Consider the following 139,012-nt stretch of genomic DNA (forward strand, 5'->3'; position numbering starts at 1 on the left):
CGTGTGAGCTCAGGGAGGTGGAGAGAGGGCCTGGAGGAGGCCTGCGGAGCCTGGTGAGGGGCTCTGTAACACAGTGCAATAGGGGTTCAGAGAGGGCCCCGGCCGCATCATATAGAGGCTTAGCCAATATGGAGTAGTTAGGAACCCAGGCTCTGGGGAATCCCGCCACACCCAGAAAGGAGGGAATGTCTTCCTCAGTAGAGGGTTGGTATGTTGGTGATGAGGCCCTGTCTGTTGACCGTCACGGCTGTGTGTCGGGTCAGGAGGAGGCCTAGGTCTGTCACCATGGCCAAGGAGAGCTGTACCTGGGATGGAGAAGCCCTAGAGCCACGGGCAGAAAGGAAGTGGAGAAGTTCACAGGTGTCCTGATGGCTGGCCTCAAGGGGGGACTGCAAAGGAGGTCATCAACATGCTGTGTCACCCAGGCTGAGTGAGGTGCAGGGACGCTAGGTCCTGAGCCAAGGCCTGTCTAAGGAATGAGGGCTGTCCCGGGACCCTTGGGGGAGACTGTCCCCGTCAGCTGAGTGAGTTATAGGACCCAGGGTCTGTCCATGGGAAGGCGAAAGTGTCCTGAGAGTCAGAATGGGGGGGATAGAGAAGAAGGCACCTGTCAGGTCTAGCACTGAGCAGTAAGAGGTCCCGGAAGGAGTGGGGGAGAGAGGGGTATAAGGGTTGGTTACCACGGGATGGACTGGGACGACCACAGAGTTCGTGGGACGGAGCTCTTGGGCCAAGCCGTAGGAATCATTAGGCCTTTTCCCTGCCAAGATGGGGGTCATAAGGGAATGAGGAGGTCTGAGGAACCCCTTTCACAAGAGTCTTGAATGACAGGTGTAAGCCCAGGAGTTTCTGTCGGGAGATCGGGTGTTGCGATTGGCCAGAACAGGAGGGGGCCTTTGAGATGGATGTGAATGGGCTCATGGTGTGAGGCCTTAGTAGGACTTGAAGCATCCCGGGCAGTAGGGTCCACCTGGGAAGGGGTAATGGGAAGGCCCTGGCAGACCGAACAGGGGATGGTCCTGAGGTCAGGGTGAGGACCAGGGGAGCGGCTGGTGAGGCTGGATAGAAACGTATATGAGTGGAGAAGGAAAGCGTGGTCCCCAACTTTGTGAGGATGTCCCTTCCCATAAAGGGACCAGGGCACTGTGGAATGACCAAAAAGGAGTGGGTAAAAATTAGAGAGCCAAAAGTGCAAACAAGCCTAGGTGTCTGTAGGGTTGGTAAATTTGCCCTCTACCCCACAATAGAGGTCACAGAACGAGGGGTAGCCCTCAGATCTCCTTGAGGACTGGAGAGGGAGCCCTGGTGTCCAGGAGGAAGGACACAGGCCCCCATGAAATATGCAGAGTTACCCTGGGCGCCCCTGGAGTGATGGTAGTGGTCAGGTGATCGGACCTGGGCCTCGTCAGTCCCCTGCATCCAGCCCTAAGAGTCGGAAAGGGGAACCAGAAGGGCCGAATGGCTGTGGCCACTATGGGCCCGGGGACAGTTAACGGCATTTAAGACAAGGGCCCAGAGGCTTGCGAGGCTTGGTACATGTACGAGCCCAGTGACTCATCTGGGCACATTTAAAACAGGGTCCGGGTGTTCCCAAGGGACCCTTCCACAGGCCAGTGGAACAGGGGCAGATGCCGAGGCCGACGGATGGTGCACTTCTGCTTCGGGGCACTCTCGTCTCTGCTGTTCTACACCTTAAAGGCCACTCCCAGAACCTCAGCTTGGGGCGTTAGGGGCCGCCTCTTGAGGCACCTCAGTGGCCTTAGTGACAGGAAACTCTGGGAGGAGAAGTAGTCACTGAAGTGGTCTCCCACCTGGAGTCTCAGGTCCAGGTTAGTATTCTGTGATCAAGCCAGGGCCAGGGGTCTAGAAGTGCCGAGGGGGTTCATTCCTGTCTTGGAGGACTTCCTGGAGCCTTTCATAATCGATGGCCTGTGGGCTGCCTTTCTAAGCCCTGCCGTGAGGCAAGTGAGGAGAGGTTTCTACCGGTCACTCGTCCAGGTGAACTATAATCCCAACTGGGGCCCCGATCAGGAACCACTCAGTGCCAATCAGATGGCCGGGGGTCCGATGTACCCCATCAGCATAATTTCTAGCTTGCTCCCAAACTCGCCTGCGCTCCCCAGCAGGAGGGTACTAGACACGCCCATGTGGACGTTGTGGAAGGTCAAGTCATATGATTGGGTCAGATACTGAAACTCTTTGATGTACGTGGTGGGGGCCCTTTAGAGTCCAAAGGATATTGAGGCCAGATCTGATGGCACACTGAAGCACAGGACCCAGGTGGCTTTTCTATCTGTGAAAGATGTGACAAAGAGAAATGCACAGGAACCCGGATGACCCCATCACCCCAGCCACCTCACGTAGAGGACACAGAGATGCGGGTTGGGCTGCGGCAGCCCGTGAGCATGTCACAGGAGGAGAGAAGGGTGGAGGGGCGGAGGGGCGGAGGGGACAGTGGCTGTGGTGGCTTCACCAGAAGGAGAACTGTGGTATGGCAGGGGCTCATCCACTGGGTGGAGGGAGAAAGAGTCCTGGGTAGGACCTTCTGTCCCTTTGGAAGCAGGCCCAGGGGAGGTGAGAGCTGAGAGGACTTGTGGGGACAGCAGGAGTTGCAGAGGGAGGGCTTAGAACTAGGGAGGAGAAGCCTGAACGTAGGAAATCTCTTTCCATTTCCCAGACACTCACGATAGTTGAGAAGATCCCTGATAATACTGGATCTAGAGTGCCGTTAAGCGGCCATTCAGAGTCCAAAGGATATTGAGGCCAGGTCTGATGGCACAAGTGGATAAGTTTTGGGGGGTTTAGGTCCGGGGTGAGAGAGAGGGACCCTAGGTTAGCCAGGAGGCAGCCTGGGGGACTATGGGCGGGAATGGATGAGAAGCCGCCCACGGTGAGACGAGGGAGGTGACTTTAGAGGTGGGACGTCCCCCAGTCTCTAGTATCACCCAGTCCAGAGGATGGTTACACTCGGGGTCGTCACCACCGCTGGGTAAGCATCGGGGCAGGAGCCTGTGGAGCCACTTGGGTGCCCGGCAGGGTCTGCGTAGGGGACAGAAGCCGTAAAGATGAACCCAAGGCCGAGAGGTCTCACCAGGAACACCTCCCAATCACCCTCGGTGGTTTTTTCTCAAAACCCAGGGCCCCAACAAAAGACCCAGCTGACAGTAGGGATCCGCCATAGCTGTGAGAGCTCAGGCTGGGGGTCCCCAACCAAGCGATAACCCTAGGATTTTCAAAGGTAATTTCCCGGGACCTGCAGGTTGTTTAGGTCGACCAGAGACAGGGGTCTTACCTGGAATGTCCAGTGGTGGATGCGGAGAGGGTGTTCAGCAGAAGGGAGGGCCTGGTCCCATGATGAATTCTGATCAGGGCCCAGGGACACTCAGTGACTCTCGCGAAGAGGGGAACAGGCACATCAGGGAACCCGATCCCAGGTTTCAGCGCCAAAATGAAGGGAAAGCAAGGAACAAGAGACGGGTACGTGAGAAATGAAAGACGGAGGCCAGGCAGAGATCCACAGAGAGTTCATCTGTCAGAGCTGACCCATAAAGGCCGTCTCTCCATGGGAGGGAGGGCAGCACAGGCTTGGGTTCTGGCACTTTTATGGTCAGGCTCAGGAATCAGAGCCAGACAGGACCTAATGTGGGTGGTTAGGGGTGGGGTTGGTATGAGGGTGTGGTGAGCCTTTCTCAGAAATGGCCTTGGGCAGGAAAGTGAAACTTTTTAATTAAAACGCTGGCTGTCACTTAAGATGGCCGTTCAGATGCTGAGCAAGGACTTACAGTCAGGACTCAGGCTCCTGCCAGCTCATGGCTCTTGCCTTCAAGAGCGTGTGGCCCTTCACCAGAGATTCCAAAATGGCTGCAAGAGTTCTTGCCATCACATCTTCCATCCAGGCTGCCGAGTAGAGGAAGGACCAAAGAAGAGCAACCTCTGTCCATTCCTGGACATCCCACTTGGTATTTCTACTTACTTTTCGTTGATCACATGACCACATCTAGATGCAGTCAAGTTTGGGAGGTATCTTTTAGCTGAGCTGCAATATGACCAGGTAACGTAGGAGCTCTTCTGGGTGACCCTTGGTGCATGCATGTAATCCCAGAGACTCAGGAGGTTGAGGCAGGAGGATCACAAGTTCAAGGCCAGCCTTCACAGCTTAGGATGCTGTGCATCAAAATACAAGCTAAATAGGGCTGGGGATGTAACTCAGTGGCAGATGGCCCTGGGTTCAATTCCCAGGACAACAATAATTAAAACAATAACAATGATAAAGTAGGAGCTGTCAGGAAGGAGGATGGCCAGTGGGCATTGGACACTCAGCACTGTCTGCTACGCCCACTGCTCCTGACCCCACAGCTTGCCCTGATGCCCCGTCCTGGGTCCACCCAGGTCCTCCCTGGGGCCATCCAGCCCAGCCCACCCAAGTTCCTGAAGCACAAGCAGAAAGAATGAGGGGTAGGTGCGACCCCCACCAGCCCCCTCAGGACAGGAGGGACAGGAGGCTCAGTCTCACACGGACACTGACGTGCCCTCTGCTCCCATCCGGACTCCACCGGACTCCTTGCATTTCTCGTGCCTCTTAAGTCAAGTGTCTTCTCTAGAAAACAGGACGGAGCCGGCTCCCCGGCCTTCAGGGGCTGATGGAGGATGGGGGACAGGGACTGCCAGGAGCGGGGCTGACCTTCTGCAGTGGGACGAGGCTGTGGCCAGGAGCCTGCTTGCCAGGTTGATCTGAAGTCACAGGTGCTTGTTCTCGGTCTCAGGCACAAGAGCCAAGCACGGGGCCAACAGCAGGCCTTCCCTCCCCACCGGCCACGCGGGATCATGGACAGCCAGGAGTCCCCGTGGGATCTGAGGCCCTGGCCTGGAGGTGGGGAGACCGGGGCTGACTAGGGAGGGGCTGCCCAGCTCCCACGTGGCCAAGGGAGGGGAACCCGGCACGCTGCCCGGGTCCCGAGGCCCTGGGTTCCTGCACCCTCACCCAGGCTCACCTGCAGCCAGCAGGCGCACATCAGCCATGGCCTGGGGGCCCGGCCAGCTCTGTGGGCTTCCTGCCGGCCCCTGTCCCACCCAGGAGGCCCGGACTCCTCAGCCCCCATGGGGACATCTCATCACTGAGAAGGACGTGCCAGGTGTCCGGGCTGACTCTGTCCTGGCCTCCCCTAGCACCTGCAGTGATGTTTCTGATTGTGAGCTGGATGGGAACCCAGGTCCCCATGCAGCCCTGTGGGCAAGACCCTCTGTGCCCACCTAAAGCCCACATCACCAGCACATTTGAGGGACGGCCTAGGCCCCAGCATGGGGCTGCAGACCTCAGGGTCACCACAGCTGGTGCCCAGGGCCCCAGAATAGAAGCGGGGGCAGGACATGTAGACAGTGGGACCCAGGGATCTGTGACTCAGGCTCTCTCATGACTCTGTGCCACCTGAGTTGTTGGGTACAGGAGGCCTTTGGTGGACGTCTGGCACACACGGGGCACACACAGAGACGCTGTCGTTATGAATGACAATAATCTCAAATTTGGGTACCTTGAGGGTTGCTGCCATCATGTATACTGCTGGGCACCCCTGCCTGGGCAGGGGCTGGCTCCTCTTCAGAGCGGGTGACACCGGGCTGGTGGGAGTCCACATTGCCCTTCTCCACGGGGCGGCCGGCGTCCCTGTAGAAGACTGGGCAGGTCCTGCAGATGACACAGCTCTCAGGAGCGGGCAGTGAGAAAGCCCAGGCCAAGACCAGGACAGGCCCAGCCCCAGAGAAAGTGGAGTCCTGCCCCCTGACCCCCAGGCCATGGAGAGCTGTGAGTCCCCAGCACCCCCCTTCTGTACACTCGGCTGTCCTGCTCCATGGAGATGTGGCCCGGGCTACTTGGCCCTGGAGGGGCTGCACCCCACCTCATCAGGCAAGAGGACACGGAGGTTCCGGTGGACACCATTTCCCACCCTCTCCTGGGAAAGCAGAGGCTCAGCCGCATCAAGAGGAGGTGGACCCGGATCCCACAGCTGGTGTGCGAGGTGGACTGAGCTGGGGACTGGACCCGGAGCCCTGTGGGAGCAGACACGGGGCTGTGTCACGGGCACTGCAGGCCCCTGGACTACTAACCCAGACCTGTTCCTGGGACAGTCTGGTTGACAGGACCTGTCCTTCAGGAGCACCTCTCTGGCCAGAGAAGGGTACCGACTTCCCGAGGCCCAGAGGCCACAGGGCCACCGTGACCCTTGGTGCAGGCAGGGGGGCCTGGAGGAGGCAGGGATGTGGGTGCTCGGGGGCCGGCACCCCGTGCCAGTGGGGAGCGTGGAAGCTTCCAGGCCATCCTCGCTGGGGCCCACTGTGCGGCAGGGCGGGCTCACGCCGAGGGCCACTGGAGGAGGAAGGGGTGGGACGCCTGCGTTGGACGGATGGCCTTGCCGCCCCACCTGTGGGCAGACTCTGCGCTCTGGAGATGCCATGGAGACCATGGGAGCCCAGCAGGCGTGGCCAGGAGTGTTCAGGGCAGGCCGGGGCCGGGGCAGAGGCAGCCAGGACAATGACCAAGAAACGCTCTTCCTGGCCGAGGGGTGGTGTGGAGCCGCCTGGCCGGCTCAGGGCCCCCACGGGCCTGGCTCACACCACGCCGGGCGAATGGCCCCCCTGAGAAGCTGGGGTCTTCCTGTCTGTAAAACGGGGTGGTGAGGGCTGGGACGTAGCTCGGCTGGCAGAGTGCCTGCCTCGCGTGCACAAGGCCCTGGGTTCCATCTCCAGCGTCCCAAAAACTGGGGTGTTGATGCATGTCCTGCCCCAGTGAGGTCCTGCGGGGACCTCCCTGGGATCCAGGAGCTTGGACACTATGCCCCCTCACCAAGACCCCAGCCCGGCCCCGCAGCTTGGCCCCGCAGCCCGGCCCCGCCTGCTCCATCCAGGCGGAACAACCCAGTGGCCCTGGTACCCTCTTCCTAGATGTGTCCCCAGCCCTCCTTCCCCAGGAGACTCCGGAGAGTCCTGCCCAGTGGAGCTGGTGGGCATCTCCTCCAGCGAGTCCTCCCAATACCCCTTCCCTCACCTTTCACCCTACAGCCCTCCGCCTCAGCCAGGATCTCACAGCCCTCAGGAGAAGCCTCTGGGAGCCCTGGGGCTGGTGGCCAGCTCCACCATACCTGACCCCCCCCCCAGTCAGGCAATGCCTGAGGCATGTGTGGGAGGCACACAGTGTGGCTGCACGGCAGGGCCACTGTGGGCTGCCCATTGCCAACCACTGAGGGGCTCCTTTTGTGGTGGTGATGACGGGTGATGATGGTGATGATGATGGTAATGAGAATGGTCATGGTGATGACAGTGTTGGAGGCAGTGGTGACAGTAATGGTGGTGGCAGAGTTGGTGATGGTGACATGGGGATGGTGGTGATAATGATGATGGTAGTGATGGTGGTGATGGAGATGGTGGTGGTGATGGTGGTGGTGGTGGTGGTGGTGGTGTTGATGGTGATGGTAGTGGTAATGGAGATGGTGGTGATGGAGGTGGCAGTGGTGGTGATAAGGATGATGGTGGTGATGGTTGTGGTGGTGGTGGTGATGGAGATAGTGTTGTTGGTGGTGGTGGTGGTGATGGTGGTGGTGGTAATGATGGTGGTGATGCTGGTGGTGATGGAGATGGTGGTGTTGATGGTGGTAGTGATGGAGATGGTGGTGGTGATGGAGATGGTGGTGGTGGAGGGGAAGGACTGATTTTCTCCCCAGTGGGTTGGGTCTGGTCAGGTTTGGGAACTGGCGGAGAGGCCCCACAGGAGGGGCACTTTGGAAGTCAGGCCAGGCTCCCCAGCACCCGGCGCTCTGAGGCCCTCCAAGCCTACATGCCAGTAAGGTGCCCTAGCCAGGCTACAAGTCCACAGAGCCCCTGAAAAGAATGCCTCAGCTCCCTGGAAACCCAGGGTCCATTCTAGGGGAGACCTGGTGACACTGTGCATTTCAGGTCCCCAAGAGCTCCTTTCCAGGTGCCCCACCAACCAACCACATTTCCACCAGATGAAAACACTGAGCTCAGAGCCCAAGGCCCTCCCTTCCTGGCCCCAGGTGCCAGGCTCCAGCCACAAGACGGACAGTGACCAGCCCCTCTAGAGAGTCAGAGGTCTCTGTCTGGGGCATGCTTTCTGCCTCCGAGTCTCCACAACTCGGCAGACAGTTCTTCACCCCAGCCAGGCCCTGCCCTCTGGCCTTCCAAGGGTCCAGGGCCTGGGGGATTCCTGCTCCATAGCCCAGACACCCCAGCATGACCACCAGAGGGTGCTGTGCCCCAGGGAAAGGCCCCTGCCATGCCTGAGCCCCATGGTGGCCCTGGGTGCTGGAGCCCAGACTCTGGGGACAGATGAGAGGGGAAGCCGTGGAACACAGGCTGGGAAAGCGAGGGCTTAGGGTCTCCAGGACCTGACCCAGGCCCAGGGCTGTGTGACCCTGTCAAGTCCCTTGTCTCTGTCATGGTGCTGGCCTGGAAGGCTCCAGGGGGGGCTGGGTGGGGACCAGGACATTCCTGAGTGCACCCCACCCCGGTAGGACGAGGACTTCAGGTTTGGGTCTGATGAAGGACGAGGGGGTTAGAGTCCAGGAACTGCCAGAGGCCCAGGGTGCTGGTGGGTGGCACCGCAGAGGCCACCCCAGCCCCCAGGTGGCCAACAAGGCCGCGTGGACGGGCCTTCTGAGTGTGACTACCTTTGGGCTTCTGTGGCGCTGCCCCAGCTGGCCTCTCCTGGCACAGAGCTGGGCCACAGGGCTGCTCGCTCCCCACGGTTCCGTCTGAGGACCCCGGCCTCCTGCACAGCCTCCGTGCGTGCCCAGGGTGCACACCCAGGCTCACCCACCCAGCCATTCCTTACCACTGACTGCTGGAGCGCCCTGGTGCAGGGCGAGCGTCCCGTGGCCTTCTCCCCTTTCCACGGCTCAGGAGAACCCTGTGCTCTTCCACCAGGGAGACGACCCCCGAGCCTCCCACCCGCGGGGGCCTGCTGGCCTGACTAGCTGGGAGCTCGCTCACCCAGCTGCTCGTTGGCCAGCAGGGGTCCCTGTGAGGGCCTACTGTGTGCCGGGCTTTGTGCTAAGAGGTTTTGGAGATGCACAAAGAAGCACAAAATGGCCGCCTCTCCCCTCGGGGACAGTGGAGCCCAGGGCTCAGCAGGAGCCACAGCCCGTGGGAGCGGCACAGGCGGTCTCAGGTGGTGTCCTGATGCCAGAGTGTGGCTGGCAGATCAGGGAGGGCTCCCTGCAGCGACCTGTCACCTGGCTGTGAGAAGCCAGGGGGCTTGCAGGTGGGGGAGCAGCCTGGGCACGGCATGTGGTGTGTGCAAAGACCTGGGAAGGGCGAGGTGGCCAGGCTGCCCAGCCTGAGGCCTCAGGAAGGGGCTGGGCCCACAGCCCCCCACAGCAGGGCCAGTGCGGCACTCGGGACTGCAGGTCCAGCTGCCAGGTCCAGGGGGCTCCTGGCACCTGTGCTGACAGGCTGGCTCACCACCTGGTGCACGGGCCTGCCCAAGGTTCCTGGGACACAAAAGGGCTGCCAGGTCCTCACTCCAGCCCCTGGGAGGGTGGGGGGCTACCAGAACTGAACCGGGATGAAGCAGCCTTGATAGACCTGGAGAAAGAGCTCTGCAGGCCGCCAGCATGACCTGTGCAAAGATCCTGGGGCAGGAAGGAGCTGGACCCATGGCCAGCACACCCAAGGGCAAGGGCTGCCAGAGGGTGGAAAGATGTAGCTACGATTTTTCCAAGGCCCTTCCACATCTAGGCAGGGTCACAGGGTCCTGGACATTTTAAGGCTGAAAGGAATCAGTTTGACTTACACAGGAGGCTCCTCCCCCAGGAATCCAGTGCCTGGGCAGTGGTTCACTCAAGGACACGCTTGTCACGCTTCCTGTGTAGCTGGGGGTGGATCGCCCTGGCCCCAGGCCATTCCTCTCCGCCAGTGCATTGTCTGCCTGTCTGGCCGGAAGCAGCTGCTGCCCAGAGCAGGTGGGGCCTGAGGGGAATGCAGGGCTGCCAGGTCTGCAGGAAGCTGCCCGGCTCCGGGGCCTCTGCGCCCATCCCAAGGCTCGCTGACAGGCCTGGCTCTCAGCACGGCTCGGGTCTGGAGTACAGAGACTGCGCCGGGCCTCCCAGCCACCCAACTCACCCCAGTGCCCGGGGGACCCTCAGGACCACCCAGACGCCCAGCCTGGGGATGGCTGACCCCTCACTGCCACCTCTCAGCCCCGAGCGGGGAAGGCTGGAAGGGAGAAGAGCCGGGTCCTCTGGCTGCCACCTCCAGCCTCACTGGCCCCACGGGGACTCGGACCCCACCCCTGGTGCAAAGAGGGGGGTGCAGAGGTCCAAGCTGGGAACCCCAAAGTGCACCCTCCTCCCCTGGCGCCTGCCCTGAGCTGGCCCTGAAGGCAGGGGCACCTGAGGCTGCCCTGGGGCCCTGCTCCAACACCCCCTGCCCCCAGGCCTGGAGGCCACATGGCACTTCCCCAGGACATCTTTGAGGAAAGGTGCCCAGGTGTCCTCTGGGGCATGGACTTCATCCGTCCGTTGCTACATTTGTACCACCTGCTGGTGTCCCTGCCAGGCCTGCTGGCCTGAGGCCATCTGCCCTCAGTGTGTCCTGAGGCCCTCGGTCCAGCCTGGCAGGGCTGCTGCATCCATGGGGGCTGGACCCCTCTGGGTCCCGCATTCCGTGGTCACGGCGGTGGCCAGCCCTGCCTCGCCCCTCTCAGGAGCGCCCTGGCAGAGAGCTAGCCAGCCCAGCCCAGCCCTCAGAGCGGCTCCTGCCCTGCCCTGCAGATAAGCCCGGCCTTGGCCCCTCCGGGGGCCCAGCAGCAGCGGTCTCACCCCCTCTTCCTGTCCCACCCCTCCTTGGCCAAGGATCTGGTTCCTAAATTCTTCGGTTACTTTTCTTCCCAAGGTGGTCTCTGCCTCACGTTCCAGGTGTGAGTTAAACTTGAGAAGGAACAGCCCTCCATCCCTCCCTCGGCTGCCCCTGGGGTGGGGTGGGTGCCCTTGCTGGAGAGAGAGGGACCTGCACCACACTCGGCATCATGGGCCCTGCCCAACGCAGGAGGAGCCATTGGGTGCCCCTGAACGGCCGTCCTGGAGCCTGCACCCCCAGGCGGACCTCTGTGTGTGGGCGCTGCCTCCCACAGGACCCTCTGGCTCCCATTGCTGCCTGCAAGGTGGCTCTGCAGCCCGGCGAGCTGAGCCTCTGGGCTGAAGTCCCCCCAGCTCCCCTGCCGCGGGCATGGGAGCCCTGCTTCCCGCACTCGGTCTCCTCGGCCCGGACAGCACAAGTTCACGGGCCAGGTTCAAAGGCCTCCCAGCTCCTTGGCCCTGAAAGAGCCATTGGCCTCCCTGAGGTGGCCTCTCCTCCTCCTGCCTCCCCTGGCCCTGTGAAGACCTGAGACAGCTCTCTGATGGCCCCCAGCTGCCCTGCACCGATGGGCCCTAGGAAAGGGGACTGCTGAGGGCCAGGTAGCCGGGGAAGATGAGCCAGAGCCAAGCAGGAGTGGTCAGAGCTGGGCCACGGGGTCTTCAACAGTTTCCTGCCATCTGACTCCTTCCAAGGCGCACAGACCACGGAGGAGACTGCCCGTGGGAGGCGGGGGTGAGACGGGTGAGGGATCCCGGCCCTGCAGCGGCCTCTTGGGGGGCAGAATTCCACGCCACTGTAGGGCTGGGGGGACTAGGGATCTGCAGGAGGGAGTCAGGGTCTTCTGGTCCAGGAAGAGGGGCAGAAGGAGGAACAGAACAGAGGAGAGAGGGAGGGGGAGAAGTAAGACCTCGCCCTCTGCTCAGAGCTCCCCAGAAGCCAGGGAAACAGGGGGAAGGGGGCTTGTGAGCTCCTCTCCCACAGGTACAGTTAGAAGCCATCGGGTCTCAATCCCAAAGCCTCCGTCCTGAGAGGGGTCTGGGACTGAGACCATAAGGAATGCTAATGCGGATCCCTTCCCTCCTGAGCTGCCACTGAGCTGGGCTAGGCTTGGGCGCGGGTGGAACCCCAGACCCTCCCCTTGTCCCCACCATGCCTGGGAACTTGGGTGGGGGCCTCAGTGACACTCTGCCAACTGCGCAGCTGAGAGGATGGGAGAGGCACTCGGGGCCTGGCTGAACCCCTGCCCTGCAGTGTGCATGAGGCCCTCCTGGCCCCCCGGCAGCTGGGCTCCCCGTTCCTGCAGACCTGGTAGGCGCCAGGAGCAGCCGAGGGTCTGGTGCTCCTGCGTGGCCGTCCCCACACCCAGCCAGCGCCCTGATTTTGCCCGGGAGAACCCCTGGCTCAGGTTCCGGGAAGGGAACGTGAGCCATGTCTGGTGACCACGAACTGCAGCCTCCCTTCAACCTACTGTGGCCACTCGACCAGGAGCCCAGCGGGGCCAGAGGCGCCTCCTCTGGCGACGGCCTTCTGAGGCCGCTCCATCTGAGCTGGCTTTCAGGAGGGAGCCCCCAGGCTTCCACGGCCCAGTCCCCAGCACACGGCGCCCCCTCCCCTCCCTTTGAGGGGAGGGGACCAGATGCCACCCTGGGTGGGGACCTAGAAAGGGTCTGGAGCGGTGGAGGGACGAACCACAGGCTCCCAAGGCAGGAGAAGAGCTGCTGCCCTGGGCGGTCCCTCCCGTCCTGCCCTATGGGGAACGTTCTAGTTGTTGGTTCTTCAGAGCCTGGCCCTCCTTCCCCTTTGTCTCCAGACCACGCTGTCCACCCTGGCAGACCCTGGGACCCTGTCCACCCTGGCAGCCTCTGCGGGGGTGCAGTGGGTCGGCTCTCTCCAGGTCTGCACCCGCTGCCCCTTGTGCCCCTCAGGCCAGCGGGCCCTGGAGCTTCTCCTGACCTTTGACCTTCATTAAACCCTCCGAAAATGACCCGAGCTGAGGTCACAGTCTGTTTCCCACCATTACTGGAGAGGGTGGCCAGCCGTCCCGAGGCCCTGAGTCACCCCAGGTCCTGGCCTGAGGCTGGCCTGAGCCTCCTACTTGGTGGCTTGACCCTTAAGACTCCCACAGAAAAGTCTGTGTAGAGGTGGCCACTGCCTGAGCTCCTCGGTGGGGACAGGGCTGAGTGTTTTAACTCCAGCACGACCGGCCCAGTGGGGGGGCCGGCGCCAGCCAGACAGCTGAGTAAACAGCCCTGGTCACGTTTCCAGGCCCCCTGCAGCCCGGCTGCCCCTCAGGACTGGAGGCCACTCAAGGCCAAGGGCGGGGCTGAGTCCTCTGTGGAGATGGCTCTGCTCCTGGGTCCCCGAGCCGGCACCTCCCAGCGCGTGACCCGAGGAGGGGCTGCCTGCCCTGGCGGCACGTCGGACCCTGCACCCCGGGCCCAGCTCTGCTGCTCTTGCTCTGGGACCTCATTATTCCAACCGTAGAACAGGCTGGTGGCGCCCTTGGGGTAGTGGGTGTCACGGAGAGAAGGGAGCCCGGACCAGGCCCCAGGAGACTCAGGACACTTGACATCTCAGACTGGCCCTGTGTGGGGAGCCACTGGATGTGGGAGCAGGGACCCCCGGATTTCCAGAACACCCCTCTGTGCTCACTAGAGTGGTTGAATGGATAGACCGGGGGGGGGGGCGGCTCTCCCAGGGACTGCAGGGCCCTGGGCAGAGGGAGGCCAAGCCAGGGCCAGCATTGGACATCGCAGGCTGGCTGGGAAGAGCCTGTCCTCCTCCTTCAGGCCCCTGGAGTCCAGGGATGCCACTTCCCAGGCCCAGGGATCCATGTCACAAAGCCATGAAGGGTCCCAGCCACTGCTTTGGGGAGATTTATTTTGATTTAAACCCAAACTAGTAACTTCTTGGCTCTTCAGCTCGCAGCCAGCTTCTCAGGCCCCAGGCCCCCGGGGCAGCCACCTCCTGTCCAGATGCTCCTAGGCTGGGCCCCAGAGACAGGCCAGGGGCTGGCAAGGAGATGCCACCAGTGATGGGCACCCAGACACCCGCTTGCACCAGGCCCCATCAGGGCAAAACTCCCCTCAACCTGGCCCTGGGTGTCGTGGACATCTGGCCAGGGGACCAAGAGATGGCCATTCCCAGAGATGGTCCTTGGGCCCCTCAGAGAACCAGCTCAGTGTTCCTGGCCTGCAGGCCTCCTACACCCACTTCACATGCCCTCTGTGGCTGCCTGCCCCCGACACTGCGTACTGTCCAGGACGCTGGGCAGCCACCCACAGGACCTGCAGCTGGGCACAGAAGCTGACCATGGCTGTGGGCCTTGGCCTCTGATCATCAGAGCACTCTTTCCATGCCTGAGAGTTTGCTCCTGGCCCCCCGGTGGACCCACCCCATGCATGCTGTCTCTCCAAGCACAAGTTCCTTCAGAGACCAAATCTCCCAGGACAGAGGGGTGGGGACAGGGGAATGATCTCAAGACTGGCTGCCCTGCTGGGCCCTCAGGTGCTGGCCTTGGAGGCCACATCTCCAGGGAAAGCGCAGGGCACCTTTCCTTGTTAGTCCCCTGGCTCCGTCGCCTGCTCATCACTCAGGTGGGCATGATGGGCCCCTGCCCCTCCCAGGTATGGGAGACCCAGGTGAGAGCGGGCAAGTGGGCCTGGAGGACGCCCTGGAGCGGGCAGGGGCCTTCTGCCTCCCTCCACCTCCCGTTCATGCCAGGGAGTCAGCACCGCAGACCCGGAGCCAGGAAAGGGCCCTTGGACTGTGTGTCGTGGCCCTCTGCCCAGGGGACCTGTCCTGGCTCTGCGTCGGGCTCACCCTGGTCCTGGTCAAGTTGCCCCTCTGTTTGGGCCTCAGTCCCCCACCCCCTAGTTGATGCTTGGGGTTGGCAGGCGATGGTCCTTCGGTTCTGACACCATGTGGCTCTGCTGGGCCTCGGGGTCTGCCGGATGCCGCTGTGTCCGGGCCAGTGGAGTCTGGCTGCAGGGCCCAGGCCCACTTTGTGAGGTGGAGGAGGGCGGGCGCTGGAGGTGGGAGGCTGCTCCTGGCCTGAGCCCCAGAGACAGGCCAGGGGCTGGAGGGCAGGGAGATGCCACCATCGATGGGCACCCCTGGGAGCCCAGCATAGACCCCGGCCTGGCGATGACATTGGCAACACAGGACTAGATCCCGAGGGACAAGGACCCGGCTGTGGCCCTGGGTAGCATGGCCTCAGGCTGCTCACGTCCCACCCGTAAAGCCCCGCTTCAGGACGGCAGGAGTGCACAGCCCCTGACCGAAAGCCAGCCGGGGGCTCAGGTGGGCAGGCGTCTGGAGGCTCCAGCTGCTTGGGCCCTCGAGGTGCATCGTGGGGCCCTCCCCCTGCAGGGCAGGAGCCAGGCGGGCACCACCCAGCCTAGCTGCTCACCCAAGGGGTGTCCCAAAGAGACGTCTTCCTGCTCCACCAGCTGCGCTCTTCCCAGTTCCCCTCAGAAGCCGGGGGGTCTGTGGGACTCCACCCTCCCCCCAGAACAGTGATCTGGGCCCCTCAGTGCGTTTTCACTCTGCTCCCCCCCCCCCACAGCCTGAAGTCCCAGGTGGCTGCAGATTGGCACAGGCAGGTGACCTGGGATTCACTTCCTACAGGCCCTGCCCCGCCCTGCACTCTCCCTGCACTTCAGAATCCCCCATTATAAGGGTAGCAACAAAGGAAAACACCCCTCTTGTGTGGAAGAGTCAATAAACAAGGCCTCTGCCAGGGCTCCCAGAAGAGTGCCCCAGGCGCAGGGTGCCAGGCTCTGACCCGGCCAGCATGGGTCACAGTGGCCACCAGGGGGCAGCAGAGGTGAGCTCTCTCCAGGAGCCTGGCTTTGTGCAGGGAAAGCAGGAGGGGGACAAGGAGGCCCTGCAAGGTCACTTTAGGCCAGCAGGGGAGCCTGGGCTTGGGTCTAGCTCCACGGCTACCTCCCACATGTCGGGGCCTCATCTGAGCATTCAGGGAGCGCAGGACCTGCTTAAAGCCTCGCCTCCACGGCAGAAATCCAGCCTAGGCCCAGGGAGGCTTTACCCACACAGCTGCAGCCTGGGCCCTGACCAGCGGCTCTGCAGTCTGAAGTCCCGTGTGGCTTGCAGCCCGCCTCCTGTATACCGGAGACATTGCCATCCATCCAGGGCAGGGGCTTGGCTGATACTGCACAATAAATTTGAACCAGAGTCCAGACCAGCTGGGCCTGCGGACACCCGGCCTGCCCACTCCCTAGACCACTGCTGGCCAACGCCCACAGGTCTGCACCCGTCCCAGTCCCACCAAGAGCTGGGGTCCTTCCAGGCCCAGGCTCCGCTCACCCCTGGGGAAGTGACCCTCCTCCAGCTCCCAGCACCTTTGTGAATGCCCAGAGAGGCCTCCCTATGCCAGTCCCAGGTGTAGGGACGCTGCAGCCACCAGCCTCGGGGCTCTGCTTGAGGGGTGCTCTCCTCCACCTGGGAGGTCCAGGCATCGCTGGCTCCTGTGGCCTCAGCTGCCCAGAACAGGGCTGGGGGTGCTGGGGAATGTGAGTTAGGGGAGGCCACCTCCCCTGGGAAACGTCCCCTGGTGCTTGTCTCTCCAGCTCCTCCAGATGGGTCCCCCACAGGTTCACTGAGTGGACGGCCCGGCCACCCTCCTCACAGCTCCCTCCTGGCTCCAGCACAGGAGGGCGGTGGCCTCAGAGCTCTCGGCTTTGTGGCCGGAAAAGACTTGTGTTGCAGGAAAATGCAGTCCGGCAGGTCTGAGCAAGCACGCTGCTGTCCCCAGGCCTGGGGCGGGCCACAGGGAACTGCCCAGGCCTGGTGAGAGGTGTGCACCCAGCCTGGCGGCAGCTCTGGGCACAGTACGCCTGTCCCCGTGTTATCAGGGCGGGCAGCTCTAGGATCAGGCCGAGGCTGGGTCCTGGCCTCTCACAGGTTCAAGGCCAGGGGATGAATAAAGGCCTTGGGTGCCCCCCGCCCCCGCCACCCAGAGGGAGGCGCCAGGTGCCTGCCCCAGGGTTCAGCTCCCCTTCTCAGCCCTCCCAGCCCTATTTGGCAGACTCTGGGCAGGCAGGGGAGGAGGCTGCAGGCAGGGGAGGAGGCCACAGGCAGCCATTTTGCAGCTGAGCTGGGGCCTGGCCAGCAGCGTTTCCCAGAGGCCTCCTCCCAGCTTGGAGCTGCATTACCTCATCGGGAAGCCATTCCGGAAGGCGCTGCAAAGCCCCTGGGAGTGGGAGTGGAGCAGAGCTTTCCAAGGGCCCTCCTGGCAGCCTCAGTGCCAGACGGAGGCAGGCGTCGGGCCTCCGGGTGTCTGCCTGCCCAGCGACTGCTGGGAGGACGGCTGGCTCTGGTCAGGGTTTCGGGGTGACCAGGCCAGGCTGCAGCAGGCAGCACGGTCTTGCCCACAACCAGCCGGCTGCCCGGTGGACAGAGGCTGTGTTTCAAGAGCTAGACTGGAGCAGGGTGAGGGAAGCCAGGTGCAAGCCCATGGCAGAGGCCATACCCTGGCCCCTCGGTCCAGCCCCGGGCCACAGGAGCCCTGGACATGCGGACTCCCTTCTGCCCACTGATGTAGACCAGAGGCCCAGCTGCCTGCAGCCACCCGAACGAGCCTCCCCAGGTTACGTGGTCAAGGTGGGGCCACTGTAGGGGCAGCAGGAGGGCTGGGGGGAGGAGAGGAGCACCCCACCCTATAGGGGAAACAGGGGCTCCTAAGCCTGGAACCAGCCCTCCTGCCCAGTGCAGATTCCAGAAAGACCTCCCATGACTCGGTTTCCTCATCTACAAAATGGGGTGAATGCCCCTCGCCTATCCAGAGAATGATTGAAAGGACCTCTGAAACCGTCTAGGAGGCCCAGGTGGACAGGTGCAGTGGGGCCAGCACCAGCCCCTCCTGGTCACTCCGTCTTCATACTGTCTGGCCTGAGGGGCCCCTCCCAGACAACAGTCTGTTTGGTGCTCTTCCCTGAAAAACCCTTGTTTAGGGCAAGTGAGACTCTCCTTCCCCTGAACCCCACCAAATGGGTGCCCCCTGATCACCATCTTTCCCAACCTGGCTGCTTGGAGAACTCCTACTCACCCTGCAAAACTCCAGTGAGAGGTTCCCCGAGGCAGGGCCTCGCTCTCAGGACCCAGGAGCAGACTGTTCCCAGGTCAGGGCCATCACACTCATGCTGTCCCTGGTACTTGCTAGATCAGAGCCTGGGATGCACTAGAGGGCAGGGGTGTTGTTGGGGACAGAGTTTGCAGGAAGGCTTTCTGACTCGGGACTTAAGCCCGACCTTAGCAGTCGTAGGAGTTCAAGGAGGGAAGGAGGACGTGGGGGGCTGGGGCAGCAGTTTTAAATATGGCTGCAGGTCCTTGGTCCTCTTCCCACTGAGGGGTGGACCCTGTGGCCTCCCCTCCCAAATCTGGGCAGCTTTAAGACAACTTCCACCAATGGAGTGTGGCTGAGGTGCTGCCAGAAACACCCAGAGCCGAGCCCTGACTTCTACCTCAGGAACAGGTCGCCAGGCGGAGAAGTAACAGCTGCCCCGAGACTCGGCCTGAGGAGCCCCGGGGGCCTGAGACACCCCGACCCAGCCAGCGTGGAGCAGGGCGGCCTTTTCTCCACCGTGCCTCTAAGGATTCCTGACCCACAGAACTCCTTGTAACCAGAACAGGCCAAAGCTCCCCACTTCCTGGTGCTAACCCAGCCACACACCAGAAGCAGACTGGGGGGGTCAGCCCCAGGAGCAGACCCTGCCGGAGGCCCCCTGCCTCCCCAGCCCCACCTGACCTGCACTGGGGGCCTCGGGGCAGGATTGCAGCGGGTGTGCAGATGTGCAGCCTCGGCCCCGCCCCAAACTCCCGTGGACCTTTGCAGCTTGGACGACTGTGGACCCAGAGGCCTCGGGAAGAGTCCAGATCCTGTGTGGCCGTCTGTCCCTCTGCGCCACTGCATCTAACCCATGTAACAGGACACTGAACCCCTAATCTCTGTGGTCCCTCCTGGCTCCTGATCCCCTTCACTGACAGTGTGTCCCCAATGCCTCTGTGCCCATAACACTGTTCCTGTGGCCTTGACCATAATCTCATCATTATATGCTCAGCCCAGGCACTTGGTCAGCCCACAGGATGGACACCATTGGGGTTTTCTGAATGAAAGTATGAAAGAGTCCATGATGGAATGAGCACATGAACAAAAAAGACCTCTTGCTGCACCTGTTTGCCTTGGCAGTGTCCCCCCCACACGGACGCCCTTCCCGTCCAGCAGCCCGGAGCATGCACACTCACAGGCCTCGCATAAGGGAGCTCACCACCCGAGTACAGCCTGTTTTTGGTGGCAGCTGTGACGAGGAGTTTGTCCCTGAGCCCCACAGGGAGGTGACTGGAAGAGGACAGAGGTGGAGGCAGAGGAAGGAGCCCTTGGTGCCCCTGACCCACAGCCTGCAGCGAGGGGCTGCAGAATACCCAAAGTCCTCTCTGCATCCAGCCAGGCAGGGTCCCAGGGCGGGCAGGGCAAGGGCGAGGAGTCCCCTCTGCCCAGGGCCCAGCTGGGGCAGGGCCAGTGCGCCAGGGTCTGCAGAGAGTGAGAAAGCAACTGGGCGGAAAGCGGAGCCGCGCAGGACAGGTGGCCTGTGTGGTTTCCATGGCTCCGGGGCCTCTGCCTGCCCGGCTCAGCCTGGGAAAAACAAGTGGGCACTGAGCTCACACTGCCTGTGGTGCCCGGACAAAGGCCACTGTTCAGGTGCCCGACTGCCAGCCCGCCTCCTGCAGGCCGTTGGTGTAGACTGGGCCAGTCAGGGCTGAGCTGCCAGGCCCCAAGCCCACCCCGGGAGCCCTGGGGACAAGCTGAGGCTAGCGGAAGGAGGACACAGAGGAGGACAAGGGTGGGCAGGACCCCAGTGCTGCCCTCAGGACCTGTCCTCCGGCCCCACCCAGCCTTCCAGGGCACTGAAGACTGAAGTTTTTCCATCTGTCTCGGTGAGGAGCCAGCAGCAAGGGTCAGCAGCGGCAGCGCAAGGTGGCCTCCCACCCTCAAGGGGCACCCAAAGAGCAGGCCAGGTGGGAAGTGTGGACAGACGTACCCACACAAGAGGCAGCCCTCACCCCAAGACCCCGAGCAGGCAGGAGCTCTCAGAGGTCTGTGCCCGGGGCCAGCGCCTCGCTGCGGTGGCTGCTCTCCTGGAGCCCAGAGACTGAAGACCCTGTGTGGTCCCAGTAGGAAGCCTTCCCCAGAGAGACCCGAAGGACCCAGAAGGCATCGCTGGGGCTGCGGGGCTAGACCTTTAGGGGAGGAGGTCTGAGGATGAGGGAGGGGTGCCGCCCAGACAAGAGCTCTCAGCTCCACAGACGCCCCCTGCAGCCCCCTGTCTGTGCCCCGAAGTCCTGGGTCATGGAGGCCCTGCTTCTTCCCTTGAGGCCGGACCACCTGCCTGCAGGGAGCTTGGCTTGGGGAGCCTGTGGTTGCCCAGTGCAGCAGCAGGGGCCCCAGGAAGGCCACTCCAAGGCAGACCTCATGAAAGGGAGCCACTTGGCCACCCTGGAGTCGGAGCCATGGGCAGGGGTCAGCTCAGGGTGGGCAGAGGCAGAAGGGTGAATGCAGCAAACCTGGCTCTCAGCAGCTCAGAGCTAGAAGGGCCCCATGGCTGACCTCAGATGGACAGGATGGCCAGGCCTTCTGCTCACGTCACATCTGTCACTGGATGGGGTTGACCAGGAACTCATGATCTCAGGCTAGGCCAGCCTCTGCAGTTTGAGACCAACTCTGAGGGGCCACAGCCAGGGCTGTGGGCAGGAGGGCAAGCCCAGGTGGGATGGAGATGCCCAGTACCTCAGGCAGGCACTGCCACGGACCTGTGTCCCCTCACTGCCCCGGGTTGTCCCAGGGCCTCACACTCAGCATCCTATGACAGAGCTCAGCACCTTCCCGAGACACCTTCCGCCTCCTGTGCCCAGCCGGGCCTGTCCTCGTCCCATTTCCACACTCTGCCTGGGGCCAGCCATGGTGCCTAGCAGCCTCTTGTGGGATTCCTGCCACCCATGTGGCCCCAGCCTCCTCTGTGTCCAGAGTGACCCCAACACTGTCCTGTGGTCACCTCTACCCTCCACCCCCTGCCCATGGCTGCCCACATGGCCTGTACCCTAGACATGTGTCCAGCCTCACCACCTGCCCAAGGCCATGCCCCGTGGAGCCGTGGGTCTTAGGCAGGTCTCCGTGCCTGGGACCCAGCAGGACTCCAGAGCACATGGGACCAGGGGAGTGAGCACACAGGAGAGCCAGGGCTGGGGCATCTGCGAGGAGCTTAGAAAACGGCCTTCAACTCTGGAAGGAGGAAAAGCCCCACCGCCTTCAGGATGGAGTAAGAACCACTGGGGACACTCCCAGGAAAGGCACTCCTGCAACCCGAGGCTCCCAGAACCCCGAAGGACCTTGTCCGTCTCCCAGGGCCACAGTCGCCTGCCTTCCTGGTGTCTCAGCGGACACCTGCAGCCCTGGCTGCCCAGCAGAGCTCTGTGTTGGAACGTACGTGTGGGTAACTCACACCGCCTTCCAGCGCCTTCCCAAGGGCTCCACAGCCCATCAGGTGGTCACGAGGATGGGAGCCAGTCCCGGGGCCTCAGCAAGTTGCTCTGCAGAGCCTGCCAGGCCCCTAGCCACGTGCTCCCCTCCCCTTCCCACCAGCTCCCTGGGCTGTCCACCTCCTTCCTGGGCACCGCTTTCCATCCCCCAGACAACTGCCGCGGCCCCGTCCCTCCACCTCCTCAGCCTCCCCTCTCCCTCTCAAGGGAAAAACTCCTTGGCACCCACCCACCTCCAGACCCTGCCACCACCCCTGCCAGACACATCTGCCTCGTGGTCCCCAGGTTCTCAGCCTGCTTCCGTCTGGGGGTGACGTCACTCACCACCATGGCCCCACTCAAAGCCAGCCACGAGCTCCAGCTGGCCAAAGCCAGGGACCAACTCGGACTTCGTGCCGCACAGGCCCGCCTCCCCGTCCACCCTTCTCACGCTGTCCCTGTCCTGCTTCTCTCTTTGTTGACCCGGCTACTCCCAGACTTCAAAGGCCCCAGAGCACCCAGTTTGCATCCACAATCTCAGCCCGGCCAGCCCAAGCCCCAAGTCCCTTCTGATGGTTCCTCGGTCCAGCTGAGCCCCAGAAGTGCTGCGTGGGAGGGCCACAGTCTCCTACAGGAGGCCTGGGCTGAGTTGCCTTAAGATGCGGAGTCTCCCTCCGGCAGCTTCTGTTGGGTCTGTGTCCACTCCAGACAGGCCTCCAGCCTCCTAGGGCTAGAAAACCAGTCACTCTCCTGGGATCAAGAACGTGTCCTGAGATATCCCAACCTACCCCTGAGAGTGCTTCTTGGACCCGAGCCAGGGCACAAGCTACTTCTGACCTCTGGCTTGGTGACGTGGGAACCCTGAACTTCTCCTACAGGCCTTGGGGCAGGGTCCAAGGGCAGCACCCAGGGATGTCACCCCCAGACCCCACCAGATGCCCCAAGTCATCTGCATCCCTCCATGCATTATTTCTGCCACCAATAAGGATCTGCCACCACCCCTCGCTGGTGGCAGCACACGCCCCACTACTAGAGGCCCAGAGGATCTTTCTCTCTGAGGATATTCAGACCTCACAATAAGCCTGACCCGGTCAGTCCTCTGAGATCGGGCAGAGACCACAGTTTCCGGCCAGTGGAAACCACCATGGGTGAAAATGCTGCGTGGTTTCAATTTCACTTTCTTGGATTAAATGAGGTTATTTCTTCTCTGCTTAAAAACTTTGCTGTGTAAAGTTGGATTTTTGTCCATGTTCCTTTTTACACATAGACGCTCCTTTTGTACTTACATATCATATATTATGAATTCAAATTCTTGTAGCAAAGAATAAAACTTAGAGGTGAAATTCTGATTTTCATGCAAACAGAAGATGAGTGCGTCTGAGGTCCTATTTTACTCGTCCATTGATAGGGGAACCGTGAGACGCTGAGCCGGAGGGAGGAGAGCTGGAAGGATGATGTGTGGGTGTCCGGGGTGCCATATGAATGTGCCCGGAGGATTGCTTGGTTTCCTACAGGCTACGGAGGGTGCTGACAGGGATGGCCTTTCCCACAGGACAGACTGGGATTCCGTGGCTACTGGGCAAAGCTCATCCGCCCAGGGGGACAGGATCGTTGGCGTCAGGTGGGCTTTGTACGCTTCACTTCCGGGTGGACAGAGCTGTCGCTAACCGCAGGGGAAGACGCTCCCAGGGGACTGGAGCATTGCCCGAGGGTCTGCAGGACAGATGCCCAGTTGCTATGCTTACAGGACCGCACTAAGCCTATTTCCAGGTTGGTGACATCTGCTCTTTGCCACCTGGATTTTTCACTCTGTCTTTTGTCCTAAGAGGTTTCAGTGTTCACGACCTTTCCATCTATATTCTGCATTTTCTGTGTCTTAGGACAGCTTTGGACCCACACAGCAATACTCTTCTGATTCTCTTTACTTTATTATGGTTTTTGTACTGGGGATTGAACTTAGGTCTCACTTTACTACTGAGCTCCATCTCCAGCCCTTTTCACATTTTATTTTGAGAGGGGGTCTCCCTAAATTGCTGAGTCTGGCTTCAAACATGTAATCCTCCTGCCTCAGTCTCCTGAGTCACTGGGATTACCAGCAAGCACCACAACGCCCAGCTTAATTCTTTTCTAAAAGATGTAAAGTACCGCTTTTCACATTGGAGTCTCCTGGGATCCTCCCCCACTACTGCCATCAGTCATGGCCATGACAGGTCCCTGTGAAGACCCACCCCTTCAGGATGTCCTTCCCTGCCTTTCCATCTGCCCCCCCCTGCTATTCAAGATTTTCTAGGGTAGGGGCAGACTCTTGTTCTCCTTCCAATCTCCTCCTAATTCCATTGTTTTTATATAAACTCTATATTCTGCTTCCTTCTGGTCATTAATTTTGAATGTCAAAAGTATATATTGTTGGTCAAAAAATGAATTATTCCCTATTTAACAATCTTAGTCCATCTGAAGACAATGTAAAGGGATAAACCGTAGGATGAGCAAGGGAGGTGTTCTCTCATTGCCCCGCGGAGTCTGTTGGGGGCTCTCTGTTCTCCTTTGGTGTCTGCACACACCGACCTGCACCAATCACCACTTTGATTGCTGTACACACCTCACCTTGCCCTAGTAGAGCAAGGTCCTCCCATCTTCCCTTCTGCTTTGAAATGGTCTTCCTATTATTGGACATTTCCATTCTGATGTAAATTCTAGAATTACCATAAATTTTTTTACATATTTCTTGAGAGATCTGGTGCCAAGTTCCGTGTAGGTTTCATTACTACTGGAAATGGGACATTTAACTTTGTTACACCTTCTAACTTGTGACTACTAGTAAATAGGGACATTGCTTATTACTGACAGAATCTGAGGTCATCTGAAGAATCTTCTTTTAGGAAGTAGCTGTCTTTACTCGAGAATTTTTTTCTTTCTCTGCTGTTCTGAAGTTCCATCATGATATGTCTTGGTGTGGAATGTTGAGATCCCGATTTTCGTCATTTCATTTCTCCTGTTTGGCCTTTGCTGAGTTTTTCTAATCTGAGGACTATAGTTTCCTTCAGTTCTATGAGATTTCTTTTAACATATCACTAAATATCATTCCCTCCACTTCCCACTCATAACTATCCTGGAGACTCAGCTAGAGACGATGCCAGGGTTTCTCCTTCTTCTTGGTGAAAACACAGTTTGTTGTGTCAAATTCCACTTTATGGAATAACTTATTTTTTCTCTGAACATTTGGAGACTTTCCCCTCTTTTTTGGCTTTCAGAAATTTGTCTATGATTTGCCTAGAAGGAATTTTAATTGTGTTGAGCCTACTTGGGGTTTCCTGAGATTCTTGGGTCCATAAATTAATATTGAGAAATTTTCACCCTATTTTATTAAAATAATTTTTTTTTCACCTTGTGCCTCTCTCTCTCTCTCTCTCTTCTCCTTCTGGGACTCCAATCACATGTACTTAGACCACTCGAAATCAACAAATTTCCAAAGCCTCGCTTTTGCTGAGGCTGGGTTTGAACTCGCCATCCTCCTGTCTCAGGCTTCCGAGTCGCTGGGGTTCCGGGTGTGCTCAAAGCACCATGTCTGGCTCAAAGCTCTCTTTTTCTCCAGTCTTATTTCTCTGCTTTCTTTGGGTCCAATGTACATGCTTTTGGTAATCTTTTTACAACTTTTCTGGAGGTTTATATTTAAGTTTACCATCCTTTCTTCTGTCCTTTACAGATATGGAACCCATTTAGTAAATTCTTAAAATTTCATTATTGGCCTTTTCAGGTCAAGAATCTCTATTAACCTATGAAGATTTGCTGTCTTTTTGTTACTGAAACCACCTTTTCTTTTAATTCCTTGACCAAATCTTCATAGGAATATATTTTTTCACATTATTTGAAATATTGACAAGAGCGGCTTTGGAGACTGTGACTGCTAAGTCTAAATCCAAGCCCACTCGGAATTCCCATCTGCTGACTTCTTCGTGAGGTACAACTGTTTCTTTGTCCTGGAATTTTTAGTTGAAAACTGAGTATTATAGATGCTACATTGTAAAGGAGCTAGTCCAGGAAGACCTGCCGGGGCCAGAGCACACAGGACTCAGGGGCAGGAGGAGGGGACTGAAGCCTGTGTTCGCCAGAACATTGGCATTGCCATCTCCCCTTCCCAGGGCAGTCTGTCCCCACTGTCACCTTGCAAATCCTCTCTTACCAGGTACATTTGGCTGAAGAACCACCCTTACAGGTGGCACACACCTGTAATCCAGCAGCTCCAGGGGCTGAGGCAGGAGGATTGAAAGTTCCAAGCCAGTCTCAGAAACTTAGCAAGGCACTAAGCAACTCAGTGAGACCTTGTTTCTAAACAAAATACAGAACATGCTGGATCTGTGGCTCAGTGGTTAAGTGCCCCCTGGGTTCAATCCCTGGCACACACACAAAAAAAAGCAAAAGCAAAACAAAACAAAACAACAACAACAAAAAAAAACCAACAACAACAAAAACCACCCGCTTAGGGAAGTCTTCCTGATCCTCCTCCTGACCTGGTTAAGGGCCCTTGTTAAACACATTTATAAGTTCTTTCTCCAACTGCAATCATCACAAACTTGTTTATATACTTGTTTTTAATGTACATTACCCCACTACACTGAAAGGGAAATAAGAGTAGGAAGAGGCTATGGCTCTGACCACACTCCTGGCACACAAAGAGCTCGGTAAATACTTGTTTAATGAATTCATGCTGCCCACTTTGGCTGGAGGACATTCCCCCAATTTGATGTCTCAGGAGCAACAAATAAGAATGTTCACCCCTGATCCCTCGCCAGGACTTCGAATCTTTGGTACATACTTTTGGTGATCTTTTTACAAGCTTTTCCAGTCAAATACCTAAAATTTTTATCTTAGTTTGATTCAGAACTTTGCATTCTTGAAAATCAGATCTTTGTCAGAGATATATTGGTAATTTTAATTTTCTCTTCTGGGAATTTCTTCCCCATGGCCTTTGAAATTATCTAAGAGCATTGATTTGCTAGGGTGATTTGTATGTTTTAAATTAGAACTATTTCATCTGAAATATAATTTTTCCCAGATAATCATTTGACTTTTGACTCTACTTATACTGCTCCCTCCCAACATGGGAAAACATTTATTTTCTTCTTTTATCTCCTGTAAGGGCCCTGATGTGAGTGTCACTGCTTAGGAAGGTATTATCTCTGTCTCAAAATCCTGTAAATATTTATCTATATTTTCCAACAGGATATCTACAGTTTTATATTTTGAACCTTAAGATTCTTAATGAATCTCAAGTTTATTTTGGTGCAAGAAGAGACCCGTAGATGTGATTTCATGTCATTTTATAATGGCTGTCTAACACAGCCCTGTGTGTGCCTCACCGTCATCTCCTTATCAGTTTTCTCTTCTGCCTGTTGATCCACCTGTTTCAGTCACAGTCCAATAACGTTTCTGATAAGGTTTGCTGTGTCAATCATTTACTGATATCAAATCCTTTTAAATTAAGGCATACTTGCTTTGTTTGGCTACTACTTACTGAGTTCCCACTTTGAACCTGGCACTGTTCTAGGTGCTGGGGGTCCGGCAATGAGCAAGACAGACCAAGTCCTCTTTACGTGGAACTGGCATTCCATTCAGATGCCCATTGCTCATCCCTTCATAGTCTGGTGACCAGTGTGTGGCTAGTTCCATCAACCAAAGGGCAGGAGATGGACTCCCATGTGTGGTACTGAGTGCCCCATGCAAGTGCAAAGACCCAGGAGCCACAGGGGCACTTAGGCCCAGAAGGGGGGATTGCCTGCTGCTCTTGCCAGCCCCACATCCTTGGGCTTTGTTTAATTTGGGTTCCCACAAGGGATCCTTCTAGCAGGGGCAAACTAGAGAGTCCACTCATCTGTAGGCCTCCACTCCATCTTGATAATTTGGGCTTACTTGTGCCGGCAGACCAAGAGGCAAGGAAATTGAATCGCCACACTGGCAGGGTAACAGACCTTGATCCCCAAGGAAAGCTAGGCATGGGACCGTGGAGGAGCCAGTCTCAGGACCAGGGGCTCTGCTGCTGTGCCCCTAGGTGCCTCCAAGATGACGGTAGCCATGGGCAGGGGATGGCGGCAAGCATAGCTGGCGAGGACAGCACAACTAGGGCTCCGTCCCTCCCAGATGAAGGGCTAGGACCTCGCAGCCAAACAAGCAGACCCCTGGGAATGCTCATATGGAGCTGTGAGGGGGGCGGAGGTCATCAGTGTCCACAGTGGCCTCAGTTCAGCGGCCATGGTGATGAACATTCTTGTTCTGAGAACTTGTAGAGCTTGCTGCTGACTGCCACCCTCCAGGAGACTGTGCAGCAGATCACACTTCATCAAAGGCTCAAGCGGCTATGAGCCATGTACGACTTGGACCATGTGGACACCCGTGCATCACATCAAGGTCCTCAACCCAACTGCAACCACTGCCACCACAGCCCGTTGGCCCATAGCTTTGGCCACTCAGGACAGATACAATCAGATAGCACCTCGCCTTGGGCCCAGCCGGTGGTCTCTTGCTTCCTGTTCTGGAGCTTGTCTGAAGAGGAGGCTTGGATACCTGGTAGACACCACTGTACTCACACTCTTACTCACCCAGCCTGGGGATGCAGGGAAGTCGACGTCCACGGAGCTGATGTCTACCATGAGTGGGACGGATGAAGCGATCGATGCCCCCTTCATAAGACAGCCCAGAAGTTCCCAGAGGCTCAAGGATGAGTGTTCTGTAGCAGTGACTGGCCTGATGAAGCATCTTGATGGGTTTTCCTTGGAATTTCATACCCAGTTGAGATGTCCGTGGGTGCCTCTTTGCCTCAAACTCTGCAGATGAGGAAACTGAAGCAGGCACGTGCCACTGTGGAAAGATGGACGGATTTAATAAAGACGGTAAGTATTATGAGGAACTAATACAGATGACATGCTAGGGTGTGCCTCTAGATCTGTGTTGTCCCATATGGTAGCCGTTAGCCCCTGTGACAATTTAAGTGTGAATGTGAATTAAATCAAGTTTAAAATTCAGCTCCTTGGTTGTACTATTCATATTTCAAGTGATCAATAGTCACATGGTGCTAGTGGCCACCTTTTGGGGCAGGACAGGTACAGAAGGTTTGGATATCACAGAAAGTCTTATTGGGAAGTATTGTTCTGGACTGCTTGGCAACCCCTGATACTTTGCACTGATTATAAATGCCCAAATGACAGAGTCCATATCTGTCCAGTTTTACTGTCCGGATCCAGCAAGTAGCACAGAACTCAGCACAGAGGCAGATATTGGTGCTGTTCACAGAAAGAAGGAAGGGAGGGAGAGATGGGGCAGGGTGCAGTGCCAAGTAAGGGCTACGGCTGACAGCGCTTCCTGCATGCCTGGCACCATCGTAGGCTCTCCCCTCGCAGCGCCTGCTGTGTTCTCCCCACCCTATGGCTGTTATCTGACTTCACAGAGGAGAAAAGAGGCCAGAGAAGTGAAGCAGCTTGTCCAGGGTATTCAGCCAGGGTCAAGCCCAGCAGATCACGCAGGCCTCTTAGCCCTGCACTACCCAGAACAAGAGTAGAAAGGGGCCGGGCGGCTGGAGCTGTGTGTCCACACTTCCTGCCCTCTTTCTGGACCTGAGAGGCTCTGAGTACTTGCTATTGCCCTGGGCCAGCCCACACCAAGATCCAGCTCCAGGGTGGCGGCAGCTGATGGGGGAAGTCATTCCGCTGCCCGCAGAGGCCTCTCAGAGGATTCCACGGGCGCCCTACCCTTGATGTCAGTGGCACCAACGCGTCCTTGTTAACTGCCCCCGGGGTGACACAACCTGGCTCCTCTGCATGGGATCTACAAGGTCCCCCACGCCCCAGGTGCTTGCAAGGAGCCAGGGTGGAAAATATGACTCGCTTCTTCCAGGAGCGTGGGATGGCGTTTCCATTGCGGATTTCCAAGGAATCCAGTGAAGTAGTGGAAAGACCTAGGGGGCGGGGCCTGGTCCTCCCCCGGCCCACCCTGGCCTTGGCCCCGCCCACCGGGGCCTCGGTCTCCCTCTCCTCTGCTGGGAACCAGGGGCCGTGGGAGCAGGCCCCCGTCCAGCTCTGCCTCACCAAGCTGCCCAGGTGTTAGTCTCAGTGTTCTGGAGCTGGGGCCTTCTAAGAAACGGAGGCACCACGAAGACCCCCTTCAAACCCCAATTCTTGCAATCAGGTCATAAAGATTTCAGACATGTCATTCAGAGTAACAGGAAACTGTTTATTGAAGGAATAAGGAAAAGGGAAAGGGGACACTCTCAAGGGAGAGAGCAGGTCCTCTCAGAGAAGGACAATGTGCCTCTCCTGCAACCCAGTTTTACTGGAGATCCCAGAGAAGTTTCCAGAGAGTCCTTCCCTTTTGACTTTTGACTGACAGCAGGTGACATCACATTTTCAAGTCCCCACTGTCATGGCAACTCTAGATCCCCTTGACCCCTGCTGACTGGTTCTAACTGGATTCTTAACCATAGATTCTTACAGCTTTTATGGTTTCGGAGAAACTATCTTTATCTCCCAGATGTTGAGATTTGGTCACAAAAGTCTCCTCCTTCAGGGTAACTCAAGTTCCTTTTATCAACATTTTATTTGGGGCCTGCATTTCTCCTGCAGTGAAAGGTAGTTTGCTGAGGAATGTGACGTATCCTGTCCAATGAGGCCAGGTAGGGCTGCAGGTAAATTGCTTCTTGGAAGCAAGAGTGGAGGGAGTGAACCCAGTGGGCCCATTTATAGAATTATTCTCTTAAACTCACGTTCCCACCATTCATATCTGTCTGCTCGCTAAGGAGGAAGTGGCAAGGCACCTGTCAGCTGCAGGGCTGGGAAGTCTGACTCTGCTGTGGCTCTGTGTCCTATCATAGTGTGTCCAATTTAAATGAATGGAACGTGCTAGAATCACCTGGTGAGACACGTGTGTAGAAGCACCAGGGGAAGCCTCCACCCTGGCCATTTGCTTGCTGTTTCTTGTCTAGCTGGTCACATAACCGAGTCAGTCTCTGGGCTGGTAAGGGCAGATGCTGCAGTGCCCACGTCTGGGCCTGGCACAACCTTCTAAGCTCACTATAGCAACTCCTGGTCAGGCCCTGTCTTTTCTCTTTGAACAGCACTTGTGGGATTGAGACGACTCTGTGGACAAGCTGTTGTCCCTATATTGGGGAACCCTGGTGGCAGGAGCCATGGCACAACCACAGAGACCAATCCTGTGTAGCCTCAAAAGGGGACATTAGTGAAGGGGGTTACTAACAAATATTAGACCCTTTGAAAAAGTGGAGATGCTGGCCTGCGTTCACCTCAAGAAGACAGGCCGTGGGCGCGTCCCAGGGGGCGTAGCTCGCTCAGGGTAAAGCAGGGATCTGGGCAGCCTTAATTTGGTTACTGATGATCTAAAGGACTTAAAAATCAATCTAACGTAGGGCCGGAAGGGCAGGAGGGAGGGAGGGGCATGCACCTAGAGTCTGAGATCCCTTGGACCCCGCATCCGCGGAAGGTGCGCCGGAGCGCGGTGCGCTGCGCGCGAGGAGGGTGAGCCGAGACCCCGCACCGCCACGTGCACACGCACACGCGCACGCGCGTGCACACTCGCCGTGCACCACGCCTGCGGCTCGGCATTGGCATTCCGCGCCGCGCCGCCGGTGCGTGCCCGCGCCGTTCCCAGCCCGCGGCGCGGCGCGGGGACAGTGGCGCATTGTTCGCCGGGACACCCCGGGCGGCGCAGCGCCCTCGGGGCTTGGCGCAGCCCCGCCGCGATTTGCATGCGCTCCAGTCACAAAGGTTCAAGGTCAGGAGCGCGGGGCGGCCAAGCCCCGCCCGGCCCAGGCGCTATTCTTCGCCCCGGCGGCGGGAACTCCTCTCCGCCCGCGCCCGGCTGCCCCTGCGCGTGAATGGCCGAGCGCCGCCGCCGTCTGAGGCGCTTTGTGTCTCGGCCCGGACAGCTGGGCCCGCGGAGGACGTGCCAGCTCGGCCGGCGGCGCCCCCGCGCCAGCGCCCCTCGCCCATGCTAATCAGCCTGGCAGCGCGACTGGGCGGGCGGCCCGGCCCGGAGCCCCTCGCGTCCCCTGCCAGGGCCCCTCCCACTGCTGCCAGGAGCCCCCCACAACTCTCGCCGCCAGGTGCCCTCCACCCCACTCCACCTCCAGCCTCCTGCAGGAGCCCTCTCCAGCTGCCAAGAGTGCTCCGTGGCCCGTGAGAACGGCGGACCCACGGTGCGGGACAGGGAAGAGGTTGGGCAGGGAGCCCCAGGGCTCTGACTGCACTCCTGGGACCCGCGGGGGCTTCTCCAGCCTCAGTCCCCTGAACTGTGAGGCAGGCTGCCGGCGGTGGCCTCCAGAAGCACTTCTGGAACTAACTGGCTGTCTCCCAGCAGCCGCCTCCAGCCTGGTGACCCAGACACAAGGATACACCTGGGCTTGTCGTGGAGATGCGTTGACACGCCTTTAGCGCTGGGAGCTATTCTCTGATAGCACCGCAGGGTCTTAACCCCGCCCACCCTGGTCACTCAAGTCAGGATCATTCACCTAACCTGGGCTCCCTTCTCGGGCAGGAACCTCTGAATTCCCACGGTACAGTAGCACTCAGGATATATTAATTAATTTCATAATTGGAGAAGCGGGTGCTAGCCACGGTGGCTTATTCTGTGGGCAATGGGGGACAGGCCACTGTCTTTGGCATTACCAGTGCTTGGAAAGAGACTCACTCAGCCAGGAACCAGGCCTTTCTTGGGAGGGCCCCACTGAGCCTCTGGGCTCCACTGTGTCCCAGGAATGTCCCCAATCCTGAGCCTCTGGAGAGGCCAGGAGCTGTGTTTCTGTACTAGCTGCAAACCAGCACCTGGTACCCCACCAAGGTGTCCAACAGGAGGTGTAGAGGCAAGGGATGCACGCCAGGCTCTAAGCAGGAAGTAGTGACCAGTGACTTTCCCTAGCAACCTCAGGAAGGAGAATGTAGACAGCGGTTCTTGGATATCTGGAATTCACAGGCTGGTCAAATTTCAAAGAAAAGATTGCAGACCTACAGAAAATTGCCAAATCTTATTTTTCCACATTAGGCTTTAGGAAATTAATTTTCTTTTCTTTTCATTCTTTTTTCTTTTTCTTTCTTTCTTTCTTTATTATTATCTGTGTGTGTGTGTGTGTGTGTGTGTGTGTGTGTACCAGGGATTGAATCCACTGTGTGGTGGGCAAGTACCATTGAGCTCTGGCCACCCACAAGGAGGAGATGCATGGCCGGTGCCAGTTGAGAGCCTGCACAGAGGCTTATAGAATGTTCTACAGGAACCTCATCCTCCCTTCCAAGGACAGGCTGCGCTGTGCATGTTTTGCTGATGAGGATGGTGGGCACCATCAGGAATTGTAATGAAATCCTGTGCCCAGCCTCACTGAGGGCAGCTCAGCATGAAGAGAGACCTGAGGCCCAGAAAGAGCGAGGCAACTCTCACAAGGTCACACAGCCAATTAATGGCAAGGAGATGCAGGGAAGCAATTTCTCTTGGCAACATGCATTTGTATCTCATTCCAGCTTCCTTTTGCCTTCTAATCCCTCTTGTCAAGGGTGAAATTGAAGCTGCCCTGTCTGCACCCGATGGTGTGAACTAGCCTCTGACTGGCTTTGCTCCGCTCCTCAATGCTCAGCAGCTTGCTCTGACTGCCATCCTGGACTTGCTCCTCGTGATACAGCGACTCGACACCCTCTTGGGGCCTTGAGGATACTGAGGCACAGTCCTTACTCTCAGGCAACTCAAGCCCAATGAGGCTCAAGACAAAGACGTGGACCTTATACCAGAAGGCAGGGAGATCCAGCACCTGGGCAACAGCTCTTCAGCGCTGAGGGATCCATCCTGGAGAGCTTCCCGGAGGAGGTGGTGCTGAACCAGCAGCCACAGCTGCTGGTTTTTCCCAGGAGGAATAAATAGAGGAGCAGCTCTGAGCTTCCCCTTCAGAGGGACCAGCATGTAGGAGAAGGCAGGCAGCTCTCTCTGGCCTGAGGATGGTGTGTTGGGGAAAGTTGGTGGCCAGCGCTGGGGAATGGTGGGAGGAGGAAGGCTGGAGGGAGGCGGGGCCAACCTGCTGCCGTTCCCACTGTTAGGGAGGCCAGTGGAGGACCACTGTGGCCTGGGGGGGTGCTGAATGACAGGGGGTTTGGAGGGACAGACAGCGCTGTGTGTCTCCATTGTGCCTGGCCTTCCTTGCTGTTGGTCAGGATGGACAGAGGGTGCCTCGGGTCAGCCCCAGATTTGGTGTAGATCCCCTGTGTCACTGGCCAAGTGTGTTGGCCACTGGAGTGTCATGCAAGAGCCCCCTCCCTCTGGGGATCCTGAAGGTGGGCTTTAGGGGCTGATGCTCATATGTCCTCTTCTTAGGGATCCAGTTTCACAGCAAAGATGCGACCAATGTTGCTGCCCCTGCAACAGTGGACACTGCCCTGCAGGTGAGAGTGAAGAGCTTGTAGGCCTGGGGGAGACTGGAAGGCATTCCCCACGGCCCACCCTAGGCAGGCCCAGCCCTACAGCAAGCCAGGAGCTAGCAGCACTCAGAGGCCCCTGGGGGCACCTAGGAGTCCAGCCTTCCTCAGAGTCAGAGAACCGGGGTCCTGCAGAACTCGGAGCCCACTGTCTTGGGACTGCTCAACAAAGGGGAAAAGACAGGAGTCCACAGTGGACCAAAGGCCCTGGGCTTGGGCTCATGTCCCACAGTTAGTTCCTGCTGCAGCAGGTCTCCCGCCAGGTAGAAATAAGACACCTCTAGATAAAAAGCACTCCTACATGCTGTTGGTACTAGACCAGTCTGTCTGCCCTCCTGAAGGGCCAACTGATAATATTCTAGAGCCTTAAAGAGCCAGCCCTCCATGGAGTCACAGAGACTCTCCCAGGTGACCTGAGGGGTTTGTGAGAGGTATACAGGAGATGTTCATCCCAGCACACCTGAACATCACCTGGGTGGCCCACGGCACAGAATTGGGCAAAGAAGGTGAATCTGCACAACGGCTGGCTTGGCCATCACTGAAGTATGCTGAGACACTTCATGATGTGGGGGTCTTCACCACGTGGAACACCACTTATGGCCACAGGGATTCAGGGCGCATCATGAGTAGAAAGGGAAGCTCCACAAATGCACCCCTGTGACCCCTGTGCTTTCTCTGAGTGATGATATGCCTTGGGTATTCTCTCATGGGTGCTGTTCCATGTTTGCAAAATTATCAACAATAAGCATGTATCATGCTTGCCAAGGAAGAGAGTGTGTGTGTGTGTGTGTGTGTGTGCGCGCGCCCGCGCGCGCGCGCCGCGCATGCATCTGCCTGCTTCAGTGGCCCAGAATAGAAGACTAAGTTCAGCTAAACCTTCCCCAGGACAGGTTTCTCTCCATGCTTGGAAATTATTACAGAAAATGCTGAAAGTGAAACCTGACATGGCCCAATTGCCCTGAGCAGGGGTCCTTAGAAGGACCCCTGTGGGCCATCTGGGCAGGGGTAACCAAGAGGGGCATTTTACTTGTACAGACCTCATCTCATCCAGGCATTCTTGAGACCAGAGTCTAAGAAAGATCTTTTTTCCAGCAATGTGTGTGTGTGTGTGTGTGTGTGTGCGCGTGTGTGTGTGTGTGTGTGTATGTGTGTTAAAGCATACACAACATCTACCCTCTCAGCAGCAACCATCACCCCTATCCATCTCCACAAGGTTTTCATGATCCCAAACGGTGCAGCTGCCGTGGAAAGCTGCCTGGTGGCTCCTCAAGAAGCTAACAGAACTGCCACGTGACCTGGGAGGTAATAATTCCCCTTCTTTCTGCCCTCCACTGCTGGGTAGACCCTGCTCTACCTTCCTTTGAAGCTCACTGTTCTCATGCAAGTGGACCTGACAGCAGGTGTCCTCTGTATCTGGCTGATCTCACGGTATTTTCAGGGTTTGTCCCTGTTGCAGCAGGTGTGAGAACATCGATCTGTGGTACAGGAACCCATCCATCTGTGGGTGGACACTTGGGCTCTTCTCATTCCTGCCTCTCCTCTGTTGAGTAACGCATCTGTGAACATGAGTGTCAGTGTTCTGCTCTTGCTTCTTAGGGAATATAGAGCAAGTGAGATTGCTGGGTCACGCGGCAGTTCCGTCAGTTCTTGAGGAGCCACCAGGCAGCTTTCCATGGTGGCTGCACTGTCTCACGTGCCCACCAGCAACTCGCAAGGATTCCTATTTTTCCTTATCCTTGCCAACACTTGCTTCTTCTTTTGAAACAATTTGTATAGTGATTATCTCAGTAGGTGTGAGGTGCTATTTCATGATTTTGATTTGCACTTCCGTGGTGGCCAGTGATGTTAAGAATATTTTCATGTGTTTTGTTGGCCATTTGTTATCTCCTTTGAGGAATTCATACCCTTGCCCATAATTATATTGGATATTTTGTGTGAGTTGTAGTTCTACATATAATCTGAACATGAGTTCTTTTTGTGGGGGGGGGGAATAAAGTGTTTTGTTTCAAAAAACGTGTGAAAACACTCATTTATTACTTTTTAAATTTAGACACATGTCTTCAAAAAGGTGGGTACAAAAAGTATTAGTGTTTATATTCTTTGACACAGCAATTCCACGCCAAATGAATTTTCATGGACGGGCATGATGATTTAGTTGTGAGGATATTCATCACAAAAGGAGAAAGAAAGCAAGGGAGAGATGAAATTGGCAACATCAATATTCAATACTAGGGCTGAGGTTGTGGTTCAGCTGTAGAGTGCTTGCCTAGCACATGTGAGGCACTGGGTTTGATTCTTAACACCTCATATAAGTAAATAAAATAAAGGTCTATCAACAACTAAAAAAAAAAATCTAAAAATCCAATAAAATGAGTTAATAAAATGGGCTCCACCCAACTCAGGGCTATGGATGATAACATATAACTTGGTAGATGGACACTCCATAAGACCTTTACTTTAGAGGAATGTACGAAGACAGCTTTACAAAGGAGTATTTACTGTGTGATCCCATTTTTGTTTCAAACATACATATAAAAAAGGACGCCAAAATGTCAACACTGGTAATCTTGTATGATCAGGTTAATTTTCTTCAATTTTCCAAATTGTCTACAGTAATATGTGGTTAGGCAGGCAGAAAAAAAATGTTCAGTTATTTTTAAGGGATCCACAAGTGTATGTACAATGTTATCTGATTATATTTTAAAAAATGTACACTATTTACAAAAAAGAAGACTCCGGAGGAACCTTGGTTAGTGAGCATCGGGAAAGCGTGTCCTTTTCTTACCGGGTACTCGCCTAGCTTTCGCAAATTCTCCACTGTCAGTTGTCTTAAGTTGTTAAGCTTTTAAAGACAAATATCTAATTTAAGTGAAAATCCAGATTAAATGAGACCTCCGGTTTGCCAGCTAGCACAGGACATCCCCGGGCTCGGGTCGAGCCTGGCCGAGGCGCGAACGCGGGCTGCCGGAACCCCGCAAGCCCAACCCGGCCCGCGCCCTGGCTCCGCCCCGGCCGGCAAGACCCCACCCATGACCCGCCCCCAGTGACACGTCCCGCCGGGCCTCCGCGGAGCTTTCTGAGCAAGCCGCCCGAGGACCCGCCCACGACCCGCCCCAGCCAGCAAGTCCCCGCCCCCAAGCGCCACCGCCCGATCGGGCCACGCCCACTCGGCCGCGACTCGACTGGCGGCGGGGGAGGTCTGAAACCGCTGCCCAGAGGCCCCGCCCCCAGATCCGGCCCTGCCCCTGGGCTCCAGAGTTGCGTCCGCTCGCTCCGCCTCACCCTCGCCCGTGCTTCCGGAGCGGGCCGCGCAGAGGCCCCGCCCACTGCCTCGCGACGCCCCGCCCCTCCCGGCGCTGCGTCCGCGCGTGGCTCCTCTCACTGACTTCCGGGGCGGGGCGGAAGTGCGGGCGGCGTGCCTGCTCCGCGGGCCCGACGCGGCCCGTCGCGGCCAGCGTGCCTCGCCAGGTCGCTTGCGTGTCTGTCCCCGCCCGCCTCCAGGATACCAGGAACTGGGGACCGCGTCAAAGAGAGGGGACGGGCGAGAGATGGGGCTGTGACCCTCAAGGCGCTCCCGAGTCGTGGTCGCCGCCGTCGCCTTCCTGGGCAGGAGCGCGGTGGGCCCAGCGTCGAGGAGCGACGCAGACCCCTTTTGCTGCTGGCTGTGACTCAGCCCCAGCAGTGTGAGCTGGAGTCGGGGCGCGTGCCTCCGGGAAGGCTGAAGGCCCAGAGGTTATTGGAAACCCCGTGCCGGGCAATCCTGGGCATACCCATGAACGTGTCCTGTGTTCCCCATGCCAGCACTGTCACCTACTGTCATCATAAGGTCCCCTTCCACAGGTGAGGGGATCGAGACCAAGAGGGAGAAAAGGCACAGTTTGGGTTTGGACCCATTGAGCCGACCTGGCATCTAGAGTCTTTTCAGTGGGCACAGTTGCCTGCAGCTGTACCTTACCGTAGCTTTTTGCAACTTCATCCCCAGCCGGGAGGCCCTCCTGCCCAGAGAAAGGATATCTTACCACATTATCACCAGCACTGGAGAGATTAAGATTTCAAGTGTTACCACTGAAATTAGCCATACACAGGCAGAGGCCTCAAATTTCTCTCCTACTGAATGCCTATCCCTTTAATACCATTGCAAAAAAAAAAAGGTTTAAGTGGAACCATTTTAACTTGAGGATCATCTGTACACTTTGCCTCCTGCTCAAAAGAAGAGAAGGGTTTCCTTTGTATGGTGTCTGAGGAGAAGGCATGAAGAAGTAGCTGATCCTGAGATGGCGGGCTGTGAGATCAAGCCTACTGGGCCAGTGACCCAGGAACCGAACTATATATGAGAGAAATCTGCAATACACACATGCCCTCTGTGTCAAAGAAATCAACCCATTGTACTCTGGAGACTGCATCTCCCATCTGTACCCACCCCTCTCCCTGGGATACACCAAGGGGCATTCAGATTTCACTGGCTTTCCAGGTTGTCTATGCTGGACATTGGCAGCAGACAGCACATGGGATGCCTGGCCCAGGCCTGGGGCCCAGCACAGCCTGTCTGCAGCAGTTCGGATTTTCTAGCCTCAAATGTCCCTTGGAGAGGAAGCTGCACATTGATTTTTTTTTTTTTTTGGCTCCATATTAAAGAACAAAGCATGGGAACTGGAAAGGCCCCTCTGTAAACAGAAAACACATGTTTTCCAGAGAATGGTCTCTTCCTTTCTTGTTTAATCTCCTATACACAGAGGTCTCCTCCAGAACTCCTGACTCTCGGGCCAACACCCACCTTCTTCATGGGGGTAATGAAGTGTTAGTGGATCTGCTCAGCAGTGAAGTGGGCCTGGAATGTGGTCCCAGAAAGGCAGCACCTGATGGGATTCAGTGAAGGCCTGAACCATTTACGTCCCCTACGGTCATGAGAGTTGTCCTGGGTTCTACATGAACTAGCTCCCAATGAATGAGTGTTCTTTGGGGCCTGCTAACTACATAAAGGCAGAGACTTCTCTAATCTGAGGAGGCTGAGGCCTCACATCTACAAATAGGTATCCTGGGACTCACTATCCACTGCTATGTGGCTTCAGGCCAGTTTTTTTTTTTTTTTAACCTCTCTGAGCCTCAGTCTTCTCATTTGTAAAATGGAGGTGACCATATTTTGTTGTTGAGGGTTAAATAAGATAGTAGGAATGGCCTGTCAAACAACTAGGAGCTAGTTAATAAGCAGGCAAAATCAAACTCAGTTACAGTTTCAATGCTGAGCTATTTCTGAACTCTAGAAATTTGTAGAATGGCCTGGGAGCCCTCTATACAGCCCCAGGATCCCTGTACTCTGACAAGCACCTCCTTGTCCCTTGTCTTCTGCTGGGAACTTCTATCACCAGATCAGCTGTGGCACCTCTATGGAAGCAGCCTCCATAGGGTTATCTTCTTGAATGTCCTCAGCAGCCATCTGGGCCCTTGAGGGGATATTTGATGGCCCGACATCCTTGAGCCAAGTCTGCTGAGAGTTTTGTGGAAGTCCAGCCCAGACCTCTTGTCTAGGGGCCAGGATGTGCAGAAACCATAAAGGGGAATTCCTTGTGGATCCTGGCTCTGAGGGCTATTTGGAAGAACATGGACTAAATCATCTCATAGGTCGCCATGGGTGTCTGGGTGTATGTAAAACCAGAGATATTTGCATGCTCCCAGAGTTGGCAGAGAGACCAGACCAAAGCCTCATTAACACAGGTTGCCTCAGCCCACGGTTGAGTTTCTTTGGAGAAACCTTTCCTCCTGGGAAAATCCTGATAGTGCATTGTTCAGAAGATGATGGGTTTTGAGGCTGGGTTTTACTCCTGGCCTGTCCCTGACCAGCTGTGTGACCTCGGGCAGGCCCCTGGATCAGTTTGCCATTTCCCCATCTCTGAGTGCTCCAAGGAGGAGAGACAGGCCAAGGCCACACAAGCGAGTATCCCCAACATGTCAGCAACCCTGCTCATTAGAAAAATTTGAAAAGTAATTGGCATTCTCAAAAGTTCTATTCATAACAACCAAAAATAAACTAAAAATCAGAAACAGTTGTCCATCGCTAAATATATAAGCTTCAGCAGGCTGCAGTGGACTGTCATAACGCAATAAAAAGGACCAAGCTCTGGGTAGACAGAAGACACCAAGGAAGTGTGCCAAGCAAGTGTTCCTGCTTCACTCTCCAGTTAGTTAAGTTAAATGAAGGTTCAACTACTCAGCAAGGATAGGACTCAGGTGGCCTGGGGCCTGGGGAGGAGCAAGGGGGTACTAGAAGACATTATGTGGGGTACGTGTGTCCTTTCTTGATAGAGATGGTGGCCACACAATTGTATATAATTGTCAGAAGTCATCCCTGGGAGCTGGGGATGTGTCACAGCGGTTCAGCCCTTGCCTAGCATGCAGGAAGCCCTGGGTTCCACCCAGCACCACCACCAAAAAAAAAAAAAATCCATGATGCAAATTAAAAGGGTCTTGCTATATGGAATTATATCTCAGTAAAATTGATTTTTAAAATTGATATTTAGCTTTTACTTTTCAAATCTAGTAGAGAATATTTAATGACACAAAATGCTCACAATGTATCAAACAGAATGATTCTAAAATATAGTATGGTCTAACTGTTCTGTAATTACATGTATACATTTGTAACCTATGGTGTGGTCTAATTATGTAAGTGTGTGTGTATACATACACACATGAGAGTGTACACACACACACACACAGAATTTGGAAAATATACCAAAAGGACTTTTAGTAAAATATACCCAGTAATTACCTCATGGGTAATTTTTGTTTTCTTTTTTGTGCCTTTCTGTATTTCCAATTTTCCTTAATGAACACTTTTCTTGTTATGAACAAATTAAGTAAAACCAAGCGTATTTCTTTTTTTCCAGCTGTAGCAGGTTGGAGACGTGGGCTGGGCTCCTGAACAGAACATGAAAGACACCCGGTTCCAGCGAAGGGAGGTGCCTGGCAAGGCCTCAGCAGGGAAGAGGGCCTGAGGGCGGCTCCCACCTCTCCTCTAGCTGGCTCCTTGCTGGCTCACTCTGGAGGGCTGACATGCCCTCTGGGGACTGCTGAGCTGCTGATGCTTGGAGGGGAAGGGTGGCCTGGAGGAGCATTGCTGGGGCCAGATCTTACTGTTGGTGCTGGGTCCTGCATGCCTGTCCTCTCGTGCTACCCTGTACGTGGGGCTCAGAGCTCGGTTATCTTGGCCCCTGTGCCAGGGACTCTCCTTGAGGGCTGGTAGGGATGGACAGACCCACGCTGTGCCGGCCCCTGCACACTGTCACTGCCTCCTGTCCGTGGCCCTGGGTTATTGTTTGCCACCACCTGTCCCGCCAAATTTGAGGAAACTGAGGATCAGAGATGAGAAGTGCCTTGCCCAGAACCACCCTGGGCAGGACTTGACCTATATCAGGATTTCTGTTGTCTTCAACTTAAGTTCCCAGAAGCTGCAGTGTGGGGCGGGGGTTCGGGCTGTGGTTTTTCTATGTCTGACTCTATTCCTGGTTCTTGTGGGTTCAGCAGACCCACTATCCTGGCTGAGCTTCGTGGTCATGGTGCACTTCTCTGGGAACAGGCCCCTGCCTGTGTCCCCCACCCCTGCATCTCTTGCCCAAGTGGCAAGAGATGCAGGGGTGGGGGAGGGAGGCCTGACTGTGGTGGTTTCATCTCTTCCCTGACTGACAGCACATTCTGCAACCACCTTGGAAATTAAAATAATAGCCTAAATATAGTAAAATATATTTTTTAACCAAGTCCCACCTGGGGGTGCTGAGGCACAGAAGGTCAAGGACACAACGTGGTGGAGAATCTATCACTGGCACTTTCATATTGCAGATGTCACAGTGTACAGTCCTGGAGAATGGGCGGCCACGCACACTGAATTTACGCCTGTGTGTGGAGGCTGCACTGGCGTGGGGTCAGCTGGCGTGCTGTTGGCTGGGGTCATTGCACAGCTTGGGGGTTGCTAGCCCTGCCCAGTCTTCTGTGAGGCCTCACTCGTGTTTCCATTTAAAAACAAGTTGGGGGCCAGGGTTGTGGCTCAGTGGTAGAGCGCTTGCCTAGCATACGTGAGGCACTGGGTTCGATCCCTGGCACCACATAAAAACAAATAAAATAAAGGTATTGTGTCTACCTACAATAAAAAGAAAAAATTAAAAAAAAAATACAAGTTGGGGGTTGGGGCTGGGGCTCAGGGGTACCACACTTGCCTGGCATGTGTGAGGCACTGAGTTCGATTCTCAGCACCGCATAAAAATAAATAAAATAAAGGTCTATCAACAACTAAAAAAAAGTCTTTAGAAAAACAAGTTGGGGTAAAAAAGAAATTTTTAAATGCAGTATAATTGAGTTTAATTTGAATTTAAATTTATTTTTTTAAGTTTAAATTTATTTTTAACTGATAGATAAAAATTGTACATATTTATGGAGCACCATATGCTATTTCTATAATGTATACATAGTATAGTATTTAATTCAGATTAAGCATGTTTATCTCCTCAAACATTTATCATGTCTTTATGACGAAAACAAACCCCTTTTTTGCAGCTTTCTGGAACATACAGTGCACAGAGGTCATCTGCAGCCACCGTGCTGGGCAGCACATGGCGGGCGGGACCTTGCTCCCCTGTGGTCCTTGGTCAACCTCCCTATATTTCTAGGACTGCACAGAAGCACACTGGCCTCACTGTCTGCAGGCTTTGGAGTAAAGGACATGGTGGAAACTTCTCCTTTCTTTTTCTTTCTCCAAACATTCTATAGCAGTGTGTGTTACTTTTATAATGAGAAGAGGTAAATACATTCAGGGTAAAAGTAGTGAAACTGTCTAAGCCCTCATGTCAAATGACAATCAAGGACACTGGCCTTTGCCGAGTGCCTGGTATGCACAGATCTACTGCTCTGAACACCCCGCCTGTGGGATGGTGCGCGGGTGTTTCTTGGTGGAGCCGGGGCAAAGCAGAACATTCCATCCTCCAAGCCTTAGGATTACACTGTTTTTCTTTTTCTTTCTTCCTTTTTTTTTCCCCTCCAGTGCTGAGGATTTTTTTCCCAGCACCTCACACATGCTATGCAAGTGCTCCACCACTGAGCTATACCCCCAGTCCATTTTATTTTACTTTGAGACAGTCTCACTAAGTTGCTGCAATCCTCCTGTCTCAGTCTCTGGAGTTGCTGCGACGACAGGCACGCACCAATGCACCCATGTGGATTGCACTGTTTTCCTCACATCTTCCTCCCTGAAAGGTGGACATTTTCCCTGAACACAGTAATCTTCAACTGAAATATTTTTACCTCATTTACCTAGAATGTGGAATTATTTCTGTAAGCAGAACTTAGTTTAAACATACTTACAAATCATAGACATTTACCTCCTCACTCTACAGCATTATTAACCAGCAGCCAAAGTCAGGATTAGCAGGCCCAGAGCAAGATGAAAATGCAGGCCCTGTACTCAAAAATGACCCAGAATTATGAGCCGGTTATAGCTGAGCATTGAGTACTGGGCCCTTCCGCAGGTGTGGTGTGGCCCTGTACAAAGGAGGGGGCCCCACGGTCAGGCAGCCAGCCTGGGACAAGATAGTGATGTTTTCCAATAGAACTAGGGTGGCATTCCCCTTTGAGACAAGTACACCAGTGACAAGGAGGCAGGAAGCAAAGGAGTTCAGATGTCAGGGAGACACCATGTTCCTGATGCACCGCAAATATAAAACAGTGTGCCCTGTTAAGTATGCCCGCGGAGAGAGCAGGCAGCTTCCCTCTCCGGGAAAGACCAGGCCCTGAGCAAGGCACTGCGTTGCGAGGAGGGAATTCTGCCATTTCTCCACCTGGTGTTCTGCCTCAGTGGAATGTCAGTCGCTGTGCCCTGGAGTGAGTGAGGCTGGCGTCCTGAGGCCTGGGGAGGAATAGGGACAGGCTTTGCCAGGGCTGACCACCATGAAGACAAGAGCAGCCGCATTCCCCTGCCTGGGACAGGATCCTGGGCTCTGTTGGCAGGTGGATTTTCCCCCAGAGGTACCTCACAGGCCGTCCCAGCCAGCCCTGGCACCTCCTGGCATCTCCACAACCTGTGTTCTCAGGGCCAGAAGTCTTGGAAGTTTCCAGATGGATGGGCAGCAAGGCCTCTTCCACGAATCACTTATAGAAGTCCAGGACAGAATCCAGAAAGAACTGCGCTTGGGCCATCATTAGAAGGGGATCCCCATCTCAGGAAGTGGGGCTGCAGCTCCTTGAGCCACAAACCACTTCTGTGGGGGAAGAGACAGCATGGTCTTCCCTCTCGACCCCCACTTAGGCCTCCATAGCCCCCTCCATTTTTCTTTAAATAAACAAGCAGGCAGAAGCCCTGTGCTCCCAACCTGAAATAGTGCTCTGGAGGAGCAGGCCTGGGACTGTTTTCTGCATAAATGAGTCGGGGGGTGGGAGGATAAATGGTAAACATAGCCAGTGAGGTGCAGGAGTGCCCCAAGCCAGCTGGCAGCTGGAAGCCCATGCCCCTCAGCACCTGGTCCATGGCCTGCAGGGCCTTGGCAGTCTCTGGGGCCTGGGCTCAGCTACTTTGTGGATTTTCAGGCCTGGGGCTACTCACCTGCTGCCCCTACCCAGGATGTGTCCCCAGGACCCTGCCCTGGAGAAGTTCAAAGCCAGGCAGAGAGAAGAGGACAGTAAATGGCAGAGAGCAACTGAGGATCTGCAGCTCAGGACGAGGCCAGCGAATCCTTCCAGCCTCACCCATCAAATATCTTCCTTGGAGGTTGGGAACAGGGACACCACACCTTTTGGAGGAGGCTGGATGGGTCTGGGCACAGGACCCCGCATGGAATCCCTCCTTCCTGTTCTGGGCCACAGGCTGACCTGGCACTGGAGGGCAGGAGGCAGCCACCACCCTCCCACTCTGCAGTTGGACGTGGTGTCACCTGCTGTTAGCGAGTACTTACACCCACCCTCACTCCCAGACCCCTGGGAGTGGGCTCTCAAGTGCCAGATGCCTGCCGAGGCCACCCTGGAGAGTGACCAGAGCTTGGGGAAGGGCCATCCCACCCGCTGCAGGACATTCTTGTTTACTTCCTAAGAAAAAGACAAAACCAAAAACCCGTGTGGGTGGAATTTCAAGTTCTGGGCTTTCTCAGTGGGCTCGCTCTCCCCGCAGTCCTCTCTTCCTCCCTCTCCTGGGCCTGCTCTCTCCCTCTTTGTTGCCAAGCTCAGACGTCGCTGCTGAAACCCAGCCCAGCGTCCGCGAAGCCCGGAAACTTCCAGCTCGGCGACTGTGCACAAAGTTGGGGTGGCTAGGCCAGGGTGACAGCAGCGCCCCGGCCGGCCGCGGCGGCGACCGCGTCTGCACTCCGCTGGGGCTGCGCGCCGGACCCGGGACGGTCTGCGGGGCCCGGACCTGAACTTGACCGCGAGTGCCCGCGCCGCGGGGCCTCCGGGACCACCTGGTAAGCGCTCGCCCTGGCCCTCGCCGGCTGGGCCGCGGCGGCAGCGGGAGGGGGCGTCCCGGGGGCGCTTGGGGACGTGGGGCGCGCAGCCCCGCCGTGGGCGCCCCCGGCCTTAGCGAACAAAGGCTGCGGATGGGGCAGGGACTCCTCCCGACATTTTCCTCCCCGCGGCAGGGCAGGCGCGGGTGCGCGGCCGGGGCTCTTAAAGGGGAAAGATCACGCCGGCGGCCTCTCGCTGCTTTCCTGCACATGGCCCTGCTTTGGCTGCAGGGAGGAAGGAGTGGGCACGGGTGCCACAAGCGCCCAGGTGTTAACTCGCCCAGGCCCGGCTGCCAGATACTGCGCGAACAGCCAGGGCCTGCCTGGGGTGAGGCCCCTCCATGAACTGGCCGTCCAGCTGCCTCCTCACGTTGCAACAGGAACCCCGGGCCCTGGTGAACATTGCGCCTGCTCTGCCCCCACAGCCTGGTGACACCCTGCCCTACCCTGGGCGACCCTGATAGTTGAGCCTGGGGCTGCCAGCATTCTGTCTGCTCTGCTTGGGGCAGCCACAATGCCAAGTGGCCATGGTGGGTGCTGGGCACACACAGCAGCTGTGCACAGGGACTGGGAGAAGAAAGAGCCCCTGCCTGCAGGGTCTGGTCCTGGGGAAAGGTGTGGGGCACTGCTGTCTCTCTCCAGCCCCTGCCAACCTGCCCAGACCCAGCCCACCCTCCAGCTGGCTTCATTTCACCCATCTTCCTCAGCTTGCTGAGACAAGATGCCTGCCCCTGGGAGTGGCATGGTCCCTGGGGAGCACCCATGGATAGAAAGGCACCCCACTGTGAGCAGTGGCAAACCCCTAAAAGCTCCTAGATCTCTGTTCCTGTCCCAGGCCTGTAGCCCAGGGAGCCTCTGAGTTTAACCAGGGCCTGTAATCCTTTGAAGTCCACCTGGTTGTTGACCCGGTCCCCAGCCTTCCAGAGAACATCAGTAATCTTCACTTTCTGGGACCCTAGTGTCCTTGGTGAGAAGCTGCAGGACCTGTGGGGGAGCTCCCAGGCAAGAGTAAAGGTACCTGGCCCTGGGGTCCCAGTGGGTCGCTCACAGTGCCCCAGATTCTCCTGTAAGTTCTCAAACGGGGAGAAGCCAGGGGGCTCAAGGGGAGCCTGCAGGGGAAGGGGGCCATGGGCCTGCCCTAAGGGAAGGCCATGCAGCTCAGAGAGGGCAGAGCCCTTGGGCTGCCAGAGCACCAACTTCAGAAGGATATCCAGATTTGTACAGGGGATGGCCCAAATCTGAGAGCTCTGCAGGAGGAGGAAACACATGCTTGGGTTGACCCTGCCCCCGCCCCCAGGTTGCAAGCCCTGTGTATGGGGGAGGTGGCTAATGTTAAAAGCAGGCTTCCTAGTGACCCCAGCCCCAGCCAAGGCCTAGAGAAGAAAGCCCCAGGCATCTGGGGCGCCAGAGGGAGAGGGTGTACTTCATCACCCAGTACCACAGGGAAGTTGAGCTGTCAGGCAACCCATGCTTGCTTCTCAGAGGCCAGATTGATTTATTTCAGGAGATTTGAAGTTAAGATGAGCCCCAAATCCTCTCGAGCAGCTTCCATGTCCACTGAGGCAGTGCCTACAGGGGTCAGTGTGTAATGAAGGAAAGACAGGATGCAGAAAATGAGCCTGAACTTGAAGTTGTTTGGGGTCCCAGATGGTGAGCCCCAATGGGTGGCTGCAGAGAGATGGGCCTGCCCCATATCAAGTATCACCTCACCTCTCTGAGCCTCAGTTTCCTCACCTATAAAATGGGCTTAATAGGGGCTAGGGCTATAGCTCAGGGTTAGAGTGCTTGCCTAGCACATGTGAGGCACTGGGTTTGATCCTCAGCACCACATAAAAATAAACAAATAAAAGAAAGGCATTCTGTCCATCTACAACTATAAATTTTTTTAAATGGGCTTAATAGTTCTGACTCACACAGCAGGTCTTCAGGAGTCATTAGTGACTGCTATGTTCCTGGGGACCAGTGGCCCAGGCTTCTGGCTCCTGTCACAGGTCACCTGTCTCTGGGGCAGCTCAGGAATTTCTCTCTTGCATCTCAAGTCAACTCTCGTTTGCTTTCCTTTTCCTTCTCATGTTTATGTTCTTTTCCTAGCAGCCTCTCTGAGCCCCTCCCCTGTGCCTACAGCCCTCCCAGGCCTGAGAGGCAGGTCCCTGCCGTGAGAAGCTGCTGAGTGTACCCTGTAATGAAAGCAGCTGGGACAGTCTGTTGAATGCCACCAGAGACTGGCAGTTCCTTACCTCTCTGACAGTATTGTTGCAGAAATTGTAGGTGAAACCTCCCAGGTATCCATGAGCCTTAACTGGGAGGACCAGAAGGGAGACAGGTCCCCAGGCAGTGGCTCTGTGTCTGAGGCATCTGGTTTTACTGGGGAAACCATAATATTGTAAGAATGTCCTGAGAACTTGGTGAGGTACTGATTTCAGTCTTCAGGAAAAGAATTGCTAGTGATGGATGCGTGCTTTTAGAAAACCAGAGCCCTGTCTCCCCTTTCTGCCCACCGCCCATTCAGCAATGCCAAGGCCATGTGGGTGACCCCACCTACCTCCTAACAAGCCGGCCTCTGTCCTTGGGGACAACAGACATGTGCTTTGGTTTTCTGGGTTTAAACCCCTCCGGCTGCCAATATCTGAAAACCCGGATAAAATATGAGAAGAAAAGGGATCACTGAAGTGACAAACAAAGCTACTGCAAAAAGTGGGCCACTGCATCCAGGAGACTGAAAAGCAAGACCCAGGCACAGAGGCCTGCAGCCTCCCCAGGCCGCCTGCAGACTTTGCAGGGCCCAGTGTAAGATGAAAATGTGTGGCCTTGTTCAAAAATGACAAGCAGGTCAAGATGATGGCAGACAGCAGTGAGCTGCGCTCAGGCCCTCCTCGGCCTGGGGCCCTGGGTGGCAGCGTAGGTGAAAAGCCCGAAGCCAGCCTGCCCCCTGCACCTGTTCAAGCCAAGTGCTGAGGCCAGGGAGACCTGCGGGCGTCCTCATGGCCCTGATGGTCCTCTCCTGCTTGTGGTTCCATCGTGGAGGCCCCGTGTAACCTGGGACATTCTGAATCCTCACAAAAAAAGAAAACCATCTTTCTTTCCGTTTTTCCTTTTCTTTTTCTTTCTTTTCTTTTCTTTTCCTTCCTTCCTTCCTTCCTTCCTTCCTTCCTTCCTTCCTTCCTTTCTTCCTTTCTTCCTTCCTTTCTTTCTTAACCATCTGTCACTCACCTTTGAAACCACGCTGGGCCAGCCCTGGGAACCTTGGCAGTGTCCAGGAGCACATACTGATACTGTTTCAACGCCAGTGTCTGAGCGTCTTGTTGTGTGTGGTTGACCTTCTGCTAGTTCTCTAACTGTTGAGCACAGACCTTTGCTTTCCTCGGAAGATCCTGTTCCCCAATTGACTCCAACACCTGCTTGCGTTCCCCTGGAGGGTTTCCTCAACCAACCCCTCATTACACGCGCAGATTCCTCCCGAGCATCTTCAGTTTTCCCTTCTAGAAACAGCACTGGAAGGTCATGTGTGCATATTTGTTTCCTAAGGGAGAAAAACCATGCTTTGGTGCTGCTCCTTCTGGGTATGGGAGAAATTTTAGTTCCAGAAGTTTCTTAGACTTGTCAGTGAAATCCCATTTTGCCCAAGGACTTCGGTCTTGACCCTCTTATGCAGTTCTAGGGCTACAGCCCTGGCATCTGTAACCGGCCTCTTTGTGGATGAGGACCTGGGCTCCCCAAGCAGTAGCCCTGGCCCAGAGACCTCCATGTGGACCACAGGAGATTCTGTAAGGAGGACATGTGAGTGATCACTATGCAGATTAGCCGTTTGTCCTGCCAGACCATAGACAGGTCTTGAGAGTCCATGAGTAGCAAGATGGGCTGCCTGGACCACCAAGCCTGTCAGGCTGGCGCTGGAATGAGATAGCACTTGGCATGGTGCCCACTCACAGGCTGCCCTCAGTAAATGAAGAGGACAAGGACGTGGGCAAGGGGGTGAGAACTCTGTGGAGGGGTCTGCCCACCTGGCAAAGGCCCCTCAGGACAGGGATGAGGTGTGCTGGCCCCACATAGACTCCAGGCCTCCCCCAGTGCCACCCATGCAGATGAGCCCTGTGAGCCCCAGGGCTGTGTGGAGGGCTGTGTCCATGCACCGTGCTCCCCCTGCTGAGGCATCTGGGCATGTTGGGAGGAGGGAAGGCCCACTGGAGTCCTGGGCTGCCATGGCAACCTGCTGTTGATGTACCAGCTTGAACGACGCAAATTTCTCCTTTTCTTTTTCAATATGGTGCTGGGGAGGGATCCCGGGCCTTTTCTGATGCTAAGTGTGCTCTATATCACTGAGCTGCACCTCGAGCTCTGAGTGTGTGTTTGTTAACTGCTTATTAGTTAGGGAGGTCAGAGTCTGACGCGGTCTCTCTGAGCTCAGATCAAGGGGCCAGCAGAGCCCGCTCCCTCCCAAGGTTCCAGGTGGGATCCGTTGCCCTGCTTCTCCTGGTTTGGTGCCGCCTGCATTCCTCGGCTTTTGGCCCCCGCTCCATCCTCGAGCCAGCAGCAGCTTCTCACTCATCTTCTGGCCACAGCTGGGAAAGGTCTTGTGCTTTTCAGGATCCACGTGGTTATGAGGTCACCCCCTGAAGGGTGAGGGAAATGGAGACCTCAGCCCTGCTCACAGGCCAGGCCCAGGGTCCTCCAACAGATGCCCACCCTCCTTTCCCACCTGGGGTGGAGGGTCTTCACCTGGAGGGGCCCCCGCTTGAAGACTGCCCCGGCTCAGTGACAGGAGAAGGGAGGGAGGAGGGAGCTGCTGCCTGGGCAGGACCTCTGCATGTTTGGTGCAGCTGGCCTAGGCTTCCTTCTCCTCCTCCCCAGACCCTGTGGCCTATAAGATTAGTTTTCTCATCTTTCAGATCAAAAGCTGAAGCTCTCAGAGGAGCCGCAGCTTGTCCAAGGAGGAGACTTGCTTCTACAGAGAACCCGTGAAACCTTGTGGTTGGCAGAAAAGTAGGTGTGCCTGGGACTGTCCCATGAGCAGGAGGGCAGAGGTGCCAAGATGTCAATGGTCCCCGAGAGTCCTGGGGCACAGGCCTATGCACTCACTGATGGGCAGCTGAGAAGTGCCTGGAATCACATCTGAGGTTGTAAAGCTGGAGAAACAGCCTCAGAAAGGGGTATTCATTTTCCCAAAGACACACAGCTACTGGAGAGCTCTTCTGCTCTGACCTTCCACCTTGCCCCTGTGTCCTGAACCCTGCAGGTGCACCGCACGCTCCGGATCTGTGGGGCAGTCTGGGGGGAGGCTGGATGGTCTGTTGTTAGAGCGCTTAGCTGCCCCTCTGGAAAGAATCTTTCTCTAACATGAAGTCACACCTAGACAGGGGCCAGGCAGTGCACAGTGTGGTGGTTGAAAGCTCCTGCATGTGGAGCTGGGCCATTCTGAGCTCAAATCCTGATGCCACCACCTGGGGTGCTCTTTGGCATATTGCTGACCTCTCTGTACTTAGGTTTTCCCATCTGCAAAATGGGGATGAGATGTTACAAGACCCCAGAGAACCCTGGGAGGCCCTTGCTGGCAACAGACCCTGCCCAGAGCCCTCTCCTCCCACACAGCACTGCACATGCCCAAGGGAAGATGGACACCTCCCCACCCCAGCATGGCCACAAAGATTCAGGCTGATTTCTAAACAGACTGCCGACCACTGTCCTTGGGCCTCACCAGGTGCAGGGCCCGACGTCCTGGATCAATCTGGACTTGTTCTGGGGCTGGGGAGCTTCCAGTCAGAAGCCCGGCGGGTCCCCACTTCTGCCCATCACCAGGCAAAGGATCTAGGACCTTGGACAGGCTCTGTCCAGCCAGGAGCTGCTCTTGCTCCCCAACACCATGAGGCAGGACCGTGAGCACCACTGCCCTTCCTGTTGATAGGTGGGTCAACTGAGGCCCAGAGAGCCTAGAAAACTTGCCCGAGGCTGCACCCTGGCAAGGACAGGGCTGGACCTTGGTGGTGGCTGGACTCCAAGCCCAGGGCTGCATGGAACCGCCTGCTCCCTCCAGGGACACGGCCTTTCCTCTCTCACTTATCCAGTAAGTAGCCGTTGGTTCTCTCCAGACAGGCGACAGCTCTTCCTGCCACACTGGCAGGACAGGCCTTCTGCTCTCAGGACAGAGGGGCCGTCAGATGGCCATAGGAGGAGGAGACCTGCAGCTTGCTCACAGAGGGCAGGTGTGCATGGCAAAGGCGGAGGCTCAGCAGTTGGGGTTTGGGCCACAGCACACATTTTGGCCTGGGCGTGGTGAGCTGCTCTGAATAAGAAAATGAGAGAATTTTCCAAGAGCAGCATTTGGAGTTGGGGTAGCCTTTGATATGGGAGGGTGGGCCAGGGCATGCACCCAAGGCTGGAGCCCGCAGAGGGCACCGTCCGTCAGCGTCCCCCTGAGCTGTCTGTGCCACAGCCACCACCTTGGGCCTGGCACTGGAGGAGTTAAGTTGCAGCAGGCACCTTGGCATGTCGCACTGGCCAGAGTGTCCAGCGCCCCACCCCCACTGCTTTCTTCCTTTTTGCCTTTTCCTTCTTAATTAATCATACGCTGCTGCCCAATTTAAATATGGAAATGCCCAGGCTGGGCCACGCGATTATTCATAAGGCCAGACCGGCTGTCCGGGGCACTGGGGCTATGGGGAGCATCCGCATCTCCTCCTTTCTGATGTGTGTGAAATTATGTGCACAAAAGGCGCCTCCTTATCTGGGTGTGTGAACTAAATAAATAAATAAGGGCTTTTGTTTGTTTGCCGGCTCCTGCACATGACTGTTTTGACTGAACCGCTCGTGTTGTCTGCGCCTTTATGGGACTCGGGAGACAGGGAGGCGGGGCCCCCACAGGCCGGCTGGGGGCTGGGGGGGTGGCCGCCGGGCACCTGGGGCCCGCTCCCTCCCCTGGCACTAGCCTCGCCCCCGCAGTCCCCCATGCACACCCTCGCCGGAAAGTTCGCCCTGCCCGGGCCGGGCTCCCAGGCAGCCTGGCACCGTGCCAGGCTCGCCTCCGAGCGCAGGCAGCAGGGTGGGGCGAGCGGCAGAGCCGTGGAGGACGTGGCCGGGCGCCCTGGGCATGAGCAGGACCCGAGGCCGGGGGCCAGGGGCCCAGAAGGTGAGGGCACCCCGGTGGGCACAGGGTGGGTGCTTGGTGGGCAGCAGGCAGGGTGCGGGGAGCAGGCCTCGTGGGGGGAGGGCAGGCTGGCGGAGGAGGCAGGCACAAAGGAGGGCAGTGCCAGGCAGCCTTGCCCGCCTGCCTGCCCCAGCCGGCCTCCTGCCGCCGGGCCTGGCCTGGGCTCCGTGGGGGGGGATGCATGAGCTCGGCCCCAGCAGGAGCAGCAGACACGGAGCTGTGGCCGCAGGTCCAGCCGCACAGAAGCGGAGGAAGGGCCCAGGGAGGCAGGCGGGGCCGGGTCTGTCAAGGAGAAAAACATCCCAAGGCCTGCAAATTGCTGCTCTCAGCTTTTCCCCCTCCTCCTGCTTGGGGGAAAAAAAAGCAGAGCTTCCTCTGGAGGCGGATGCAAAAAGGATGCAGAATTTTAACCGTCTCCTGTACTGGCTGGTCCTTCCCGAGCAGGGCTTAGGCCCAGGCCCAGCCGGGGCACCATGGGCAGCCAATGGCTGGAGCCTGATGTCTTTTCTGGGAGATTCTGGAAAGCCATACCCCCTCAGGATCCCTCCAGAAACTGGGACCTGCAGCTCCCGTGGCACGGCTCTGGATGGGGTCACTGCCCAGCGCCTCATGGGCTCAGCGCATCACAGGCTGCGCACTCACTGCCAGTTGCTGCCCATGTTGTCCATCGCGTCTGCTTGCTGGGCTCCTCTACGGGGGTTGGAGGTGGTGGCTGGGGACCTCAGCACAGCGCCAGGGGAGTCCCAGCTCATACCGACCTGGGCCCTCAGTCACAGCAGGACCCTGGGCCTCTCTCATGGCCTATTCTTGTGCTTTAAAAATTATGTGGGCTGTTTTCTGGCATCGAGTGGGGCCTGGCGCTCTGTGCATTAGAGCAGGACTGAGGGTGAAGGGGAGGGTGAGCAGGGCCAATAGCAGGCCAGCGCCAACGCAGAGGAGGCCGCGCCCGGCCCAGGGAGAGGCCTGGGGAGAGGCCCCGGGAGATGCAGGTGTGGGAACTTGGGGTATGGCCCAGGTCCATGTGCCACCAGGGCCCTGAGGGCCCATGAAATGTTTTAATTTTAATTTCTTCTATAATCAGAAGGAAAAATGAGTAAAAAATAGTGAATTTATAATAATGAGTTCAGCCTAGGTTATATTGTTCTGTAATCCAATGCAGTCATTAAATATGATTTTTAATATTTATGGAGGAAGGGCCTGGGAAGGCAGAGGTGCCCTGGCCCATGAAGGTCAGCTCTGATCCTGGCTAGTTCAGACTGTCCCAGGGCCAAGGGTCCAGTGTCTGGCCCCAAGAGGTCTTGGGTTCCCTGTGAATTGGGCTTCCCCAGAGGCTAGCCCCACAGGGATATCGGTGCCTGCTGTGGAGAGAAGCCAGGGCCTGGCCCCCTGCGTGTGTGTGTGTGTGTCCTCATGTGCACACATGCGTGTTTCACAATGGATTCCCAGACATCTGAATGTGCAAGTTCCAATTCAAGAGGCACACAGCAAGGCTGGGTCAGGGCAGTGTGTGAGGGTCGGATTGTGGGGAGCTATTGCCCCCTAAGAAAGAGCAGGCTTCCAGGCGGTCCATAGCCCCTGCACCCACGCGCTCGCCCAGCAGCATCCAGGGGAAACTCAACAAGCTGCAAACAGCTACATCTGTGATCTCATGTGTTCCAGCAACTGCTTTAGAAGGTAACAATAAAGAGGTGAGAGTCACTTAATAACAAAATTCATTTACTCTAAAAAATACACGCCTGTATATCCCAAATAACTAGTCGATGAGCTAATGAGCTAGCCAACAATTTTCACACTAAGTCTTGAAAACCCTAAGCATATTCTACTTAAGTGTCCCGCTTCTGATTCTCCACATGTCAAGGGCTCAGATGCCACGCATGACTGCTTCAGACACTGCAGGGTTAGCAGGGTCCTGTGTCCCCATGTCCTTCCTCCCCGAGTGGTGAAGACTGGTTTTACGCTTTTTTTTTTTTTTTTTTTTTTTTTTTTGCTAGCGTCCCTCTTGGCCAGGAAAGGACTCTTCTATTGGTTCACCAAGCCCCCCTCGTCCTTGGGAGCCCAAAGCATGGGTGTTGGGCTGTAGGTTTCCAGAGCAAGGGGGAACTGGTGGAAAGGGCTCTTCAACTGTGCTCCCAGACGCCAGCGGATGGTACAAAGGGCTGGCTTCAGGCTCACAATAGTGGGGTGGTTAGTCACAGTGCCAGGGCAGCAGGCAGGGAGACAGAGCCCCTGTGTCTGTGCCTGTTGGGCCGGGCCCTGCAGCCCCGTGCCCCTGCCTGTGGCTTTTGTTTGCAGCACCCACCCCGCTCCCCACGTTAACCCCCTGCTGCCCACCGCCTACCTGGCAGCCAGGCTGGTGCCTCCTTGCCAGGCTCTGGTTTCCAGCAGCCATCCTGGCCAGAGGTACGCTGCTGCCTTAAACTGGGTCAGGCCTCCGTGGTTTCACTGGCCGCTCTTGGGAAACAGGCTTTAGCCGGCTCCATCCTGATCCCCGTGGCTGGCCAGCGTCCCTGTGGCTGTGGCCGAGGAGGGATTTCGTATTAGTTAGAGAACCCAGTGTGCCAGGCTCCCTGCTTTCAGATCTCACCAGCATTTGAAAGTACGCAATGTCCAGAGACCACGTTTCTAGAAGCACCGAGCAGCTGACACTGGGAAACTAAGGAGTGGCCCTGAAGTGGTCGGTGACTGTGTGTCTTCAAGGGAGCAGGCTGATATAAATATTTTAATCCTGTGTGTAGATAGATGGATGAGATAAAACACATTAGTGATGACCCCGCCCTGTCTGGAGAGTCCCTGAAAGCGGCCTTTGCTGTATCAGCCTCAGCGTTTGTATTTAGTAGTTACCATTAAATTCTGCCTTCCACGCTGCTGTCCCAGAGCCTCGGAGGCTGAAGTAGCGTTTTGTTGTGATTAGACAGTTAAATTATTGATACTCGCGGAAGGTAATTTCCCCCCAAAAGGTATAAAACACAGCTAACATTTTCTCTCTCTTCTTAATTTAAAAATCATCTCTGCGAAGGTTTTTCTTTGCTGAATTAACGTAGCATGTGTTTTAGAAAGCAGAGATGTTTTCTAGTGCCCAGTGTGAGGAGGGGAAGTACAATCAGGGGTCTTTTGAAAATGTGCCCATCTACCTACAGCTTAAAAATTCCAAGTGCCCGACGTTTCTCTTGGAAGAAATAAATGTGTCCAATTTGGTCATCTTACCTGTTGATTGTATTTTGTGATTATTTATTTTATAATTGGATCCGAGTCTAGCACCGAAACTGCCTTTGGCATGGGGAAAGCCTTGTCAGTCCGGTACATGGGACCCTGGAGCCTGGCCTTTACCATGCTGGGGCTCTGGTGTGGGGCAGTGGGCTCCTGGGACAGGACCTGCAGCAGCTCGGCCCACTCTGCCTTCAGAGAGCAGGGATGGGAGACGTGTGCTCGGCGCACATCGTCTTGTTCTGATTTATTCTAAGCAGCTAAGATGGTTTTAGCACAGAGTGGTGTATCTTACTTGCCTCTGAGAGCCTTGGGCTTTTCAAGCTGGAGTACATTTTTTTTTAAATCCAAATTTAGAAATTGCCTTTTTGAGTAGAAAACAACATGCTGATTTGCCTTTCAACCCAGTTTTTAAAGGAAGACACTTAATATCAAATACGTCAGTTTGGAGATTGGCCTCGCGGCTGTTATCCAGGGGACAGCAATGGCCCTGTCTCAACAGACAGAGGAAAGAGCAGGCATCTCCCTGCAGCCGTGAGTCCCAGACATGCGCTCAGTCCTCATCCTGTGAACGCTTTCTCCTTCCAAGGAGGAGTGTGGCACTCGACTCTAATGTAATCGTGTGGAAAAGAGTTTCACCTGGCTGAGACACTGTCACCCTCAACCAGGCCACTTCCCAGCATGACCCACAAGCTGGCTCAGGCACCTCAAATGATATAGAGACCCATGCAAATACCATTTCCCCAAACAATGTGTGCTCCTGCAGTTCCCCTGGCCACAGGCATTGTGGGAAGTGCTTGGGGTGGATAGGAAGCCCACCGGATCCCCTGGGAAAACAGCCTAGAAGTGCCTCTGGGGAACCCAAGCGCTCTTCACTCCTCCACACTGGGCCTACCCGGTTTAAAACGAGCACAGTGTCCAGCCCTGCTCACTGTCAAGGGCTGCTGCAGGGAACGTGGGCGCAGCAGCCAGGGCTGACATGGTAGAGCTGCCCAGTTTTGTTTTCTATTTGAAGAAATAGAAATCTTTGTGCAGGGGAAAGAGCTAGAGACACGGGAACTGCCACTATGGTTCCAACGACTCTTCTGGCAATATACATGATTGCTATTTATGTTAAATTCACAAATATTAACAGTTAATTTCATTCTTAAGTATGAATTATAACTATTTGACATATCATGGACATATCAGTCATATAGTCCTTTTCTAATTCTGCTCAGTGCAGAAAATTTGGAAAATATAGGAAATGCATATGAGGGGGAGACTGTTCTTCCCCCCACGCAGAGACCTCTCTGGCCACATTTTCATGTTCCCTTCTCCCTGGTCCCTGCAGCTATCTATCAGGTGACACCGTTGAACTTCTCTGCTCGTTCTTGCTGGTTCCTCTGCCCTTCTGCTCAACAGAAGGCTGCCTCTTCCAGGTGCCAGCTCAGGCCCTGGGGGGTCAGGGACAAGGCCTCAGGATCCCTGGCACCAGCCTCCGGCCCCTGCAGTTTTGGAAGTCTAGCTGGGACAGGCCAGAACTACTACCAGCACAGACCCATGGCAGAGTCAAGGCTGAGAGCAGGATCCAGGCAGGGATGGGTGCTGTGAGGGAGACTCAGAGATGAACAAGCGAGGTCTTCCCGGGGCAGGAGACGGAAGGACAGGCAGGCCAGCCAGCCAGAAAACACAGGAAGCCTGCAGCACGGGGAGGTGGCAGAAGGCAGCACTGAGGCTCAGTTCCCCAGTGAGGAAGGACATTTGGTCCAGATCCTGCAGACCACTTCTTAGACGGGCAGTGTCTGGTCAGTACTGTTGAGATGATGCTGCCAACGTGCCAGCTTGGGCCTGACAGAGACCTGCTGAGCAGTGGGCTTAGTGCAAGCACTTTGGGAGGCAGGAATGTGCTAGAACTTAAGTGTAAGGGCACAATCCCCAAAAGCCTTCTCACCGCCAGGCATGTGCCCCAGCTGGGCCCACAGGTTGGTCAGGTGAAGGTGTCATAGAACCAGGCCCCTGGAGGTGAGACCGGCAGATTTCCTCATTGCTTTCTGGAGTGACTGTGAGGCGAAGGGAATTCCAGAATCGCCAAGTTCCTTGCTGGTAGGATAAACGAGATCTGCAGGGTCAGCCTCACCCCCTTAGAATGGCTGGGCAGCAGCCTCCAAGTTTTAACAACAGATCATTCGAGATTCATTAGTAAGCCATGTTACAGACAAATTTCCAGGCAGGCTCACGGTTTACAGTGTTAGTTATAGGACAGGAATACTAGCCAGAGGGCTGGGGTTGTAGCTCAGTGGTAGAGCGCTTGCCTTGCATGTGTGAGGCACTGGGTTCGATTCTCAGCACCGCATGTAAACAAACAAATAAATAAAGGTACATTAATAACTAATGAAAATATTTTTTTAAAAAAAGAAATACTAGCAAGAGATGAAATATGAAATAGTAGGGGACAGGGCAATAAATTACCTTGGAACGAAGTAATGATACATTGTGTTACCCTTAAAACGGTGTTGACAAAGAATTTGTAAAGTCACAGTAAGTAAGGAATACAACATTTCCTTAAGAGTGAGTCTGTATATAAACCTTGTCATTGTATGCCTGAGCGCTAGTTGAAAAGGAGACACACAGACATTATTTTTGGATGAATAATATCACAGAGGTGAATAAATTCACAGAGATGAATTTTCTTTTTTTTTCTGTGTATTTTATACTTGATCCATGTTTTCTACTTAATTCTTAAATTATCTGTATCTAAAATATCTCTTTATATTTGGTTCTTAAATGGCTAATATACTAGACTTTCCTGTGCGTTCCTTAAATATGTGCTATTTTTATAAACCAGAAAAAAAAATCATTTTTAAAGGCTTGTAATAGAAATCCATACTAAAGGCATGTTTTCCTTTGGTTGTTGGGCAAAGAAGGCAGGTAGCAGAAATATTCGTTAGGCCAACAAATACGCATAGTATGTAAATACTCTTTGGTCTTTTATAAAAGATTTGCTCCTTTAAAAAAGATAGCTTACTAATCAAATATGATGGAGTCCCTAATCAAACATATATACTTACTCACACAACCAGGGCATAAAGAGCTCAAGATTTCGTGTGGATTTAAGAAGTGGTTTTTGTCCCTTAAACTGGCAGCATGAGGAAAGAAGACCATCTCCTTCTTGGACATTTGGTCTGTGCCTGACTTGGAGCTGTGCTTCTGGCCTCTCTTGCTTGGTATTTAAAACCTCTTCTGCGGATGCTGCAAGTGCATTACTGAAGAAGGATAAAGATCCCAGATTCAGAATGTCAGATGGTAAACCAGTTTTGGTTGGAAATCTCGGTGGGTTTTCATGCTTATCATTTGCCTTAAAAAAAAAAAAAAGAAAGAAAAGAAAAAGAACATAATTATTTCCTTTAGTCATACTTTCAAACGCATCTATATCTCAAAACATTTCTTTGCATGCTTAAGTCACCTGCTATTTATGTCTGGGGTGCATGCTTGTGTTAAGAGGTGGGAATTTTATTTTTTAAACTATAATGCTGCAGGGTTTTGTGATTTGGGAAAATTTGTGCATGTTTCCAGTTAAACATTTCTGAGTCCTCAGGCAAGTGCGATTTGCTTCCCTGTAATACGAACGTCCTGCCCTGGACGTGCAGGACTGGAAAGGGCGGACGTTTCTAAAATTCAGGGCCCAGGAACTGATACAACGTTTCAAAGGCTCAGTGGGGGCTTCTGGTGACTTCTGCACGTGGACCGCCAGTGAGACACGGGGTCTGCCCGGTGCCTGCAGGACCCAGAGCTGGCCGCGCACGTCTCAGCCGGGAGCGCGTGGCCGAGCCTCAGTTTCCCTGGGGGCGGGTTTGGCGCGGCTGCGTGGGGAAGGGACTTGCACGCGCCTGGCCGGCCGCCCCTGGGAGGTCCGCTGGTCGCCAGCCGCCAGGGTGCGACCCTCTAATCCGCTTTAGTCAATATACGGCGCTCGGCTTCAGCAGAGCAAACAGGCGGGAACAAAGCGGCGGCCGCCGGCCCGCGACTCCTGACCCCGGGGTCGCGCCCTTTGTTCGCCCTCAATGGGACCGCCCCGCCACCCGGCCCGCGGCTAATTGGGGCGCGTGCCACCGCCGCCGGGGCGCGGTCCGGGGCCTGCGTCTGCATCTGCGCAGGGACGTAGGCTCCGGCACTCACGCAGGCCTGGACCGCGGACTTAGACTGGACCTCACCTTGGACTGGGACCTGGACCCTACTCGGGCCTTCGGCGAAGAAAGACGCTTGCTTAAATGCGACAGACACCGGACCTCGGACCCCAGTCCAGACTCGGACTCGAGCCCTGGACCCGGACTCGGACCCGGACCTGGACCTGGACGCGGACCTCAGAGCCGCTCCCGCCTGGCCCTGGCGCTGGCTCCTGACTCCATCCCGGACCCCAGAACCCCAGGCGCCCGACCTGGCCGCGCCTGGAGCTGACTCCTGCCAGCGCGGGCCGGGACCCCTGCTCGGACGCGGTCTGGACCCACTCCCAGCCCCAAGTGCACCCAGGCCACACTCCAGGCCTCGGTCGGACCCCGAAAGTCGCAGGCACGGCATTTGCGGATGCGGACTCGATGGGGACCCGGTGCCCACTCGGACCTGGCCCGTGCGGATGCAGTCCGCAGCCCTCGCTGCAGCTTGTGGGCTGCCTGGAGGAGGCGCGTCGAGGCCTCCTGCGGGGCGCTGCTGCCGCCAGGCGTGTTCCCCACTGGCGGGCTAGCCGCTGCCCTCCCCCCGGCTGGCTCCCGCGGCCACCTGGGTGCCTGCCACCTGGAGGGAGGGTCCAGGCGACATCGTTCCTGGGTCCCAGGCCCCGGAACGCTCTCCGCAGAGCTCTTAAGGGCCTCAGCGGGATGTAGAGAGGTCCTCTGTCGTCGGTTTTCGTTTTCTGCTCTCTTCCTACTTGGAAGGCTCTGTCAGTTGCTTCATGAAAGAAAATGCAGAATCCCCCAGGAGGGAAAGAGCAGCCCCAGGCCCTTCTGCACGGCCACAACCCCCTGTCTTCCTCCACATCGCCCCACCTTTCCAGCTCAGGATGCGAGTGCAGTGGCATTCCTTACCAGGGTCCTGAGGTCTTTGTTTCCCCTCAATGTTGTAATTTTTACTCCAAGACGCTTTTGAGACTTAGTTCCTTGTGATTTAAGAAAACGGTTTCTGTTGTTTTAAACGCACCTTTTCTCTCGTAATTAGATGCAAAAGAGAAACCAGAAAAGGACTCCTGGAAGCCCTGGCCTTTGAAGACTGACTGATTGGTCCCCAGGCCTTGGCAGCGCTGGGCAATAGCCCTCTGGCCTTAGTCTCCCTTAGTCCGAACTTTTGTTTCCAGATTTGACTACAGCTTAGGCTTTGCCAGGAAGACTTTGAAATGAGAATTTGTTTCTGAGCTTGTTGATCGTGGGGCAGAATTTGGTTTCAAGAAAGCTCGGTGTTCCTGAGCTGCTGGGGCCTGCCTTGTGAGGGTGGCACTGGGTGAGAATCCTGCCTTGTACCAGCAGCAGGGCAAGGCAGGGGCATTGGTGACTTTGCCTGTGTGTTGTGCAAATCTGTGCCTGTGGATGGGGCGTCCACGGAGGTGAGCCTCGTGATTCCCGTTTCCCTAGACAGCTTCCCAGATAACCCGCTCCTTTTTGTCGGTCTTCCCTCATTTCTACCTCGTCTTTCTCTTTCCTGAGGAGCGATTATTCCATCTACTAGTGTAAGTTTGCCTCTGTGGGATGCTGAGGTCCATGCCCGGACCTCTGAAGGAGAAAGCTGGCTCAAGGAGCTGGTCACCAGCTGCCCTTGCTGACCTGACCTGAGACCTTGACTTTCCCCACCAGTCTCACCGTCTGCTGAGGCTGGCCCTTTACACTGAGGATGTGGGGCAGGTGCCTACCAGAGTCACAGAGCCAGGGTGGGGCTCAGGTGGGGTCCAGAACCCCTGGTTGCTTGACCAGGGAGGTTGCAGTTGCAGGGCACTGGCCCCTGGCACACAAAGGCAGCGGATGGCACATATTTGGATCCTGCAGCTCAGGCCAGGCAGCTTTGTGATAAGAACTCTTGCGGGCTCGGTGGGGAGCTTGTGTCTGTGATTTTGTACCCCAGTCTATCCATCCCAGGCTGGTTTTGAGGGGGTGGTCAGGATGAACCTGGCAGAGAATGGTGGGAGACTCAGGGGACCAAAACTGGCTGCAGGGCTCAGGCCGGGGTTGCCAAAGCTGGACTAGGTCAGGGCAGTTCTGGGGCCAAGGTTTCAAAGGGGCTCTGTTTTTTCTGAAAATGCTCTTACCTATAAAACAAGCCTATGTGTGAGGAGTGGGAAGGTGTGGATGGTGATGTTTTCTTTTAAAAAAAAATTACAAAAAATAACAAAGCACTTGTGTGCATGCAGTGGGGTCCCAGTTCTGTGCAGTGTCAAGCTGCGTCACTGTTCCACTGCCTGGGCCTCAGTTTCCCCAGTCTTTGAAAAACTATGACAGTTCTCATTCTGCCTGCCTCACAAGTTGTGGGAGTCATGTGAAATGGGGTGCGAGCACACTGTGCTTGCTGTATACACATGAGGTGCTGTCCTTTCTATCTTGGGAAAGACCCTTTACTATGATACGGTGTTTTATGGCTAAAATGTTTAGTGATTTTCTTGGTACTGGCACTTAACTGAGTGGCCAGGATGTTGGTGTTGACTTTAGCTGGGTCAAACTTCTCTGCATAACCTCTAAGAAGTGTGCGTTCTAAGCAAGGCAAGAAATCAGGGCAAGATGGAGAACATCCCAGCCCCCCTGAAGACTTTGAGCCTGATAACAAGATGGCTCCAATTTGGGGGACTGGAGTTTGAAGACCCTCCTGGGATATATGTCTGAAAATCCTGTGCTCTTAGGGACCCAGCCTGCCTTCCAGTCTGCATTCCCTGCCCAGCCGGGTAGGTCGTCGTCTTCGGGGCCCAATCCCAGCCTGGTCACAGCTAAAGTCAACCCTTTGGCCCTCACCCCTCCCCAGGAGGACTGGACTCCTTCAGTTTCCAGAGAGCTTAACTACTCAGCTCCCATTCACAACACACTTTTTTTTTTTTTTTTTTTAAATTTCAGGGAAGGCTTCTCTGTGTCTGAGATCTGTCCTTGTCATCTACAACAGCTTGTGTTTCGGCTGCCATTGGGTATTGGCACGTGTGTAAGGAGACAGGGTGAAACCAGAGGACTCAGGCAAGGCCCTGCCCTTCACCTGGGCCAGGTGCCCTCCAGCAAGACCTCAGATCAGCCCCTAGGCTACAGGGGCAGCCGAACTTTAATTGTTCCACATGCATGTGCCCGTGTCTGTGTGCCCGCGCACGCACACACACACACACACACACACACACATATTTGTGCACTCACACAAGTGCATATTCCAGGATATTCTCCTCGTGGAGTGAAATTTTAGTGCTCTAAGTATTAAAGTTTGAGGCACCAACAGGCTGTCTTAAAAGGCTCATTCAGCTTGTCTGCCTTGGAGCTATTTTATTTATAATTCTTCTTGTCACGTCAAAGAACTCTGTGTTTCTTGCAGACTGTGTTCGGGTGGTTGAGTGTTTTGGTTTTTAGCTACAGCTGGTTAATTTTTCCGAATCTGTAGGGCCAGGTGTGCATTGACAAGCTTTTTCCCAGCTCGAGAGGTTTCCCAGTGAGCCTCGGAGTCCTGCTATAAATTCCCAGTGCTCTATGTGCGTAGACTTCCAATTTTAGAGAGATTTTGGGAGGGTGGGAGGGCGCCGGCAGTACCTTCATCCAGTGCCTCCTCTGAGACACAAGGTCAAGAGGCACAGTGTGGGGCAAAAGCTTGCAGCATGTTCAGAGTATGAGGGCGCTGAAGCTGGTTAATAAGTAAGGTATTAGCAAAAGTGCAAACTTCTGCTTCAAACTAAAAATCCCTGCCTCTGCCTCTCATTGAAAACCAAGCTCAGGACTGAAAATATCTCGTATCTCTGGTTATTTTGAAATACAATTTAAAATTCTGCATTTATCATGTAAAAATTATATAGATGTTTATTTCCAAGGCCAGTATGTATTCTTGTCTGATAGCTTGCATTACTACTTCTTTTGGTAAGAGAAAATGAACTTCGAGTGCTTTTGAAATTAGGAATTAGACCAAGAGTTGCTCTATAAATAGCCAGAAACAAAACGAAAGCATCCGTTTTCTTCTTTGGTATCTTCCTTTGGAAGCATTAAATAGTATCTTTTCTTGCAGTGGTAAATGTCGTTAAAATATTTTTGTACTTTTTATAGAAAGGGCATATGTGAAAAATCAGACCTTAACCTTGAAGGTGACCATATCTAAAAAACTGGGATACATAGATATAGGAAAATGAAACTGTCTTTCTGTAGGAAGTTACTCCTTTGTGTTGTGCAAAATCATACTGGATTTTACAAGAATCCAATAAGAGCATTTCGATAAATATGACCAGTGTGTTCACATTTCAAGCAATTTGCAATTGACAGCCCTCCCCCCTCCTCAAAATGCCACGTTCAGCCTGCGTTCCTTCTGCGGGCAGCTAAGTGCTGTCGCAATCCTTTTAAAGAAGCAATCCGTGAAGTCTTGATTTAAAAAAAAAAAAATCCTGCAATCCCTTGCAATTTAACAATGAGCCATTTTGAGTTTTAAATCAGCTTTTTCTCTCCCTGTCTTTTTTTTTTTCTTTATTCTAGAGGGTTCTAATTTAACCAGCCCACTGAAGAACTCTGTATCTAAGAAATACTAGTAAACTTCTCACATTTCAGCTACGGGGAAAAGAAATTTCAACTGACTTTCATTAGCATTTCAGCATTATTTAAAAATTTGAAGCATAAACATAAATATTTGAGACAGTTTTTAAAGTTTAAAATTACACAGCTAAATTCTAAATGTGATTTAAAAGAACATTTGATCATTAAAGTAATAACAATTTAAGATCCCAGGAAAGGATGAAGAAAGTGCAAAAACACTCCCAATAAATCGGGCTTCTTGGCTGTAAAAGGAAGGAAGACTTTGGATTTTTGGGGAGTAAAATTCTTTCCAAATTTTCTGAAGTACTTTCATTTTCTTGGAAATTGGTACCTCCTACCAGAAACTATAGAACTCCAAATTCTAATATATGTTAAGTTGCTAATAAAATGCTAAAATTAGCAATCAATTCTTTAGAAAAATGATATTTTCCCAGTTTATGATGATTCCATTTTAGAATAGAATCATTCTAAAACGATTCCACTTCTCTTTGAAAGGTGATTTTTATTTATTTATTTTTTAATTTTAGTTTGTACTGTACCTTCTCTTGCTTCTTATATAAAGCCAAGAATCTTGTTTTGGCATAGGATGCATGCATAGATAATCAGATTTGCTCCATCATATTTTTGTGCTGTTACTACTTTGGAAGGGAAAAATATTAATTTTCATTGCTCATCTATACAAAAGCAAATTCTCCCTACTGGTGTGTGTCTATTCCAAACAATACATTAATGTATCTACATTTCAAGTTGGGGGCACTGGTGACGCTTTGTGGGTAGCAAACGTGTGAACTTCCCAAGTGGGTTGAAGTCCATGGTGCCAGGCTCCTAGCAGTTTGCTAACCAGCCAGCAGCATGGCATGGGATCAGCACCCAGCAGCCCTGAGAGCAGAGGACATGCTGCTTGGCATGGCCAGCTGCAGACAGCTTCGGGGTGTTCTCTATATTTCAGGAAAGAAGAAGGGGAGATGGTGTCCTCAGACGCCATTGTCCTGCAGCCAGGCTGCGTTACTGTTGGTGGTAAATCAACACCAAATGTGACCTACACGGGGGACTGCAGCAAAAGATTCTGAAAAGCCTTCATTATGTCTGGAAGGAGGAGAGTCCCTTCTGTGGCAGTTTGCTTGATCCTGTCCCTGTCTAGACCACATCAGCTCTCAGCAGCTTCTGCTGTCTTACGTCTATGGAAATCAGGAGTGTTTTGTTCTCTCCTTCCTCAACTTCCTCTGTAAGAAATCATACCTGTGTGTGGTTACGTATTTCTGATAATATGTATATACTCATACATATTTACCCAAAGGAAAGGGATGCTGTAGGTTTTGTGCGTGAGTGAGAGTAAAGCCTTCACAAAGTAGCAGCACAAGTTACCCTGAGCTAGGCATATTAAAATGGACTCTCCAATCTGCAAACTCCTCTGAGACAAAGGCGAAAGAAAGAAAACAGAAGCCTGGTTTGCCTTTTTACGGAATAACCAAAGCTGCTTAGCAGCAACTCTGAAGGCGCCTTGTCAGGGCTGATCCAAGGGGCATCTTAACTTCGGCAAATTTGCAATCCCAGGTTTATCGGGCCAGCTTTGGACACATCACAGTTCTTGACGTGCAAACTGAAGGATCAGAACCCGAGTGGGTTTCACTCACATGCATCTGCTTGCTTTGACTAGATTAAATGCATCTGCTTACTAAGTCCTCCTGATTTCTCGGGTCCTGGAAATTTAACACTATTAAATGTCGCTATGAGGAGAGAAGAGAATTGAAACTGAAGCCCACCCCCAGCCTTCTGAGGCTGGACCGCCGGCCAAGGGCAAAGGAGAGAGAGCCAGGGCTCAAGGGTATGGCAGGAAGTTGCCGGCCGCATTCCCATTAGGCAGATCTTGGGAGAAATCAGGAAAAAATAACTGTATAAGGCTGATACTATAAACATCCTGGTACAGCAACAGGCTTCCTAGGACTTATTTTCAAACATCTGACCTCAGGCATGGTTGTGGCCTAAAGGGACAAGCCAAGTTTTTCTTCCAGGAAAATTGTCCAGCATAATGCTCATCAGCAATGTAAATTTTCCATCTTCCCTTTTTGAGTCTTTGAGCTCACTTTAAAAATATTTTTTACTTTGAATAATATGTGATGGCAAGTAGTGAGGGGGGAAAAAGCGTCCAACTGAATAATACCAGTGGAATTACCTGAGTGTTATTATTTTCCTAGAATTAAGCAGAATTTGTTTTCTGAATTTGCAACCAAATTGTGTGTAAATCCTTGCCAAGTACGGGAGAGTTTTTAAAAAGTGGGTGTTCTTGAATATTCTTCTGACTCACTTGATTTCTTGTTTTATCAAATAAAAATTGGAAGGAGGGAAAATACATTAAATTAACTTATTACTGTGTGAGAGCAAGAAAAAAATGGCCAATAAAAAGGTGTGCAAGCTGGTGCGATTATACAACGATTTCAGGTGAAAATTACAAAGCTAATATCCTGGCATCTACTGCATTCAGTAATGATACCGTTGTCAAATTTGTATTTGTGCCAATGGAACAAAGTTGTAAGTGGCGTAATGAAAGATAATCTCTTTCTTTGTGGCTTTTTAAAATTCAGTGTTTTAATCCACTATTTAATTCATGTTTTAATCACAAAACGTATATCACATTAGTTGTAATATTTATAGTGTTTGGAAAAGTGATTATAAATAGATTACGGTGTGGTTGTTGGATACAGTCTTTTATTTCTTCACGATTATATCTCAAAGGTATGCAGCATCTTCAGAATTTGTGCCTGAGAAGAGTTTTACGTGGGAAGTCACCATATATTTAGTTTGGAATCCCCATTTGTTTGGTCGTTCTGAGCTTGCTCATTAGGTTAGAAAAGTGAGATTCGGCATTAAAAGGGCCTGGTGTTATACTGTTATGATCCCTGCCCTCGGCCCTGTCCCTATGCATTTTGTTCTCCAAGAGCTCCTAAACTTACTAAACCTCAAGATGTCTTTCATGTTTTGGAAGTGGTTGAACCGTGCAGTAAGGAGGGGCACAGGAGAAGCTGGTAATGGCAGTTGGTGGCTGAGCTTGTCCCTGGTGTGGGTGGAGCAGAATGGGGCTCACAGAGGGATCCGAGTGGCTTTTGGGGACTGCCAGTGCAGTCACCCTGGGTGGATGTTATGCTCTTTTCCCACACTTCCTGGTTGGGAACTCTGACAGTGAAGACTTTATAAAGGACGGTGCTAGACTAGACTGATTCTCCCTGTCCTTCTGTGAGAGGCATGGCGTTCCTGAGCTCAGGCTGTCTTCTGAGGAAGGGACACAGGGCTCCAGGGCTCCTGGCCCTGGGTCCCACAGCTCTTGAGGCAGAGGCCACAATGCACCCTCTGCAGGAAAGAGTGAAATGGCTCCTGCTTGGGCCGAATCTTTACTGCTGCTGGCAGCCATGGAAAGTGAAAGTTGGTAAAAATTCCAGTGAAGACGTGGGCTGGAAATGTTTCTGCTCTGTTTTCTAAACCCTAGTTTTCTGATAGGGAAAAAGCAAGCTAACCCTAGTAAAAAGAAGTAAGATTCCACACCCCGGACTCCCAGGAAAGCAACTGGGAAGATTTCTTAGCATATCCTGGATCCCCGCCGCCCCCCCCCCCATTCTGTGTCACGGATTGTGGTAATGATGTGGGTGTGTAGTGTCCAGCACTATCCAAGGCCAAGGCCAAGGCCATGGGGTCTACCGAGCTTGGACAGCCCCGGGTCCTCACAGTGCTGTCTAGCCCAGCCTTAACCAAGTGGCCAGTTTTCCCCTCCTGGGCAATCCAATCCAACGTGGAGTGGAGTTTCCTGGGCAGCTGGGCATGCGAGGAACTTTTGAATTTACCAATGGCATAAAAATATATATTTTTATGACAACGGGCAAGTTTCAATTGGTTGACAGAAATGGCGAGATGTGACGTCAAGGGACACTGGTTAGAATGCCAAGGCCAGAGGGGGGTAGTAGGGGGGAGACAGGCACAGAGAGTGGGATGGGCCCCGAGGCCATGTTTCTCTCGGGCCCTGGCCATCCACGGGGCCATCGCTGGCGTTCAGGAAGAACTAGGTCTGCGTGGCTCTGAGCCAGAGCATACCCAGGCAGGGGGAAGGGGTCTGAGTGTAGCGACCGTGTGCTGACGGGTGTTCCCCAGGGCCAGAGTCCCAGGCCTGTGCCTCTGCAGTTTGCAGACGGCTTGGACGCCCCTGCAAAGCCGGCGGGGAAAGACGCTGCAGACTCCTTGACATCCTAACCAGTGTCCAGGCCATGGAGCCCAGGCGTTCCCCTTCCCCTGAAGGAGCCCAGGAAAGAACTGTGTGGCCTGGAGCCAGCAGTGTCGCCGTCGGGCTGAGAGCAAAACTGCGGCCTTGAACTTCTCCCCGCAGTTTCTGCGCCCTGAGTCGGGGAAGCAGGAAGTTGTTTCCACAGGGAAGGAAGAGGGCGAGTTCCGAGCTGGGCAGTGGCTCTGGGCACTGTGCCCCCGCCCATTCCATGCCTCCCCAGGCACCGTGAGCGCCCCCCAACTTTGCCAGGCACCTCGCGCGACCCCCTTACATCTCCGGCATAGTGCGCTGTCCTCCCACTCCAGCTCGCCGGATCCGCTCCACCACAGCCCAAAGGGTACAGCGCCCCTTGCTCCGCGGGGCCGGTGGTGTCCGGGAAGAGGCTGCTGGGCGCCCGTGCGCGCGACCTGCCCTGGGGAAAGCCACTGCCACTGTCGGCCACGAGTACTGTCCTAGTGCCTGGTCTAGAGCTCCACGATACACACTGGTCCCACGGAAATAAGCCGGGAGACCCTCGCGCTGCCCGCAGCGCGCACAGGGCTGCGGGCAGCCTGCGACTGTCGGTCCGCGGAGGGTCCCGGAGCCGGGCCCGAGCGTGCGCGCGCGTCCCGCTGCCCGCAATCATGGCAGCCGGCGCCTTGGAGCGCAGCCGCCGAGCGCGCCCCGGTAGCCGCTTCGGTGCCAGGGAGGTGGGGGCGGGCCGGGCCGGGAGCTTGAGCCTGCCTGCCCGCCTCGGTCGCGCGGGCCCCAGGTCGCGAAGCGAAAGGCTAGTGGGTCCCCGCGGCGCGGCGCCCCTGCTTGGGCGAGGGCGGGCGGGCGGGCGGGGCGGGGCGGGGGCGCGCAGCGCCTGGGGCGGCGTGCCCGCGGGGGCGCGCACGCGGGGCTGCAGGGCGAGGCGCGGGGCCGGGGCGGCGAATCCGCTGCTCTTGCCTCCCGCCCGGGCCCGAGCGCGCTGGTCCGAGGTTGGGGGGAGCCCGGGAGGGGCGGCTCCCGTTCTTCACCCGCAGCGGGCACTGCGGGGGCTGCAGGCGCCTCGTCGGTATTCCGGACGCGTCCGCAGCCCTGACCTGCCCACGGAGCAGGGGTGCCCTGGTGTGCGGGCACGGCCGCCACCCCCGGGCGATCTCTTCGGGCTGAGGTGCCCGCAGGCGCATTGCTTCCTCTGTCCCCTCCTCCCCGGGTCCCCCGTACCCCCTCCCCCGCCCCGATCCGGCGGCGAAGGGGTGGGCAGGGAAACGCGCTCTCTGGGACAGGTGCCAACTCCGAGACAAAAGACATAAAATAGGCGGCAACGGGGGAAGCGCGGCCGGCGCGCTCGGGCGGGGACGGCGGCACCGCGGGGGCCGCATCCTCGGTGCGGACCCGGGAAAGTTTGGGAAGTCGCCGCGGCCGCTTCGCAGCGGCGGGGGACGCACGGCCAGGGCCGCCCTCCGCGCCGCGCTCGCCCTCTCCGCGCCGCTGCTGAATAATTCATGGCGCGGCCGCCGGCCATTAGCATGCACCGGGCGCGCGGCGCGTCTGTGCCAAGCCGCCGCCGCATTCGGCGCCCGGGCAGCGCCAGACGAGCGGCAGCGCGGCGACCGGGCCCGCGCTGTCCCCGCGCCCGCTCCGCGGCGCCCATTGTGCCCGGGCCATCACCACGAGCTGGTCCTCCCCGAGCCCGCCTTGGCCCGCGCCCGCCCGACGGCCAGGCTCTGCGAGTCCGGGTCCGCTGCGCCCGCCGGGCCGCCCCGGGATGCACGTGAACTTGGAGAAAGTCGCGGGGCGCGCCGGCCGGGCCCTCCGCGGTAGGGCGTGGGCGCTCCCGGGCCGGCGCGCTTTCGTTTTCGTCTGGGACAAAGGTCCCCGGCGGCGGCGCCGGTCGCGGACGCGGTGACCAGGTCGTGCGGGCCACTCTTCGTGCGGCCGCTCGCTGAATACCAGGATGCCCGAGGAAGGAGCGGCGCGGGGCCTGGCCGTGTGTTTGCGGCCGGGCCGTTCCACCCTCAAGAGTTGCGGGAACCGCACCGCTCTGTCCGAGGTTTCAGCGCGGAAAGGAGGCAAGCATTGCGAACCCGGGACTCTCGGCCGAGAGCCTCTGCGGCCGTGGGCACGTTAGCACTGCGCTGGCTACGGCCAGGCGCGGTCGCCCGGCAAGGGCAGGACTGTCGACCTGTGCGCTACGGGCACGATCCGTTCAGGGCGACTCCGGAGGATGGTAAGTGCATTTCTCACTTTCGCTACTTAGTGAGTATTTAAATATTAACGAAGGGATTTCTCAGAGGGCTCCTTCCGCGGGGCAGGCCTTTTACAGTCCAGGGGACACCCGAAGGAGGTTGCTCCCCAACCTGAAGCGACCGCCAGCTTGCAAGAACTCCACCGTCGTCCTTCAGTCTGGAACTTGGAATCTGTGAAGTCCAGCTTTTCACCTCAGGTGTGCAGGCTACTAGCCAGAGAGAATACTGGTGAATACCTAAAATAAGCTCCAACAGGCTCTGGAACAATAGAAAGAACAAACATCTGTTTGGGGGATAGATGTGTTGGAAAGGTTACTTGGAAGCCACAGCCCTGTCTTGGAAAATGAACTCTCATTTGCTTCCTAAGCCCTCCCTGCTGTTTTTTTTTCTCTGCTTGGACATTTTGGGGAGCTGTAGGGGAACCCTTCCACTCCCATCCCAGCAGTTCACCGTGGAGCCAGAGGCCCTGGTGCGCCTGCCGTCTTTTATGGTGGCGTGGAATGAAAAACAACTCTTAACTTTTTGTAATAAATGTCTCTTTATAGGTGGGTCACACACAGACTGGGCCAGTGGCCCTGGGGAGATTGTGGGAAGCAGGAGAGAGGTGAAGGAATGCTTGTTAGCTGGGATTATGGGGCTTTAAGGTAGCACTGAAATTAATTTCTCCAGAGTTGGGTTTCAGTAGCTGAGGCGATCACCACAGGCCGGCCATAGCTTTGTTTTATTTTAGCTCATTGGTTCTGGCTCCTGGGGATTTTAAAACGTGTGTCCATGTGTGCATGCACCGCTCCAGGGTTACAGGAAACCTGTCGCTGTGGATTAAGCCTGCTTTTCAAAGTGGTAGTGCCACAGGTGCGATTCCCCTCCCTTCCCACCTTGTGGATGTGGTTTGGATCCCGGGTGCCTGCTTTCACCACAGTCTTGCTGGCACTGAGGCCCTGTTTCCGGGAACGTGGACAAGGCCTGTGTAGTCCAGACTTTATGCCTCGCTCTCTCTGGGTTCCCTGGTTGTCTTCCTTTCGGGGAGGGCCATGGGAGACCATTTCAGCAGGGTCTGGCAGCAGGGACCTGAGGCTGAAAGTTCGCTTCAGTCCTGGAAGGGCTGGCCTTGCTCATGGTTTCTGCTAGCCTGCTTTCCCCGGCACCCCTTCCGGGTTTTAAATTTTATTTATGACTTTATCAGAGGCACCTAGCAGACATGAACCTCAGGGTGGGACTTCAGGGGTGATCTCAGAGGCAGGCGGCACAGTGTTGAGGGCATGCCACTGTAGCGGGAGCTGCCGCTTGGCCTGGCCTGGTCGGCAATGAGGTCAGTCATTAGAAGAAGCCAGAGATGTTCCCCTGGTCCATGGAAGAGGGTGACAGTGCTCATTGGGTGAGAAGTTTGGTCTTCTGTAGAGGCTGATGGGTAAGCCCCAGGATTAAAACAGACCCCCAAAGGCACTTTGTCTCCTTTTCACTAGGCTCACAGGCCTGATCAAAGGCAAGGAGCAAAGATCAGCGCCTCAGAAGAGCTGGGCCCAGGGCCTCATAGTGTAGTTGCTATTCGCCAAAGCTTCAGGGTCCCCTCTGCTGCTACAGAGAATGAATACCCTGGTCCACAGACGGAGGCCAGATTGAGGTTCTTGAGTACACAGTGGGGCCAGCCAGGGCATCTCCATTTTGGAATATCCCCTCTCAGCAAAACTGACTTTTGAGGACTCAACACTCGCACAAAAGAGGAGACCCTGAAAACGAAACCGGCTCTTGTCGGGTTTGCTCCCTGCTGGATACGACATAAGGAACCCGGTAAGCAGGGCCTGGTGGAGTGGGCCGCAGTGTGGGCTGGTGGGGAGATGGGTGTTCTGTTTTTGTATGAAACCAGGGCCCAGCCCGAGGTGGCTCCTCACCTGTGTAGGACCCTGCTATGCCATAGACCCTCCCGGGTGAGGGGTCTCCAAGTTGCTGGCAGAGGCTGGCCGGGCCAAGCGCCCGGCAGTGTGCGGCCATGAGGCTCATCATCCCCTCCGCCGTGGCCAGGTGTGGTGCATCCGCCTTAGCACATGCAGACCTGTGCTTGGCTTTTCTCGATGGGGCAGCTGGAGCTCTGCAGCGGGTCACTTTTCACCTGTGTGGTTTACACCTGGCCGGTTGGCTGCTTTGAAAAGGTGTCTCCCTTGCTTTGGTCCCTGCAGGGCCCTGGGTTAGTCCTAGCCCAGCATGGATGAAGCCCTTCTGCAAGGCAGGAGGGCACCCTGTGGGGCACGTCCTTCCCCCGTCGAGAGAAGTCCAGGGTGCCCTTGTGTGTTCCTCCACGGGCAGTGTGGGGGAAGGGAGGGGTGTTCCAGGCCAGGCCAGGCACATCCTAGAGCCCCCTCTCAGTTGTGTGTGGAGATGTTTACGTTTTGGGGTGTATGTGTATGTTTGGGGACAGGGAAAGACTCTTACAGAGTTGTGGTCAGTCTGATTGTCCAAGCTCATGTCAGTACATGTCAGAGCTCCCTGAGCTTCCATCTAGCCCTGCCCAGCTCACCATGCAACCCTGGTCAGGTCAGGTCACCTCCCTGGACCTGTGCCCTGAGTACTAAAGCAGGAACAAGGACAATAATGACCAATCTCAGAGACTTCAGACAACAGGATTTCCATAAGTCCACATGTGGCCCATCGTGGAGAGGAATTAAATGGCTTCTACTTTGGTCATTGTTGTAAATGACAGCCACTATAATTGTTAATGTGTTTGTTTATAATCATTCATTTGTGTTATAATATGATGTTCTGAGTACAGAGTTCCCAGTTTTCTTTTCCCCCCGGAACGGCACCAACAAGTTTCCAGCCCTGCCTCCAGGTGGACCTGGATGGTATTTGCAAGGTAGACTGGCCAAAGCCAGCTCTTCCCTTGTCCCAGGGACTTGGTGTGAACGGGACAACCTGAATGCATCCTGTACCTCCTATTAGGTACAGGAGATGAGTCCAGGGTCCACTTGGGGACCAAGGATGTGCTGAGGAGGAAGCACCCCTTCTCTTCCGAGAGCCTCATTAGGAGTGGCACTTCGGGGGCTGGCCCTGTGTCTGACCTTTGCTCCCCATGGGGGTCCAGAGTGGCCCATCAGTGGCCAGTGGCCTTGCTAGAAATGCAGGTGGTGATTTGGTGGGAGCTTCGCCACCTGAAGAGCTAATTGTTCCTTGGCCAGGTACAGGAGGAGGCCTGCCAAATGGCTCACAGAGACCCAGAGAGATTGTCCTTTCTCCGAATATTTTGCCGGAGCATGAAGGAACCCTGAACAGCACTGGCAGTGCTTTCCGATGTTACCAAGCCGAGGAGGGAGGACAGCAACAATTGTCACCCAGCAGAGACAATGGCTCTTTTATGTGGAATATTTATTTTCGGGGTGACCAGTATTCTGTCAGCCGGGATGGCTGTTGAGCTGCAGTGTCTGGGTATTGCAGGCCCTGGCTGGAGAGTCAGGGGCAGAGATTTAAAGAAGGAAAAAGAAAGTCTTCTGACCTGTGGCTCTTGGGCCGACTCAGGAGACACATCCGGCTGTCTTTGTTGAGTGCAGTTTAAACTTTCACGAGTTTATTTTTTTTCTTCTGTGATTTCTTCTTAGAGGCGACAGGGGCGCATTCGCCAGCTCTGGAGAGGTGGCCAGGTTGCACATTGTGAGCCGGATGAGGCCTCCCTCCGGCCAGGCCCAGGTCAGCCTTTGTCTCCTGGCTGGGTTGCAGCATGGAAGGGGGACAAATGGGGACAGGAGGAGAAAGGGAGGTCCCCAGAGGGTGCCAGAGGGTGCCGGAGAGGCCTTCCAGTGAGCGATCGGGCCCCTAGCTGTGGGTTCCAGCCTCACCTCCCTCTCCTGAACCCTGCTCTCAGATGAACTTGAGAGTGGCCTGTAGGCCGTGAGGAGTTTGAATGGACTGGAGAGCCGCACACAGGCCCTCAAACACCCACCCTGGCTGCAGCGGACGTTTTTGTGATGCACCACAAACCCAGCCCAGGGGGAGCACCTCTGAGTATTTTCTAATTTCATAGAGTTTGCAGAGTCCCCACCTGAGGCCTGCACCAACCACGCTGTGGGCACAGGGAAGAGTTCGGGAGCCCAAGCTCACCTGGGGACCTACGGAGAAGCTGAGGCGGGGGACAGGACATTAGGAGTGCCAGGTCCACAGCCCTCGGGTCTGCCCCAGTGCCAGGGCCCTTTAGCTCTGGGAACCATCAGTCTGCTGACTGGCGACACCTGCCACCTTAGGTGGTCCTCTGGATGCCTCCAAGGAGCCAGAGCAGGAGGACAGACGGGGAGTTGTTCCATCGTCACCCAAGGTTTTGCTGGTATTGATAACATTTGTCTTCAAAACGAGGTTTTATTTTTTAAAAACTGCTGTTGTATCTTTTTATTTTTGTTGCTAGAACCTCTTAGCCGAGCCGGTTGCACTCTCTGCGTTAAGTTGCCCACAGATTGCTGCCACGGGAGTGCTGTCTATTTTGGGTGGTGTCCAGACAGGCTTTGAGGCCACAGTAGAAATGGTAAAATTGAAATAATGAAAAAAGAAAGAAACCCTCTGTCCCACAGGTCTCTGTTCACTTGGTGAGGGCGCTCGAGCACAGAACCCAGCCCTGTCTGGTCCAGTTTTGGGGTGGCAGACTTCTGGTGGAGTCTGGATTCCAGATCTCAGCTGCCCCTGGGGCTCAGATACTCACATGCACCAATGTCCTGGACTCACTGTCCAGTGGCTGGGAGGGTTTGTGACGAGAGACGTTACCAGCAGAGGCCACGATTAGTGTTGTGCAATAAGACTGGTAGTTGTGGTTGTAAAACGTGCCCAAGAGGGCGAAGTAAATTCATAAACTTTATGTGTGTATATATATATATATATATATACATACATATATCTATATTCCGATAGAAATTTTGCTCAAGGTCAGAGAAGACCTTGACTCCTGTCTTGCTGGCTAGAGCCAGGCTGGGTTTTCCCGTGAGCCACGCTCTATAATGCTGGAGTTCAGCGGGCAGGAAGAGCCTTTAGCTGAAATATTTACCTGCTGATTTGGGGTCTCTTAAATTTGGAATTGCCTTTCATGTGTTTAAGAGAGAGATTTACATCCAATCAGACTTTTATAATAACATTTTAAATTATAATAGAACCAGGGTGTCTGGCTGCAGGTTCCCGTATGTTTCAACAGTAAGGGAAGCTGGTGAATCCCTGGGTCGTGCCCAGACCTGCCTGTTGGGGGCCGTGGATGTCACCTGTGGTGTCCCCTCCACCAGCCCCCAGAAGGGCTTGTTGATAGGCTTCTGACCCAGCACCGTGCTGAGGCTGCCAAACCCTAAGGCATGCACTTCCCTCCAAGAAGGGCCACTGCCCTCCTCCAGGTGCCTATGTCCTGAGCCCATGATGGCCCGGGGCCTGCCTGGTGTGCAGTGGGCTGGAGGCCGGCATCTCTGGGCACAGCAGTGGCTCTTCTAGTCAAGGTGACACTGCAGGGCCTAGCCCTCCTGCAGCTGGGACCCAGGTTCGCCTGCTCTCCTTCTAAATGGCCACCAGGCCTTCAGTGGCTCCCCTGTGGTGCTGGCCGGCAGGGCAGGCCTCACTGCACGGCCCACAACACAGAGCATTGAGACCCTTCTTCTCCTGGGGCCAGGCTCTTGGCAGCCATGCCAAGCCGTTGTTGGCATGGATTCCCGGCGCTCCTGGTTGAGCGCATGGCATCGGAATCCTACCTGCTTTGTCTCTGGCGTCAGCTGGCAGGCGGTCACGTGGCGTGTGCGTGAGACCAAGGCTGAGGACGGCAGGACTCCTCGGCTGCTCCCTTCTCTCTCACTGCTCCACCCACCCCTTGGCTCTGAGCAGGCGGAGACACAGTGCCGGCCCGGGGGCCCCTGCCCAAGGGGCCGATGGGTGTTTCCCGTGTCGTGCTGCTCTTTTCCTGGAGTCCTTGTGGACACACAGTCCTTCACTGTGTCCAGGAGTCAGGCTCAGACTCTGGGCGTGGGCCTCTGCAGGCAGCAGCCCAGGTGGCCCTTGGCATTGCTGGAACTTGGCCTTGCTGGGCCGGACTCCTGCCGAGGGTTTGGCACAGCCTGCAGCCTTCCCCAGGCCCTCCCAGGTGACCAGAGCTGGTGTCACATTAGGGGCCACAGGGGAGACTGGACGGATGGGGCGGCCAGGTGGAGCCAGACTTGTGTCTGATGGAATGGGCGGCAGAGTCTGATGAACTTCAGTAGAAGTGCCCACGTTCAAACCTAAGCATGTGGAGCCAGGTCACAGGGCAGGGGCACAGAAACATGTCCTGGTGGTGGCAAGCATCGACTCTGGTGACACCAAAGGATACTGATAGATGGAGAGGGCAGGGGGAATGAGCGGAGGCTCCAGCCCTGATGCCCTCTTTTCCTGTCCACCTGCCTGGATGCCACAAGGACCCTTGGCCCTCCTGGGCCTCAAGGCAGCTGAGAGAGTGCCCATGGGGTGCCAGGCGCCGTGCTCAGACTCCGCTTCATCCTGGCACCCTAGCAGCCCACCCTGGTGGGAATGGTTGTCCCCTCCTTATGTGGCTGGGAAACTGAGGCTGGGGAAAGATGGATGACTTGCTGACCTGCCACGGTCAGTTGGCTAGGTGGACACGAGGCTGGATTCAAATCCCTGGCCTGGACTCCTGGCCAGGACAGCACCTACAGCCACAGGTGTCAGATGGTTCGCTGCACGGCTCTGAGTGGCAGCTCCCGGGTGGTGGCCCCTGGCCTCCCCTTAAGGGAAGCAGCCAAGGTGCTAGCCACAGCCTGCTCCTCTGCAGAGCTGGGTGTGGGAACAATGTGGCCTCTATCCTCCAGCAAGCCAGGCCGCCTGGACTTGGGCCCCTTGGAATGGCCCAGCCAGGCAGGCGCTGCAACATGGCGCCCAGGCCATGCTGCCTGTCCAAGGGGCTGGCGGGCGCCGGGGCTGGGCCTGGGCCGGGCCGCTCCCGGCGTCCTCCTCGGGCGGCTCCTGAGTGGCCAGACGCTGTGGCGTCCTCCTCCCTCTCCCCCTGGGCTAGCCTCCTCCTTTTTTGGTGGTGGGTTTGGGGACCCGGCCCACCCGCTTCTGCCACGTCTGCCACCCTCCCGCACCCATGAGCATCTTTCGAAAATTCCCGGTGGGCGGGGCCGAGCCGCAGCGGCCGCCTCTGGCCCCCCCTCCCCGGGCAGCCAGTGCCAGAGGAGAGCGGGAGACAAAAGTAGCGTTCTCCTCGTCCTCCTGGGCGGCAGCAGGGCTTCCCCCAGCGCCACCCGCTCCTGGCAGCCCTGCCCCCGGGTGCCGGAGGGGCCGAGGCCCAGGCCAGGACCGAGGGGCCGATGGATGGTGGGCGGCCAGAGCCCAGGAGGCCCGAGGGCCTGTCGGACGGGGCTGGCACCTGGGGACAGCCTGCTGGCCAGCAGGACCCACCCTCTTCCCCTGCCCGAGTGACCGGCTGGGGCAGGGGACATCATTTTCATTTCCTGGCTCTTGGGAAAGCGCCTCTGTCCTCTTGCACCTCGGTAAGTCACCTTCTCCCTTCTGCTGGAGCCGAGCCGAGGGCCCTGCCATCTTGTGTTCCCCTGCCCGCTCTGTCCCTCCCCTCTAATTGGCTTATCCAAAGCCCCAGATTCTCTCTCACCCCCCCATCCTGAGTGAAGCAGGCCCTGCCAAAAGCTGCGGGGAAGAGGCAGGAGCCAAGCCCATTTATTTTTAAGATCCAAAGCTACAGGCTTTAGAATTCATCATAAAAATGAATGTTGTTATTTCACAGTGGCCGCGTGTTCAGTGACAATCTGAAGGAGTGCTGCGGGAGGCACGGAGGGCTGACTGACCCTCTCTTGCCCGGGGGTGTCGCTTTGTTGCGGGGGTCTCATCATTATTGTTATTTTGACGTTTGGCGGTGCCAGGAGGAGTAGAAGGAAAAACAGCAGACCCGTCCTGACTCCTCCCAGCAACCTCCTCGCGGCAGGGCCAGGCTGGCACCCGGGAGGGAGGACTCTGCGACCAGAAACAGAGCCCCTTTTATTTTGTCCCGCATCTCTAATGCCTCCGTTTCCACCGTTTCGGCATCTAGTTCTTTCCACCTCTCGTTTTATTTTATTTTTTGAAGAAAGAAAGAAGAGACCTTTTTTTGGCTCTCGGCTCAGTGTGGGAAAAAATCTTTGAGGTTGTTTTGAACTTGGCATTTTAAGCACTTATTTAAGTTTGGGGTTTGCCCCTCACAGTGCTGCGCCTGGCTCATAGGGCTGGGCAAAGGGTGCACGTGGGCACCATCCACCTTCAGAGAGCCCCTGGGAGGTCCCAAGGCCTGCCCTGGCCCGTCCTGGGGTCCCACCTGCAGAGCTGTGCCAGGCCATCCAGAGCCAGAAGTGGTGCCTGTGGGGCCAAGAGTCCCTTGAAGACCTCTGTATGCCTTCTGCTCCGATGTCCGTGGGCTGTGTAGGTGGGTGCTTGAGCTTGGTCCCCGGCCCTTCAGGGTGCCGAGCCTCTGTACAGAGAGGTGGGCTCTGCAGGGCCACTCCACCCTCACCCCACCCCCTGGCAGATTGACAAAAGCATCCTTGACGCGGTCTGGCTTCCCACATTTGAGAGTAGCTGGGGTCTTGATTTATGGGAAATGGAAAATCAGACCCAGAAAGTTCTGAATCACACAAAGAGGAAAATTCCCACGTAAATATATCTTTGTTTTCTTAGAGTGGAGGTGTGTGGGCCGTGGGTGTCCTGGCCTCGTTCTGAGCATCGGCCAGAACACACCACCAAACAGGAAAACGGACTAGCTCACGAGAGGGGTATCGGCAGCTGCTTTTGTTCTTAGATTAGCAGCAGTCGATACGGGAGGATTTGGGGCTGCAGAGACAGGCATATAGAGCCGAGATAATTAAAACATTTTCATGATTGTGACAGCCACATTCTGCTGCTGCAAGCTGGAGGATCCATTCCACCCAAATATTTAGCAAGCTTCGAATAAAACACTGGTGGCAAAATAAAAGTAATAGGAGAAAACAGGGTAGTGTATTTTAAAGGCGAAGGAGTTGAGAAGATAGGCAGAGGGAAGGGGAGTTCAGCACTTTTAAAGAATGGAAGTGTCTTCCTAGCGGCCCCCTCCTCCTCCCCTTGTTTTTGTTTTTTAGGTTTTGAGGGTTTTGTTTTTGTTTTTGTTTTGTTTTTTCGGTATAATTAACGCAGGTACAAATATAGGTACCTTTAATCCTAAACTCTGAAATGACACGTGATAAATTTTACTGAGCATTAATTCATCTTTTTGGACAAGATAGAGGCAAGCAGCAAAAAAAAAAATTTTTATTAACTTACATTAATGAGCATTTTCATTCTAAGTCAGTATTTCCACTGATTTTTTTTCATCTAGTGCTTTTTGTGTGTATGGATCACACAGGTTCCTGGTGCACCTTAGCCCCCTGAGGTGGTTGTATGTGAACAGCTGTCATTAAGCATCTCTCCTGGTGAGCCCCCAACACCCCCTCCAAGTCAGCTAAATACTGTAGATGTTGTTTAAAAAAATGGGCAGGATCTCGGCCTCCACCAGAGCATCCAGTGTTTCTCCGAAGTTTTTTTTTTTTTTTTTTTTGAAGAAAGTACCACGCATCACATCATTGCTTCTATATAAATTCCACTATAGACTGAAATTATACATTCTCGCAGCACAGATGGGCTGGTCTGTCATTACGACTGCCTGGTACTTGTTGGAACACACAGCATATTTCAATTGTGGAGTCGACAATTTCGAAGAACTGAGGTCAAAATAAACAAGTTGCATTTGTGTACGGAAACAAACTTACGCCGTGAGCCCATCGCCTGGGACCCTCAGCAAGTATCAGCCATCACCTCCATTAAATTGTAATTTAATTTTTGATCTTTGTTTTTAAGACTTCAATTGCCCTATGTCAGAGGACCTTAGATGTTTTAATTAGTTACCAATTTCTTATCTTGTTTTGCTATATAAACAGTGTAGGGCACTAGACTTAGACTTTTGGGCTGTGGGACTTTTGCTTTTCGTAGCTTAATCTGTAAGAAAGAGGCGCAGTCACTGACTCTTCTGCCTTGACTTGTGACTATTTTGAGCCTTTATGAAAAATCAGATGGTAAATATTTTGGACTGTCTAAAGGTACATTTAAATCCAAACTTTAAAACTAATTCAGCAGGTAGGCTACATAGAGGAGCTGTAAACTTAAAAAAAATATTATCTCCCCAAGATAACAAGGTACAGAATTTACGGGTCCGTATCAGCACCCTCGAGGGCCGAGCAGTTTTATAGCCCCAATAATTTGCGAAGGATGATAACTGTTTATTTTGTGAAATTTGAACATCATGATGTCATCAGCTCTGAAACCTCGATGGTTTCCCTTCCCACGTTTAAAACATCTGCCTCCCGTTTCCAGAATCTGGGTTCACACCCTGCAGTTCCTCATGCGGAGAAGGTCCGTCCTGCCTTGGGAGCGCTGGGGAGGTGCCTGTGGGGGTCAGCCCAGCCGGTAAGGGAAGTGTGTCCCTCGTGCCTGTTGGTGGAGGTGCTGGGGAGTGACTGGGGGCCGTGTCCAGCAGCTCTGTGGTCTGGCTTTGAACCATTTCACCTTCTGCGTTGTCCCTCAGCTTGTGGACTGTGCTGGGAATGAGAGGACCACGGTCCTCTCGGGGTGTGCGAGACATGAGGCTCCTGCTCAGCACTGGGCGGGGGGGGTACATAGTCGCTGGTAATGCTGGTAACAGGGACATGAGGCTTCGGCCCTGTTCCCCTGGAGCCATCTGTGCCTCTGGCTGTGTTGATCAAGGACAAATCATTTCACCTCTGTATGCCTCGGTTTACTTGTCTGTGAAAGGGGGACAGTAAGTGCTGACTTAGGGACACCCGGAAAGCCCGGTTCACAGGGGGCATCCGTAGGGCTGTTAGGTCCTCCATGTGCCGTGGAGCCCTGGGGCGTGCCTGCTAGAGGCCTCCCCATCTCTTCCACCTGCAAAGGTGGCCCCTGGAGAGGCTCTGGCTCCCGAGGTCAGCGGTGACAGGCTGGGGTTCCAGCTGCCCTGCCTTCCTCCAGGCCCTGGTGTGCTCTGATGTGCACTCGCCGATGCCAGGTGCTACACGGGCTCAGGGGTGTGGATGTGCCTAGGGCCTTTGCCTGAGGTGGGTGCACAGAGGTGTGCAGGTAAGGGGCACACGTGTGCTATGTCCCCAGTTCCCCCATGGGCCCCTGGCAGGAGGGCAGGGGGCTGTAGGACTGTGTCCTGGGGGCCTGGACAGGTCATTCCCCAGCCCAGAGCCAGCCCCAGGCAGTCCAGGTGCAGTGCTGCTCAGAGGTGCTGCTGTGAGGGAGGCCCTGGCCAGGCCTGCTGTGCCTGCTGCCCGCTGCCGTCTGTCCTGCGCGGCCATTTGCAGGCTGCGGGCGGGTATGGGACTCAGGCAGAGGAGAGGAAATGGCGGCTGGTGGTGAGCTGGCCTCCTCCTCCTCCCCCCTGGGGGCCGGGGGCCATGTGTGCCATGTGTGCTGGGCCATGGCTGCTGCGGTGGTGCCCACTCACCCTCCAGCGAGCAGCCTCGACACTGTCATGACTGCGGGCCTCGGCTCTCTGGCCCTCCAAATGGGGTCATGGGTTGGTCTCGGTGCCCAGAGCGGACGCAGCTGAGCTCTGTGGAGGCCCCAGGCTCGTGCCTTTCCCTCCAGTGACTGTGGGGAGAACAGGAGGCCTGGGCACCCTGGGCTCCTTCCCGGTGCAGCCACTGTGTCGCCCTCTGGCAAGGGAGGGGCTGCACCCTGCCCACAGGTTTCTCACGGAGTGATGGCACCCTGGTGGCTGGGGGTGGCTGTGGATGGCTGTGGATGGACCCTGGGCGAGGGTCCTGGCCTTGGGCCACGTGACTCGGGGCTTTGCATCTGAGGCAGGCAGGATGTGGCGTGTGGCCTGGGCCTGCCACTGCAGACCCCTAAGGGATCGGGCGGGGGTGCCAGGAGGCAGCCAGCGAGCGAGGGAGCCTCTGCCCCAGTTTCCTGGGCGCTCAGCCCTGCCCTGGATTCCTGGGGTGGGAGTGCCCACACTTCCGGCCCAGACGTGTGGAGGGACCCTGGGATCCACTGTTCCCGCCCCGCCAGGACACCAGGTCCCACCTGGGTCCAGTGTTTGAGGCCTGGAGGAGCCTCCCCACCCCACCCACCGGACTCAGGCACATGTGACCTGCAGTGGACGCCCTGCAGAGCCCACCGCAGCCTCGTTTGGAGTCCTCTGTGGTGTGGAGGTGGCGTGAATGTACAAACAGTAGGTCGCTCCACACCCGCACCTTGGAGACGAACCACAAAGGTCACAGGCCTCTATCCTGGCACTCTGGCACCTGGGGACGTCTGCCCCAAGATGTGCTGCCCTGTGTGCCAGCCTGCAGGTGCCAGGACAGGAAGGGCACGGCCACCACAGTCAGCACCAGCTGCTAGGAAATGGTGAACCATCTGGGCAGGACCAGGCCGAGGTGTGGGGTGGCAGGAAGGCCCAGTGGAGAGAGTTGGGTCCACGTGTGGGCTTCTCCCGGGGCCTCCTGGGCTTGTGGAGCGTGGCGAACGGGCCTCGGCTCCAGGTACTTTTTTTTTTTTTTTTAAGAGAGAGTGAGCGAGAGAGAGAGAATTTTTTGATATTTATTCTTTAGTTCTCGGCGGACACAACATCTTTATTTGTATGTGGTGCTGAGGATGGAACCCAGTGCCCCGCGCATGCCAGGCGAGCGTGCCACCGCTTGAGCCACATCCCCAGCCCATCCGGGTACTTCTTTAAAATGATTTATTTTACAATTGGATCTGCCCGATTCCACTCCACGTCAACACCGTCAGAGCCCGCGGGTGCTGGCGCCGAGTCCCGCTAGAGCACAGGCCCTTCATGGTCTCTGCCCAGTGAAAGTTCCAGTCCAGTGGGACTGGGCTAAGCTTTCCGTATGACCAAACGAGGCCCAGAGAGGCCGAGGAACTCCTCTGTCCCCCAGCAGCGGGTGGCAGAGGGCCCCCTGGCCAGGTGCCTGTGGCCGTGCGGAGCAGCTCCGCGTGGGATGCCTGCTGCTTTCCAGCCTCTCTCAGATGCTGACCTTGGTCAGTTCTCCCCAGATGCCCAGTGCCAGGGGGCCCTTTCCTTTGGCCTGGAGCTCTTCTTCCCCACGGAGAAGAGGACTTGTCCTGGGGCCCTGTGTCACACGGTTCTGGGTGCTGAGGACCTTTCCGTGGCTGGGCTGCCGTGCCCTCAGGGCCTAGGGCCTGATAGCGTGGGCCAGTGACACTCCAGGATACCCCGTGGCTGGCTTTGGGACCCCAGGCCTTCACAGTCAGGTGTGCTGGTGGGCTGTGGTCACACGCAGGTGGCAGCAGGTGACGGGCGGGAGGGAGTTGCAGGGTCACCTGGAGTCAGTGTTCCTGGGGCCCTGAGGTGGGGGCTTATGTGACTGTGTGCCTGAGTGCCAGGTGTCAGGCCAGGCGGGCTCTGTGACACGAGGGCGAACAGGGCAGCAGCAAGGGACGCCGGGAAACCCCACCCCACCCAAGCTGCAGGACGCCTGTCCCTGAGTCCCCGGGCTCCCTTGCTTGCATTCTCTGGGCACTTGCGGTGCCAGGCCTGCCGTGGCTATGGCAGGAGGCTGGACGGCGCCCTGAGGAATGGATAGAGCAGGCCACGCAGGATGCGGGGCTCTTAGATGGAGGGGCACCGCCACCCGAGGCCCGTCACCACACCACTCGCAGCTCCAGGCATGGCGCCACCCTGAGAGGCGGGTTCCATGTCATCAGCAAACACCGTGCCCTCAGGAGGACAGGCTGAAGTTGAGGAGACGCCGGCAGGAGCCAGGTCAGCCGAGTGAGGCTCCAGACAGGGACGTGGAGCACCTGAGGACCCCGGGAGGCCTCTTGGAGGAGGTGGACTCAGCCCCGGCTCTTTCCCAAAGCTGACCGCCAGGGCTGTGGCTGCAGGGCCCCAAGTCCAACCCTCAGGCCTGCCACGTCCCAGGGCCCCCCACCAGGTGCCGCCCCACGCCAGCCCTGAGTAGGATACATCTGCTGCAGCAGCCCGCCAGAGCCCCACCTCCTGTCCCCATCCCCATGGAAACCACGGGGGCGGGCTGCATCGGGCCTGCTGGCTGGTTCCCATTAGAGCGTCCTGCTTTCCTGGAGCCTTGCCCCTGGGTTCAGGGCTGCCCCTGGGGGTTTCTAACCACATCAACTGAATACTAGTCTGTGCCAGGGAACCCAGGGTCCAGGACCCTCCTCACTGGCCAGCCTCCCCCAGAGGAGTCTGATGGGCTGCAGCCTCCCATGCCCTGTACTAGAGCAGCCTAGACCTCTGTCCCTCACGGCTGGTCTTCGGCAGACCAGCAGCTGCTAGGGTCACACTGTTGTGGACCGAGGCCTGGATCCTGGGCGCCCATCCCAGCCATAGCATCCCAGGGGAACTTGGACAACCCCCTTCCTTTTTCTAGGCCTCAGCTTACCCATCAGGAGAGTGGAACGGTTTCTTGAAAGAAAGGAGAACGTGGAGCTGCACCCTTGCCAGCCCCCGCCCAGTTCTCAGGAGGGGCCATGTGTGTCTGGGGAGGAGTTGTGGACTCTGCCTGAGACGGGTGTCGAGGCTGAGCCCCTGGTGCGTGCCATGGCAGGCCTGGCTCTGCGGGCAGTCAGGCTCTGCATCTGCTTGGCATCTGTGGCGGGGCGTGAACACTGTGAGTGGAGACTGCGCCTGTGCTGACCACGGAGCCCGAGTCTGCAGACAGGCTGGCCTAAGAGGTCTCCCGAGGTCAGAAACCTGGGCAGAGACTGAGGTCCAGCTGGGGAGCCAAGGAAGTGCTGCTCGTGGCTGGCTCCAGAACCCAGCGGGGGTGCCTGGGGCTTGGTCACGGCTGCTACCCGTGCCACATGCTGGAGGCAGGTCACCCTCCTCCGACTCCAGGAGGTGGAAGCACTGCAGAGGTGGGTGTTGGCACTGGTCCCTGGGGACTTCTGCCCAGCCTTCAAATGGCCGGTGTGTCTTCTCCCACAGAATCTGTTAGCTCCTGCCTGCTTATGGCCAAATGTCACAGCCGCTGGCCTCTGCCGAGTCCTGTGGTGCTAACCCCACACAGGGACACTTTTCAGCTCCCAGACGAGGAGCAGAGCCCTGGGCAGCGGGCCTCTCCACACCAGGGTGAGGTCTGTCCTGATTTAGGCGGTCTCTTTGCCTCTTGTGGCCTCAGTGGCCTCAGCTGTAAAGGGAGAGAGTGACCTTGGCTTCTGGGGTTTGTGTGAGAGCCAGAGGCAGGAGGGGCCAGGACTGGGGAATGGCAGGAGCCACCTCGAGACGGCCCCAGCACAGGATTCTGGTGGTGAGGAAGCAGGCCACATGTCCTGGGGCACCACAGGTCCATGGTGCCAAGGCAGGGACACCCGGAGCTGCTGCTGGAAGCAGCTGCCCGAGAGTGTCCCAGTGTCCCAGTAATCAAAGGCTGTTGTCCTTCGCCACTGCTAGGGCTGAGTCCACAGTGCCACCCCTGCCTCCTCCTGAGGCTACCCGGGTTTGCTGAGCCATTCCAGTGAGTTGAAGGGCCCTGGGACATTGTGATCCTAGCTCAGAGGCTTGTCAGTTTTCTTTGGTGGGGACGGTGGCGCCCTGATGCATGCTGGCACCACCACCCTGCCACATCCCCCCACCCTGCCACGTCCTCCCACCAGTGGAAGTGGCCAAGGGAGCTGGCACAGCAGCAGGCTGCGGGATCACGCAGGAGACTGGGCAACACAGGACATGAGGGACATTTCTCCAGGGAAGGGGAGGACAAGACAGAGGGCTTAAGTGCCCAGATGATCCACCGAGCGTGGCGCGGTGATTTACAGCAGGGTGGGCACTCTGCACTGGCCTCCGCCACCACCCCTCCCTCTCCATACCCTGTGCCCCAGAGACCCGCGTGGGGAAGGCTGCGTGGCTGACGGGCACGACCCAGCACCCTGGCTCTGTCTTGTCTCCTGGGGACGAGCCCTGAGCAGGTGCTGGGCAGAAGGCACAGTGAAGAGGACAGGACTCCTGTGTGCCCAGCTCTGACATCTGTCACCTGGGGGTCATCAGCCCCGTCCTGCAGATGGGGAAGCCGAGGACGTGTCTGAGGAGGAGCCTGAGCAGGCAGGCGGCTGTCCAGAGCCCTGGCCTTTGCCTTTGCCCACGACTGTGCCAGGGGCCTGGGGAGGGCAGGGCCCGGGGCAGCCCCCTAGAACCAGTGTCTCTGCAGAGCCCTGGTGGCAAGGGCCACAAGGCAGCCCTGTCCACCTCCCATCTCCCACCTGGACAAGGGCCCCAACCTGTTCCTGGCTGAAGGCCAGTCTCCTGCTGGCCCTCGAGGACCAGCCCTGTGCCCTCCATGGCCCCTCACCTGCTCTCCTGACCATGGCTGGGTCACCTCCTGGCCGCTCCCTGAGCCCCCACCCACCCACTGCCCTGGACCTATAGCTCTGAGTGGGGTGGCCGGTTCACCTGTGTGTCGCCCTGCAAGCAGCTCGGGCAGGAGGGCCAGCACCCCTCTGGGCCCTGGGGCCTGGCACTGGCCTGGCTGGGGAGGGCTCTGGAACATCTTGTGAGTGAATGAATTGGGAGGAGAGGCCACAGTGCCACCATCGTCTCCGTCCCCAGGACCTTCCTCCGGGGCTGACCGGGGCTCGTGACGCTGCGGCTCACTACAGGGAGCCACAGACAGGCTGAGCAGTCGTGGAGGGAGGATGTCCTGTGGCTGGGGGGACCCACAACGGTGTCTCTGGGGACTGGCGGTGGAAGCTTTGGAGTGTCCTGGGTCAGTGTGTAGCTGGAGGAACGTGGGAGGTCACGTGGCCTTTCCTCCTCACACCACTAGCAGGGAGCAAGCTGTGACCAGTCCTTGGACTGCCGTGTGGTCCTGCCTCCCCGCTGCGGCTCACGGCCCTCCGCTCGCAGAGGCCCTCTTGCGTCCTCCCTGCTCTAGCAGAGGTTGGTTCCTGACAGCCAGCCCCCTCCCTGGGGACCACAGCCCCTGGTCCCTTGCCTTCTGTCATTCCCTTTAGGGGTCTGTGCTCCACAGGGACCTGGCGTCTGGCGGCTGAGGTCCCGGTGGCTTGCGAAGGCTGTGTGAAGAGTGTACTCCTCACGGGCCAGGGCTGTGTGTTCTTGGGCCAGTCCCCCTCCTGCTCTGAGCCCCGGCTTCCCCATCTCCTCTGACCTCAGTGGGTCTCTGGAGAGTTCTTGGGTCCAGCTTGGAGCAGCTGCTTCAGGCCTGAACATGTTCCTGGCTTTGCCCTGAGACCCTGCCTGTGGGCTCCCTGGGGAGCAGAGGTATCTGCCCAGCACCTCTTCATACAGATGCAAAGACCTAGAAGCAGCCGCCCACTCTCCCAGGCAGTTGTGATACAGTGACCTGGTGGCACTCATGCAGCTGTCCAGCCTGGCACACTGGGCAGGCGGAGGAGGCGTGTCCGCGGGTGACGTTGCGCTGTGAGCCCGGCTGGGCAGAGGAGGCCCACGTTTGCTTCTGTTCCCCGCGTCTTGCTCATTGAGCACCCGTTCCTCCTGCCGTGAGGGGACGGCTGGAGCCGAGAGACCCAGGTGTCGCTGCGTGTTCTCCCCACAAGGAGAGCCATCGACAGAACGTGCAGAAGCTCATGGGGCTGGGCAGGGAGCCCCGTCCCCCGGGTGTGTTCTGCCCGGGAACCAGGAGCAGAGGCCACCCGGAGCTGAAGGCCAGCTTCGATGACCACAGAGCCCACCCTCGTTGGTCTCCTTCCTGTGGCTAGAATATTCGGAGTCAGGTCTGCATGTGACATCTCAAGAAAACAGGGCTGCGTTTCCCAGTTGCCTGAGAACCAGCTGTCATCTTGCCATCGCAGATGAGAACATCATTCGCGATGAGCTGAGCAGAGCGTTCTGGACGGGTGTGTGGCTGTCTGGCTGGGTTGGCCTCTCCCGAACCAACTGGCGGTCAGTGCAGTGCTGCAGGGGGCTGCCCCGAGTGAGAACCTACTGTGCGCCAGGCAGCTGCTGGGAATCCCACATGCCAGCGTCTCTCTGTCACCTCTGGATCTGTGCTGTGCTGCAGGTGTCAACAGCCCCTCCTGGATACACAGAATTGGGGCTCAGAGAGGCGGGGCCCAAAGGCCACACAGCCTGGAGGCTTCTGCTCGGCCTGCTGGGCTCCAGGTTCTGCGTCCTCTCAGAGGTCCCCTCAGGCTGACCCGGGGGCACTGCACTCCCCTCGCCTTGATACCATTGACTACTTGGTCCCCATCAAGCGGCTGAGCTGGGGACACGGCCCTGGTTTGTGTGTCTGCCGGACATGGGACCTGGGAGGGTGTGACCAGCCCATTCCTGACTTGGGACTTGCTCCCTGCAAGGCCCTGGGCATCTGGTACAGGGTCACCAAAGCTGGTCCCTGTCCATCCCGTGGCATTTGCCCATGTAAATCCAGGGTGCTCACGGGACTTACCTTGCAGGGACATTCCTGCTCCATGTGACCCCGGGGACACAGGCGTACCAGGCGAGACTGAGTCCTTGGGGTCTCTGCCCCATGGTCTGAGCTCGGCCAACATGGAGACCTGCCCCCACTCAGAGCCTCCCAGCCCCAGGGCCTGCCTCAGCAGAGTCCACCTGGCTGCTGCCTGCTGTCCTTGAGCCTGTGTCCCCAGAGGGCCTCGCAGCTCTCCTCAGACTCCTCCAGCCACGGGCCAGGCCAGAGTCCATCAGCCGTGTGAAAGAGGCTGGGGAGGAACTTCTGCAGGCACCAAGTCTGTGGTGACTTCTCATGTGTCCCCAAAGTGCCCCTGAGGGATTGGTGCCACTGACCACTGAGTCCCCCTGTGCCTGGGCATGGAGTGTGCTTCATTTCTGACCCTGTGTGTAAACCTAAGAAGGAGACATGTCCCATCTTATAGATGAAGAGACTGAAGTCCAGAGAGGGGAAGGGGCCGGTCCATCAGAGACCCGATGGGCCATGTTATAGATGGACCCTGTGGGCAGGGCCAAGGACCAGGCTGGGTTGAAGCTGGATGGGCCTCCAGGACTCTGCATGTCTGGTCTGCCAGATTCAGTGCCCACCTTGATGGGCCACAGACCATGAACGTGGTTGGACTGGCTCTGTCACACGAGTGACCACAGCATAGGGTGCAGGCTCTGAGAGCAGCTGCAGGAGGCTCAGAACCCTGAGGGGAGGTGCTCTCCCACCAGGTAGTGGAGGCTCCGGGGCCCAGTAACAACGTCCAACAACCCAGGAACCCAGCCCTGAAACTGGGCAGCGACAGGAGGACAGGTGAGGAAGGACAGGCAGGGCGCAAGATGGCATCCACCTGCCTGGACACTGTGGTCACTTGGCTTGCTGTGCATTGAGTTGTGGGGAGAGCAGGTGAAAGGACTGGAGTCTTTGGCTGTTGGGGACAGTCTGTCTGTGCACCTCTGAGGTTGGGGCCTGTCACAGTGCTCCACATCTGGGACCCAGACCCCTGCACTCCTGTGTCTCCAAGGGACAGTGCTAAGACCCCCAGAGCCACTGTCCCCTGCAGCCGTTGCCCCACAGCCTAGAGGTCCAACTGGGTCGAAGTACTTTAAGTCAGGCTGTTTCCACAAAGCGGGGCCTCGCTGCCGGCCCGGGGGTAGGTGCCCCCGTAAGCCCAGCAGGCCCTGTTCTGCCAGCCCTGGGTGGGGCCCCGAGCTGCTGTGCTGTTGGCTGCGGGGCGGGGGTGCCTCCCAGGTGGCACAGGTGCGGCAGCTGAGGTGAGCCACGTGGTCTCGCAGGGCTGGGGCGGGCAGCTGACCCGGGCTCCTTAAGTTGGGTGTCTGTTCTCCTGGGCCCCAAGGTAGGGGATTCGTTTTGGCCATGCCACAGGTAGGAGGGGAGGGGTGTCTGGCCATCAGGTATGGGCTGCGTGCCCTCAGGGCGGTCCCTACGTGGGCACCAGTTCCTCTCCTGTGAAGCAGGTGGCCAAGAGCTCCAGCTCAGAAGGGCCTGGGACTGACCACAGTAGGCCTGGACCCTCCTCCCGGCAGCCCTCGGGGGAGACAGCCTCTGAGGGTGGCCAGACCATGAGGCCTCTGCAGGGTGAGGAGAGGGCGGGGCTGGGGGCTTGCTGCACGTGCCAGCCCTGGTCCTCGGCCCAAGCGTGGGGAGCCCTCAGGGGGTCCCTCCAGCCTCTGGGGCTTCACGATTCCTCCCAATCCAACTCGAGGAGTCTGGGGACATTGCTCAGGAGGGTGGGGGGAGCTCGTGGGCACAGAGACCGGTGACCCCACCCCACCTGCTCAGTTCCTCTGGCAACCCTAGCCCTGTCGGCAGGAGAGTGGACCCCTGTCCCCAGGTGACAGGATTTAGGAAGGGTCAATGCTCCCGAGAGGACTGGCCACACCTTCTTGTAATCAGGGTCCATGAGCCTCTGCCCAGCTCAGAGGGGGAGAGAGAAGCAGCGGGCACCATCCAGAGGCCTCAGCCCAAGGTGTGCGGGCAGGGAGGGGCTCATGGCCTGGGCCTTGGTGTCTGGCCAGTCCTGGTCTGCTTCTTACTGGCTTATAGTGATCACTCAAGTGACCACTGGGAAAGACCCCAAGTCCCATTTCACTTCATAAGCCCCAAATATCAGGTATTCCCAGAGCGGGGAGCGCGTGGGGCACTTCTGTCAGGTGGGCGCCAGGTGCTGTGCTGGTCCAGGACACCTGGTTGTGTAAGTGAGGTCCCTGCCCCAGCGTTCCCAGGCTTGGGGAGGTGGCCAGGACAACGTGTGTGAGCTGATTTTGAGGGACCCATAGCCTACTGCTAGGGCTAGGAAGGTCCCTGACACAGGAGGGCTCCGCAGGAGGTGACCTAGAGGGTGGCTAGGAATTGGGCCTGTGATGGGGGAGAACTCCCAGCCACGGAGGGTGCCACGTGGAGCTGGAGTGAAGCAGGAGTGGTGTCCCTGAGCACCGCCCCAGAGTGACCGCTCAGCCAGGAGCAGGCACCCCCAGACCAATCCACCCCTTCCTCTGAGGCCAGGAGGGCCTACTGGTCCATGGCTGGGCTTCCAGGGGCCAGTTTCTGGGGTTTGCTGTGGAGTGTGGGTCAGGCAGGCCAAGGACAGGTCCAGCAGGGCTTTCCGTGGGGTCCTCCCTGCCAAGCTCCTAATCTCTGGGCCTCTGCACAGTCACAGCAGAGGGGGTGACTGAGCGGGGGCAGGACACCCAGCTGACCCTGCCCCAATCTTGTCTTAAGCCCCCAGACCTGCCAAGCTGACCCCTGGTCTCCTTGTGTCTTACAGAACGTGGCCTGTCCCGGAGAACCGCCCCGGAGGTCGGGAGCCCACTGAGGGCCGTGGAAGACGGTCCAGCCCCTCGTGGCCCAGGTAGCTGCATCTTGGCCCCAGGCCGGGCGGGGAGGGGCGTACTCTGGCTAGAAGCTGCCCGGGAGTGGGCGCCCTGGTAGAGAAGGGACTCCAGCCCCAGCCCTGCCCTTGTGGCCCCCCCTTGCAACCAGGCCCACCTGCCAGAGTTCCCAGCAGGTGAGGGGACGTCCCCCCAGGACAGGAGTGAGGGGACAGTGCAAGGACACCCTGGCCTGCTGCGTGTCCGTCCTGTGGCCTGTGATACCCAGCCTGCCTCCTTGAAGCAGAGGGAATCGGGCAGGGACATGGGCCTGGGAGGACAGGGAGGCCGGGTTGTTGGTGCTGGCTCTACTGAGCTGTCCTGTGTGACCACCCCCTGCAGCCAGACACCCCGCCCACCTCCCAGTGTCCTGCGACCCGAGCCCCAGGTTCCCCTCCTGTAGGGTGGGCAGCCTGCCTCCTCCAGAGCTCTGGGGGTGCCAGCAAAGTGTCTGTGACCTCTGTGCAGAAGCCCAGGGAGCCACACGGTCCCTGCAGTCGGCACCAAGAGGTGTCAGGCGTTCATAACTCACGGAAAGCCACCCAGATATTTGGCCGGCCCTGGCTCTCTCCTGGCCTCCCCTCTCAGCTGACCTCAGCAGGTCTTGGTCCCTAGCTGTCCAGCCTGCTTCAGGAGCACGGCTTTGGGAGGAGAGGGGTGTGGAAGTCCCCTAGCCAGCAAGGACACAGGATGGTGGCCAGATGGGAAGTGGTAACCACTCGGAGGACTCAGGACCTGGGTGGCTCCCCTCGGTGGCCCTGGGTCCACTGCATGTCACCTGGACAGGGCAGGGGAGCCGCCTGCTGAGGGCCTGTGTTGGCCAGTTGCAGAGCTCAGGGTTCTCGGGCAGGCCCACCGCTCCCAGAGAGAGCTCCGCGCAGTCTGTCCTTACGGCCCCTCAGACCCAGGCTTGGCACCATGAGCCCTAGGGACCCATGGTGGTGGCTGGCCTGTGGGAGGGGCCTAAGCCACAGCACCACGGTCAGACCCCTTGGTCCTGTTCCCCGCCCACTTACTGCTCTGGGGTCTTGAGGGGTCACGGCCCTTCCCTGGGATTCTGATTTCTCCTTTGTGAAGAGGGAATCTGGACCTCTCCATCTCCCTCCAGAGGAAGAGAAAAGGGACCAGCTGTGGCCAGGCCAGCGCCCAGCCCCGCTCCAAGCTAGCCAGGCCTCCCCCACCTCTTGCAGAGCTGAAGCCTACACACCCTGCCTGCACCAGTCACACAGGAGGAAGGGAGTGGAGGGGTTCTTGCTGGACAGTTGGAACAACATGGACAAGGTAGGAAGACAGTGGACGACAGAGGACATCGGGACCAAGGGAAAACTGAAGGAAGGCCTAGAAATCTCCCTGTTGGTGGAGTTCAGCTCTGAGCTTCCTAGCAGCCAAAGCAAAGAGAGAAAGACATTCCTTGTTGTAAGTGACATTTGGGGAGGACTGACATCATGGTGGTGTTGAGAGGGAGCTGGCCGGTGCTGAGCTCCAGAGGCTAGCTCCAGAGTCCCACAGATCCAGCCCCGGCAGGGAAGAAGATCCACCCGGGGCAGCTCAGGCTCAGCTCCCAACCCTAGGACCTACACAGAGGGCCACACAGGCTTTGGCTCGGCCTGACTATGAACTTGCATCTCTTTGGTCCCCAAATTCACATCCTTGCAGCCGCACCCTGCTGCTGACTGGTGCATCTTAGGAAGGGGTGGACCCAGGAACCCATGTTTGAGTCCCTGTTTGGCCAAAGTCACGTAGACACGGTGGCTCCTGAGCTGTGCCGGGCCTCGTGGGGTTAGGGCAGAGAGGGCCAGGCGCAGGGTGCGCAGGAGGGAGGTCGCACACTCTGGGCTGCCCCAAGACTCATCCCACGTCTCTTTCTTTCCAGGTCTCAGCCCCTCTTCTGACCACTCCAGGTGAAGCCCGAGGCTGTCCACCTGTCCACCTCAGGTCAGTGCAGGACTTTGAATGTTGATGGAAATCAGGGTCCCCTCCACACCACTGCCTTTATCTGGGCAGTCCTGACACTGGACACCTCTGTGACACATGCGCATGCAGCCTCACGGGCCTGCAGGGATGCCAAGGGCGGGCCTTCTCGCCCATGGCAGGGTCTCACTGCTGGCTCCTGCCCGGCTCCTTCCCCTGGCCGCCCTCTCCGTAGCTGAGGGACCAGGGTCTCCAGGACTTTGAGGACTTTCCCAAGTTTCACCCAGGACTTTGGACTAGGACCATCTTCTAAGCCCTGGCCACTCTGAGGGCTCTGTAATGGCCAGGGTAGCCTGGGGCCGGTGACCACAGGGCAGTTGGCATTTCTGCAGTGTTGCTCAGGACTCAGTGGGCTAAGGTCCCCCTGCCACTTGGCTGCCTAGTGGCTGAGACTGGGGACCTGCCATGCTGAGAGGCTGCCCCGGTTGTGCCCACGCCAGCCCCTCCCTTGGGGAGCCGGCCCACAGGGGCAAGCCCTAGGCCTGCTTGGAGGATCCAGCCTCAGGGGAACCGGTGGCCACGTGGGTCAGGCCAGGGCTGGCCTCCTCACACCCCACAGGACCGTGACCGTGACTGCGTCTCCTGGGGGCTATGGGGAGGGTGCCAGGCTGCCCCACACAAGCTGGAGCAGTCCACCTGGGCCGGGACCCCGATGCCATCTGGGCCTCTGTGAACTCACGAGGCGGGTTTGCCCGCCAGGCCCTGCCGAAGCCGCCCCAGGCCTGTGTGTCTGAGCCGGGCCAGGCCACCAGCGGCAGCCTGAGGGGGCAGGATGCAGGGAGGAGGCCTGCTGTGTGGAGGGTGCGGGGGGTCTCTCCCCCTCCCCTGGGGGCACCTGCTCCTGCTGGCTGAGGACACCTCTCCATTGGCCTTGACACCCTCAAGATGGACTCACTGTCCCTGCCTGTCCTTCAGAGGCCAAGGCTCAGGAGGCGGGGAATAGCCAGCTCCCTTCTTGCCTGCAGCCCTGGGGACTTGGGACACCAGCTTGGGTGAGAGGAGCCGTGGGAGGTGCAGAGGGACCGTGACTGGCTGGAAATCGCTCTCCTGAAGGCTGCCCAGACTGGCCAGGGCAGGGAGAGCTGGGGCAGACAGCTCTGGGCCTTGTCCCCCACCCAAGGCTCCCTTTCCTGTCCCTCCTATCCCTCGCGCCCCGGCTGCCGTGTCCCCACCACGCCCCAGTGTTGACCCAGGGCCTACTCATAGTGGAGTGCGAGGAAGCAGGGCCATGGCCACGGGGCCACCCAGTCCCAGTGCTAGCTGGTTTTCTGTAGGAACTGTCCCCGTCCCCTGGTTCCCCAGCCTTCCAGCCTCCTATGCATTAGAGGCAGATGTGGGGCTCGGGACACCGAGGCTTGGGGCCCAGGGTGGTGGGCATGACACCCAGCTGGACCCACCCTGGAAAGCCACACTGGGGGCTCAGGGCTGACCAGGCTCTGACACCACAGTGGGGAGTGGCCCAGGTGGCCCCAGCAGCAGACCACAGACCTTCACACCGGAGGGTACAGAGGGGGCTGCCGCCTCAGGTGCCCAGGGCAGGCTGGGGGGGAGCAGGGTTTTGCTCCAACAGGAAGTAGCCAGGTGCTCCGCGGGTGCCCCCAGGACACCTTCGCCTGCTCCTGGCTCCCGGCGGAACCCCTAGGAGCAAAGCCTTCCTCCAGCACCCACCAGGGGTCCCACGCCCCGCTCACTGGCCTTCCTGGGCCATAGCGGAGGCCACCAGGCAGGGTGGGCAAGGTGCCCTTGGAGAAATGCACCTGGGGACGGGACAGGGGCCCTCTTTGATGTGGGCTTCATGGAGTCCCCTGCTCAGAAGGGTCTGGCCCTCCCGGTGGCTACTTGGCCTTGGGCAGGTAGGCATAGCTCAGTACCCAGTGTGTTGGAGTGGGAAGCTCACACTTGCCCGATCCCCAGGGGCGGGATTTGAACCCAGGAGCCCGAGGCTCTGAGGCCCATCCACCCCCACTGAGGAGGGGTGCCCAGGAGACCTCCTCAGTGGACTCTGGAGGCCACTGTGCTGACCTGCCTGGGAGGTTTCAGGACAGCTGTGGTTGCACTTTTTGTGGCCTGGTGCCACCTGCCCTCGTACCTTGTCACCATGGCAACCACACCTGTAAGAATGGAGTGGGTCCAGCTGTGGTGACACAAGCCTGTCATCCCAGCAGCTCAGGAGGCTGAGGCAGGAGGACTGCGAGTTCAAAGCCAGCCTCAGCAACTTAGCGAGGCCCTGAGCAACTCAGGGAGACCCTGTCTCTAAGTAGAATATAAGCGAGGGCTGGGATGTGGCTCAGTGGCTAAGTAGCCCTGGGTTCCATCCCCAGGATTGAAAAAGAAAAACAGGATGAAGCTGGTCTCCTTCCAACTCCACTCCTGCTTTCTGCCCCAGGCTCTGCCCCTGGCTCTGCACCGGGGTCCCCGTCAGAGGCCCAAGTCCTAGGTGTGTGAGTGGTGCCCGCCCCTGGCCTGGTCACCCTCTGAGGGTCCTGGTGCTGTCCTCGTCTGCTTGCCTGTGCAGTGGGGTTGCTCTCCATCACAGGTTTTCACTCTCACAGGCCATGAGTGGGTGGTCAGGAGGCTGGACCACAGTCCCTCAAGCTGACTCTACTTTCCATTTGGGGTTCTAAGTAAGATGTGGAGACACATGGAGACCAGAGGTGAAGAGGCAGGAGCAGGAGGACAGACCCCGGGCTTCATCCCTGGGGCGGTCTGTGGCCCTCACTGAGCCCCCACGTCTGCGGGGCTCTGCCCAGGGTGGGCGTCACACTAGTGTTTTTGGAAGCAGAGGGCTTCTTCACTGGAGGCCAGAGGAGGGGACAGAGTAGCGGTGGGTGGTTACTTGGGAAGCTTCTGGTGTTGGGCGTGCTGGGCACAGTGGACCCAACCACATGGACAGGCCTCCAACGCACCCTGGGGCTGGAGCCACAGGAGGTGGGGAGGGGGCCCTCCCGGCACCCGTGGATGGCCACTGTGGCAACTGGACCACTTCTGGCACCTCAGCCCTGCTGGCTGCTCCAGGGTCCACTGGGATCAGGGGGAAATTACTGCTTGGCCCAGGTGGCCCTGGGATGCAGGCCAGCACAGGGGCGGGCTCTGCCTAGGCCAGCGAGGACCTGTCCTCCGAGTCTGGGCAGAGGAGGACTTCTAGTCCAGGAGCACAGGTGGCGAGGCCTCACTGCCCTTGTTGGGTGGCCTCCACTGTGAGGTGGGCAAGCTCTTGGGCAGGTGCCCTGACCCCAGGATCACCCAGAGCCTCTTGAAGGGAGTGACAAGCCGTTGGAAACCCTGGATAAGCAGGGTCTTGGGCAGGATGAAGGTTCCAGAAAGGGCCTGCCTGCCCCACTTCCTCTGGCCAGGCCACCCAGAGCAGTTTCCGGAGTGACGCTCCTCCCCTGCCCACCACCCCGCCCTCGGGCTTTGGCTGCCTTTGTCTTCCAAGGGCTCCACAAAATGGCTGCTACGGCCCTCCGCCATTTTGTAACTGCGGCGGGCAGTGTCCTTGGGAGGGGAGAAGGGAGGGAGGGAGACCCCTGCTCACTGCCTGCCCTCGTGGCCTGGACAGAGCCCAGCACCAGCCCCGCCTGCCCGGCCTTGGCCATGGCCACCCCAGGCTTGGCACAGCCACTTGGCAGGGAGGCTGGGAGGCCTGGCCCCTCACCCAGTCCTGCCAGCCCCTTGCCACCCCGAGGCAGGCCGCAGACTAGAGCCCAGAATCGGGTCCCTGAGGCCACGCCACAGAGGGAGTCCTTGGCAGTGGTGGGCTGGGAAGATGGTTCTAGAAGCCATGTTTGCCGTGGAGGGCCCCAGGCTTTGGCAGCAGGGGCAGGTTTGCTTCAGGATCCAGCAGGGAGGGAAGAGTACCCTCTGGGCCCCACCCGCCCCTTCATACTGCTGACCTGGCCGAGGACCTGGGGGCTCCCTGGTCAGACACAGTTCCCAATGCTGCGGTCCTGCAGTGGTCAGGCTGTTGGCCTGGGCCAGGCTCTGTCCATCCTTGTGGAAACAGGCTTGGGGCTTCCTGGAGGAGGCAAGCCCTGGGCTGCTGAGGTTCTAGAATGAGCCAAGTGGGGCGAGCTGTCCCCAGCCACCAGCTTCCACAGCCTCCCCTGTCCCTGCCCAGCTCGTGTGTCCAGCAACCTCAGCCAACAGGCACGTCCTCGGGGCCTGCTCCTGGCTCTCTAGTGTGTTGATCCTGTGACTTCCCCGTACCCGGCTGACCAGAAGCAGCACGTTGGGCGGGGACGTGGCGGGGGGGGGGGCATGGGTACTGGGGGTTCACCCCAGGGGAGGTTGGCCCCCCGAGCGAGCGGCGGCCCTGGCCCTGTTCACTAAGGCCTCACTAAATTGCTTAGGGCCTCTGTCAGTTAATGAGGCTGGCCTTGAACTTGTGACCCTCTTGTCTCAGCCCCTCCAGCGGCTGGATGACAGGCGTGTGCCATGGTGCCTGACAAGGCCTGGTTCTCCCGAGGTGGAAGGGAGCAGGCCCCATCCCTGCTTGCCTGCGACCATTAACAAGAAGGCCCTCAGAAGTCGGCGGAAGCTCCCCGGCAAAGTAGGGAGGATGCTGAAAAGTGCCCAAAGGATGGCACCCCGCCTGTGGGCAGCACCCCACGTCCTGTGAGGCTGGGCTGGGGTCCCCACGCCGTTGAGGAAGAGCTGAGGCCTTTCTCCAGGACCCTGTGGGGTCTCCCCAAGCCCTTCCCAGGCTCCACTTCTGCAATTCCCAGATGGAACGTTCTGTCACCCCAAAGGGGAGTGGCACAGGTCCTCCCTCCAGGGAGACCAGCTGAAGACAGAACGACAGGAGCCTCCGCCGCCCAGCTGCCCAGCCCATCGCTGTCCACATGCCACAGCAGGCCTGGAGCCTCCTGGGAGTTCAGCCGCCCAGGCTTCCCTGGCAGGAGGAGCTCCCCAGAGAAGGGCCGCCGGGCGGGCAGGGCCTAAGGAGGACCAGGCTGGGCTGCAGACGGCCGCACGAGGAGGGCAGGCCTCGGGTCTGACTCAGGGTGCCAGGCAGGGGCTCCACCCGGAGGTGCCACCCTCCTCTGCCTGCGCTGGGTGCTCAGGGCCAGGGAAATCTGGGGACGAAGAAGTCCAGATGTTTGCCACTGTGGCCCTGTGGTGAGCGCCTGGGGGCCCGAGGCTGCTGGCCCCTGCACACAGCCCGGGCAGGACAGTCCAGCTGTTTGGCGGCCCAGGCCAGCGTGCCTGGCCCAGCTTTATTTAAATCAGGTATTTTTATGCCACGGACCTGTTTGCATTATTGATTGTTTTGCAGATTTCACAAGAAGATGTGGCTGGGGGCTGAGTTTTGACCCTTTAAAGTTCTCCCTCGCCCGAGTCCCAGGCCTGACCGGCGCACAGTGGGTGGGGCCACCTCTGGGCCCTCCGCGGCCTGCCAGAGTGGCAGAGCTGTGGGGTGTGCTGACTTGGTAACTTTGTGGGCCACGTTTGTGGGGAGACCGGCCCCCGCCTGACCCCCAGCCGCCCCTCCCGGCTCCTCCCCAGACCCTTTGTTGGAGCGGCTAGCTGAGCAGACACTGGACGCCTTATGGGAGAAACCTAATCAGGGCGGCTTGCCGGAGGGGGGTCGGGTCTGCTCCGAGTGGCCCTGAGCCAAGCCCGAGGTGACTTCAGGGTGACACCGTCTGTCTGCCTCATTCGCTCCAGACGTCCGCTCAGCCCTGAAAGGGCCACCTGCCCACGGAGGCCTCCGGCGCACCTGTCCCAGCCAGTGTGGCTCCTCCCCCTCCCAGGCCGCCCGGCACCCTGCCCATGGCCAGACGCTGCAGGCCAGGGCAGGGCCAGGAGCTGGAGCTGGGAGCTGGCAGATGGCAGGACGTCTGCTGAGGCTCGCTCCGGGCAGCTTCTCCCAAGGGGGGCTATTCACGCCCATCCCTCCAGGCCCGTGCCCAGGCTGGCAGGGAAGGACCCCTTGGTCTGTCTCAGGCCATTCCCTGGTGTCCTCCTGACAAAGCAGAAGTCTCTGTGGCCCCTCCAGGCCCGAAGCCCATGGTCACACTCAGGTTGGGCAGGTGGGCCCAGCAGATCCCAGCCCCCGGCCCCAGGCCTGGAAGCAGGTCTTTCCCCCACTCATTCAGAAATGGCTCCGGCAATAGGTCCCAGACCCAGCGGTGAAGGCCCTGCCCCTGCCCCAAACTGTGTGGTTGGCTGAGGACCCTGGACCCTGGGTGAGCCCCCTAGGTGGGGCAGAGCAGTGCAGGGAGCCCTCTGGGGCCACAGTGTCTGTGCCTGGCTTCAGAGCACAGCAGGGTTCTGTAGGAGAAGAGTGCGTCCATGGAGGCCCTGCCTGTCGGCCTCAGGACTGCAGCCCAGGAGGCAAGGGCAGGCCCAGAGCCCACCGAGCAGCACAGGGCCTGGTGGGAAGGGGCAGGAGCTCCTGGCAGAGGGACAGGCCAGGGCAAAGGCCCGGAGGCAGGGAGGCTTGTCCAGGGCAGGGAGGGGAGCCCGAGCTGGTGGTGCCCGGTGGGAAGGAACAGAGGCTCATGGAGAGGGTGTGGGTCCTGACGGGCGGCCTGGCCGTCGGGGAGTGCAGGCAGGCAGGCGCTCAAGGAGAGGAGTACCTCCACACCCTCCCTGCACCCTCAGTAACCAAATGGCCTAATCTTGCTGTCACCATTGGCCAGGGACACCCAGGCTCAGAGAGGCCACCTGGCTTGAGGTCTCCATGCTGGCCCATGTCTGGGCCGCGGTGTGCACCCAGCACACTGGGCTCAGGCCTGCAGCCCCCAGCTGCCCAGGCTTCTCCCAGGGCTACCCATGTCCCTTCCTGCTTGGGTTTGTCTCAGTGTCCTCCCACCCCTACTGGCCCTGTGAGGGCACTTTGGCCGGAGTGGGCAGAGGAGGTGGATGGCAGTTCCTCCCTTCACAGGCTTTGCTCCCGGTCGCTGCCCCCGGCCCAGGAGCACTGGCTGCCCTGCCCTGGCTGTTCGGGGACAGGGCTGGGACTTGGTCACCTCTGACCCAGCATTGTCCAGTGCAGGGCTGGCCATGAAGACCGTCTAATCCTGGCCTGCAGGTGGGCAGTGCCATTAGGTGAGAGACAGCTAGCTGAAGTGTCAGGTGACACTCAAGGAGGCGGCCAGGGGAGGCCACACCCCCAGAGGCTGACGCCTGCCACTTGTTTCTGCAACCAAGGAGGCCGAGGGGTGGCTCCCAGGCAGCTGCTGCTGTCCACAGCTGGCCTTCCTCCCAGCGAGGGGGCCTCCGACCACCTGCTTAGGAAAGTCGGCAGCCACAGAGGTTCTGCTGCGGGAGGCCGGGGTCAGACACTCCTGCTCTTCTCTCCCTGCCCCCTACTCAGGCCTCTGCGTGGGGGCCTCGTCCCCCGCCAAACCTTGGCCCAAACTGCACCTCCCCTGTCTTCTTGCCTCTGGTGGAGTGGACTCCTCAGTTGACCCATGTCATCTTCCCATGATGCACGTGACATGGTGACCTTGGACCCTGTTGGTCTCTGCAGGTTCTTCCTGGCCTCCCCATCAGACCAGACGTTGCAGAGCGTCCACGTGGAAGAGGAACCCTCAGCTCCGCCTCTGTCACACCCTGAGGACTCACTGTTCCCAGCTTGGGGTTGTGTGCACCTGTCCCTCCGCAGGCTTGCCCAGCCTCAAGAGCCCTGGGGACAGAAGGTGCTGAGGTAGCCCCCCTCTCTGCCCTTCCACTACTCAGCCCTCCAGTGTGACCCCGATACTCTCCAATCACCTCTCCTGACTTGTTGGCCAACCTGGGATGCCACACAGGTGAGTCTAACCTGGAACGAGAAGAAATGCCACTGAGGGAAACTGAGTCCCGTCTGCTGCTGCCTGGCTGGGCTGGGGTCCAGGGAAGAGAACTTGTGGCCAGGGTGGGCCAGGGATCTGTCTCTGTCCCCCACCGTCTCACGGCTGTGGATGGTGAGCGCTGCAGGCTCTGCATGACCCCAGGCCCCGGGGGGCAGGCAGGTGCAGGCTAGGAGCAGGCTCTGGGTCTGTGAGGGGGCACACGCACACGTGTGTCCAGCTCTGCTTGTTCATTAAGAGCAGCCCACCTGGGCGCCATGGCCACACCTGTAATCCCAGCTTCTTAGGAAGCTGAGCCAGTAGGATTGCAAGTTCAAGGCCAGCCTGAAACCCTGTCTCAAAAAATAAAAAGGGCTAGGGGTGCAGCTCAGTGGTAGAGCACCCTGGGTTCCCTCCCCAGTACTGCAAAACAGAATGTGGCCTAGAAAGTGCCGGAAACATCACAGCACACAGGGTCTGTGCCGGACTCCCGGGGCAGCAGGCGGCCAGGTTCTCAGCCAGCTCCTCTGCCTGGAGTCCTGCTGCAAATCCTCAGCGGCAGAGGCTCAGAAGTCCCAGAGAGAGCCCAAGGCGAGGCCAGCCTGCCACCTCCTGAGCCACTTCCGTGGGGTCCAGATGGAGGCGGTTGATGGGACCGCTAGTCCCTCTCAGACATCCAAGTGGGGCCCTGGGCTGGGAGCCAGTGTCCTCCCTGGTGACAAGGCTGACCACAGCCAGGTACCTTTCCTGGTGGCTAGGCAGTGCCAAGATGCCCCCAGACTTCCTGCTTAGACTGCTCACCAGTGGACCATCAGCTACCCCAGGAGAATCTCCGGGACCTCGTGTCCTGTCTGCCAGCCCAGGGGTGCAAGCTTGAGGCCAGGGAACAGCTTCTGTGCACACTTCCTTCTGGGGCCTTGAGGAATATGGGTGTCTGCCACCATGGCTAAATGTCACCTCATGGCTGCAGTCCCGTGGGAGTGGGGAGCGCTGGACCTGAGGCCCAGTGCTATTTTTGTGATGGGCACCTGGGACTTGTTCTGGTGTCCTCCTGGGGTGGGGAGCTGCACAGTGTCAGGGGCCCACCCAGAGAGCAGTGGCTGAGGACAGCAAGCAGCCTGCCTGCCCCTGAGGTCTGTTACCTGGGGCCAGAGACCCTACCCTCTGAGCCTCAGCTGCCTCACTGTGAAGTGGGGTGGGTCCCAGCCCCACCAGGGCTGTGAGGACAGGGTGGCATAGCCTGGTGCCTGCCTGGAGGAGGCAGCCTGTCAGGAGGGGCCTGAAGGAGGTATGAGGCAGTTTTCAAGACTGCGTGGACATCAGGGAGCTCAGAGCCGTAATGCCAGCTTACTAGGCTAGAAGCAGAATGTTCCAGGGGCTCTGTCACCAGGAGCTGTGTGACCTTAGAGAGTCACACGACCTCCAGGCCTCAGCCTCCTCTCCTGTGAGAAGGGTTAGCAGAAGTACTGTTCACAGCCTCCCCACGGGGTCCCCTGGGAAGGTGATGGCCACACTGGTGGCTGTGGTCAGTGTATTCGAGGCTGTCTTTGGAAGCTCTGGGTAAGACAAGGGCTCCCTACCTGTCCAGGGGAGGTGCCGGCCTGGGCACTGCCCAGCCCGAGGCCCTCGGTCATGAACACGGTTGGTGACAGCAGGAAGCAGTCCAGGCCGTGTGTGGGAATGGGTCTCAGCCAGGCAGCCGCCAAGCACCCTTGGACACTTGGCCTTTGGCAAGTGACCCCTTCCTCCCAGTGTCTCCAACGCAGGAGGAATCCCTGGGGACGTGTGGCTGCTCCTGTCTGAAGGCAGTAATCCAGTTGCCTGTGACCAGAGCCCCTGGGCTGCCCCTCTGCTCTGCTGTCCCTCCACTTGGTCTCCTGAAGCCTCTTGTGCCTGGTGATGCTGGCGACTGGCCAAGCGGCCACTCTGGGGACCTCAGAGTCCGGGGCCTCTGCTGGCACCTGTGCCCTCAACAGCAGGTCCTGACCCCCTCCCCAGCTCTCTTCCCCTCCACAGGAGGTGCCCTTGGAAACCTGAAGTCCGACTCGGCGCCAAGACTGACCGCCCTTTGGGGTGAGGTAGTAGGTTGTATAGTTTGGGGCTCTGCCCTGCTGTGGGTTAACTATACAATCTACTGTCTTTCCTGAAGTGGCTGTGATCTCTGCGATGGACAGACGCCGCCCTGGCTGGGAGGGCCGTGGGGCATGGGGCAGTGGCTGCCGGGCAGTGGGAGGGCTAGCAGGCCTGGGGTCCGCATACATGGCCTTGGATGGGTCCCTCAGCACCCTCCCCTGAGTCTTGGTTTCCTCCTCCGAAATGGGACGAATGGGGATTGAAGGAGATGCTTTGTGACCTGTCCAGGGCAGAGGGGCTCACAGCTGCTGCTGCCCACTGGGCGCAGCTGGCCCAGCCTCCCTCGGGCCCCACATCAGGCCCAGGCTCAGGCCTCCCTGGGCAGGGTCTGGACTGCACCTGGCTCCAGCCGATAGGGCAGCAGATAGAGCTGCAGGCTGGCAGTTCAGGCTTGGCTAGGTCGGGGGGCAGTGAGGGTCAGCCTGGCCCGCCACCCCCAGGTGGTCCACCCACATACCTCAGTGTCGGGCCTCCCCTGGGGTGGGGGCGGCCAAGTGGGAAGCGAGCGGAGAGGAGCGTTCTCGGAGCACTGGGGTGCCCACAGGCACAGCTGGAGGTGGATCGTGAGACCCAAGTCCAGGGCCTCCCGAGGCCAGCCAGCAGACACACCACTGCCTTTCCTGATGAGGTGCGGTTTCCACCTTCTCTCCTGCCCTGCACCTGCCCGGCCCTCCAGCTCCGGTGGCCACGCGGCACGGGCCAGGCTGGGCGGGCGTGGGGTGGCGAGGCGGGTGGCCCTCCTGCAGGGTGAGCTGGGGCGCCCGCGGGGTGAGGTAGTAGGTTGTGTGGTTTCAGGGCAGTGATGTTGCCCCTCAGAAGATAACTATACAACCTACTGCCTTCCCTGAGGCGTCCAGAGACACGTCGTCCCCCAGGAGGGCCACCCCGCTCGCAGGCCCTGAGGGGGCCTGGTCTGCAGGCCAGTGGGGGCTGCCTGGGGACAGGACGTCAATAAAAGCTGTTCCGACAGGATTTGGAGTCGGCCTGTTTATTCCAGAAGCCCAGGGGCGGAGGGCACGGTTCTGGGGGTTCACTGGCAGGGAGCCTCCAGGGCCAGGGGGCCAGCTGTCTGGAGCTCCTGGCTACCCACCCCAGGCCCCAGTACAGCCTTCACCCTGCACACACCCCTTTGAGCCAGGCGTGCTGAGCACAGAGACCCAGCCTGCAGCGCCTCGCAGCCTCAGTCAGCAGCTCAGCCCTGGTGCCTGACTGGACCCTGGAACCCCTGGTCCTGTCTGTCTCTCCACACCCCCACCCCAGGCCTGAGTCTTGGGGCGCTCTCTGCCCTTCCCTTTGCTGTCTGCCCATGACCCCTTCCTTGCACCAGTGTCCGTCCACCCTGCCCCCCGCCCCAGCTCTCCTGCTCATCACAGTGTCCCCACCCCATCCACTGCTCAGGGCCCACCTCTGGGCCTGCAGCCAGGCCTGCCCGAGCTGACTGTGAATGTCCAGGGGACGCCACCTTCCCTCCTGCTACCTACACCACAGGGCAGCCAGGTGCTGTCCTGCAGAGCTCAAGGCCTGGGGGCGCAGCCAGCGACACAAGCAGCCCCCCTTGAGAGCTGGACCACAGCAGGGCCGCCCGGGGGAGGGCCTGAAGTCAGGGTGGCTTCCTGAAAGAGGCAACAGCTGGCTCACCCCGTGTCCCTTCCTGACTTCCGGTGCTGTGCCTCGGCTGACTGCAAGATGTCAGGTGGACATGTGGGCTGTGGAAGGGGACTCTGGTCAGCTGCATTGCCTGGCCAGCAGCAAGGGGGAGCTCTGGGACGTCAGGCCCAAGCCAGCCTTCTACTCAGCACGCCTGCTTCCCCTTCCCGTGGGCGCAGAAAGGGGCCTGCCTAGCCATCACACAGGGGCACAGAGCTGCCACTTCAGAGGGTGGCCTCGTGCTCAGCTGGTGTGTGTGAGAGGGTGGTCAGAGCCAGGCTGCGTGGTTCAGGAGGTGCCTCCTGCCCCTGGACCTGGGGACAGCTGGGTTGGTACTGCGTGCTACGTGCTAGAGGACCCAGGGACCTGCCCCGGCCCCTAGACCAAGCTCCCAGACAGGCATACGGGTCTGACCTTGAGCACACCCAGCTGGTCCTGGGAAGAGAGCCCCACCAGGACCCCTCATGTGGCCCCAGCATGTGGGACACAGCCTAGGCAGGCCAAGCACATCTGTATCCTCCTCCTAGAAGTCAGAGACCCCAGGCTTCTGCAATGTCCAGGCTGGGCCTTTGAGAGGCCCTAAGTTCCAAGGAAGCCACCTCTGACCCTGGACCCCAGGAGGGATGACTGTCCAGCAGACCCTGCATCCCAGAGCTGAGCCAAGGCCCCCCTGGCATTGGGGGCACTAAGGGACAGGGCTGTGGTCCAGGATGAGGGCTGGGGCCAGTGCAGGGGCTGGGTCCCCACATCAGGCCTGCCAGGGACCGCAGGACTGTTCAGTTCCACCCCCTTTAAAATCTAAAGGACAAATGAGCATTAAAATATTAGCATGTACCATGGATAAGGAATATTGATGTGATATAAACATAATAAGCAAGTGTGTGCTTTTTATTGTACGACATGCACCGCAGAGTGGACAGTGGATCTTAGGCTGTCCGTGGTGTCTCCCTGGGTTATATATTTATCTTTACTATTCCAGTTACAAATACACTGGGGGGGACTGGGGTTGTGGCTCAGAGGTAGAGTGCTTGCCTAGCATGCACGAGACACTGGGTTCCATCCTCAGCACCACATCAATATAAAATAAAGATATTGTGTCCACCTAAAAATAAAAAATAAAAATACATACATACATACCTAGAGTGGGGGATATTTTTATGGAGGAAGGGCCCAGGAAGGCCATGCCCATTCCAGGGGGTTCACCCTGGGAGGGTGAGCCCCTCCTTCAGTTCTGAGCCCACTGGGCCTGCTTCATCCCCACACTTCCTGGCCCTCAGGAGACCCTGGGTTCACAGGCCCCTGGGCCACCTGCCACCAAACGGTGCCTTTCCCAACAGTGACCCCGTGTGGCAGCAGGAGGCAGTAGCAGCTGTGTGAGCCCTGCCCACCCTCCAACCTAGCAGTGTGTGTGTGTGGGGGGGTGACTCTGGGCTGCAGAAGTCGTGGGTTCAAGGACAACTCTGGGGATGGCTGTGGGGGCCGGAGTCTGAGCCGCCTGGAGAGGAGAGGTAGGTGTTTGTTCTGTGCCCGCCCTGTCCCCGCCTACCCTCTCCTCTGCTCTGTGCTGCACCATGACGTGACATTCTGAGTCACAGGGAGGACGCTGAGCCCCAGGTGACAAGTTTGGCCACGTCCTGTGCAGACCCTGCTTGCTGCCAGTGAGCGGGCAGTGCCACCCCTGTCCCACAGCATCCCCCCCAAGCCTCTGTTCCCCTCCAACTAGCCACACAAAGAGCGAGCCAGGGAAGGGGGCTGGAGGGAGCCGCCTCCCCCAGCAGACACCTGCAGCCCAGTGGGTGCAGGAAGGGAGGCTGTCCTGGGGGGGGGATGCGGGGACGCAGTCGGGGCGGAGCGGGGGAGGGGCGAGGATGGCCTGTCATTTGAAGACCTGGAGATCGGGTGGCTTCCGGCAGAGGGGGTGGCACAGGGAAGGCTGCAGCCTGGGAGCCCAGGTGCTGGGGGCCAGGGCCTGGGTCTCACCCCCACTGTCAGGGCTGTGACCCTGTGGCAGACTTGTGCCCATCTAATGGCATTTAGGAGGCCTGGTCTCTGTGACATTGCCCCCTGGAACAGGCAGAGTCTGAGAGGTAAGGGCTGGCCACGTGCAGGTGAGGGCAGTGTGGTGGGACCGCCTCACTCTGAGCCCCATCTCCCTCTCTCTTAATGGGGAGGAGCACCAGCTGTGCTGCCACCAGGGAGGGCCTTCAGGTGTGGCTTGCTCAAAGGGCTTGGATCCCACTGATGCTCCTACTGCTGAGCCTAAGGACACGTGGGGCCACCAGGTGCCCTGTGGCCGCCTTCCCACCCTGCCTGCTGGCCCAAGTTCACCATCCACATGCTGCCAGCCAGTGCCCATGATCCTCCAACCCTTCCAAGACCCCAGGGCCTCCTGAGCTGCCCAGCCAGGCCCAGAGCCCCCGCTGCTTGAGTCCAAGTGGGAAGCCAGGTTTCTCTCTTAAGGGGGACAACTTCTCTGGGGACAGGAAAGGAAGGCTCAGGCCACAGCTGTAAACACTGAAGTGTCTGCCGCGGGCCGTGGTCTTCAGGGCCATCCCTGGTGGGGCTGCCTTCCCCGCCCTTTCCAGGGACGTGGAAACGGAGACTCAGAGCCATGGAGCAACTGTCCCAGGGTCACACAGCAGACAGGATGGACTGCAGCGGCAGCCAGTCCTGGAGCCATCCTGCCTGCTCAGCTGCCTGAGGCCTCGAGGAGGAGCAGGGGGAGGCCTGGGCCCAGGAACTGGGCCAGGTCCGGGCCCTTCCTGCTTAGCACCTGAGGGTTCACCTTGGCAGGTGATTGGCCACCCCACAGGAAGCGACTTTGCCCTCAGGTCCGACCTGGGCGGAGGTGGTGGGGCTGCCCTGGATGGCCTGGTCCCAGCTCCTGTCCTCCCCAGGGCCGGGCGTCTGGGCCTGCCTCCAGCCGGGGCGGGTGCAGCACGTCTGAGTTGGTTGAGAAGAAAGCGCCACCTCCTGGGCCTCCTGGAATAAGCAGAGGGCGGCGGTCCCTCTCCCCCGCTCCCCCTCCCCTGCACATCCCCGCCGCTGGCGCCTCTCTCCCCAAGCCAAGCCGGGGCCTCCCCTTCTTCTGCCCTGGCCTGGTGGGCACCACCAGAGTCCAGGGCCCGGCAGGAGCTGGGCTCCAGGGGCTGAGCAGCTGGCCGGGAGGCTGGCCGTGTCAGGGGTGGCCGAGAGGTGAGGATGGGGAGAAGAGAGGGACGGGGTGGGGGGCAGGAGGCGCCTCAGGGGCCAGGAGGCCCACAGCACTAGCCTTCAGCAGGAAGGAGGAAGGGCCAAGTTTGGTGCTGGGGGTAGTGGGAGGAGTTGTGGGGGCCCTTCCAAGAGTCCCCAGGAGGAGCAAGCACAGGGAGGCCAGGGACAGGCCCTGAGACCAGTCACGGGGGGGGGGGGGGGGGGGGGAGGCCCCGCAGGAGAGGACACCAGAGGGGCCCTGGGGGATCCGACAGAGACAGGGATCCTCCTAGCAGGGAGGGGGCAGTTATCGGGAGTGAGGAAGCCCAGGGCGATGTCTGCAGAGGTCCCAGTAGAACCTAGGGACCACAAGGGTCCACCACATGGTCCACTGCCCCATGGGGCCTGAGGCCTAGGGAGCACCCCAAGGCCTCTGGTAGAGTCGAGGTGGTCTGAGGTCACCCCCAGACAGAGGCACCACTCCCCTAGGGCCCATGTGCCCCAGCCAAGGGAGGCTGAGCTCCGGCGCCAGGAGCCCTGCCAACAGCTAGGACTCTGGGCCAGTGAATCTTTCACTCCAGAAACTTCTACACAACAGAGTAGCCTCCGGGTGTGGCAGAAGGAACCGTCCAGCAGGAAGTACGAGCCCTGGCCCAGATGTGCTCTGTCCCTCACCCCCTCTGTGCCCACTGTCCTAACCCAGACTGAAGACAGAGACCTGGTTCACACTGTTACTGACAGATCCCCAGGCAACAAGTTCAGCAAGGGTCAGGGGGCTGCAGGGCAGGCAGGCTGGGTAGGAGGAAGGAGGACCCGGCCTAGGAAGGAGCAGCTGCCCACAAAGGCCTCACCCCTGGCTAACAGCACACGGTGGGCCCTGACACACGTTCCTTTTCCTCCATGAGCTGTCAAAGGCCCAGCCGGAGGGCCCTGGCATCCCTGGGGTGGAGCAGGCTAGCTCTGCCATGAGGGAGAGACCAGAGAGATGTTGAGAGCCACAGCCGAAGGGGCCCCAGCAAACTTCCAGCTGCCAGCTGATGATTGGCTCACAGCGGCCCCAGCAAACTTCTAGCTGCCAACTGATTGGCTCCTCTGCGGTGATGCTCATTGGGCTGTTTCCCCACCCTTTCAGACCACGGAGCTGCTCATTGGGGGACTTTTTTTTGGCTCCGCCCACACGACCCAGCCAATCAGCCTCAAGAGCAGGAGGAGTGGGGGCGGTGGAGAGGCTTGTGGGAAGCCGGTGGTGGCAGTTGGGCTCTGAAGGTTTTTCCTGAGGAGCTGTGTGGTTTGGCGTGTGTGGTTCTAAAAATAAAGTTCGTTTCTTTTGACAAGTGGCTCCTGAATTGTGCCCAGCCAGACTACGGCATTTGGTGGCCCGTACGGGGATCGAACCCGCAACCTTGGCGTTATCAGCACCTGGGACCCGTGGGAGAGCCGCAGGCAGCCCTAGGACCCCAAGAACCCAGGATGGGGTGGGACTGTTGTCCCTTGCAAGACTCCTGAGAAGCCCTTGAACTCCGAAGGTCCCTGGACAGAGGTGACCAGAACTGCCACCCAGTGTCCTCTCTCGGAGCCCACTGAAGGCTCTGACAAGGCTGCAGGGCCTTGGCTTGCCCAGAGTCCCAGGCAGTCCTGACCACCTCAGCCCCCATTTCTCAAAGACACCAGTGGCTGTCCCCAGAGCAGAGGCCATCATGGGGGTCTTAGCCCAGCCTGGGAGGGTTGCTCCTCACTGGCCACCATGAGGGCAGAGGGTCCTATAGGCAAATGGCCCTGAAAGGTGACAGCCACCAGAGCTCAGGCCAAGGTGGATGGGCCCAGACCATGGTGGTGAGCAGAGCATTGGGGTCCTCGGGTCTGAGGCAGTGCTAGAGGGACACTGCAGGGCAGCATGGGGCCGGGTGGACAGGAGGACAGAAGGTCAGGCTGGCAATGGTCTGTGGCAAGTGGTGGTGGGACGCGTCACACGCGAGGTGCCCAGGGACTGAGGTGCCCAGGGACTGAGCTTGAGAGCAGGGGGCCAGGCCTCGCCCCAGGGCAGCCCCCAGGCCCCACCCTGTGGGGCCTTCTGTGGGCATCTCCTGTGTCCCGCCCCCCGCCCTCCCCAGGGTGTCAGGGAGAGTCCCGGCTGCGGGCACACTCGTCCTGGGCCCTGGGGTGGGAGAGTGCCCTGCACGCCGGCCCTGTGGGCACCTGGCTGCGGCAGGCCCAGGAGCAGAGGGAACCGCTGCCGGGTGCCCACGGCGCAGAGCTGGGCGGGGCACTGGGGGGGCTGAGAGGCTCCCAAGGTGGGCACTGGGCGCCCAAGGGTAGGAACGGATGTCCAGTTCTGCCATGTCTGCTTTCCAGAAATCCCTGGCTGCTGTGGAGTCCTGCTCCCCAGCCTGGCCTCGGAACTGAACGGAGCCTGGCACTTAAACATGAAGCCGACCCAGTCCTACCGCGTGGCCAAGAGCCAGGCAGGGCCTCCCCAAAGATCCTGGCCAGCAGTGGGCTGGGGGCAGGAGGCTCTGGGCCTCAGCTTGGCCAAGGCGGGCAGACAGACCACGGCCAGGGCCACACTCAGTCCTGGGTTCACAAGCCCACGGGGACTCCAGTCCTTCCAGGGCTGGGTTAAACATCCTTCTGTCCCCACATCACATTAGTTAGGCCACCAACCCCTCAGGCACTAGATGGGCATCACGAGCCCTGGCCTCCGTCCCTGCCTCCTGAGGGCTGCGGAGCTCCGGACCCCTCTGTGTTCTCTGGGTGGTGTGGGCCTGAAGGTCTGCTCTCCACTGTTGCCCGGGTCACAGCGGCTCCCGACTTCACCACCAGGTGGCGCCTGGCACCAGGGGAAATGTGGCAGGTGGCAAAGGGATGGCTGGGTGGGGAGGCCTGGTGGCTCTGAAGTCCCCTGGCCTAGCAGCATCCATCTAGAGTGAGGAGATGAGGGGCTGGGGCTGGGGTGGGTGTAGAACACTCCCCTCACATGTGCGAGACCCTGGGTTCCATCCCCAGCACCACATAAAAATAAACAAGTGAAATAAAGATAAAAGAAAAAAGATTGAGGCAGTGAGCTGGCACGCTGGCACACCCCTGAGACAGGAGGATGGCAGGTTCAAGAGCAGCCGGACAACCCAGTGAAATCCATCTCACTATAGTAGAAAGGACGGGTGAAGCCCCCTTGCTCAACCCCAGGATCAGTGGAAAGGGGGGACCAGCACAGACCGCCCGGCCACCCGGGGGCAGGTGTCCCGTGCCCCTCCACCTGCAGCACCCCTGGGGTGTGCCACGCTCTGTTCCTGTGGTGACCGGGGCTGAAGGGAAGACATCAGGGTCCATCCCGAGAGCACGCCGTCCCCAGCCCTCTTCCCAGGCTGGGTCAGACCCACACCAACCTGACTTGCTCTTGCAGCGGCCCTGGGCCACGGTGGCCACTGCTCCTCCCAGGCTCCGGGTCTCCATCTGTAGAACAGATGACCCCACCTCTATCCTGGGTGGGTGTGGCCCGGTCCACCCACCTCCAGCCACACCTCCCTCCCTGTCCCCTTCCTCCTCTCCACGCCAGCTCCTACAGACTGGGTGACCCAAGGGGCCACCCTGAAAAGGGAAGGGGCTTCCCCACACCTGGCCACAGAGGCTGTGGCCCGAGGTCACACCCCGCAGGAGATGAGATGGGAGGGAAGGGGCAGAAGGAGAGCTCTGCTCCCCACGGCTCAAGGGGGGCCCAGAGCAGGTGGTCTCACAGTCTCACGGGCCACAAGGAGAATCTGTCCAGCCAGATGAGGGCGGTTTGTGCATCCCTGTGCTGCAGATGAGGACACGAGACCCCGAGGTCCATGCCAGGGCCTGAGTCACCCAGCAATGTGCCCCGGAGCAGGGCCTTCCCTGCTCCCCTCTGCTGGTGAGCCTGGCCACAGTAGTGCTGGGCAGTCAGGGTGGGTGGTGGTTGGAACCAGCTTGATCACCTGGGTGACCCTGGGTGAATAATGGACCTCCCAGAGCCTCAGGGAGACCTGCCCCCAGGGGTTCGCCCAGCCTAGGAGGCTCCGAGCATTCTGGGCTCACGAGGATGGACTTGAGGGGGGCAAGGGCAGCAGGGGGGCTTGGCTGTGCTGGGCAGGCAGGAGCCAGGGCTCACCCCACCAGGCCATCCTTGCCCAGCGAGACTGCCCCATGGTCAGGGGGCAAGGGCAGCTGCTGGCCTGGTCCCTGGGAAACAAGGTAGGCATGTAGGCACACGTTGGACACAGAGGCCAGGCCCGGTGGCCTGGGCACTCCAAAGACCCTGACAGCCAGGGCAGAGTCCCAGCCAGGGCACCTGGTCTGGGAGACAATGGGTAAGGCCACCTCACTGGTCCGGGCAAGGTCCTGCTGAAGAGGTCAAGGCCAGAGCCGCTGCTGCCCTACCCAGCACAGGACCTGTCCCTATGCAGGGTCTGCTGCTCAGAGAGATCAACCTGCTAGGAATGGAGAGGCCAGACTCCCACTCAGCCTCAGCTTGCTCCCCCCAGCCCCAGGGCAGCCTCTCTTCAGCCCTCCACCTGGCCCCAGATGACCACCTGCACCCCCCGAGCACAGGAGTCTGGCCTGCATTCATACTGGGTCCTTCTGTTGCCCCTACTCTGGTGGCCCCTCCTAAGCCTTCTGTCTCAGCCTCCACTCCCAGCTTCCGCGAATCACTAGCCACCTGCCAGTTCTGGCCTCCTCCAGGCCCAGAGGCCCAACCTCTCATCCTGGGGAGACTTCCTGGCCCCCAACTCTCCCTCTGCCACCACACTGTACCCAGATGTCCCCGAGTCCTGGCATGTGGGCAGAGAAGGAGCAAGCCACAGAGAGAGGCATGTCTGTAGGCCGTGGGTACAGCCCAGAGGCACGCCCTGGCCACCACCCAGGACAAGGGTCATGGACACTTTCTATTGCCTCTCAGAACTGCCACACCAGCCATGCAAGGGCTCAGACTCAAGACTCCTATTTGGACAGACAGTGAACTTGGTGACCGTTAGGAAACCAGTGCTCAGCACCTGCTAGAACAGAGCTGACCCAAGTGGGCACCTGTCAGAAAAATGAGGTGTTTCTGGGTCTGGGCTTTGAAGGATGAACAGGAGTCCCACCATTTCCCCAAGATGGGGCTCAGAGACACCCTGCCAGGACCCTGCCCCTCCTCCTGACCCCCAGCCCCATCCTCCAAGCACTCCTTACAGTCGGGCAGCCCCTTGAGATCAGGCCTGGGCCAGGCCACCCAGGTGGATGGGACTGGGCTCAGGGCAGGTGTTGGCACTCCCAGCCACAGGAGTGCCACAGCCTCTGGCGATGACCTGAGACTTCCTATGGCCACCCATGGGTCCCCATGCCCAGCCCAGCCCACCCCTCTGACTAGGTGGGGTGCTGACCATGGGCCTGGACAGCTGTGCGCGGGGGCAGCTCCCCCTGCCGTCCCCACTGCTTCCCAGGGGCAGCAACAGGGTGGAGTGAGGCAGCAGGTGTGCACTCGGGAGGCCCAGAGGGCTGCACCATGGAGCTGGGGGCCACGGGCACAGCAGGGGTGAGTATCTGATCACCCGGCCCAGCCCCCAGGAGCCCCGTGCTGCTGGGTCCCACTGCCACACAGTGTCCAGGTGCTCAGCCTCCCTCACAAGTACCTGCAGCTGGACTGGGCTCCGTCATCTGACCTGAGCCACCACCTGAGTCTGGAGGTCAGCAGGCCCACCCCAGGTGTCCCCAGGAAGTCCCCCACCCTCTCTGGGCCACATGCTGTGGAGTGCTATTAGAGTTTGACAAAGCTTGACATTCTGGCTAGTAGGGACAGTCCCCAGGGCCCTGAGTTCCCTGGCCTTTGCACCCCTTGTCCCCTCTAGCAGGGGTCAGCCTATCCTGGAGTCAGTGGTAGCAGATGGGGCCCTTTGGGACCACTAAGGCCAGTGTTGGTGCCATGCTTAGTGGGCGAGGGCAGGGGCTGGGAAAGCCAAGGGAGGAGGGAAGTGCCCGTGTGGGCAAGTGGCAGCCAGCTCCTTGCCCGGGCCCCATCCCCAGTGCTTACTCATCCATGCCAAGCCTGTGCTGGCCAAGGGTGTCAGGTGCTGCTGCCGAGGGGCACCTGGGCACCCACTGTGGCAGGAGGGGAGGGGTGCAGGGGGACCCTGCCTCACGGGGCTGCTGTTCCTGGGCCAAGGCAGAGACGAGGGCTGGCCCAGGGCCCACCTCAGCCAGCCAGCTCCAGGGACAGCTGGGCTGCCCTCCTGTGACAGAGGCCTGGGAATGCAGGGGACCTGGCCCGGCCATGGGGCCTGGGAGTGCAGAGAGCTCCGAAGGCTGGCAACCTTCCCCAGGGCAGCAGTGGGGGAGGGGCTGGGAGCAGGCCACTGCCTCCTGCTCCAAGGCCCCTGCCCTGCTGGGACCCCTCTGGGGCCAGCCTGGGACCTCCCTGCTCGGGTTTCTGGGCCCCTCCTGCAGGCCCAGTTTTGACGGAGCCTCTACAAACCCTCCTGCTTATCCAAGCCCCTGCCACTTCTGTTGTCTCCTTTCCCCCAGGAAAGAGGCTGGTGCCATCAAACCAAGGTCAAAAGGGCAAGTGACAGAGTTGTCCACGGACGCTCCCACTGGACACAGCCACACTCTCCAGCATCCACCTCGGCCCCTGTGCTGGGGGACAGCTCCACATGTCTCGGATGGAGAAGCTGAGGCCCGAGGGGAGAAGCAGTCCCCAAGTCACACCCTGAGCCTGAGCAATAAAAGCCTCGTGCCTGTGGACTCCAGGGCAGCGTCCCAACTGCACCCATAGACACACCTCCCTGCAGTGAGAAGGGCTTGCCTGCCTGGCATACACCAGGCGCGTCCCATGGGCCAGGAGGGACCACGGAGTAAAGGCAGACGTGAGAAGACGCAAGGGCTGGGTGGGTGCCCTCGCCACTGGGGCAGGGAGGGCTTCCTGGAGGAGGGATGTCTTCAGGGCTCTGTAGGGTGCAGGGCTAGGGAGAAGCACGCACAGTCCCCCTGGGGCAGGGGCTCCTGGCAGGCTCAGAGCCCGAGGCCAGAGTATATGGGCAAACCACAGAGGGTCATGGGCTCCCTGGGTCCCTGAGAGGAGCCATGGAGGATTTCAGCATGCTGCCAAGACCAGACACGTGTGTAGACATCCCTCTGGCTCGGGAGCTGGGACGGAGAGGGGGGACAGGGGTGGGACCGGCCTGGAGGGTGGAGGAAGGCAGGGGCTCTAGGGAGAGCTTCTGCGGCAAGGCGGGGGGACTTTGGAGGCCCCCGTAGCACTCAGCACATCTCCAGTGACAGGTGAGGGGTGTTAGCTGGACTCAGGGCTGCTCCCCATTCCCAAAGTGTCCCTGTCACAGGGCTGGTGTTGTCGGGGCCTCTGGCCCCCATTCCCAGTTCCTCTGCTCTCCGAGGCCTGACCCACGGCTCTCCTGCAGGGCATGGAAGCTGGGCAGACTGGGCTCTGGAGGCGTCCAGCCCTCTTGCCCAACCCCAGACACCCAGCACAAGGGCGGCCAGCAACATGGGCTCCTGGGAGGCAGGACTGGTTGTGGACTAACGCTGCGCCTGAGGGGGCAGGGCAGGGGCCACTTCTGCTAGGGACAGGGACGCCCTTCCCAGTACTCTGGGCCACCCGGCTGCAGAGGCAGGAGTATGTGTTCCAGACTCAGGGAGCAGCATGCACCAAGGAGGAGGTGGGTGGGCTGGAGGGCGAGCTCTGCACCCAGGGGGAGCCCTGGACGGAGGGGGGGTGGGGTGGAGGCAGCTGAGGCTGGGGAGGGGCTCGGGCCAAGAGCACAGGCAGGGGCAGAGCCAGCAGGCCAGTGTTTGGGACCTTCCTGGAGACCTGCTGAGGCCCAGCCTCTTTCCAGGAACGCAGGGGGACAGCAGCCAGCCTCCCAGGAGAAGACGAGTCCCTGCATTCAGGAAATGCAGGAGAGGAAGGGGAGTGGGGCAGGATGTGAGGACCCAGAGGCTTCTAGGGGTTCAGCAGGAGTGAGGCTTTTGGAGACAAGGCTGCGGACTGCTCCCGGAATCAGCTGGGTGGTGGGCAGTGGCATGGCCAGGACAGAGACCCGGGCTGGACAGCTGGGTCAGCCTCTGGGTTCCCAGCTTCTTTAGCACCCACACTGCTGCACCCAGCAGGATACGGGTCCCAGGCACTGGCCCTGCTGGGGCAGCCTGTCTTCAGTGCCGGCCTCTTGGCCAGCAGGCCACATGTGAAGCCACATGCTGGACCCAGCGTTCCCCAACCTACAGAGGGGGCTCTCGTCTGTCACCCTCTGGCCAGTTCAGTTGGAAATTCATCTTGTAGTTGATCCTTCCTGGGCAGTTCATGATAATAGCCACCATGTGACCACGGGGGCGGGGGGCTTGGGCGCTAGGGATGCTGGAGCTCCTGAGACAGAGAGATGGGCAGGAGAAGCTGGGCCTTGACAGCCCGAGTGACAGGGCCACCCCGAGTGCACGCTAGTCTGGCCCAGTCAGAGGCAGTTGGTCAAGTGCTAGCTGCTGGCCCTTGGCCTCCAGCACTGGCCAACGCCTCTTCTTGGTGGTCTGGGGCCCCTGAGGAGCAGGGCAGTGGCAGGAAGTGGGGTGATGTGGGCAGATTGTCAGGACACAGCCCTCCGAGTCACTAGGCAAAAGGGCCTCCTTGCTCAGCATCTGTGTGACGTGGCCCCAAGAGTCCAAAGATCAGGCCAAGGTCATGCTGTACTCAGGGCACCCAGGGCTGGAAGCCAGGGCTCCCAAACTCCACACTGAACCTTTGCTGGACAGGGCATCCAGCAAGGGGGTGGACCTGAGGTCAGGTCTCCTCCTGTCCTTGGAGAAGCCAGCCCTGGACTATGCTGGCCATGGGATCTGTGGGTCTGGTGGCATTTGGAGCCCTTGCAGAGTGACCTGGACTCCGCAGAGTTAGAGCAGAAGCCTGAGGACACTCTCAGCTCTTCAGGGTGGGCAGGGCTGGGGCACAGGTGGTGGGCGTGCTGTGGGGGTCTTCCCCAGGGGAGGATTGCCTGGCCACCAGGGAGGGGCGACTCCAGGCCACCCTCTCAGGCCTCCTGCCCTGCAGACAGTAGGCCACCACAGTCAGGTCACATGGCCCTCAGGGTTCAGCCCATGGTGCCAAGGAGGACTACGGGGACATCAGGACCAGGTCTGTTCACGGGGGAGCGCCTGGTGAGGCTGGCGCACCAGCGTGGTTCCTAACCCTGCCCCTCTCAGGGCCCAAAGCCACATCTTCCCTCCAGGGCCAAGGTCCTGAGCCCACTCTGGAGCTCAAGCCAGAGTCCTGTCATCCTGGCTCCTCCCCGGCTCTCCCTGACCCCGTCCAGTCCTCCCCCAGGCCCTGATGGGTGTGGCCAGCAGCCTTTCTGAGCTGTCTGGGGGCGAGCGCACGGGTCGGGGTCTGAATCTAAGCCACCCAGAGCACAGGGCATCCCGGGGCCAGGAGTGCACCAGGACGTGAGGCCTTACCCTGCAGCCCCGTGAAGCCCCGGGAACATTTTAGGCCGCACAGGGGAGAGGGGGGCCTGTGTGGGGAGGACGGAGAGGTGATGGGGTGGAGGCCTCTCCCTCGCCTCTGGCTGCAGCCGGCTGAGGTGGAAACTGGAGGGGCCAGGCTGGGACAGCACTCGGGGTTCCGCTGAGGCCCCAGCCGGCAGCTCGGAGGAAGGCCTGCCAGGAGACAGCCCCTGAGGTGCTGGGGACAGCCAGAGAGAGTGGGCAGGCCAGGAGGGAGGAGGACAGAGGTCAAGACCTGAGCAGAGACGGGGAAATCCAGCTCGGCAGCTCAGAGCCAGGAGCAGGAGGGCCAGACCTCAGGCGTGGGAAGGAGGCAGGAAACGCCAAGGCTCTCAGGTGTAGATGACCTGGGGCAGGTGGATGTCCTGGGGAAGGCCCTGCATGGGCGACTGCCCACACCACCTGCCCCAGCCTGCTCCCAGAGGCTACTGGATTCCCAGGCAGACCCATTGGCCTGGTGACAGGGCTCAGATCAGGAAAGGAAAAAAAAAATCTTTGTGCCCCTTTCCCACAGGCCATTACAATTCTATCTTTGTTCCCGGATGAAGCCAATCGTGGAGAAATGGATGCTGTCGGAATTACTGCCGAGCCTTAAAAAGGAGGTCTCTGGGCCTCCAGGAAGGGCACTGGGAACGAGCCCAGTGCCCATCGAGGCTAGTCAGCAGGGAAAGAGCCCTTCAGGGCACAAGCAGGGGCAGGCTGCCCTCGGCACCCTCCCTGGGCAGGGGAAAATTCTGTAGCAACTCACTGGGACACGGAGACTCACAAGGACACGGCAGCTGGCTCTTGGAATGGCTTGAAACCGAGACACAGGCAAGATGCCCTTGAGCCAGGGAAGTTGGGAAACAGGCCGCAGAGAAGGTCAGAGGTGCTGGCAGCATGGTCTGCAGAGGCTCCCTGGCCCCACTGACCTGGCTCTGCTGAGTTCAAGGTCTCAGTGCCTTCCTGGACCTCAGCAGACGTGGGTTAGCGGAGGCAGGCCAAGGCCCAGACAGCTGTTCCTCTTACCTTTGTCTTTGCACCTGATGCCTACGGTCTCAATCCCTGAGAGTGAACAGAACCTCACGTGTGTGCACACAGACAAGCGCGCACGCCCACACACGCAGCACACACACAACAGATACGCACTCACAGGCCCACATGAGCACATACATGTACACACCTAGGTGGCAGGAGCCCTGAGCTGAGAGTCAGGAGCACCTCGGTGGCACTGGGTGGCTCTCCCGCCCTCGTGTCCCCTGTGGGGTCTTGGGGCTGTGCCAGCTCTGCTGCAGTTCTGAGGTCCAGGGCAGTGCGCGGGGCGGGGCCTCCCCAGCTGCCTTCCTGGGCCAAGGGCAGGCTGTGCCCACCCGAAGCAGAGGTGAGAAGGGAAGGCTCAAGGTGACATAGCCTGCTGGGGCCAGCACTCTTGTCCTGGCTTTGAAATACGTGCCCCTTCGCTCTACAGCAGGGGAATCAGAGACTTGGAGCAGCCAGGCGGGGAACTTGGGTCCTGTCTGAATAGAGGACTCAGCAGCCGGTGGGCCCCTGCACACTCAGCGCCATGACGTCCCTCACTGGGGAGGACTCACGCTGACAGAAGCTCCAGTCCTTTCTGCTATAAACCCGTGGAATCCACAAGACCCCCTCTGGCTGGTGGCACCGGCCAGCTCGGGCCTCTGCCCTGCCCTTTCACCCCTGGCTCTCCCTGGTGCCTAGCATGTTTCCTGCCCGTGTTTGGGATCAACCCTGGACTCAGGAAGGGGCAGTGGACAGATGTTCTGCTGTTCTGCCTGCAGTCTAAGTGGTCAGTCCTTCCTCACTGGCACAGGCTGGCCCCAGGGAGGCTCCAGAACCGCAGCCCACAGCCCGGGCGTCTGGGGTAGGTGCTGTGTGGTCAGCAAGCGAGCCCCCGCCCCACCCCTGGCCAGCTTGGCCTCCGGCACAGTGGCTGGTGAACAGAACAGCTCCCTGGGGCTGGCTGCTGTGCCACAGCCCCCAGATCCTCCCAAGGTCCTCAGGAGAAGGGGGTCTCCTACAGGCCCAGGGCACAACTAGCCCTCCCCTGCCCCACCCCAGGGCGGCACGTCTACCATTCCAAAGCCCAGGGCAGCCCAGGCCGGGTGGGTGCTAGGGCAGCCTGGCAGCTTGTCAAGACCTCGTCCCTGGGCTGCAAGGGCAAAGGCCCCCACCCAACCCCCACATGGCCAGCACAGCAGCCCTTGGGGCCTCAGAAAACTTCCCACCTGTCACTCCACCAAACTCCTCCCCTTCCTCCTCCTCCTCCTCTCCCTCCTCTTCTTCCTTTCCCTCCTCCTCCTCCTCCCTTCCCTCTCCACCTCCTCCAGCACACTCTCCCTGCGGCTCCCACCCTGATGGCACACAGACACTCTCCACCCACACTCCCCAGGGCCAGCCCCGCTGAGGACCCCCAGATACTTCACCGACCCAGCCTCTGACCACCAGTGAGCTAGGCCTTTCCTGGTCTCCTCTACACCCGTGGGGACACCGAGGCTCAGGGCTGTGAGAGGAGCCCCCATCGACTGCAGCACATGGCGGTCATCCGCCCTGGGTGCCACCCTCCTGATCATGGTGGCTGGCAGAATAATGGTCCCAAGGTGTCAACGCCCTCGTCCCCAGAACCTGGCAGAAGAACCTTACAGAGGTGACCAGGTCAAGAATCCTGAGGTTACCTGGTGACCTCAGTGGGTCCAGTGGAATCCCCAGGGTCTTCAAGAGGAAGGGGGTCAGAGAGAGACCTGAAGGCACTGCCAGTTCAAAGTGAAAGAAGGAGTCGCAGGTCAAGGGACAGGGGCCTCTGGAGGCCAGGAAGTGGAGGAAGTCACTCTTCCCTGGAACCCTGGGAAGGAGCCAGCCCCACCCACACCCTGGTATTGGGTCCAGGGACCTGTTTCACACTCTGATCTACAGGTCAAGAGAATGAAATCAGGTCATTTTAAGCCCCTGAATCTGTGGCCACACGGCCCCAGGACACTCACAGCGCTTCACTGGTGTCCCCACCTCGAGGCCCAATGTCCTCCTCTAGACAGACGCACACTCGGCAGGAAGGCACGGCACAGGGACTTCTCCCGGCCCCTGCGGGGGCAGTGCTGGGACCTCTCCCCTCCTGGTGGCAGGTGGGTGGGGAATCAGCCCCTGTCCAAGGCTTGAGGACAGCTGCATTTCTGGGAAGAAAAGAGCAAAAGAATGCCCTGGAGCCCGCTGCTCCGTGGAGGCCGCGGTGCAGCCCCAAGAGAAGACCTCAGCCACAGCCAGGCCCCTCGTTCCACATCCCCCCCCCCCCCCCGGCTGAGGGAGGCCAGGGAGGAAGGAGCACCTGGACACGGCGTAGTCCAGCTCAGCAGCCGGAGACCAGTTTTCTGGAGGCCACTTGAGGTCCGTCTTGGCCACCGGCCTGTAGGGGGACAACAGGCATGGCCCTACCCACTGAGCCTCTGCTTTCTGCTCTGTGTCCCATGGTGATGGGAACTCACCTCCGGGCACTTGGGAAGGCAAGCGAGAGAAGGCCATGGAGCAGCCTGTAGGGGGGCAACAGGCATGGCCCTACCCACCGAGCGTCCGTCACGGGCATTCCTGGCACCCTCTCTGCTGGGCAGCCCCTTTGTGCCTTTCTCAGGGAATGGCCATGTGGCACCTCTCTTTCCATTGTGTCTTCTGACCAAGGACAGGGCTGCTTTCCTGGTTTGACCCTGGCCTGAACACACTGACCTCAGACATGCTCCCAGAAGCCCAGGGAGAATAGATGAGAGTTATGCAACTGAGAATATTCTGCCTACCCTTGAATTGTGCCCTTCCGGAAGGTGACTTGTATGATCTGTGAAGTACACTGCACAAAAGCAGGAAAAGAAAAGAGACGTCCTCCTGTGGGATTTTGGAGAAGTTTTGACAAGTTCCCACAATAACCTCTAGTCGCTACATCCCCTCCCTCGGGCCGGAGGAACAGCAGTGGCCAAGCACGGGACCCCCCTGAGCATTAGGTCAAGTGATTTCCTCAATGTCAATAAAAGTAGCCCGGCAGCAGGCTGAACGCAGAAGCAGACATGAGCATCCAGCTACTGCTCCCTATTAGGCCAAACATGCAGGAGCGCTTCAAAAATGTTCTGCTTTGAAAAACACAGTCATTTTCATTAGGATATCGTTTATGACATCTATTATTTATGACATCTGAATGGCTTCTTGTTATTTTATATGAATTATTAAATATTAAAGGATTTTCCTAGTTTTCACTTCTAATACTATCAATCTTGACAAAAGCCAAGATGAACACATTTTGGAGTTCTCAACACTTTCCAACAGTGAAAGTGTCACGAAGGCAAAAGGTCTGAGCATCGCTGTCCTGTATAATCTCTGTAAAATGTTCACACCAGAAAGTCAGCCAGGACACACTATCTGAACTACAGACCCGACTTCACCCAGTGTCCCCAAACCTCCCTCGGGCAAACCCAAGCTCTTCGTGGGATATGGGAGTTAGTGTTCAATGGGTCCAGAGTCTCAGTTTGGGATGATGGAGAAAGTTCTGGAAGCAAATGACAGTGATGGTCATACAATATTGTAAGAGCACGTGATGCTACACAACTGTGCCTTTCAACAGTAAATGTCAGTCAGGTTCTATGCATACCTCGCTACAGGAAAACTCATAAAAGATAGAGTGTGTCTAAATGTCGAGCGGGTTGCATGCACCCTGATAAGAACAAGCAAAGCCAGGGCACGTGTGATCTCCTCACCATAAATGCTATTGCAGTGTAAAGTAGCTGCGTGCTATTTCACTAACGAAAAGTTTCTACACAAAATAAGCTGGGTGTTGTTAAATTTGAACGTGTAGGATGTAAAATTCTAAGGGAAAAAAAAATCTCCGAGGATGGGGTGCTTTTGTGTGTGCGTGCATGGGCACAGGCGTGCTGGGGATGGGTCCTGGGGCCTAGGGCACGCTGGGCAGGTGATCCGCCATTGAGGGGCATCCCCAGCCCATAAAGGACGTTTTTTATTAGAGCATTTTAATTATTCACAATGGTTGGGTTCATTTTGACCAAATCATACGCAAGGAATTCTGTTTCCATCCCACCCCTTCCTCCTTCCTTACTCTCCTCCTCTGCTGTACTGACCTCCCTTTCAATCCTTTGTTTATGTATGTTTGATTTTATTTCTACATAGACATAAAAGTGGAATTCCCACTGGTACATTTAGACATGCACAGGGCGTGATCTTGTTGAATCGCCCCACATCTCCTCCCCTTCCCTTCCCCCTCTCCTTCTCCCATACCACTCATCTTCCCTACATCGTCACTCTATCTGACCCCCTTCCCCTTATTTTGCTCTCAGTTCCACGGAGCAGAGGAAGCCTGATGCTCTGGTCTGGAGGCCTCACTGAACCGGCCTCCGGCAGGAGGTCACCTCACTCTCCCGCGTGGCTGAGTGAGACCCTCCTGTGTGCATGCCAGTGTCTCCCTCCCACGTGTGATTTGTGAGGCTCCTTGAACCTGAGCGTACCTCGGCCTTCGTGTGAGAACCAGTTGTTCTGTAGACTGTCCACCGCGAGGAGACTCCGCTTACCCGCTGGCAGGAGGACCGCCAGAGGCAGCCCTTCTTGGTGCATCCCATGATGAGGCTTGTGGCCGTGAGCCATTCTGTGACAGGGCCTGGGGCAGACGAGGTCTGCCAGACCTTGCGCTGCAAAGCCACCGTTTCCTTCTGTCATTAGGAGGAGAGACTTTGAGACTTGATGAACACCCAGTTACCTGAACTTTGACCCACTAATCTTAGCATCCGTGGTCGACTTTTGCCTGATTCAGTTATTATGATGATGATGGTTAGATGATTATTTTTATTTCATCATTCCTGTTATGATTTTATTAGTAATCATCTGAGAGCCTAGTTCCCAAGACACTTCCTGTCTAGTGAGGGAGACGACCTGCAAACAAACATACTGTAGTGACCTCATGGGAGTCCCTGGACCAGAAGGAGGGGAGAGATCAGGAGGCCTTCCTGGAGGAGGTGGCACCTGAAGTAAGTCTTCAGAGGAAAAACAGAAGTGGGGGAAGGAGCTGCCCTTCGGAAGGAAGAGCAAGCATGACGTGAAGCCGTGGGAGTGGCGTGGCTGGGGAGAGAGGAGAGGACATGACCCTGCCAACCCCAGGTGTTGGGCCAAGGGGCTCTGTCCAGGCCTGTGGGCTGCCAGCGATTCAGGGGTGTGGCCAGAACTGAGTTGTGCAGGTGGACAGAGCCTGGAGGCCAGTGGAATACAAAAGTAAGACCGGGAAGGGGACAGCCGCCAAGCAGGGGAAGTCCCTCTGGAGCCCGTTGGCCTGTGCAGCTGACCTCCATAACCCTGAGGACAGGCACAGGGAGGTGGGGGGAGCCAGGGCACCCTGCAGAGTAGAGGCCAGAGCTTGGACTCACAGGCAGGTGGGTGAGGCCAGAGAAGCCTCTGCAGCTGTCCCAGCCTTCCTCTCAAGGACTGGCCTGCCCTTGGGACACAGAGGGGCTCCAGGGGTCCTGCCCTCAAGGAAACCACAGTCCAGAATGTTCTAACTGAGCCTCAGCCCTGTTCAGAGGTTCCTTCCCAGAGGACTTCTTGGGCTCCTCCCCAAGGAGGCAAAAGCTACTAGGCAAAGAGGCCCAGGTTGGCCTTCACTTCCCAGATCCTGGGGTCCCCTGACTGCGACCAAGAAGTCAAGGACACCTGCAGAACCGGCTTTTAGGTCCCACCATGTTAATTGGCCCTGAGGACAACTCTGCCCTCACTTCTGCTGGTTCCAGAAAATAAGCCGCAGTGGACTTTCAGACCAAAGATGTGGGCGGGACAGTGGCAGGACTCAGAGAGGAAGTGGAGTGGCCAATCAGCCTGGAGGGTGGGAAGGGCTGCCGTGGGGCTTGGGCAGTCTGTGGGGAGGCCAAGGTGAGTGACTTTCAGCTGACCTGCTTGGCCCAGGAGGTTCCACTGACATGGAGCTGAGCCCCGGGGCAGGGGTTCAGGGCTCGGTTCCGGCTGGGGCTGGCCCAAAGCACAGCACAGTCAGTGATCGCAATTTGCCACGAGGCTGAGCTGTGCACCATCACGTGTCTGTTCCCAGCCCTCCACCCTGAGTGTCACACAGGCTCCCTTCTGGGGCATGTCACAGTCACACCTCCGGCACAACGCAGAATCCGGAGCTGGCAGGGACATTTGAGATCGGCCAGTCCAGCCTCTCGTTTTACAGTTGGGAATGGACTCAGAGCAGCCGTGGCTGTCCAAGGTCACCCAGCCTGGAAGGGAGCAGTGAGAACAGTGGAAAATGAGCACATGGGAACAGGGCTCTCGGCCCGAGCCCGCCTGCGCTCCCAGGCAGGTGGCTGCAGTGTCCACAGCTGGGAGCAGGCAGAGGGAGAGCCAGAAGGGCTGCCGGGCGTGAGAGAGCCCTGCGCACAGGGAGCACTCCTTAGTCACCTCTCTAGGCAGTCAAGCCCAGAAGGTGCTTCAGACACATGTCCCCCAGCCCAGGGAGATAGCAGCTCCTTCCTCTAGATCAGCACTGCCCCCAGGCAACATGCTCAAATATCCCACTTGGTGAGGCGTGGCCACAAAGCACAAGGACAGGTCCTGTTGAAGCCAGATTTAAAGTTAGGCAGTCAGTGTAGTCAGGTAAATCGGGTCTAATACGGAGTGAAATCTAAAATGGAGGCCATGTTGGGAATGACTCAGGGAAACGCAGGACAACTCATGGAATGTGAATGAAGTCCGGGAAAGGCCCTAGGCCAAATCCACTCCAAAGAAATGTTAATGGAGCCCAGGAAACAGCCCCCAGCAGATTTGGAGATAGCCCATCCCAAAGAAGTGTTAATGAAGTCCTTCCTGCTCAGACTACTTCTTTGGCCCACCTGTGTCCCACCCCTGGGCCTTCCCACCTACATTCCATCACTGAAAGAACTATAAGAAGGGGAGACAACCGCACTTCCACGGACTCCACCTCTTGGGTCCCCTTCTTCCTCCGGGAGAAGTCTTTCTGCTGTCCTTTAATAAACTTCTTTTTTAAAATACTTTTTTTAGAGAGACAGAGAGAGAGAGAATATGAGTTTTTAATATTTATTTCTCAGTTTTCCGCAGACACAACATCTTTGTTTGTATGTGGTGCTGAGGATCGAACCCGGGCCGCACACATGCCAGGCGAGCGCGCTACCGCTTGAGCCACATCCCCAGCCCCAATAAACTTCTGATTTCTACTCTGACCTTGCCTCGGCGCCGTGAGCGATAACCAGCCTCAGAGCGCCTCTTCCTGAGCAGACTGCCCACCGGGGACAGACTGGATCAGAGACTCCATTTCAAACAGCAACCGTGGAGGTGCACAAGCCGTGGGCTGAGCACAGGGTGCGGCTCCCGTTCCCCCAAGAATTCCACAGGAGAGGCCACAGGCCCAGGCGGGCTCATCCTGGACTTCCCCGAGCCAGGAGGGAGGCGTGGGCACACAATGGCTGGGTGGCCTGGCAGTGACTGTTGGGCAGAGCGGGGGCGAGGTGTTCCCTGCCTTTGATACTGTGTAACCTCTGTGTGGGAGGGAAGGAGGCAAGGACTTGCTCTTGATAAAAAGGGTATGTGTAAGAAGACCTCCCCCTGCTCCTTCCCACAGGTGGACACAAACTCTGCCTTCTAAACTGCACCGGCCCTTCCCAGGTGGCGTCCTCTGGTTTTGCCTGCACAGTCCTAATCCCACTGCCCTTGGAGAGGTTGCCGAAGCGCTCAGACGTGCCATCTGCCCCCATGAACAGCAGCTTCTGAGTTTTACATCTGTCATGGGACTTGCCTGCGTGTGCTCATCACACAGTGCCCCACAGGGAGGGGTCTCTGTGCCACACACGGGGTGCCTTTCCTCTCCCACTCCGTTCTGCTTAGATGCAGGCAAGACCACTTCCTGCCACCCTGGGGGCCGAGTTCCACTGGGCCTTGTGGAACAACGTCCAGGACACTGTGTCCTGATCCTTCCTCTGGGACCCAGGCAGGTGAGGACAAGCAGGTGGGTAAGTGCTCTGCCTGTGAATCTGTCGCTGCTCTGCTTGAACATCTTCTTTAGCTCCCTGTTGTCTCCAGGGCAAAGTCCTAGCTCTGTTCCTTCATTTCGAGGCCTCCCATGTGCAGGGTCCAAATTCTTGTGCAGCCACAGCCCTGGATGCCTGGGCTCCCAGGTGGACAACATGAGGCTGGTGCCATTCTTTTTTAAATTTTCTCCCCACATTTTTTATCGGTGCGTTTAGTAGTACGTAAGGGTGGACTTTGCTGTTGTGTGTTCATACGTACACACACGTGACAATAGAGCTGGTGCCGTTTTGCAGCAGGTCCGTTGACGTCCCTCGAGGCCACATGTAGGGAAGGCAGAGGCCCTCCCAGTCTGGCAAGGGAGGCAGGCAAGGAAATGTCGCGGGAAGAAGAAAGAGGTAGACAGGAGGTGGAGGCTAGCCAGGGACCCAGGGGTCAGTGAGGACAGACTCCCAGCAGGGGTTGTGGGGAGCTGGAGGTGTCAAGGGGACAGCAGTTTAGACAGGCCAGGAAGGGTGGATGGTCAGCACAGCTCCCAACATACCCCAGGCCTCAAGAGGCCAGGAACACGGGATTGAAGAGGAAACGTCTATCTGCCCACAAGACGCAGGAGCCCACCTTGTTTGCTTGCCCAGAGGGACTCAGCACTGGGGTCTTGCTCGGCAGGAAAAGAGGACTCCTGCTTGGGAAGTGCCAGTCCTCGCTCCTACTGAGCACTCACCAGTTTTTTGGTTGGGTTTTAATATCAAGCTCGGCACTGATACCTGCCATGATGCTTTCACCTGGAGAGGTAAAGTGATGGGGTCACGGTCTCCCAGTCTGTTCTCCTACCAGTTACCCAACAGCCCTGCCTGCCAGGGTGTTGGCCCCTGCATTTCGAGTCCCCTGTCCTTCACTGCCCCCTGTCACAGCCCCCAGAGAAACACAGACTGCCTTCACAAACCATGAGCAATCAAACTTCCTTAAGCTTCCTTTCTGCCTCCAGTCACCCCCACGCCCCAGAAGCCCAGGCTCTAGGTAGAGGGCATGTGCTTCCCCAGGCTGAGCCCCTGGGAGGGTGCCCAGTGGCAAGTGAGCCAGGGCTCCCGTGGGTATGACTCCTGCAGGCTTCACCGCCCACACCCTGCGCCTGGGCCTCCTTAAAGATCAAAATCAGGCGCTCACACAGACTTTTCTATGCCAGGCTACAAGTCTCAACACAAGCCAACGTGTTGACTTGAGAAGAACTATCACAAATAAAACCAGAGGAGAGAGCTGGGCACGGAAAGATTGGAACACTGTCACGAAGCCTTCGCAACACTCCTTAGTTTATCAGTGAACAGCGCTGTCTGGACAGGGGTGGGGTGGCCGTGGGGCCTCGGGCTTTCCGCCAATATGGTTTTGAACAGAGACTGACATGGGGTGCCAATGTCTTTGTTGGGCCAAGTCAAAACAAACCAATCTCTACCAGCTATTGCTAGCACTTCATCTCAGAAGTTTTCACTAAGAAAAGGCATTTTCACAGGCTGGGGATGTGGCTCAAGCGGTAGCCCGCTCGCCTGGCATGCGTGCGGCCCGGGTTCGATCCTCAGCACCACATACCAACAAAGATGTTGTGTCCGCCGAGAACTAAAAAATAATAAATATTAAAAAATTCTCTCTCTCTCTTAAAATATATATATAGACTCTTTTTTTTAAAAAAAAGAAAAGGCATTTTCAACAACAAGAAAAGCACACAAAGGACTTGATCTCAGGAAGAATAAGGATATTTCTTTAAAACAACCAGATGGAGCTTTCTAGAAAACTGTCTGTATGTCGTGGTTTATACCTTGCTGCTGATCAGGAAAACTTTGTCAAAGACAGCCTGTCTCTTCCAGGGCGCTGACAGCATGGTCTAGTTCCTCATTTTAGTGAAAACCAAGACCGAGCTATGCCAGCATCACATCCCCCCATTTGCTCAGCCGCATTCGCAGGGAGGCTCAGCGGGGCCTGCAGGCTCTGCTGGGCTCAAGTTCAGACGGCCTTGGCCTGCTGACACCAAAGAGCAGGCAGCATAGGGGAAGGGAAGGTCATGTGCGGGGGCAAGGAGCAGGCACCCAGCTGGGGTCTTAATGGCTCTGGGCGGTGAGACAGGCCAGGGAGATGTGCTCTGAAGATGGTGGGGAATGGACAGGGTGCAGGAGGCAGGGGTGACAGAGATAGGAGATGGCTTTGCAGCAAGGTGTTTGCCCAGCAGGCTTCCCTGGGGAGGCAGCCCTGGGCAGAGCCCTTGGACCAGCGCTTACCATGCTGGAGCACCATCAGGCCCCATCCCTGCACTCGGTGAGTGCCGTAGTCTGGCTGGGCACAGAATCACGAGCCACCACACGCGTTGTAGATTCAAACAGCAACTCTTTATTCCCGAACTCACACCGGCCTCTACACACGTTCTGGGGAAATCCAAGTTCTGCCGCGCAATACACACACATTCTGGGGAAATCCCAGTTCTGGGCCCAAATTCACGTCCCAAATACTTTTCAATTCCACGAGAACTCAACGGGAACTCAAGGATCCAGTGCCTGAGGCAGCGGGATACGCCCTATTCCCCTGCAGGGTACACCTTAAACCTGGAACTTCCCTAAACCCAAGGACGGGATACTCCCTAAAACCTGATCAGCTCTAAACCCGGATCCGCCCTGGTCCTTGAGCAAGGTCACCTTACTAAAGCATACATGCAATGTCACAGCAAATATCCTCTAAGCAACATGGGGTACGCTGGCAAGGAAATTTTGATGCGTCATTCCTACTTGGCAATGGCCCTCAGCACGTGAGCTCCCTCCTCAGCTTCCCACCAGGACCCTCCCGGAAGGCGTCCCTGCCCTGCTTGGAGGATGAGGAGGCTCAGACTGGAGTCAAGTCCAATGCTTGAGGTGGGAGAGGAACTAGAAGGTACAGCAAGGATTTGAGTCTAGTCTGTTGGAGCCCAGCACCATGCCTGGCCTATTGATTTCCCTAGAGGACCTGAAAGGGGGTGTCCAGGCAGAGGCATATATACCTGCAGGTACAGTGGTCCCCCACCATCTGTGACGGATCTGTCCCAAGACCCCAGGGGATGCCTGGATCCTCAATAGTACCAGACCACATCGATAGTTTTTCCTATTCGGGCATGCTTATGAGTCAGGCACAGTAAGAGACTAACAACAGGACAGAACAATTATGACAATATATAAGTTGTTTGAAATATAGGAATTGCTTATCTCTGGAATTTTCCACTTACAGTTTCAGACCGCATCTAACTAGAACCTTGGTGAGCGCGGCCTGGGAGGAAGAGGAGCTCTGTACTTTGCACCTGTGGCCATCACACCAAGCCGGTCTCTGCCTCCCCTCACCCCTGCCTGCCCATGGCAGGGCAGCTCAGGGCCGGCCCCTGCCTGGGTCAGAGTGCTGCAGCGCCTACAGCACACAGATTAGAATGAATCCACCTCTACTTCATGCCTTGCAGTGAGACTCCCGTGGTACTAGAGGTCACACTGATCCAGAAGCTTCGGGTCCAACCTCTGGACTATAGGGAGCAGCCACTGCTGCCTAAGCCACCTGGGGGCAGAGCCTGTGCGCTGGCTGTGGAGGCACCATCTCTGGGGAGGCAGTGATGCTGTGGCTGGGCTGTGCTGGCCTTCCCAAGGCCTATAGGTGAGCAGGCCAGTCTGTTACCCTTGATCAGAGTCAGGTTAATTTTCAAAGGGCCTGAAGACCTAGAGTGAGCCTGCAGCTTCACCCACCACCTGGGTAAAAGACCATTGGTTAACAAGCACCTGTTACCTTTATTACTAACCTGATGAGGTCATGCCCCTCCTTACAACCCTCCATGATAGGCGTCCCACAACCCTCAGAACAAAAAGCGCCACTCCCCACCCAAGCACAAGGCCCTGCCTGGCCAGGGTCCTGCCCACCTCTGCTTATCTTATACCATTCCCACCCTCTCTCCCCTTCAGCACAGCCCCTCTTTCCTGCCAGGGCTTCCAAACATGCTGCTGCCACCCCCTGGGGCAGCTGGGGTCAGACTGATTCTGAACACCAGGCTTCCATTGTCTGCCAGCAGCTGAGATGTCAGGGGGTAGGTGGCTTCAGTACCAGACAGCTGAGCCCAGGGCACCCAGAGCAGGTGCTGGTGCTGATGGCGGAGTGGATTTGAACTGAGAGGTCTCCTGCTCCTCTTAGGGACTTTGGCCAAGTGCTGTCATTCCTGGCCCTTGGTTTCCTCATCTGTAAATGAGGGTGCACCCAGCTGTCTTTGGGGGCTATTGTGAATTTTGTACATTAGCGGGACAATACTTTGTTACCTGGAATGTCAGTACTAGGGTGGCGGCCAAGCACGCCCACAGTTGGCCCTCACCAAGGTCCAGCCTCAACCTACCAGGAGCTCCCTATTTGCCCTGCCCTGACGGACTTCCACCACCTGATCTGAGGGCATGCTTCCAGGAGATCAGAGACCACTGCCCCGGTTAAACACCCTGGCCACACAAAGCCAACCCGACAGGAGGCTGCAGATCAGCAGGGGGCAAGCCAGTGACCCTCAGAGGCCTTGGGTGGTTCCTGGAAAGGGCTTACCTAAGCTGCAGGGTAAACAGACAGCCTGAACCCCAGACCCTTGGGACAAGCTTCACTGGGGCAGGGGCAGGCAGTAGTCTCACACGCTGTCTGGACACAGATGACTGGTGACACCCACTTCCCAGGTCTGGGGTCTAACCTGCTGCCTGTTCAGAGTGGCACACCCATGGCCCTGCAGTGGCCCCCTCTGGGTACTTCCTCTCCTCTTCTGGATGTTCCAGCTTCCAGATTCTCCTGCTGCCCTGGTGGTTGGCAGGTGGGTGCACGCAGCAGGTGTGGCTTTACGGACCTACCTCCTCTTGGGCCTTTCAACAGTCCTGCATGACCTGGTGCAGCAGGGGACTCTTGGTCCCTCGTTTTTCTTACTGTAATGTGGGCATGATGACCTCTTGGAACATCTTAAAGGTTAAAAAACGTGAAAAGGGGCTGAGGCAGCACACAAGCCAGGACAGCAAGCTACATATGCTCCAAGGGAGGAGGATTCTCAGTTGAGCCCAGAGACATTTCCAGTGCACCTATAAGTCCCAGAACTAGAGTTCTACTTGGCCTCTGTGCAGGCAGAACCTCTGGCGCCCATGCCCATCAACACTGAAAGAAGAAAGGGTTGAGGAGCCATCCTCAAGCAGGGCTTGTGGCCTCTGTGACAGCTTCTCCCATTCTGCATGTGACAGGTCTCTTACCTCTATACTCTGAAAGTGGTTTCTCTAAAGAAACCCACTGTTCCCCAGAGACAGCAGATATGGAGCTGGTTCTGGCCAGGCTACTCCATGAGAGAAGCCCTGAGCTTCTCTCTTCCTTCAGGAAACCCAGGAAGGCTGGCTGAGAGCACGTGACAACCAAATGTTTCCTCCCTAAAACCTTGGGAGCCCCAAGAACCCAAGAATGTAAATGTTCTGTGACTGGTGAGTGTACATGACCACTCTGTTGAGCCCTGTACACCCTTGGTCCTTGTCCGTACATGTTTGCTAGCTCTTTCCAACTGCCTAGTTGACCATCTGAGAAAAAGAGCCAACACACCGGCACATAGACTCTCCTTGGCGCCTGGGGACCTGGGGGATGTAAGATGCCATCTTTGTGCCCAGAGGTCCTCATGAGGATGCAGCTCATGGGCTCCACAGGGGCCTCCCTGACTGCTACAGCCAGGACAACAGGTACAGCACTACCACTTGCTGGGTAAACAGACAACGCTGCTGCCTGCCCACCTATGATATCCAGGATATAACATGTACAGGTCACTTTGCAAACTCTGATACACAAACATTAGCTATCACTAGCTAGCATATGCAATAAAAGTTGGGCTTGCCAGTGGGCAAGCTCAAAGGTTATGTGGGTATCTGGAGGGCGGGGCAAAGTTCACCCCAGGTATGGGACTAATCAGCAAGGGTGAGTTGAGGAACTTTGTAAAAGAGCCAAGCAGGGCCTGATCTCCAGTTCCTCCAGAGTAATGGAGGCTTGTGTTTGAAGTTTTCTTCCCTTTAGGTTCTCCTGTGCACTCGTCGCCACAAATAACATAGTGGCAGACGCAGGATGAGGGCAGAGAGGAGGCCTGGCATAGCACACATTTCGTTCCCAAAGGACGGGCACCCTGCGCTGGCACGTTGACGCTTGTGCATTCCGTCCGGGAGTTCCGACCGCTCGGTCCCAACAAAGCGGCTTTGCAACGCTCTCCCCTTCTCTTCGCGATTGGCTGCTGGGCCGCGACCTCCCCTTGCGCTGGCAGAGCCCCAGCGCTTCGGCTGGGCACCAAATCAGCCCCTCACCCCAGCGCACGGAGAGGGGCGGCAAGGCTCGCCGACAGCCAGGGGCGGGGCGGGGAGGGGCGGGGGCAGAGGGTCGGAGCCTGCGGCGCCTCCCCACGCCCGTCCGCGTTGCCCTTCACCTTCTCTTCCCCCGCCCGCCACACCCGCCCTGGCACCCCCGCCACCTGTTGGCGCGTGCTCCCGGCTGGCGCTCGCGTTCTCTCTATTTTGCATCCTGGGGTTCCGGGACAAGGTTCCCTCCCCGCCGGCTCCCAGTCCAACAAGGTTCGAGACCCGCCCCTCGTCTAGACCAGCTCGTCAGGCAGACGGGAGGTGCGGGGCTCACCAAGGGAGGCGGGCCTGGCCAGCGTGGCACGGGCGCCCCGCAGGAACCGCCACCCGTCCCGCGGGCTCGCGCCTGCTACACACTTAAACTTCAGCCCCTCCCGGTGCGCTGGCCTGAGGGGTCGCGGATGCCCAGGAGCACGCAGCGACCCATCCTAGCTCTCTTCTTCCTCGCCCGGTGACCTTGGGCAGTCCCTTGGCCTCCCCAGCCTCAGTTTCCCCCTTGGTGCCACCGGCGCCCGACCCGAAGAGGGCAAGGCTGAAAGCGGCCCGCCCCCTCCCCTGCAGCAGCCAATCAGGAGCCGCCGTCCGGGGGGTGTGTCCCGCCCAGGGCCCAGGCTCGGGCCCCGGGGCGGGGCTTCCGGGGCGGTCACCAAGCGGCCGGACCCGTGGGGGACGGCCGAGGGGCGGTGCGTGTCACGGGGGCGCGGCTGGCACCGTCGCGCGGAGGCGGCGCCGGGCAGGGGCCGGGGACGCAGCGGCCCCACGGCGGGGGCAGCGGGCGGCGGGGTGGAGGCGGCCGCTTGCGCCCTGCCTGGCGCCGCCTCCCTCGGTGCGCTAGCCCCGTGGACCGGCAGGCGGCGGACCGCGGCCCCAGGTGCCCAGGGGCAGGCGGGCGGGCGGGGGTCGAGGCCCTGGCGTCCCTGGCGTCCCTGGCCCCAGGACGAAGAGGGCGGTGGACAGGGCAAAGGAGGGGCCGGACGGCGCATGCGCGTACCTTGGGGGCGCGGGTCTAGAGACCCTGGGGCGCGGGGCGAGGGCACACGCGGAGAACTTTGCGGGGCGTGCAGGGCCCACGAGGCTGTCCCGTGCTCAGTCTCTCTCGGAGCGCCGGGAGCCTGCTCTGAACTCCCGCATCCGCAGCTGTCGGGGCTCGGGGCTTCGCGGAGTTCGGGGGACCGCAGCGACGCCGGGTCCTCTGGTTGTACCCTGGGAGGGAAGGCCCACGGGCGGGGACATCCCGAGTGCCTTGTCCTCCCCCCTGCGCGGTGGAGTTTGGGCGTCACCAGCTTGGGGGGCGTTTCCCGGGACACCCCCCCCAGGGATCCCCAAGGCAAGGTAACCCTAGGCCCAGATAGATCGACCCTGGGGCTAGTGCACCCTGCGGCCGCTGCCCGACACAAACGCGTTTAGTGTCACCAGCTGCGGACCACGTTTGACGATCACTTTGCTCCCGAACGCAGTGAGCAACCCAGGGCAGCCTAGGGCAGGCTCTGTGGGGTACGGTGGCGACTGTGAAGCCGCGCTCCCAGGTTTCCCTCGTGGTTCCAGGGAAGCTTCACAGATTGATGCCCGGGATGGGAGCCGGGACGGGGTCCCGGAGAGCTCTTTGCCCACGCCCACCTCCCCACGGCCGCTCGGGGCTTTCCCCCAGGCTGGCTGGCTTATTTATTTTCTCCTTAAACATAAAGGAGGGAGGTGTGCCCACGTGTCTAGATTCCGTCCATGGTTGTGTAATGTTTGGGGCGCCGAGGGGCACTCTGGAACCCTATGGCTTGCATACCCATCTCAACCTCTGCCACTACCCTCACCCCCCAAAGAAACCAGGGACTGGCTATGGGAGGAGGGCACAGAGCTTTCCCGGGCACGGCCCCATGACCCCGATGTCGTTTTAAGAAGCAGGGTCACCGTGACTTTCCTAAGGTGGTGGAGAGTTGGGGGGCATCCAGAAAACATAGTAACCATTTCCTCCTCCGTCTTCCCACTGCCAAGGTTGAAGTTAAAGGCCCTACCTGATCGGCAAAGCCACAGTGTGTGGCAAGACACGCTGAGAACCAAGAACCTGTCACCACAGGTAAAAAGGCTTAATTTACTACTTCCAGACTGAAATATCTTGTGTTTGTTTCCCTTGCACGACAGACTGGCAGTTTGGGAGTTAATCAGCACTTTCTGATGTAATGTTAAATGCATTTTCAGTGCTTGGAAAGTAAGAGGAATGTGCACGGATTCCCTTTCGGCTCTGAATGACTTTGTCATTGCACTGGAAACATCATTTCTTTGTGACAGACTGGTTTTGTGTAGTTTAAAATGATAATGAAACTTTGAGAAATGTTATAACTTATTATTGACACCAACCAGTTAAGACCAGCGTGCTGTCTCCTAGCAGTTATCATTTTGAACATTAAGCAGATGCTTGTTGATCGGGTGGGTTGGTGCCAGAACTGCCAGCAGCCCCAGCAGGGATGACCCCAGGACACAGCAGATGATGAACATCTGGGTGGTCACCCTCCATGAAAGACAAGAAGCAATGGGCTTGGCAAATCTTGTGCAGCTACAAAGCAGAAGTAAGTTAATTGATAATAGAAAAAAAATGTTTCCTTTCCCCCCCACATCTTAAACATAAGACATGCCACAATCCCACAACAGCTCTTTTTAACTAGCTTACATCTGTCAAGACTGTAAACAGAGTGTTAAAAGTTTTATGTATGTGTGAGAGAATCAGAGAATAGAAAAGTTTTTTTTTTCTATATAGTTTTGTAACTTGCTTTTTGAATACTAGGTTAAGAGAAACAGTTCTGTGTGAAAAAGAAAATGTATTTCTGCTTTATCCTTTTAAATATCCATGTAATATTCCTTTGTGTTTAGATAGAGCGACCTTTAGTCAGTCCACAGACACACACATAGTTCGTCCCCTCTGTGCCCATTCACTGAGTAGCGGCTGGGGATCACTGCACCCATCATGAACAGTGTAACTGTCCATCTGCTTATGAAGCTGATTTTCACTCTGGAATATAGAAAAGAAACCTAATGATAATTCTCATCATATAAAAGATGAAGAAACTGGAGTGCAGAGAGGGGAGCACCGTTGGCCGCAACGTCTTGCTCTTAGTGACATCTTGCTCCATGTGCTCTTTTTTCTTGCATGCTATGAGCATTAGTGTTTTTATAATAAATATTAAGTCATTTTCTAAAACGTTCACTAAAATGTTTTACTTACTGTAAATGCATTTTAGACTTGCCAAACTTCCCTCCCCTCCTTGCTCTCCTGTGGTCCGGGTGTGTGAGTGGGTGCGCTCTTGGTGGCATGGGGTGAGTGTCTCGGGTGACCAGCATCACTGTTTCATGCCCACCCTGATTGTGTTGCGCCACACACAGAAGACGCGGCCCGTTGAGTTGTCCTTTTCTGGAATTGAGGTTCTCCACTTTTATACCTGGTTTTGGTGCTTGATATAAAGTCCATTTTTCAAATGTTTTGTAGACAGTGTATAAAATGGCATCGCTTATGTGGAACAGACTTTTGCTGTTATTTCAGCCTTATATATACATAGAACAAGCTAGATCACCTTTTAGACTATGTGGTTAGGGAAATTAAGAACAGAATTTCAATTTATAACTTGGTGATAAGAGATTTGTGGGTTTCTTTTTTTTTTTGTTGGGGGGATTTTGGTAGATTTTGTTTTATTTAAGTTTTTTTTGGGGGGGGTACTGGGGATGGAAACCAGGACCTCTCACGCGCTAAACATACACTCCAGCCCTGAGCTACATCCCCAGCGCCCAGATAGTTTAAGGTAAGACCCCGCTGGAGAAGTCCTAGCATCCAGTGGGCTGTGTGTGAAGGAACTTGCTTCTTTTCTGCATTGTTCGGGGGCTAGCATGCGTGGAGTGCCCTGCGTGCGTGGGCTGTGTTTGCAGCCTATTCTACAGGTGACTGAAGGAACCCAGTCTGGTTTGCTCTTGTTTGAAGGGGTGTGTTCTTTGCTTCTGTAGCACTTAAAGACTCTGTACCTCCTGGCAGTGATACCCTGGAGGGCCTAAAGAGAGTGCCCATCACAGGCTGCAGCCCTTACCCTCGCCAGCTTATCTGGGGATTGAACCCAGGGCCTTGTGCATGCAAGGCAAGCAGTATTCCAACTGAGCTATCTCCCCAGTCCCGCCCAAGTTGTTTTAAGACCCATATAGGGTGGAAAGAAAAGTATTTGGACATTTTTTTAAATTTTTGTTTTTGGGTAGAAGGGATTGAACTCAGGGGTCTCAACCCCTGAGCCACATCCCCAGACCTATTTTGTAATTTATTAGAGACAGGGTCTCACTGAGTTGTTCTGCGCCTGGCTAAATTGCTGAGGCTGGCTTTGAACTCACGATCATCCTGCCTTCGCCTCCCAAGCCTCTGGGACTACAGGCGTGCGCCACCGTGCCCAGCTGTGCATTTTGGTTGGCACCAGGGAGACAGGTTGAGGGTGGGAAAGGTTAGTCCTGGGTTCTGGCCCATTGGCTTCTGCCTGCAGGTGTGAAGGCCTCTGTCCACCTCCTCTCAGCAGAAGCTGGATTCTCCTCCAGGCCACTCTGGAGTGTTGCCAAGCTCATGAGCTCTGGCTCCAAACTGTGCCCATCCCAGGAGGTCCCGAGGAGGAAGGACACTGCATGCATTCTCACCCAGCAGATCTGCTGCCTGAGTTGGGTTTGCTCCCATTAATTTGTTATCTTTCAAAGACTACTGGAAAGAAACACTTCCCCTGCCCCATAAATACCCAAAACACTTTTGTTTTCAATTTTGTAGAGGTAAAGGGACATTCTCCACTGGTAAGAACCAAGTCAGCATTGAGTGGTTCCTGTTGGCTTTGAGTTTGGATGTGACCCCAGGTTTTGGTAATCATGTATCTTGCAGTGTGTCTAGATTGTGCCACAGATTGTGCCTGGTCCTGCAGGGCCCTGCTAAAATGCAGTCTCCATGCAGTCTCCCTGGATGCACAGCCAGCTGCTGTCCAGCATTGAGGCTCCTTGTCCGCCTGGTCGGACTCCCTGAGGGCAGAGTGTGTCCTGTTTGTTACAGCTCTGCTAGTCCTGTGCACTCAGTAGGTGCTTGTAAATGCTTATTGAATATGTGAATGGTTAATAGAATTTAAATCCCAAAAACTTATGGTGGGCCTCTGTGATCAGCACAGTAGTCAGCTGTGCATGGAAGCTCCTGGGGGGTGCCTAAGCTGTAGTGCACACAGCTCCAAGCCTGCAGATGACCGCTTATCCTGTCCCTCCACGGCGGGAT

At 57.5% G+C, this 139,012-nt stretch overlaps 2 protein-coding genes and 1 long non-coding RNA gene across 25 annotated transcripts in view; all 3 read left to right on the forward strand.

Moving 5' to 3' along the window:
• The first annotated feature begins 31,068 nt into the window (after positions 1–31,068).
• LOC308658977 lies at positions 31,069–34,794 on the forward strand. The gene is made up of 3 exons (XR_014024264.1): positions 31,069–31,594; positions 32,546–33,377; positions 33,748–34,794. It is a non-coding gene; the product is annotated as an uncharacterized lncRNA (long non-coding RNA).
• Positions 34,795–42,196: 7,402 nt separating this feature from the next.
• Positions 42,197–105,010, forward strand: LOC308657559 (uncharacterized protein). Of its 19 annotated transcripts, none has more exons than XR_014023972.1 (7): positions 42,197–45,280; positions 49,759–49,936; positions 50,206–52,439; positions 92,057–92,140; positions 93,350–93,575; positions 94,033–94,094; positions 101,608–102,724. XR_014023972.1 is itself a non-coding variant. In XM_081309354.1 (7 exons), the coding sequence occupies exons 2-6, from the start codon at positions 81,150–81,152 to the stop codon at positions 101,786–101,788; spliced, it is 717 nt and encodes a 238-aa protein (XP_081165480.1). In that variant the 5' UTR covers positions 76,735–78,342; positions 80,488–81,149; the 3' UTR covers positions 101,789–101,887; positions 103,658–105,010. The 19 variants fall into 19 exon arrangements, 1 of the variants encoding a protein (XP_081165480.1); XR_014023974.1 differs by lacking the exon at positions 93,350–93,575 and having other exon boundaries at positions 42,199–45,280; positions 50,206–51,218; positions 51,403–52,439; XR_014023977.1 differs by lacking the exon at positions 93,350–93,575 and having other exon boundaries at positions 42,201–45,280; positions 50,206–50,299; positions 51,015–52,439.
• A 29,432-nt stretch (positions 105,011–134,442) lies between these two features.
• The window catches only part of PPARA (peroxisome proliferator activated receptor alpha), a 53,902-nt gene continuing 49,332 nt past the window's right edge, over positions 134,443–139,012 (forward strand). For 2 of the 5 annotated variants that reach the window (XM_081310530.1, XM_081310534.1), the window contains exons 1-2: positions 134,444–134,626; positions 135,742–135,823. The gene's annotated coding sequence lies outside the window, so the exon portion shown is untranslated. Of the gene's footprint in view, positions 134,627–134,647; positions 135,212–135,741; positions 135,824–138,634; positions 138,772–139,012 lie in introns of those variants that run through there. The other 3 variants (XM_081310531.1, XM_081310533.1, XM_081310532.1) reach the window with 3 other exon arrangements.

The sequence above is a fragment of the Spermophilus citellus genome, assembly GCF_964194105.1.
Source record: "Spermophilus citellus genome assembly, chromosome: 10".
NCBI lineage: Eukaryota > Metazoa > Chordata > Mammalia > Rodentia > Sciuridae > Spermophilus > Spermophilus citellus.

What these genes read in the sequence shown, in the direction of transcription:
- LOC308657559 (XM_081309354.1), top strand. Translation starts at nt 81,150, where the DNA reads ATGATGTCATCAGCTCTGAAACCTCGATGGTTTCCCTTCCCACGTTTA. An exon ending in TCCAGCCCCTCGTGGCCCAG is followed by an intron (nt 92,141 to 93,349) that starts GTAGCTGCATCT and finishes CACCTCTTGCAG; the next exon opens with AGCTGAAGCCTACACACCCT. An exon ending in TGTCCACCTGTCCACCTCAG is followed by an intron (nt 94,095 to 101,607) that starts GTCAGTGCAGGA and finishes TGGTCTCTGCAG; the next exon opens with GTTCTTCCTGGCCTCCCCAT.